At 38.8% G+C, this 110061-nt stretch overlaps 5 protein-coding genes, 1 long non-coding RNA gene and 1 pseudogene across 8 annotated transcripts; 4 read left to right on the plus strand and 3 right to left on the minus strand.

Annotated features, from left to right (window-relative positions):
• The first annotated feature begins 1274 nt into the window (after positions 1-1274).
• On the plus strand, positions 1275-18248 carry LOC148364324 (MAP kinase-activated protein kinase 2-like). Of its 2 annotated transcripts, none has more exons than XM_088338387.1 (11): positions 1275-1475; positions 1548-1832; positions 4900-5039; positions 7105-7169; positions 7248-7327; positions 7398-7524; positions 10706-10781; positions 10866-10990; positions 16091-16176; positions 16247-16327; positions 16400-18248. In XM_088338387.1, the coding sequence occupies exons 1-11, from the start codon at positions 1419-1421 to the stop codon at positions 16541-16543; spliced, it is 1266 nt and encodes a 421-aa protein (XP_088194513.1). In that variant the 5' UTR covers positions 1275-1418; the 3' UTR covers positions 16544-18248. The 2 variants fall into 2 exon arrangements, with proteins under 2 accessions (XP_088194513.1, XP_088194514.1); XM_088338388.1 differs by having other exon boundaries at positions 1275-1435; positions 1522-1832.
• A 4883-nt stretch (positions 18249-23131) lies between these two features.
• Positions 23132-47568, plus strand: pfkfb4b (6-phosphofructo-2-kinase/fructose-2,6-biphosphatase 4b). 2 transcript variants are annotated; one of them, XM_088338391.1, is made up of 14 exons: positions 23132-23295; positions 34646-34762; positions 34882-34978; positions 36402-36468; positions 36548-36622; positions 38566-38622; positions 38707-38828; positions 40094-40301; positions 40435-40581; positions 41366-41470; positions 41545-41674; positions 41742-41804; positions 41867-41931; positions 44062-47568. In XM_088338391.1, the coding sequence occupies exons 1-14, from the start codon at positions 23262-23264 to the stop codon at positions 44119-44121; spliced, it is 1347 nt and encodes a 448-aa protein (XP_088194517.1). In that variant the 5' UTR covers positions 23132-23261; the 3' UTR covers positions 44122-47568. The 2 variants fall into 2 exon arrangements, with proteins under 2 accessions (XP_088194517.1, XP_088194516.1); XM_088338390.1 differs by lacking the exon at positions 23132-23295 and adding an exon at positions 32400-32812.
• On the minus strand, positions 43682-53478 carry arpc4 (actin related protein 2/3 complex, subunit 4). The gene is made up of 6 exons (XM_088338392.1): positions 53342-53478; positions 52231-52349; positions 52047-52158; positions 51887-51982; positions 49589-49759; positions 43682-47969 (listed from the first exon to the last, which is right to left on the minus strand). The coding sequence occupies exons 1-6, from the start codon at positions 53342-53344 to the stop codon at positions 47964-47966; spliced, it is 507 nt and encodes a 168-aa protein (XP_088194518.1). The 5' UTR covers positions 53345-53478; the 3' UTR covers positions 43682-47963.
• A 1800-nt stretch (positions 53479-55278) lies between these two features.
• On the minus strand, positions 55279-69256 carry LOC148364327 (ras-related protein rab7-like). Its single transcript, XM_088338393.1, has 6 exons — positions 68921-69256; positions 66401-66463; positions 64504-64630; positions 62658-62876; positions 58225-58353; positions 55279-56358 (listed from the first exon to the last, which is right to left on the minus strand). Exons 2-6 carry the CDS (start codon positions 66451-66453, stop codon positions 56263-56265), a joined length of 624 nt encoding a protein of 207 aa, XP_088194519.1. The 5' UTR covers positions 66454-66463; positions 68921-69256; the 3' UTR covers positions 55279-56262.
• Positions 69257-70123: 867 nt separating this feature from the next.
• LOC148364328 (U2 spliceosomal RNA) lies at positions 70124-70213 on the plus strand (annotated as a pseudogene).
• A 5008-nt stretch (positions 70214-75221) lies between these two features.
• Positions 75222-109663, minus strand: LOC148364329 (uncharacterized). The gene is made up of 7 exons (XR_015850747.1): positions 109563-109663; positions 108633-108751; positions 105012-105160; positions 92187-92364; positions 88912-89123; positions 78140-78231; positions 75222-75393 (listed from the first exon to the last, which is right to left on the minus strand). It is a non-coding gene; the product is annotated as an uncharacterized LOC148364329 (long non-coding RNA).
• On the plus strand, positions 89213-98320 carry gata2b (GATA binding protein 2b). Its single transcript, XM_088338394.1, has 5 exons — positions 89213-89617; positions 89708-90289; positions 91912-92057; positions 95055-95180; positions 97502-98320. Exons 1-5 carry the CDS (start codon positions 89395-89397, stop codon positions 97775-97777), a joined length of 1353 nt encoding a protein of 450 aa, XP_088194520.1. The 5' UTR covers positions 89213-89394; the 3' UTR covers positions 97778-98320.
• Positions 109664-110061: the final 398 nt, after the last annotated feature.

The raw sequence follows: 110061 nt of genomic DNA on the forward strand, positions 1-110061 counted from the left end.
AAACGTCAGGTGTGATGGGACACGCCTCGGTTGGCGCACTGGAGCCAAAGTAACTCACCGCTTTTGACCGTCAGTAACAGCAACAGCGTTTTAACGGCAGGAAAAAATAATTCGTTAGATTACCGCGTTACTGAAAAACAATGCAGTAACGTAATGGCGTTATTTAAAACGGCGTTATTCCCAACACTGAATACCACTGGCTTAATTGGATTAATTGTATTTTGTTAATGGGGTAAGAGATAATTTGCTTGATGTGGCATTCAAAAACATGCCTGTTGATGCACCTGATTTACGAATGTGTCCATTTGAAGTGTCCGAGACACCTTCCTCTCCTGGTTTTGAATTGTTTCGAATAAAGAAAGGGAGGTGTCAAACATTGGCCAAATAACATTAATGACTAGAACTGATCACATGTAATCATGAGCTGAAATAAATGTTTTCTGTCCTTGTATATTCTATTCAAAGAATTAGGGTAATAGACCTAATGATGATGCTCAAGGCCACTACTGGTTACAAAAAATAAAATAAAACTGCAGCTACATAATTACAACTAAATAAATAGATGTTTCAATCCGACTATCACCACTAAAGATAGGCAGGGTCATATTTAAATCCATCCATCCATTATATGCACCCCTCATCCTCAGCAGGGTTGCGGGAGCCCATCCCAGGTAACTTCGAGCATTGGGCAGGGGACACCCTGAACTGGTTGTCAGCCATTCACAGGGCACACATTTCAGACAAACATTTCAATTGCTCATTCACACCTAGGGACAATTTGGACTGGCCAATAAACCTGACATGCATGTTTTTGGAATGTGGCCCGGAGGAAACCCACGCAAGCACGGGGAGAACATGCAAACTCCACACAGGAAGGTTTGATTTCACGAACACAGAACTGTGCCGCACACACGTTAACCACTGCACCACAGTGCTGCCCTGATGGATATTAATACAGATATAAAAACTCAGACGCATTGCCTAATAACTAACCCCAAAAAAGTCACTTACTGAATATATATAGGCCTTTACACTCACAATTTTCCTCACATGCTGTAAATAAAAATAATTTTACCCAAATAATGTCAAACAAACATGATTATCTTTCGGTCACTCTGCGTCTCTTTCTGTCTCACTATGTCTCTCCCTCGGTCTGTCTTTGTCTCGTTCTATAGCTCTCTCTGTCTCTCGTAGTTTTCTATTGAATGAGAGAACTTATGCAAGTGGGGAGATTGTTTTGCATCACCTTCATTCAAAAGCGAAAGGATGCGCAACTGTCGTTGTTGGCCCTTTAAGAAGTAGCTCTTTTGGAATAATTTGACGTCATTTAATTGGGGACGTGAAACTCCTACAGGAAGAGACGCATCCTGTTGTGGAATAACATCATGCTCCACTTTTCTGCCTTTTAATCATTTATCATGCTTAGACTTTGCAGGTATTTTCTTTGCACGCCGCGCCCCCTTTACTGCATCGAGGTAGGCTATGGTGCGTTTAGCGATAAACGGTGACAACCACCCACAGGTAAAAATTTATGTTGTGCACTGGAGATAAAACGCACGAAAGCAAGCATCGAGCAAAAACAAGCACGGAGGATGGCAACGACGCAGTCCGGGACGAGCGACGCCATCCCCGGATGCGAGGCGGGCGGGAGCGGCGATAACAACCCGGTCGGCATCTCCGATTTGCCTCCTGCTCACGTGACTCCAATGAAGTTGAAGAGGAACGCAGTGACCGACGATTATAAAATCACTTCGCACGTCCTCGGCTTGGGAATTAACGGGAAAGTGTTGGAGTGCTTCTGCAAGAAGACGGGAAACAAGTGCGCCCTAAAGGTTCCGTTCGTGCACTTTTACTGATTACAATTGTGCATGCATGAAAACCTGGTGACCTGGTCTGGTGAGGCACAGTCACACGGGCCATTTTCCATCATTTGATTGGGAGAACAAGAAAACGATGTATAAATTGTAGCATAGGAAAAACGTTTTATGGATTTAACTTAAATGCTCCTTTTGAACAAACGCATCAATTGAAAAGTCCAAGGAAAATGTCACTTCATTGGACAATGCCAAACAAACTCATGCCAGCTGCCGTTCATCATGAGGGAAGAAGAAATGCAATGGTAAAGAAAACCCACCGGAGGGCAGTGTCAACATCATTTTTAGTCAGATTTGTTGAGAAACATGGCAAAATATCAAGCATAGATTTCAAGCACCCGTACGAACCCCGTCAGTAATTGTCTTACACATCTGTTTTCTTTTGTGACATTGATGATAAACACATTTCAGCTTACTATTGAATAGACTTACCAAATTTTGTGTCTCATTTTAAGTGCTTAGTGTAATGGTAGGCTTTAGTTGGTACAGCCCTTTGGGACTTCTTGTTATCAAGGGCTATACAAAGAATCATGACTTGATAGAAAAAAATAATGGATAGCTTACTAAACACCGTGACTAATTATTTTTTGGGGGGTTGAAGAGGGCGCCAAATCAGAATCATTGGTCTCACTGTTGCCCTCTGCCTTGAGGCAAGGGAATTGCATGCCTCATTCCTCACACGAAGATGCTCAGCACAGTTAAACGCTACATATGAATAGTATTAACAATATTCATAATATAATGTGAAAGACTTGCAATGTAATATATAATTTTGTATTTTCATGACTGCCTGTTAAACTGCCGAATAAGACGTTTTTCAGGTCCATCTTTACAGTATTTTCGCTGATATACAGTAACAATAAATTATTTTGCGCAGCCAAAAACTTTGCAGTGTTCATGAGATTGACGAGTTACGTCTCTTAGTGGCTGTGCCTTACCTGCCTCCCCTGACGGCAAAAAGAGAGAAAAAGAAAAATAATAAAGGAAGAAATAAAAGCTAGAACAGTCAAAAGAATACAAAGAAAATTATAAAAGGAAGGAAAAAGCAGAACAAAATAAGAAAATAAGGCAAAATGGTAGAAAAAAAAGGAATAAAAAAGTTTGGGGAAAAAAGAAAAGAAGAACAAAAGGAAAAGAAGAAAGCAGGTCTCACAATACAACCCCTTCACAGATGCCTACCATGTCCATGAAGTTCCTGTTGAGCCTTTCCTGTACTCAGGTTGCATTTGAGCGGAGCTTCTCTGCTTTAAAGTAATCTGTTGGGAAGGCAAATGCAATTTTGATTTCAAATGACTGAAACTGTGCATAGGGAAATAGGTTTTCGTCTTTATCAGAATCTTTATATAATTTTCCTTTGAATTAAAATTAGTAAAGTGTTTTCTGTTAACTTATCAATATATCGGATTTTTTTCCCAATAAAACTGCACCACAAGAGCTAGCTTCTGTTTCATTCATTTAAATTCCTCCTTTATAAATAATTGGGCAGGCTTTGGATGTAAAGTTCCTCAGTTAACAACCAATCATGTCTCATCGGACGACCAACGTCACATAAAAGATTAGCTGCGATTGGTTGTCACTAGAGCCTTTGGCAACTGTGATTTCATTTTCAGTGAACATCCATGCAGAACGGCAGCTGAGTGCTTAGAGCGTCTGCGGTACAGTTCTAAGGTCATGGGTTCAAAGTCAGCTACTAGTCTTCCTGTGCGGAGTTGGCATGTCCTCCCCGTGCTTGCGTGGGTTTTTCATCTAAAATCCCCAAAACATGCATGTCTTGTTAAATGGCCGATGGAAATTGTCCCTAGGTGTGAATGAGCGAGTGTCTGTCTCTGTGTGCCTTGCGACTGCAACCGGTTCAGGGTGTCCCCTGCCCACTGCCCGGAGGTGGCTGGAATGGGCCCCGGCACCCCCCGTGACCCTACTGAGGATAAGCTGTGGAGATAATGGGTGGATGGATGGATCCATGCAGAACAGAAAGGTCACTTCCCTCAAAAAGGCAGAGTTTAGGTTCTTCATTCATATCAAAATGTGATATTAATCACAAGACGCGTTAAGACTGAGGGTGGGCAGATCGATCCAAATATCTATAGTACCAATACTGATTGGAACGATACTGATTTCTACCCATTGTAATAATACACTTGTTTGTCCTAAGTTTATACATACATTTTAAATTTCGAACTGGATTCAATTGTATTTACACTTCATTTACGCGACTCATTTATTTTAAAGATATCACACAATGGAAGGTATTTTAGATGTCTTGTTGACATTGTTACATAGTATTTGTATTTTTGTTACATTGCTGCTTTTATTGGTTTCAATTTTGTTCTAAAACTGTTGTTATTGTCATGATGACTGATAAATTTCACCTGTGCCCGCTCGTTTGGCGCCAGCCGCTGCTGGCTTCCTCATTGGTTCCCCATCCTACTTAAGATCAGTCCTTTCACTCGCCTGTTGTCAGTCCGTCAGCGAACCTCTGTTTTCCACCCGTCCGTTCCTGATTTCTCCATTTCCGTCTACGACCTGTTTTTTGACCACGACCATGTTTTGATTTCCCGTCCCGGCTTAGGACTCGTTTTTTTTATCCCGACCACGTTCTGCTCTCCCGCCCCGGCTTACGACCTGTTTATCCGTCTACGACACTACGATCTCCCGCTCCCGGGGATCCACTTCCGCATTCGGAACACGTTCCGATTCTGTGAGCGGCTTGCTTCCAACGTCCAGCAAGCACTGGATCGCGGCGGCTGGCTTTCCTCTTTATCTTAATAAACTTGTGGTTAATGTTCCGCATCTGGGTCCTAATTCAGTTCTGGTCGTGACAGTTATAGTAGAAGTATTTTTTATACGGTTAAGGGATTTTACGCCCGACCCAGGTTTAGACTAGTGGTGGTGTGTATTATTTTTATGTTTAACTTTTATTAAATTTATGTTCCATTTATATAACAACCACATGTAAAACCTTATTTAGAATTGTTTCGCACTCTCCTCAAAGTTTACATTTTTTTATTCTGCCTGTGCGGAACAGGTTTTGTACGACACACCGAAAGCCCGCCGAGAGGTGGAACTGCACAAAAGAGTCTCCGAAGGTCCGCATGTGGTCCGCATCCTCAGTCTTTATGAAAACATGCACAAGGGAAGGAAATGTCTTCTCATCGTCATGGAATGGTGAGTATCATCTGCAGTATGGCACACAAACGCTTGGTTTTTAATTTTTTATTTCTTTATTTATTGTTCAATTGCCACCCAGAGATTTCTCTTTTCTATTTGGTGTTCTGCATTTATTCCACTCTTGCTTCTTTCTGGATAGCGAACATGATATCATCCTTGTTTAAAAAAAAAAGACTTTTTAAGAGATGAGTGTCGTTCATTTCTTTTTTAGAGGAGAATCAATTGTAATTTTGTGACTTTGAACATAAAGCCGCCAATCGCATATTATTGCTGTTCTGTCCACCAAAAGATGAGCAGTACTTTTGTGGCCGTGATCTATTATCCCAATTCCCATATTGCAGCAAGCGGTGACCAATAGAAGGCACTTTTGGTCAGGCCCACTTGCCTTTTTTTTCTTTCTTTTTTGCTGTTCCTATATTTCCGCCGAAACTGCGATCCATTATCCCCCAAACAGGCAAAAAGCTCTTTTGTCGGGAGGTTTTCAGTTTTGTTCTGCCTAAAAGGAATTGCACAGTTGTGGCCACAACCCCCAGTCGACTATTCCTGAAAGCAGGGGCTGTAAGAGTGCGTTTATTTTTTTAACTGTAAATATGCCATTGTGTCCCGCTTCAAATAAACTGTAGTTTTTGGCCGTGATCCATTATCCCCACTCGACTATTGCTGACAGGAGGGGCCGATACAGCGCACAACGATTTTTTAAGTTCAGGTCTTTGAAGCATACCATTGTGTCCCGCCTAAACTAAACCTCAGTTTTGGCCGCGATTCATTATCCACAGTCGACCATTGGGCGGCAGTAGCTCAGGAGGTAAACAGTTGTCTTGGGATCAGGACGTCGCAGGTTCGTTTCCCGACTTCTCCGTGTTATATGTCGAAGTGTCCTTGGGCATGACACTGAATAAGCTGATAAGCAGGTAGTTGCCTTGCATGGCTGACGCTGCTATCGGTGTGTTTGTGCATGTGTAAGTGTGAAGCACATTTTAAAGCACTTTGGGAGGTCTTCAGCAACTTGAAAAGAGCTATATAAATGCAGACCATTTACATTTATTGCTGAATGTTGTTTTCATATTGCTGTCAACATTATATCATGCAAGTTCATTTCAATGTAGATCTATATTTATAAACAAAACATTGAGGTGATGATGGTGGAAACTAAAAAAAATAAATTAATGGGGATGTAATCACATTGAGTTAACTTTTGATAAGAACGCAAAACAGACACGCCTGCACAACTCATAGTTAGGGCAGACAAGTGGGAGCTTTAATTCTCGTGGCATCTGGCTCAAGCTCCCATGTTTTGTCTATTCAATGCACAGATCTGGACACTTAGCAACGCGTGACCCTGCTGCCTGAGGGCGCTCCCCCCTATACTTCATATGATAGACAACACACATCACAAAACAGTCAGTGGTCACCATGAGCACCAATGAGAATTATTGTTATTGTAATAGACACTCTGAGCATATAGTATACTGAAAATGTATGGAGACAGCTATAATGATGATGATGATGATGACGGTAAAAATAATGATGGTGATGATGAAGATAATTAAGTAACTGTACATCTACAGAAGATAAAAAACTGAATAGGGGGGAACCAAAAAAGCATGTCTTCAAACCACTTCCCTCTTGTGCTATTTTTTGTTAACTTATTCTAGAAAGAAGAAGGAATATGGTTTATTACTTTTGTTTGTTATTATTATTTTCCTATTTTCTAACAACCTATGTAAATATGTATATTCTTAAAGCATTTGATATATGTAAATACACAGGATATTGAGCTATAAGACACAGTTATTAAGGAAGTGGGATAGGATCAAGTAAGCATATGCTTCTTCCTATTCCTTTTATGACATGTTACGTTCACATTTTTGTTTTTTGACTGGTTGTTTTATTTTGATTTCTCATCTCCGAAATAAAGTTTCATTCCTTCATTCATAACTATTCTGAATTCTTATGAATTGAGAATGGTGAACTTTGTATTCAATTGTAGACCCCTTGTTCATAATTGCGCCATTGTTTTGTCGTGTTCTGCTGTCTCAGTGCTCATCTTTTTGTGTTTCAGCATGGAAGGAGGCGAATTGTTCTGTCGCATTCAGGCCAGAGGCGACCAGGCCTTCACTGAGAGAGGTACGTCACACATCAGGCAGGCTATGATAGAAAAACTGGACACCTGACATTATATCTGCATGACGGCTGCCCAATCAGAGGCGTCCAAGATCATGCGTGACGTCGGCTCGGCCATCGAGTACATCCATCAAATGGACATTGCTCACAGAGACGTAAAGGTGAAAGACCAGAAAATCAAAACAGCATTCCTCACGTTTGAGAGGATATTTTGTGTCTTGTCGGTATCAGCCCGAAAACCTGCTCTACACCAGCGAAGAGACCAACGCGACGCTCAAACTGACTGACTTTGGCTTTGCGAAGGAAACCACTCTACAGAATTCTCTGCAAACTCCCTGTTATACTCCATATTATGTTGGTGAGCACATTTTCTGCCGTCATTGAGCAATTAGCTACTCTATTATCAGTTATTTCTCACATGTGACCAAATCTGTTTTTTATTACTCTATTGTCCGTCTAAATGTGCTGCATAACCATTTGTCCTCAGTCAGCCATTCCTTTTTGATTATGATTATGATTATATACCGAGAGCAAAACTAACGAGTAATTACTTTCAAATTCAAAGGCCAGTTTGCTAAAATTTCGAAAAGATAGTTTATAAAGGTAAAAAAAAATTCTCATTTTAGTAGAAAACAATGTATATAATTTGCATATGGAAGGCCATATCCTTATGTGGTTGACTTTTTGCCTATAGCTGTCAGGGCGGACCAGAACAGAGCAGGAGACCCCAGAGCGTTCGTTACAAGTCTTTTATTTGGGGAAGCGTACAGGGTTAGCGATGAACGTCAGCAGCAACGCCGTGAAGGCAACTTCGGGACACGTAGCCAATCGTAGCGTGGGACGGAAGCAGGTCGAGTTTACCGGGACTGGAGAGAAGATCGTAGCGTGGAACGGAAGCAGGTCGGATCGGAGGCAGGCAGAATCAGGTAAACAAGTCAAAAAGACACAGGAAAATCAGGCGAGTCAAACGGGGTAAAAAGTAATCCTCAGACGAAGAGGTCTCGGCGTAGCCTGCTTAAAAAGGGAACATGAACCAATCAGGAAGCGCATTCCAGCGCGCCAGATGATTACCCCAGGTGGCTCCACTTAGGTAATCATGACAATAGCTCCAAGATGTAATTAAAAAATGCAGCTCTGCATTGTTAGTATGATGCTAAGTCAACCTTCTCATTTGATTTACTAGAAAATAATACTAACTATAGGCAAAAAAAAAAATAATAATTATTTACAATATGCCAAAATATTACTTAAGTGAATTGATTTACTACCATTTAACATCAAATTGGTCAATTAATCTTTTTTTTTTTTTTTTTTTTATAAAGTAATCTCGTTTTTGGCCAGTTTCATATACCAAGAAGAACCCTTGATTTGTGAGATCCAAAGAGTAGTAACCGGTATTCTTTTGAATTATTTTTATTGTTTTTGTTAGATTATCAAAATAGAGTATGTCGTCACCATAACATGGCATTTTTCAGCTATATTAAGTTTATTATTTAATCATCACAGCATTACTTCAATAATAACTTTGCTCATTTAGTTGCTATAAATGCACTTATGTTCATCCACATATGTGAATGAAATATTTACAGTGAAACCTCGGTTTTCGAACGCCTCTCAGTTCGAACAAATCGGTTCTCGACCAAAAATTTCGAGAAATTCTTGCTTCGCTTTTCGTTCAAAAAAATCTGAGTTCGAACGCCGGCACGCTAGGGGCGACGCTGAGCGGCGTACGAGTGTAGATTGCCCCCACCCCTCGTGAAGAACTGTTGTCACAGTAACGCGCACTCCTTTTCTGTTTTCGTTTTTCAAAAGCAGTGAAGCGAGTGTTTTCACCCCTAATTATGCCTCGGAAGAAGGTTGGTGCAAGCAGCAAAGTTGCTACAGGTGAAAAAAGAGGAGTAGTGCGTACAACTATTGCATTTAAGAAAGAAATAATAGCAAAATATGAAGAAGGTGTGCGAGTTTCCCTTCTTTCAGGAATACAGCATGGCTTCTGCCGACCGGTAAGAAATCCTATTCATAATTCTTTTCTTTATCCTTTAACCGCTCACCACTTGTTGTGGAGACCCGGGTGCTAAATGACGTGTAAACGACCTGATTTTTTTAATTTTACACGTTCGTGTTAGCGTAATCTTTCGTACGGAAGATTACGCTAACGCGAACGTACGATTAGCCTGGGTTAGCTTTACGTTAAATATTCAAGATAAACATTCAAGGTTTTGGAACGGATAAAAACAATTTTACATTACTTTTAATGGGAAAAAGCGGCTTCGGTGATCGTACAAATTGGTTTTCGTACAAAGAAATGGAACGGATTATGGTCGAGAACCGAGGTTCCACTGTACTTGTTTATCCTTTCTTATCAGTACTTTCCCAGCAATGGTCTTCCGATGAGTCGGCCCTTATCTTATCATACAACCTTGAAGACGTAGCTGTGTGTAGTTTGCACAAAAGTCTCTTGTTCATTGAGATTCCTTCTTTTATCTTGAAATGTGAGTTCCCAGGAGAGCCTATTCGAGTTTCATTTTCGGTTTTGTCGAATCCACGCCTTTTCTCGATAAAACAGGGGGGAATCAGTCTTGCATGCCTTTTGGAGGGAGTGCACTCCTAGCCTTTTGTTGGGAAAACGCGTCTTCATCAATAGGTCCAAAGTACTCTGTTTTATCTTTATTTTGAAACTTTTTAATAAATTTCCTCATCTGGGTTTCTTCTTTCCAGCTCTATTTTTTTCAAAGTCCGAATACCCGGTCTGATCCTGGAAAGGAACACGCGCTGAGACATTGTAATGTCCTTTCGCCTTCATTATATTGAAATTTTATAAAATATATTCAAACCCCCGCAAAAAACATTTTAATATACATGAGTAATTATTATTAATGCTTTAACTATTTAAAGGGACAGCGTGTATTATTCAGCACCTTCTATTAGTAAAAAATAATCACTCAAAGGAAAACAATATTAACGAAAACATAAACAAAAATGCATGAACTACCTTATAAATGTGGATTTTTTTTAATAATTATAGGTCGAGATTTTTTTTACCTAACATGAACCTCACCTTAAGCGGAAACTTCATCTTGCTGCTAAGGGTACCCCAAAAACTCAAAAAGGCTTTGCAAAAAAATAAGAACTATGGTCTCTGTAGTTTGTATTCTTCCTTGTGCTTTTTAGCAATTGTTTTTTATTGCACTACGCTACACCATGCGTCCAATAATACACACTGTCCCTTTAAGTTCTGCATAATGTACCCGTAAAGGTTTTTTTTTTTTTTTCAGTTTTTTGTTATTGTCATTTTTACAACTACCTACTCTTTCTTTGCCTTTTTAACCAATTAGAAGGCAGAACAAAGTGCACAATACAAATCAGCGAAATAGCGAGGGGTTATTGTATTTCAATTACACGTTGGTCGTTGTTATCCATCTGTTTATCATCCACCAGGGGGAGTATTAGCATCTGTGAGTTCCTTCTGACGTTCCGTTTTCACCCACAGTTCATTAGATTTCACTCAAAAGTGCATTTTCTGCTTTGGGCCATGTCAGCCCCTGAAGTTCTGGGCCCCGAGAAATACGACAAATCATGTGACATGTGGTCTCTGGGCGTCATCATGTACATCCTGTGAGTGTCTCGTGCGATGTTGCTCGTTTTCGGTGATGATGTCGAGCGCCGACGAACCGCTAAGGCTGATTTCGTCTTTTTCAGGCTGTGCGGATTCCCTCCGTTCTACTCCAACACGGGCCAAGCCATATCTCCTGGGATGAAGCAGCGCATCAGGCTGGGACAATACAAATTCCCTGAACCCGAGTGGGCGGATGTTTCAGAGGAAGGTCAGAGTTGTGCCAGATTCACACTACCACACTTCAGTGGTACCTTTTCATACGAGATGAATTTGTTCCAGGAACGTGCTCCTAGCTCAAATTGCATGTGTAATGGTCTTCCTTACCGCTAAAAACACATTCAAATAGTAATTGAACATACAAAAATACAGTAAAAGCAGGCCCGTAGCCCTGCAGACGCACATAACGCGCACTGCGTAGGGCAGGGGTGTCAAACTCATTTTAACTCTGGGGCCACACGATAGAACAAACATTCTGTCGGGGGCCGGACTAGTGGATTAAAGAGAAAGAAAAAGAGAGATAAAGAAATAAGAGAAAGAGGGAGGGAAAAGAAGAGAGAGGGCGGGACAAAGAAAGAAAAAGAGAGAGAGGGAGAGAGCGTGAGAAACAAAAGAGGTAGAAAGTTGTGAGAGAGGGGGAAAAGAAAGGGAGAGGAGGAAAGAAATCCAAAGAGAAATAGAAATACAGATGGGGAGAAAAGAGAAAAGAAAGCGCGAAGGGTATGAAGAAAGAAAGAGAAAAGAGAGAAAAAGGAAAAATAGAAGGAAAATAAGTTAAAAAGACACAGAGAGAGAAAGAGACAAAGAGCAACAAAGGAAGAGAAAAATAGAGACACAAAGAGTGAAAGAGACAGAGTGGGAGAAAATGGTTGGAAAAGAGGGAGAGAGAGAGAGAGAGAGAGAGAAGAAAAAAAAGAAATACAAGTACAGTGTCTTTGCTCGAGGCACCTCTCTTTGGCAACATCAAGTGGACACATTTCAACCTGCAGCTTGTTTTTCTCTTGCGCCTCTCTGAGTGTTGTCGCGCGGGCCGGATTCAATCCCTTAACGGGCCTGATCTGGCCCGCGGGCCGCCTGTTTGACACCTGTGGCGTAGGGCATCACGTGCCAAGGAGGGCACCAAAAGAAATCAAGGTCGTGAAAAAAAAAGTGTTAAAAGTGTTAATAATATGTGCTAATATGAATACCGTAAATTCCGGACTATAGAGCGCACCTGATTATAAGCCGCACCCACCACATTTTAAGAGGAAAACCGATTTTGTACATACACAAGCCGCACCTGTATATAAGCCGCATGTGCCCACATTTAAACATGTAACACAAACACAAAATTAATCCAAACCCGACTTCAAGTCCCACGATTGAAACTAAATGTCCCTCATTAAAGTCCAGAGTCCAAAAATCACAGCCGGCAAAATGAATGGAAAATGATACCGGTACTTAAGGTTTGATGCAGACCTGCAGAGTCCAGGTCCCGTTGAAAGTAATCCAAGGAAAAAAGTGTATATTTCCAAAGGTAAGGGTGGGAAAAATATATCAGATGAACACATTTACTCACGCAACTCCTTTTTCTTTAACCAACTTTTTACCCCCTCTTCTTTCCTTGTCTGTCCCTCACCTTTAGCGGTCCCCACTTAAACTCGGCACCCCGCGTTTGTTCCGCCCCTCATTTTTTGTTCACCCGTGTAAAACATATCAGAATAAGTGTCTAAAATAAATACAAATAAATACATTACAAAAATATACAGTTGCAAATACATATTATACATGGGTTACACATATTTTCAAAGAATGACGGTACACCGAGAGAGTTTTCAAAGCTTTAATAATAATAATATAGCTTTGACAGGGCAGTTAATGGTAGCAACACTCGAGCGCCGCTAGCGGCCGTTAGAAAAATTACATAAATTGGCCGCATCACTGAATAAGCCGCAGGGTTGAAAGTTAGGGAAAAAAGTAGCGGCTTATAGTCCGGAATTTACGGTAAACAATACAAAAGCGGCATAAACCACATTTTCTGAGAAAAAGGGTGAATCTGCTTTGCGCCCCGGCCTATCTCCAGTCTCCTAGTGCCGACCCTCCCCTCCGAATATTATGTTCACTTATGCCTCATTCGCAATTTGGCGAACACCTGTGCGAACATGGCCTCGAAATGACACCAAGAGTCCGGAGCGGAGAAAAGGAAAAAAAAAGAAGAACTGAGATGAAGCTCATGCGTCGATTGCCGGTAGTCGATGTTAAAATAAAAAGCTCTTTATTCCACACCCATTTGGCGCAGTTCTAAAGGGCGCACTCTTCTTGGTTCGAATTGTTTTTGTCGGCTCGTATGGCGCACTGGCCTATTGGTTACGACCACTCTGGCACACTGGCCTGTGAGATCCCAGTCTCATGAGATCGCCTTTAATACCAAAACAAGTGTACGTATTAAGAAAAAAGAAAAAAAGCACCGGGATCAAAACTGAGTTTGATGGTGGTTTAATCACGTATTTATCACAAAATAAAAACCAAGAATACAGAAAAATTATGGAAAGAAAAACACCATGCTTAGGGCACCCAAATGGCTTGCAACGGCCCCAAATAAAAACCTAAATAAGATGATATAAAAAGTATTCCCAAATTCTAAAAAATGCAATATGTGAAAATATTGTTCATGATTTTTGCATTGAATCTATATACCGTAAAATTTGGACTATAGAGCCCACCTGATTGCAAGCCGCACCCGGTACATTTTCAAAGAAAAAAAACATTTTGTATATACATAAGCCGCACCTGACTATAAGTCACATGGCCCCCCACATTGAAACATAAGATATTTAAAAAGAAAGACGGTACACAGAAATTATTTTAATAATATACGGTACCTTAACCCCCTTAACATTACGACGACCCACCAGTGGGGTGCCAGACTTTTTAATAAACAAATATGTGTCTCGACAATGTCACCAGTTAGCCCTCCCTTTTCGATTGACAATCTTGTCATGATGAGGGTTCGTTTATGCTAAAAAAAAATTTAAAGCGCAAAGCGCAAAGTTACATTTAGCTTGCGTCTTCCTCGACACATATATTCCACCTGTCTCACTCTTACCTTTACTGCCCAGACACCCCTGGTTGCCGTTTAAAAAAAACGCGTGAATTAGCCGCATCAGTGGGTTGAAATCTTGGGAACAAAAGTCGGGAGTTATAGTCCAAAATCCACGGTAAATGTCATCGGTATATTTCAATTATTTTCCAAGATGTTTTTTGAAAACACCCTTGTCCTTGACCTTCTGAGTAATGTAATGTCATGTAAAGAACACTGGCACTCTAGCAAACTACTTACCATATTTGTTTATGTGTTCATTAGTCAAAGGAGTTACAATTATTTTAAGCCAAGCTTTTGTCTCTTTTGTGGAAAACTACTAAGTGTTGTGTCATAGGTGGATGCACTTATGGTACAACAAAGGGCAACCAGAAGAGAGGGGCTCTGGTCTTAAGCACTGGCAAGCCACAGGCGTGTGTGCTTAGCCTAGCCCTCTATATTCTATTTACTCACGACACTACTGCCATCCATCCCAACAATACAGTCGTGAAATTTGCCAATGACAATACTGTAGTATCTCATTCCTGACAACAATGAGACCCAATACAGAGAGGAGAGACACTCTCACGGTGGTGGCCAGCAAACAACTTGTTGCTCTTCACTAAGAAGACCAAGGAGGTCATTGTGGACTTTAAGAGGTCCAGGAAATCTGACCAAGCGCCCCCAAGAAATTAGGTGGGCATCAATCATAAGCTTTGGAATAGAGGTGTGTCTTAAGCCTTGATTTTCAACTTCCATTGAGGTTTCAGATCTTATCTCCGAAGTCAGGGCATTCCATAGCACCAGGGCCCGGATGGAGAACGCTCTCAAGCCTTCTTGGCTCCCGGAGTCACAAGTAGACCGGCATTTTCCGAGCGCAGACTCCGTACAGGAACATAGGGGGAAATCAAATCAGAGAGATAAGAGGGTGCAAGTCCATGCAAACATTTATATGTTAATTAGACAACCTTAAAGTCACATCTTAAGTGGACTGGCAGCCAGTGCAAGTTGGCCAATACAGGAGTAATATGCTCAAACTTTTTGGTCTTAGTCAAAATTCTAGCTTCTGCATTCTGAACCAGCTGCAAACTTTTGATCCTAGACATCGGGAGACCAGAAAGCATTACATTGCAGTAATCAAGCCGAGAAGTAATAAACGCATGAATTAAAACCTCTGCATCTGATTGGGACAGCATCGAATGAATCTTCGCAATATTACTGAGGTGGTAGAAAGCTATTCTAGTAATATTTTTCACGTGTGACTGAAACGACAGATTAGGATTAAATATAACACCTAGATTTTTGACCGATTCACTATGGATGATATTACATTTGTCTAGGTTCTTGGTAGTGTTTGAAAACAACTCATGACAGTGAGCTGGACCAATAATCAACATTTCAGTTTTTTCTGGGTTAAGGCGCAAAAAATTAAGTGACATCCATCTCTGAATCTCAGTAAGGCAAGCCTCCAGATTTCTACAACTTAACTGTCCAGTTGTCTCCAGTGGCACATACAGTTGAGTGTCATCTGCATAGCAATGGAAACTAATATACTTGCGGATAATGTCACCAAGCGGGATCATATAAATACTAAAAAGAAGGGGGCCAAGTACAGAGCCCAGTGGAACACCACAGGGGACATTAGAGTGTTTAGAGGTCAGATTGCCATAGTTAAGTTCTTGGGCCTCCAAATCATATCAGACCTCTCCTGGTCCACCAAGCCGCGTGGTGACGAAGGCTCAGGAAAGAATCTTCCTCCTCAGGAAACTTAATCGGCCCAGTCTCCCCCTTTGGCTGCTCCTCAACTTTTACAGAGCAACAATCGAGAGAATCCAGTGCTTCAATGTGTCCGTGTGGTATGGCAGCAGCATGGAACATGAGGAAACTATGGGTGCGGGTGGTAAGGACTGCAAGGGGGATCATTGGCAGCCCCCTCCCTGACTTGGAATCAATACATGCAGGCCGAGTCAAGAGGACAGCAAAAGCTATCGCAATAGATCCCGGAAACCCGGGCCACAGACCGTTTCTACCGCTTCCAACTGGAAAGCGGTACAGGAACATCCGGGCCACCACAAACAGATTGAGAGACTGCTTTTGCAAAGGGGAGTGACGCAGGTCTCCCTAAATTTATTTAGCTTCATAAAGTCCAAATGCAGCATCCGGGAGAAATAGAAAACTTGTGTAAAGCCGCCAGCAGACAAATGCAATTTTACTAGTTCCATTTTGTTAATAATGATATTGAATAAATTGCAGCCAAGCAGCTCATTACCCAGCTGTTGAAGACCGACCCCAATGAGAGGATGACCATTTCTCAGTTCATGAGTTACCCTTGGATCAGCGTAAGTTGAAGATTCACACGCTCATATGCCACCCCACGATTTATTCACTGTTTTTCTTTCCGCATCGTAGAAATCCACTGTGGTCCCGCTTACCCCCCTCCATACCCCCCGCGTCCTCACAGAGGACAAAGAAATGTGGGACGAGGTCAAGGTGAGCGTTACATTTAGCCCTTTGTATGCACGAGAGAGAGGTTCACTCCTTTGTCGTTTGCGTGTCCATCAGGAGGAAATGACTAGCGCTTTGGCAACCATGCGTGTCGATTATGACCAGGTCAGGATTAAAGATTTGGACACGTCAAATAACCCGCTGCTCAAAAAACGACGCAAGAGGCCGCTTCCTGTGGACGACGACGCTCATCCTTTATGATCATGTTTTCAATTTTTATCAGGGAGGTGCATGTACCGGGTATCTATCTTGAAATTAGCCTTTTTTAAAGGTGGGGTGCATCGTTTCAGGTGTCCTGCAAAAAGTTGAGAGTATAAAATGTTCTCTATCATTGTACGTATGTGTTAACAATGCCCAACTGAGTTCAAAGAGCCCTTATGACTCATTTTGTACCGCAATTATCTGCGTTTATCTTACTTTTAGCAAATCTGTTCGAGCAGAACACATTGGGTAGGAGGAATTGGGAGAAAGGGTGAGTGCTGGAGAGTGATGTCATGCTCGCCCCCTCTGTTTTTTTTTGTCTGTATTTGTTAGTGTAGCATGAAAACGGTGAAAGTAAGATGAGGCCTGCTTCAAGTAGTCAAAACGCCAACCATGAAACGCCAACCAAGGACCTCAAGAAAGATGAAAAATTAAGAGTTCATTGGAACGGGTCTAAGAAATGCTCATACTTGCACACACGCATTATGAAGGAGCTTGACAGAGGCTGCAATTAGGACACAAGTCAGAAGATGGAGGCTACGAGAAAAAAATCCATCCAGCTCCCTTAAGTTATCATACTCCTGACGGTAGCTGAGACTAGTAACAGGCGCCTTGTAGTTGGCATTAACAATCAGGAGCCTGAAATCAAATGAATTGTAAGTTGCCGCGAATTAAATCCAGTATTCACAAAATAATATTTTTTGGGATGTAAAGGTATTTCTGGTAAACAACATTAAAGAAGAAGAAAAACATTATTTGTACTCAAAAACAATAGTAATAATAAACAAATTACATTAACAAACATATAAACGTGCATTTAAAAAAAATACTGACGAAATTTATATTTATATTACATCACAGACAGTCCACCATCTTGATGCTATGGGTACCCCCAAAAAAACAAAAATCTCGTAAAGGGCTGGTAAAAAAAATGATAAGAAAAATAGTGTGGATTGGTCACTAAGTTTCCGTGATTTGTGTCCTTCCTTGGGCTTTGTAGCACTCGTTTTTAGTTGCATTACACAATACAGTAACATCTGGTGGTTCAATATTACACTGTGTCCCTTTAATGCAAGGAATTGTATGTTGTAATAGGATGTTGTATCGGAATTGAGATGTGGGTATCAATGTGTGGCAACAGTATCAATGAACACTCAAGATACATGTTAAATGTGTGTAATATAAAATCATGATCATTTTATTGAATGGAAATGATTTTTTTTTGGCCAAGAAAATTTGCTTTAAATTTTAAAGTTAAAGCTAGTTTTCCTTGGTCATTTTGTGTTTTCTACGTCCTTAATGTATTTCATTTTTTGTAAGAGCTTCCACAGACAAATGAATCCTGAGTGAAATTACTGGGTCTCTTTATAAGTAAGTTTACACACAAACAAATCGAAGGATTCCCGGAAGCTGATTGGGGCAAAGGAAGGAATCCTTTTTAAGCCTAGTGACAATCGAATAACCTTATCATATGTTTGCAAGCAAACCAATCCAGTGCGAGTGCAAGCGACATCATTAAATAGATGCCGTTTTCCTCATTTAAGTTCTGACAGCAAATATTGTATGACTTCAAATGGCTTGCCGGAAGCATGGACTGACACTACATATGGATGGATACAACTGTGAAATACACTGTACATATTGTTTTCGCTGTGTACGCAGAAAATAAAATTGAAAATTCTTGAATAAATCCACCAATACACATGAGAGTTTTGGAGTATGTAAACCGGAGTTGCTGTAGAATCTACAGTGTAGATCATTCTTCTATGTAATACAGCGGAACCTCGCTTCTCGACCATAATCCGTTCCAGAACCCTGTTCGAAAACCGATTTGGTCGATCACGGAAAATCGTTTTTCCCATTAAAAGTCATGTAAAATCATTTTAATCCGTTCCAACACCCTAAATATTGAGCAAGAACGTAAACATGAAGCTAACCCAGGCTAATCGTACGTTCGCGTTAGCGTAATCTTCCGTACAAAAGATTACGCTAACATGACTGTGTAAAAATTTAAAAAAAGGATTATGAATAGGATTTCTTACCTTTGTGGTGGACGGTGGGGAGAGAAAAATCAACCTCTTCCATAACTTGCCGCAGTTGCTTGCTTATAGTGCTAACTTCCTTAGCCGCATCACTCGATTTCACAGCCTCCTTATTCTTTACTATCGTACTAATAGTAGATTTAGCCATGCTGTATTCACTAGCAAGATCGGAAATTCGTACACCTCTTTCATTTTTAGTTATTATGTCTTTCTTAAAGGCAATAGTTGTACGAACAACTTTTCTTTTTTCACCTGTCCTGATTGCACCGACCTTCTTCGGAGGCATAATTAGGGGCTAAAACACCCGTACGCCGCTCAGCATCGCACCCTAGCGTACCGGCGTTCGAACTCCGATTTTTTGACCGAACAGCGAAGCAAGAATTTCTCGAAATTTTTGGTCGAACACCGATTTGTCCGAACTGAGAGGCGTTCGAAAACCGAGGTTCCACTGTACAAGTCTAGAGTGATTTGCAGAATAAAGAAAATCCCGGATGAGTAACACTAGTAATGCGCACGACTAAACAGATTAATTGTGTTATGCTATCATACTGTATGTGGTCTCTGCTCTGTGGAAATTCGCATGGGTGGTTAGGAAACGTCTTAATCATGAAAATCAAGGGAATACTTTTCAGTTTGATTTTCAACTAAAAATAAAAAATGTAATGTAATATATATATCATTTTAATGTGCAACACGGCGGCGCAGTGATTAGCGGGTGTGCGGCACAGTTCTGAGGGCATGAGATCAAACCCTCTGTGTGGAGTTTGCATGTTCTCCCCGTGCTTGCATGGGTTTCCTCCCACATTCCGAAAACATGCATGTCAGGTGAATTGGCCTGTCTAAATTGTCCCTATGTGTGTATGAGCGAGCGAATTGTCTGTCCCTGTGTGCCCTGCGACTGGCTGGCAACCAGTTCAGGGTGACCCCTGCCCACTGTCCGAGGTTGGCTGGGATGGGCTCCAGCACCCCCGCGACCCTACTGAGGATAAGCGGTACAGATAATGGATGGGTGGATATTTTTGATGTGTTTTTTTGTGTCTGTTATCCTCCATGCTCTATTTAGGACTCAAAGATATTTCACAGTGCACTGATTTTTGTAGTAGTTTTAGACGCACTTTTAATGAAAGACATTCTGCTAAAATGTATCTGCTAAACACTCAAGAAACAGCTGAAGCTAATTTCATTTTTCATCCAGTCTCATCACCTCAATGGGGCTCTGTTTTGCAAGATTTGTTCTTTTCTCACAAGGCCGAAGCAAATTAATTTTAGCTTGTTTTCAAAGGAAGCTCGGTTTCCAATCCAATCAATGAAATGGGCACAAAGTAAGGCTGTTTATCGGGATTGTTTTCATTCTTTATCTTTTAACTCAACATGACTTGTACCTTATTTTAGTGTCTTATTTTGTATGCGGTTCTTAACCAGCTGTGCAAAAAGTACTCTTAGGAAAATTAGATCAGCTACAGCATACCACAGGGATGTCAAACTCAGTTTGGCTCTGGGGCTGGATCCAGATTTTCTATTCTCTGGTAAAAGAATGTCAACTTAAATGTTTTAAGCTTACCATAGTTTTTCTATATCATGCTTGATCACTCTGCCTACTTTAATAGCCTAAACCACATAGAAAAATCACAAATGACAAGGGATACTTTCTAAGCACAACACATTATTCACAAACAATGGGAAAAAACTTTTTTCATATTTGGCATTAAATTGATTAACTTATTAATTTAAACAATCGAGTGAATGCAGTTTTACATCCGAACCAACATACCATGCTTTACAAACTCAAAGTGTAAGCTTTGAAATAAACAATTTGTTTGCCTCAGTTGTTGTATTGTTTTTTTTTAAACACCCAAAATAATAGTAATTCTTATATTTTAATTGTTTTAATATCTTTTTCCAGTCGACGGATGTTTTTTCTGATCCTAGAAGAAAATCTGACCAAAAATTTGCAAAATTATGCATTATATTATATACTCCACATTTATTCTAGTGAGTGAACGGAAATACGTTTAACGTTTAAACTAGCGCAATTATTTATTCAGTAGATTGATAATTTAGCTTGTTCTTTAAATAATAAACTTTAGGATTTGTAATAGTATTTACTGTTTAATTTAGATTTTTGGGAATTAGTATTACACTTGTTTTTTCAGACGTTTTCACACAAGCTTTATTTTACGGGAACGGGGCAGTCATGCGCTAGAACACAAACGCCAGCGATTCGGCAATCGCTGCGCAGAAGAGATCGAAGGCGGACAGGACAGACGGGATCGATACCAAGATACAGGATACACGAGCAGATACCAGACAGGGTGGGACGGACGGGATCGATACCGGATACTGGAGCAAGATACCGGGCAGGACAGGACAAATGGAATCGATACTGGATACATGAGCAAGATACCGGACAGGGCAGGACAGATAGAATCGGTACCGGATACTGGAGATTGGAGCAAGATACCGGTCAGGATGTGGCGGGCCACATGGTAATTTTATGACAGAGGCTGCGGGCCAGTAAAAATTTGATCATGGGCCGTAATTAGCCCCCTGTCCGGAATTGGACATGTCTGCCTTATAATTGTTTATTAAATCATTGTTTTATGCAAAAAATGTGTTGTTCTTTTCGTTTATTGTTTGTTGATGCTGTTTTTGTTGTGCCCAAATTCAAAAACACAGAAACAAAAAAAATCGTAGATAAAAATGAATAAATATACTTAAAACGAGCATATTAAGCATATCTACGGTACATCTGCTTTATCAGATAACTATCCTTTTGTAAAGGATTACTTTCTTGTTCCACTTGAGAAACAGGTTTAAAAAAAAAGAATAAGAGTTAAAAGATGTCTAAAATGAGGAAACTGAATTCGCCAGTTGAACAATAATGTGTTTTTGCAGTGACGACGCAAGAATATTTGGTTAAAAATATTATCAGAAAAATGTGTTCCAAGCAGGTTCACTCAGAAAATCTTTTACTCTTTGAGCCGTTTAGTGTTTGTTTTTAGTTGATTTGTGAGTATTCTTTTTTTTTTGTTAAGGATTTTTAAAACATCAGAAAACATGAAAAGGTTAGTTACTCCAATAATTGACGTGTTTTTAAATGAAGATGGATATATATATTTTTTAAAATATTGTTTTTATGTTATTATAACTATTATACTCTTTTATTTTCAATTTAAGAAAAATGATACTTAAATAATTTACTTATATTTTACTCAACTTGAAAAAAATATATAATAAGGAAATATAATAACAATAGAAAAACAATGTGGCAAATGGTGGATAGTTTTTCTAATTTTATTTGTATTCCTATCTTTTTTATACGTTATATTTTATTCATATTTGGATTGATGTTTTAACTATTTAAAAAAAAACCTTTGTAAAATAACGAAGCATATAACGCCATCTGCAATATGAGAATATTGTGTTCATTTTAAAGATATGTTTATTATGTTATTGGAAAAATATATCAAATAAATACAAAAAATGTTAATAATATCAACAAAATAACAAAATAATACACAAAAATAAACTGCCATTTTTCTAGGGTGTGCATCAAATAAAATTCTTGACGTGCCTTTACTTATACACCAGTTAAGGAGACCATTTTTTAATAGTATCCTAAACATGTTTTGCGTGTAAGGAATTTGATATCATTCTTATAATAATGCTATAGTGCAGCGTTTTCCAACCTTTTTTAAGCTGATAGCTACTTTTCGCAACTAATTAGCGCAAAGAGTGGCCAGTATGATATGCATTACGAAAATAACTTATTTTGTTGTTACTGTGTTGTAACTATGTTTTTACCAGGTTATTTATTCGAAGGAAAGTTAAATAGACTCAACCACAAAAAATATATATTTTACTTGAAAATCACAATGACCCAGCAGTGGTGATTTGTTTTTAGAACCAGTCAGCGGGCAACTTTAGGGGGACACTTGTGCCCGTGGGGACCAGGTTGTGGACCCTTGCTATAGTGTTAAATAATTCCCCCCAAATAACATTTCTTTTTCCGGGACTGGCAGTATTAACTGTTTTGGGTGCCATACTATAATAACAAAAGCAAAGACATATGTTAGGAATGCAGACAGACTTGACAGTCGCTTGCTCCCTCCTGCGTGGCCTGTTGCGCAACAGTTGTGGCAAAATATGTTTATTTAAATGAGTAGAAAGGAGACCGTCTTGGAAGCTGCTTAAAACTGATGACAGGTTCATTTTTACAGAATTAGGGATGACATGATTCACAGCTGTTGCCATAGTGACAGTGAGTGTGCCGCCTTCTTGGACTACAGTATTTAATTATAATTGATTTTTTAAAATTAAAATGGATTTCATTCCTAATACCACCCTGTGACAATGATTTTGTATTTGTGTGTGTATTTTACCATTATTTAAATTTTCCCCACAAGGATGTAGAAAAATATTTTATTCGTTAAATAGGTAAAAAATAAAATGAGCATGGAAAAAAACGAGCAAGTGGCAGACCAAAACAAAAACACGCCGACGTGCGCGTGCATGGCTCTACGTGAGGAGGCGTGCTGGTCAGGGTGCGCGCACGCACGGGCGTTCTCTTCATTCATCGCTGGCCGAAAGAGAGACGCGCCTCTCCCGCGAACTGAGGTCGTCCTCCTCGCCTCTTCTCGCCTCCATCGCGTGAAAGTAGGACGCTCAACTCCGCAATGAGGGGCTCCTGCCACCCGAGAAACCGTGCCGGTAAGCCGAAGCTTTTTTCCGTTGCGTTTAGAAGAGTTATTTTGTTGCGCGAGGCTACTTTGGCTAGCAGCGCGACTGAAGTAAACAAGTGTGTCACGTAGGCTCGTTTCCGGATGTCGAGGAGAAAAACACACAGTCAATTTTTCATATTTTGGACTGCGTTTAATGAACATACACTTTGGTACTGTGTGGAACAATGTCCTCTATTTATTCGTTTTAAACAGAATTGGCTTGCAAGGAAGCAAGAGATGGTGTTATGGAGAAGCTTCCTTAACTGCTTACTTATATCATTATCATTATAACGGTAAACTCGACCCCCTCTATTCTTAATTGCAATCGTAATGGGAGTTGGGTGGGAAAAGTTTCATCGTCAAACATTTCAAGGTAAAAAAGAATACTCTGAGAGTGGAGAGCATCTGACAGTTCCTGGTCAAGAACACAAATCCTCTGTATGAGTCCTAAAGAACTACAAATGTTCCTGTTGATGAATGGCTTTTGCGTGTTTCCAGATAGAGGTTCAAAACAGATGATTAATCCATTCAAAGGTTTTATTACAGAATATATTCTGGCAGATTTTTGAGTTTTTCCATGCCCTCATGTAGGTTTAAGATCAGGGGACAGTGTAATAGTAGTCTATAGTTTGCAATAATCTGTGGTATGTGCATCCCTTTGATACTCCTTGTGATTAAGGGCTTTACAAATAAACTTGACTTGAGTGGGAACAAATGAACTAATAAACCAGGGATGGCGAACACGCGGCAATAAGAATGCGGCTCTTTGCCTCATCATATTTTCTATATACTCTTTGCCTTGTTTCATGTTTAGTTTTTGGTGTGTATTGAAGGTGGACACTTTGCTTGAAATCAACACAAGAACAATACTTGTTGTATTGTAAGGAGAGGAGTGTGTTATGGGAAATAATATGTTTTTGATTGTGTGTGTTTGTGTGTCTGTCTGTCATGGCAGGTCAGTGCGTGGTGAGGCTCTTTGACTCTTACAGTTAAAAATTTCGGCTCTTTGTGGCAAACTTGTTCGCCACCGCTGTAATAGAACATGGCTGCAGGAATTCACTTGTGCGAAAACTGACATGTTTTTACATTGTTCTTGTTCAATAACAGACCTTAAGATAATTAAAAATCTATTCCAAGGAAAACACACAGTTGAATAGAGCACTATTCTACCCATTACCACCATGCCATCTTTGGGGGATGTTTTTCTCACCCCGCTCATCCCTTAACGAGGAAATCAATTGTATTTTGTTAAAACGGACGGAAACTGAATTTTAAGTTATTGTGATCATCTCAGGAATGTGCCTGTTTAGACCTCTTATGAACTGGAATTGATGTTTCCTGTCTTACTATGTATTCTACTCAAAGAAGTAAGATGGTATTATTAAATAAAACACAACTTAAGTTACATAATTACAACTAAATAAATGAAGTTATGAATAAAGAAAGTACATAATCATGAATAAATAGGGGCAATATTGCAACGTTCCTCAATGGGGATTTGATTGTTTTGGATTTGGAATAAAACATGTCTGACAAGTAAAAAGGTGTGAATCAGGTTTCAAGTTTCAAGTTAAGGTTTCAAGACAGGTGAAGGTTTAGGTTCCCTTAAAAGAGTCCTAAGTCGGGTGTCAACTTTCAAGAGGTCGAAAAGTTGTGAGTCGGAATCTCAATTCTGGCTTTACGTGTGCTGCGTTTGCATGTTGTGTTGCTAATTCTTGTGTTAGGCTAAATGCAAGTTATCATTTGTTGTGATTTTGTGTCATATGAGTGTGATCCGTTTTTAGGCAGTATGTGAACCTTTCCTGTTTAATGTTAGCTGGTGTATGCATTTCTTTAACCAGAAATCACCGAAGCTAACAGCTCCTTCTTTGTTACTGAGTATTGCAGAAGTAATCTACAAGTTAACACCAAACAATGTTTTTTAATGACTTGGTAAACGTTTGTTTCCAATTATTTTTAAACAGAAATCATTATAGCAATCTATTGGATGGTTTTATTGAAAAAACAAAACAAAAAAACATGTATTTTGGATCTTTGTCGAATTAAAAGTGCATCAAAACAGAATTTTTAAGAAAAATGTGACGAATATTAGTCTAAATTTTGGACTATTGAAATATGGTTGTCAGGCTGTAAATGACCCTTGGTCCCTGGTCTGGACACCACTCTATTTGGCTAAAGGTCTACCAGTTTCATCATGCATTCCTTAATAAACACTGTTTTCACAGTATTACTGTCTTGTTTATATGTTATTACTGTTTTGTATTTGCTAGGAGTTGGGTTTAAATAGGCTCATACAACCACAAAAGTATCTTCTCCCCCCCCCAAAAAAGAGCGCTGGACAATTAAATCATAGTTTAAAAAGATGCATTAGGAGTCAATTATAAGAATTGATCGCACGTGTAAAGACATTGATCCTGTTAATGATTTTAATTGAATCGTCTTCATTGCCCTTAAAGACAACGTAGTGAAATATTGTATGCAACGAGATTAGACACGGCAGTCCATTGTAAATTGAAGAGAAAATTAGTTAAAATACGGTGTCAGGATGAATATAATATAATAATATTATGAGAGCGCAATGAAAAAATAGTGCATCGTGACCATAGTGCAATGAAAAGTCGTGCAATAACAATTAGCAGCAACAAAAATTCCCTACGAAAACAAGATATGTTTTTCAGTTTTGCGTGCTTATTTAGGGTGGTTTATCAGCATTTTTATACCTGGTAGAAAGCAGATGCCAACAATACAAAACACCTTCTATTAATCTTTTCCATTGTTAACATTTTAAGACGAGCTGTATTTGGAACCTGTCCACATGTGTTCTTTAGGGGGTTAACTGGTTCCCTCAGTTACCATATTGATGACCCATGCTTTCAAACATGCATCGAGGAAAAAAAGTCTCGTTGGCTTCTTTCCATGTGAAAGCAGTCGAAATCAATGACACTGTTATAATACAAACCGCCTGTTGGCGCGTTGTGTAATTCATTTTGGCTTCAGGGACTTCTGCAAAAACAAATGACCGCTGCGGTCATGAATGAGGGAGTTGCCTCTTGATTTGATATTCATAATTGTTGTTCCAAGGACATATGTATTGCCAACCTGACAGGACGTAAGGAGGTGTCACCGCTCTTTTGACCTTAATCTTGCCCGTATGGATTGCTAGGTATGCCAGCGTTATGGCAATGGATGAGAGTAAAGGCATCCGGCCTGTTTTGTGACATTTGTGCAATGTGCTGGTTGTAGAATTCAAACTGGGTGTCAGAGCCCATGCTTACAGCTCGTCTTTTTTATCTGGTCATGTTTTTATTGGCGATATGTTAATGGTTTTGCTTAATAATTCCAAAAACACACAAAATCCATCACATTCGCTTTCTCGCTCCCTCCCTCCCTGGTGGAGTCTGTGCAGGATCTGGGGGAAAGTTCACTCTCGCTCCGAATCTCTTTATAGGCTGCAGCCTGCGCATGCGCACTCGAGAACTGTGTCGCTGCATGGGCAGCTTTTACATGTGGAGACGTGAGCTAAATTGGGCATATGTGGCTCAATAGAATCCCCCAATATCCCAGCATAAACTAAATAAAGCATAAAGCAATTTTTTTGCCCTTTCCCCTTTTACTAAATTGTTTTACTGTGCAATTTATTTTCGTCCCCATTTTTGGGGTGTTTTTGAGTAAGCTCTTTATATGCATTTGACAATCACCTCACTTGGAAACAGACTATCCATACATCCATTATCTGCATCACTTATTCCCAGTAGGGTTGCGGGGGTGCTGAAGCCCATCCCAGCTATCTTCGGGCAGTGGGTAGGGGACACCCTGAACTGGTTGCCAGCAAGCCGTAGGGCACACAGGGACAGAAAACTCACTTATTCGCACCAAGGGTCAATTTCGACCGGCCAATTTATCTGACATGCATGTTTTGGGAATTTGGGAAGAAACAAGAGTGGAGGAAACCCACGCAAGCAAGGGGAGAACATGCAAACTCCACACAGGAAGGTTTGATCCCATGACCTCAGAACTGTGCCGTACACGTGCTAGCCACTGAGCTGCCGTGCTGCCCCGGAAACAGACTATGTTTTACTTATTCCCTTTTCAGTGGTTTGCCCGATTATTGAAATATTTAAAGCAGCTGTCGCCAACCTTTTTAAAATGGTGAGAGTTTTATTTTTTTGCTACTGATTTGCTGCTATATTCACGGAGTTGCGTCCAAAATGCAGGCAGATGTGCTCAACAAAAGGATTGCATTTATTAAAAAACAGCAACAAGGGGAAATAAACCAGATCTTAAGACAACTTGCAAAATGCTCAAACCAGAAACAAAAATCAAACCTAAATATGTGACAGTGTTATGATTGGATGGTAGTAATGAACCGATCTGTGGGGGACAGCAAGGAGAAGGTCCCCGGTTGCTTCTGTATCCTGTCCTGGCGGTAAAGGGAGGGTCACTTGGCAGCTTCTTTTTCCTGTCCTTGCGGCGAGTAAAGGGTCCCTAGGCCGCTTCTGTTCCCTGTCTTGGGGGTGAGGGGAGGGTCCTTGGCGGCGAGAAGGTGCGTTTCACTGCGACAAGGTCCCTGTTTTGTCGGGAAGGGACAAGGACCCTTGACCGCTACGGTCCATTTAGAGAAAAGCTTTCACTGGTTTACCCCTGCTGCATCATACAGGTGCCCTGCCCATCCCTTAGAACACTTCTAAACATCCCACTATCATTTTACAACACCTCTCCACTTATTCCTATCACCAACATGTTATATTTATGTTATTACCAGGTTGAAATTACTAGAAAGTTGGGTTATAAGATGCACAGTCATCCACCCAAAGATCTGTTTTGTATAAGGGCAGTAAGTGATTTACATATATAAATTAAAGGGCACATTAACAAGAATTTTAAAACAACTTGTGTGCTATTTAAAGACACTGATCATTTTAATGATTTTTCATGCAAGTTAGAATTCAAATTTCCTAGAAAATCATAACAATCACAACAGTGATGACTGGTGAGCTATTTTTAGAACCACCTGGTATTTTTAATGGGCTACAGGCTGCCCACTAATTCGAAGGGACAGTTTGTATTATTTGACCACTAGGTGTCACTGTTTTGTGTCATGCAACTGAAAATGAGTGCTAAAAAGCACAGTAATACAAATTGCAGAGACTAAGTGACCAAACCACACAATTTGTCTTCTCGGTTTTTTTTGTGTAGTCTTGCAAGGATTTCATTTTTTAAATTTTGCATATGAGTGCTAGTAGCAGCAGGATAACAGACAATTATGTCAACTCCCTTTAAGTGAGGCTAAATTTATGTAAAATCAATGCAAATTTCTCGAGCCAAAAGTATTTAAAAAATGTATGATTATGATTGTTCATGTTTTTTTGCTTTTCACTCAAACCAATATTTTTTTTCATTAATTATATATTTTTTACGACCATGAGGTGCTCATGAGTACACCTCCCCTTAAATGATTGTGAGTCTATACACATTAAACCCAATAGATGGACAAAGACTTTTTTTAATTTCAGGCCCTCTTTTCCAAAATTGAAGATTTAACATCAAATGAGTCATAGATTAAATAGGTTTCAGTTACTAGTTTGCACAAGAATGAAAAAAAGAAAAATTGGCATTATTCTCCAAATTAAAGGAAATAATTACCTTTCATCTATTCACTCTATATAAACTCCAAAAATCACAATTTTGGAAACATAAGAGACAGTGTATAATATTTAGTGGCTCCTAGTGGTTCAAAACCTTTCAATCAGTAAAAAAAACCAAAAAAAAACATTGATTTGAATATCAGGCAAAGGAAAATCAACTATCATATAAACATTATTTCTATAAAAAAAATCATAGGTCAAGAAATGTGTATTTTGTTTTCATAGTGGAGCCTCTACTTATGTCATGTTTGTCTGCCGTTTTGTTGCTTGCAGTTGCTCTGGTTTTCGTCCGCATTAGACAAGAGTGTCAGTGAGTGATCAAATATTACACAAATAGAGACATTTTCTATACAATTGATCCTATTTACTGCAATAAAACTGAAATTTTGAGACTTTGTAATAAAATAAGGATTATAAATAATCAAAAATGTATTTAAATATTTGATGATTAATTTGATAATTGATTAGTTGTCAATGGAATTATTAGTTGTTGCACGTAGGTACATCCGTCCAATAGCAAAGTGGTAGCCGGAAAACGATCACAGAGCTTGTCTGTTAAAATCGGTGCACCAGTGAATATGTCCTCGGGTGAACTTGAGCGGGCCACCTTGGTTTACTCAGCTCCTCACACTCATTCTCTGACAATGTACTTTTTCCTGAATTGCTTGTGCATTTAATCCTATTTGAATAGTTTGATAAGCGTTATATTTAGCTTTTAGGAAAACACAAATCAAACAAAAAACACATTGAGACAAAATACTGTAGCTTCCATCCATCCATTACCTGCACCGCTTATCATCAGTGTGGTCGCGGGGGTCCTGGAGCCCATCTCAGCTGTCCTCGGGCAGGGAACACCCTAAACTGGTTGCCAGTCGCAGGGCACACAGAGACATACAACTCACCTGCTCATTCGCACCTAGGGACAATTTGGACTGGACAATTAACCTGACAAGCATACTTTTAGAATGTGGGAGGAAACCAGAGTGCCCGAAGTAAACCCATGCAAGCAAGGGGAGAACATGCAAACTCCGCACAGGAAGGTTGGTAGCCAAATTTGATCCCATGACCTCAGGAGTGTGCCATGGATGCACTAACCACTCAACCACTGTGCCAATACTGTAGCTTATGAACCCTTAATTTATAATCGTATCATATTAGTTTTACTCACTTTGCGCAAAAAGCTTTGTATGCCTGATAATAGTAATATATGCATGTGCAGTCTGTAATTAAAATAACTACGGCAAGGGATCAAGATATTTATATTGTCTTATCTGGTTTAAAATACAGGGTGAAAACCAGACGTCTGTTACTGACTTTTTAAAAACAAATGTAATGCATTTAAAGAAATGTCATGTCAATGTCAAATTCTAAATGTAAATTGCACTTTATTTAGGTACACATTTGTGGGTCTGTTAAATACATAGCGAAAAGCGGTAAAAAGCGACACCTAGCGGAGGTTACGTATCACTACATTACACGGTTGCAATCATTTTACGAATCATCATTTTGCAAAAACAGCGTTTTTTAAATTAATTTCGAGGCATGAAGCTAAAATGTATTTTAATTGAAGATTATTGAGTAAATTTTAGGTAGATTCTATCTACACATTGCACAATTTAACCTTATTTTCTCCCGTTACCCGTTTTATTTTAAATATAGAGCTTAACCCTCATGTCGTCCTAATTTAAAGGACCTTTTTAGTACTTTTTTCTAAAGCCCACATGGAAATGAATGAATGAATAAAATCCATTTCATTGTTTTTACGGTTGGGACTAATCTAGGAAAAGTAAAAAAAATAAGTTAAAAAAAATTTCAACTCTTAACAGCTTCGTTTTTCTAATGAGATTGTAAACCAGTGGTGTTTATGATAAGTTAAATAAAGCACATTGTATCACAAATTTGTTCAATGACATCATAATTTCTGCTAAAGTATTTATTTTATCCTCTCATATTATTTAATATGCGACTTATTCCATATCTGTCAACCCCAGTGTATTACTCTTTTTGTTAATGATTGCAACTCTCATTATTAAGCTAAACCTTACCAACACAACAAAGATAATTTGTGAAAACTCATTATACGTAGGGGGATACTTTACTGTTTGGCAAGGGGATTTACCAGAGGGGCGGGCAGTGCCCACCCACGGACACGCTCTTCCCATCCAAAGAAAAGTGGATTTAGTACTGACGGCAGTCTGGGCAGCCAACTCTTTCAGCTCCCAAGCAGCACTTCAGATTGTTTTTGTTACTTCAGTCCTTATACAGTAATACAAATTGTAATGTCACATTATGCACAACATGGCTTAAAAAGGGGAGGAAATGCTTCAAAAAAACAATGGAAAGAAGAGAAAATAAGATAAAGAAGAAGACGATTCCAATAAAACAAGAAAAATAGGTAACACGTTCGGAAAAAGGAAACAAAAAAGGGGAAATTAATAAGAAAAGGGAAAGGCAAGAAAAATCAAGTAAAAAGCTAAAGTAAGCAAAATGAAAAGAAAAGGGGGCAAAAGAGAAGAAAGTAAGAAAAAAATAAAAAGCTAGGGAAAAGGAAACAAAAGAAGAACATTTAAATTAAAAACCGAAAATGGAATACAAAAGAAGAATAAAAACTAAGAAAACAAGAAACAAAAGAAGGAAAACGAAATTTAAAGAAAAAAGCAGGAAAAATTGTAAAAAAATAAAGCAAGAACTAAACAAGAAAAGACACAGTTTTGGTGTGGTCCCTTTGACCAGTAAATTAACAATAATGTAATATTATGCATGAACTATATTAGCATTTTTCCCCAATCCAGTGAACTTTAAACTTGTTTAAAATGAAACCTTTTTATACTAAGCGACTTTCAAGTCAAGCAACTGGAACCCTGGCAAGACACAACAAAATGTCAATTCATGTCTTTTGACTTCAGTGCAAAACGGATAAACTACAAAATACAAGAATTATCATTTCCACCCCCCCCCCCAAAAAAAAGAGAAACACATCCCTTAAACACACTTAAAAATTCAAATGAAAGATAAAATAACAATAGTTTTAATCTTATAAATACTCCACAAATGTAAAGTCAACAACACAGAATCCATGTTTGAGCAATCGCTCGTGGGGAAAAAGGCGTCTGGAATGGAGAGGACTAGCTACTGTTTTAATTAATGAAGTCTGTTGAAAGCTGTTGCTGCATGTGCTGTTGGTTATGTTTAACGTGCATTATTGCTGTGCAAAGATACGTATAAAACGTATATAATACGGGGGGGGGGTGCAATTAGCAGTTATTCTACCCAATTAACGTGTAAAAATGATTGTTTTTATCTGCATTCGCCACCTGCATGGCACGAGCTTGTTGTTGTGGCGCTCCGCCGCTCTCATTGGCTGCAGAGCTTCCGCTTGGCTCTGTGATTGGTCAAGACCGTCGCTTACACTCGCTGTACACGTGCTGCGCGTGTGAAGCTTGTTTTTCGAGACTTGTTTTTCTCATTGCGCTTCTTGTTTGGAACCTGTCGCTTTACGATAACTACTTTTGCAACATTTTGAAGGGATTTGTGTCGTTTAAAAGAGTGATACAGTTAAAAGCAACCGATCGAAGTTTTTATTGACACGTTAAAGAAGTAGGATACTTTTTTACCCCGTGCGTTCGACTTCTTGTTGCGCTTACTCTTTCCGTCATTACGGTAGCGACAACCTGCTGTTCCTCGGTTGATATGACACGTCCTCCCTGGAGTTTGAGTTCATTTTCTTGTCTTTGCGGAGAGTTCAGATGATGTTAGAGAACGAGGATTATGTTTTGGATCCCTGCCCGAGGGAGCTCACTCAAAACCCGCTGAAGAAGATCTGGTTGCCGAGGAGGTGCAGCCACATCGCGCAGAGACGCGGTAAGGTGCGCTGCAACGAGGCGCTTCAACACGTTTTGCCTTTTTAATGGATCTTTTCACCTGGTCATGTGTTTTTTCATCGGGTTGTTTTCCAAACGCATTTGCAAACTGGTCTCCCTCCCTCTGGATGGCTCTCTCGTAGCGTCCCATTTTGTTTTCGCTGAGTCGTGTTATGCTTTCGTGCGTGCTGCGATGCAGCATCAGTAGTTTGGAGTTTACTCTCGACTAGATGCAACGCAAATGTATTTAATAGTGTTATAACTCTGTCCTTGTAGAAAATTGGATCTCAAATGTCCAAAAGGCTTCAAAAGTGCACTTTATCCCTTCCACATAGAATGTGCGAAAAGTATAAGAATCTTATAAGCTTACAATGTTCTGTTTTAAGATTTGTTTCCTTATCTTGCTTACTTTTCATGTAAAATAAGTTCAAGATAATCTAATACAAATTTTATGTCCTTTCCCCCTTATTTTTTTTATATAGTTAAAACATTCATTTGAAATATTATTTTTTTGTGTTTCTAGTAGGGTAAAAAGAACACTTGAATCTAATATGTATTTTATCAGGGAAAATGTGAGAAAAATATATAAAAAAATAATAATAATAAAACTTGTTTTTGCTACTTTTTTTGTAAAATGATTTCAAAACAATCAAATGACTTTACACATGTCATGTATTCATGTTATTTTATGATAAATATATATACAATTTTTCCCACTTAAAATTATTGTTTTATTGTACTAGAAAAAAAGTGAGAAATGCAGAAAAACACTTCAAAGACCTATTTTTTTTACTAAAAAAAACATTTATTTGAAATACAATTATTTTAATGTTCCTATATTTTCATTTGCAATTTTAAAGTTAAAATAATACAACTGAAAAGGAGTGCAACATTTTTATGAGAAAAAGGAGCAAATGCAGCTACCACAAAAATAATATTACATATGATTACTCACTTTTTCTTTAAGTTTTATTTTAAATATTATTATCCTTATTTTACTATATATTTGATTTGTTTTCTAATAAAAAATGTGTAAAAGTGTAAAAGTCTGTTTTATTTTACTACAAGAAGTAAGAATATTTTGTGAAATAAGACAACTGATAAATAGGATAAGTAAAATAATGTGATTATAGTTTATTTTACTAACAAAACATTTACTTTAATCATTATTATTTTACTGGAAAAACAATGTTAAAATATATTCAAAAATAGTAAAATTGTTCATTTTAATAGGAGTGTGAGTTTAAATATGGTAAAATAACAATTTCAATTGCGGCACAGTTCTGAGGTCATGAGATCAAAGCTCCTGTGTGGAGTTTGCGCGTTCTCCGGTTTCCTCCCACATTCCAAAAAAACCCCATGGATCTCAGGTTTATTGGCCGGTTTGAGTAGTCCCTAGGTGTGAGCGAGTGACTTGTCTGTCTCTGTGTGCCCTGTGACCGGCTGGTAACCAGTTCAGCGTGTCCCCTGCCCACTGCCCGAAGATAGCTGGGATGGGCTCCAGCACCCCCGCGACCCTACTGAGGATAAGCGGTGCAGATAATGGATGGATAAAGGGTAACATACAAATACAAAAATTATACCTAGTTAAAAAAAAAGAAACATTCTTTCCTAAAAAAAGTGCTACATGGCCAGCATTTTTTTCATTTTATTTTTGGAGTTCGGCACACAAAGATTCGAAGTGAAGGACTTGGCTGAAAAAAATATTTCAGTTGGGTTATGAAAAAATATTGAAAGAGCCTAGAGGTTAAACACAAAGAGAGCATTGCTGTACATTTCAATGCATTCCTACTGAAAATGGATCAAGTGTGCAAAACCTAAAATGTATTCACAGTATGCATGACCAACTGCCCGACCCTCATCGTGACGGTAGGACTCCCAGCACGTGGGAAGACTTACATCTCCAAGAAGCTGACCCGATACTTAAACTGGATCGGTGTGCCCACAAAAGGTAGCGAACCGCCCTGTGCTGCATCATCCGTGACATCTATTTTTTAATGAATGCATTCATTTTTCAATTCATTCATCTTTTCTTGATTTGATTACATTGTTTGATTTTTCGTATGACAGAATTCAACGTGGGCGAGTATCGCCGGGAGCGTGTGAAGATCTACAAATCGTTTGAGTTTTTCAGTCCAGATAACGAAGAAGGCTTAAAAATTAGACGGTAGGTTACCCAAAAAATATACTGTACCTGCATATAAGCCTACATCACATATAAGCCTACCCCTTAAAACTGCTTTAAAATAGCCACATAGTAAAATAAATACATGCAAAAAATATGAATAAAACATGTACTTAAATATCAATAATTTTATAAATGTGTCTTGAGTAAAGATGAATACACCGTTTCTAAAAATAAATGTATTTTAAACCATTTACTGGTCCTTGAAGCACCGCTTCGATAGCAGACACTCATAGACCATTTTTGTATTTCTCAATGATTCCTCCTACTCCATTGTTGTCACTATTTTCCACTTTGCCTTACAGAATAAAATAGAATTGTCTTTATTGTCGCTGATATCAACGTGGTGAAACATTGTCTGCAAAAAGAAAAAAAAAGATAAAAGACTATCAGAATAAATAGGCAAACAAGATTTACATCGCCCTGCGATTGGCTGGCGACCAGTTCAGGGTGTCCCCTGCCCACTGCCCAATGATTGCTGGGATGGGCTCCAGCACCCCTGCGACCCTACTGAGGATAAGCGGTGCAGCTAATGAGATGAGATGAGAAGATTTACATCCATTGGCAAAAAAGGCAATAAAACACATGCAACTTTCCTGGAACTTATTGTTATCAACGGCAAAAAAAGGCAATAAAACACACTAAATCACAATGAAATTAGATGTCTCTCTCAAACACAATTGGGAGCATGGGGAGCATGCAGACATGGCACGTGGATACAAGATGGAGAATGAGATATGGTGGCCAAGCGTAGCATCTAAATTGGCAAGATAGTTTAATTTAAGGATTGTTCTTGGCGGAGCCAAACCTACAAAGACCCTGTGTAATATCTGATCTGCTTAACGGCCAGCAGATGCTCATTTTTTCCAGCAGATTCTCATATTTTCGGGGCGGCAGTAGCTCAGGAGGTAGAGCGCTCGTCTTGGGATCAAGGGTTCCCAGTTCGAATCCCGGCTTCTCCGTGTTACATGTCGAAGTGTCCTTGGGTAAGACACTGAACCCCTAATACCCCCAATAAGCAGGTTAGCGCCTTACATGGCTGCAATACAAGGCCGCTATTGGGAAATGTGAAGCACACTGTAAAGCGCTTTGGGAAGTCATTGACTTGAAAAGCGCTATATAAATGCAGATCATTTCATTTTTTCATTTCATATTTTAATCCAATGTTTAGTACAGCAGCGGGTAGCAGCCTGGCAACACGTAAAAGTATTTTGGCAGCCATCCGGCACATCAATTTACCACTACACTCAGTTCAGTGCCTAGCTACCACCCTGTCAGCACGTGGCACCATTGTAATGGATTTATGACCTATTGCTCAGAACCTTTACCAGTCGTAAGCCGGATGTTACCTGTATAAGAAACCAAAAAATAATCCTTTCTCTACAAATGACTTGTCTTCACTCAGTCACTGCGCAATGGCAGCACTGAACGATGTCCGGCAGTACCTGACTGTGGAAGGAGGCCAAGTTGCTGTGAGTTTTAACAGGCTAGACCCACTCTATCTTCCACACTGGGATCTGACGACGGGTTTTCCGGTTTTTTTTTTTTTAGGTATTCGACGCCACCAACACCACGAGGGAAAGGCGGGGCGCCATCGTCAAGTTTGCCGAGCAAAACTCTTTCAAGGTGAGCGCATGATCGAATCTTCATCTTAATCTTGAGATGAATCACATTTATTTGTAAAGCACTTTTCATGCGCCAATTTTCTACTCAAAGTGCTGTATAAAAACATTCAGCGTACGATAAGACAATAAAATCCCCTCCCAACAACCTGAAACGCCAAATACACAGACACACACAATGGTTAAAATACAATAAATCGTAAATAGTAGTAGAAATAAAATAGGATTATGGCAAGGCACAGACTAACCGTGCAAGGAAAAGGACCTGAGAGAGGCTTATACACACTGATAGAGACGGCAGCAGATGGCCTCAGGATTTTCAGCCTTTCAACCAAACACCACCAGTATTGACTGACCTATCTGACTGTTTTGTTGACATTCCCTTTAGCGCGGCACCATCTAACGGTTGCATAACGTAACTACAGCCTCTACTGTAGCCAAGTCAAGTCAAGTCACATTTGTTTATATAGCCCTTAATCACAAAAATGTCTCAAAGGACTGCACAGGATTACAATTACAAAATTGCACAATTACCTGATCTTAAAGCAGCATGCACTTATAGCGCCTTATAATGCGGTGCGCCTTATGTATGGAAAAAGTTTTAAAATATATCATTCATTGAAGGTGCGCCTTATAACACGGTGCGCCTTATAGTGCGGAAAATACGGTACATAAAAATGTGAGATAAAAACTAAAGTGTATTACAGTAAAAGGTTAGAAGTTAAACAAATCAAGCTAAATAAAAAATGATCAGTTAAAACCTTGATTAAAAAAAAAGTGGGTCTGACTCATGGGCCTCCTTCTAAAAATGTCAAGGGTCCCCTCAGACCTGAGAGATGAGGACCAAAGTGGTGAAATGCTGCTGCACCGCAGGTTTTGCTCCACACCTATAGAACAGTTCACAAACCAATGATAGTGGAACAATTTTAAAAGCAAATCAATTCAAGCCATGTTTGTTTGTACAACTCTTAATCACAAGAAGTCTCAAAGGGCTGTGCAAACTACAGACTATTATTACACCATCCCCTGATCTCAAACCTACATGAGGGCAAGGAAAAACTCAATAACCTCAGCGCGAGGAAATGAAGAAACCTTGAGAAAGGGCTGCATAATCGTGAAAAGAAACCAAATTGATTCAAGATTTATATCGTGTCAACAAATAGATTTTTGAAAAGTAGGTGTTGCAAAACTATTGCCCCCGTTTGAGTTAATACTTTGTGCAAACTCCTTTTGTGCAATCACAGCCACACGCCTTTTTGGGTTTGTTTTTATACGTTTTGTGTATCATTTTTGTCCCCTCCAGAGCCAGATTCCTTGCTGAGCTCGGGGCTAAGATATATTTTTTTGGTTCCATTTTGTCTCAAAATATATGGTTTGTCTCGAAAGTAAATGTAAATATTTTGCTTTCATGACTCTGTGATCGGCGCATTTTCAGTGACACTGAGGATACAAAATTCTTTGAATTTACTTATTTGGAGTTAAACTGATTGGAAATCAGACAGATAAGTTGGCCCAGTGGTGGCAGTGGTTAGCGTGTGTGCGGCACAGTTCTGAGGTCATGAGATCAAATCTCCTGTGTGGAGTTTGCATGTTCTCCCCGTGCTTGCGTGGGTTTCCTCCGGGCACTCCGGTTTCCTCCCACATTCCAAAAACATGTTAGGTTAATTGGCCGGTCCAAATTTCCTTAGGTGCTAATGAGCGAGTGAGTTGTCTGTCCCTGTGTGCGACTGGCTGGCAACCAGTTCTGGGTCTCCCCTGCCCACTGCCCGAATATGGCTGGGATGGGCTCCAGCACCCCCCGCGACCCTACTGAGGATAAGCGGTGCAGATAATGGATGGATGGAAGTTGGCCCAAGACACTTAAGACAAATAAAAACTAGTAAAAGCATGGTAATGTGGAAGTTGCTGTGATGAAAGCCCCTATTACGCCATTGTGGGTGCGCGCAGGTGTTCTTTGTGGAGTCGGTGTGCGAGGACCCAGACGTCGTCGCGCAAAACATCGTGGTAGGTTTTTGTCTATGCGGCTACGGTCATGTCAAAACACCGTTAATATCTTCAGAGTGTTTTTTTTTTGTCTGGGTGTGCTAGCAAGTGAAGCTGGGCAACCCGGACTACATCCACTGCGAGACTCAGGCGGCCATCGAGGACTTTATGAATAGGATCAAGTGTTACGAGTCGTCCTACCAGCCGCTGGATGAAGTTTTGGACAGGTGAGCTTGCGTGTTAGCTTTATATTCAGAACAAAGAATAATCAATTAGAAAACTCAAATTAAGACTGTGAGACCAAGATTTAGAAAAACATGAGATACAAATAGCTAAAAGGTAGCTTGACAGTTAGCTAAAAAGGAAAACCGCTAACAAACTAATAGGGAGTTAAATTAATAGCTAAAAGAGTTTAAAGCCATCTAAATAGCCAGATAGGAAGCTGAAAACAAAGGAAGATAGCTTGCTAGAAAAGTGCCCAAAAAGTAGCTTGATAGCTAAGAATTGTTAGCTAGATAGCATGTGAAAAATATATACAAAGCTACTTAAATAGCTCGCTAAATAGCTTAAAGGGTAGCTTTAAAATTAGCTAGAAAGGTAAACAGGTAAAAAACTAATAGGGAGCTAGATAGTTAGCTAAAAGAGTAAAAAGCCATCTAAATAGCCAGATAGGAAGCTGAAAACAAAGGAAGATAGCTTGCTAGAAGAGCCCAAAAAGTAGCTTGATAGCTAAGAATTGTTAGCTATCAGGCATGTGAAAAATATATAAAAAACTAGTTAAATAGCTTGCTAAATAGCTTAAAGGGTAGCTTTATAATTAGCTAGAAAGGTAAACATGTAAAAAAAATCATAGGGAGCTAGATAGTTAGCTAAAAGTGTAAAAAGCCATCTAACTAGTCAGATAAAAAGATAAAAACAAAGCTAGATAGCTAGCTAGAAAGTAACTTAATATTTAGCTTAATAACCCGCAAAAAAATTGTTAGCTAGATATCGCGCTAAATTGCTAAATAGGTAGGAAGATAGCTAGCTATAAAAGTAGCTGTATAGCTATCTAAAACAAACTGCACACTTTGTGCTCATTCAGTTTATTAACCTATACATTGTAATTTAGTTTATTGTATTTCCTGTAAAATAAATCAATACAAATATGAATCAATTTGTTGAAAACTCAAATAGATTTTTATTCTACTCTCCAAATTAATTGCTTACAAAGCCCATGACTTGTTTTGTTTTTTTATTTCTAAAATTACATATCATGTTGTTACTATGTTGTTACTATGCTATTACCAGGTTAATTATTAAAAAGTAGGGGTTGAGTAGACTTAGTCAACCAACAAAAAAATAATCATTTTACTAGATAATCACATTGACCCAGCACTCGTGGCCCCTCAACTGTCAATAGGGGGCCCCACCTTGGAGACACCCGCTGTGGATCATTTCCCTTAAAAAAAACCCAAATCGATTGAATTTCTGGCGTATTTGGTGCATTCAGGGACATGCCGTACATCAAGATCATGGACGTGGGCCGGCGCTACCTGGTGAACCGCGTGCAGGACCACATCCAGAGCCGCATCGTGTACTACTTGATGAATATCCACATAACGCCCCGCTCCATCTACCTCAGCCGGCACGGCGAGAGCCATCTCAACATCAAGGGCCGCATCGGGGGGGACTCGGCCTTGTCGGCGCGAGGAAAAGAGGTACTTACCGGCGCTCAAAACTTTCTCACGCCAGGATCCAGGTGCTTGAAATCCTTGAAAATGCTTTATAAGTGCTTGGACTTGGAAAAGGTGTATGAACCTGGTCACACTGTTGATATTTTTTTTTTGTCAGTACGCCAAATGTCTGCGGAAGTACATCCAGGACCAGAACATAAAAGACCTGAAGGTGTGGACCAGCCAGATGAAAAGAACCATCCAAACGGCGGAGTGTCTGGGCGTACCGTACGAGCAGTGGAAATCTCTTAATGAGATCGATGCGGTGACTGGAATTTTTTTTTTTTTACTCTATCATATATTTTTTTCTGGAATATAAGGCGCACCTAAAATACCCAATTTTGTCCAAAATTTGAAAGTGGGCTTTGTAAACTGGTGCGCCTCATTTATCACGAAATTCTGGTGGGGAAAACCGAAATTTCGTCCTGAAAAACAACTTAGCATCTGATACATCAAAGAGTTTTTTCCCTTGTCATGTTTTTTTGATTGACTTCAGAAAAGAAGTCAAACATTCACAACTCTTTCACAATGTGTAAAACTTGGCCAAATAATATACGCAATAGCAGAGTTTTTAGAGTTGTCTCCAAATGGCCATTTTAGGGAACACTTTGAATTGACATACCTTTAGATTTTTTTTTTAATTTCGATGTTTAGTTTTTCAGATTTTGACCTGGGACAAGGTAAGGATTCATGCTATTGTCCCAGCTGTTTTCCAGCAACGAAGTCCATGCTATACTCTTCTGCAGGCATGTGATTGCAAAAAATAAAAATACAAAATCAGGCCCTAATATAGACCTTCTGCTTCTGTGTGCTCCAACCTTGATCACTCAATGTTAGTAGCACTTGCAGTGATTATTTCAGTTTGGGACAAAACTCCAGACTGTTACCTTTCAAGAGAGACCAAAACCGTCCATGTTCTCCAAACAGTTTAAGAACAATTTACTTTGGGTACGTCTTTGATCGGGATTTTAGCCGAATTTTACAGGAACGGTAACGTGTTAAAAACATTTTTAGTGAAAATTGTCCACTGACCCCCTCTCTTTTCACAGGGCGTATGCGAGGAAATGATGTATGAGGAGATCCAAGAGCATTACCCTTTGGAGTTCGCACTACGCGACCAGGACAAATATCGCTACCGCTATCCCAAAGGAGAGGTGAGTGCTAAGCCTGCTGGGTAAAAAAAAAGAAATGATAATGTGATGCTGAAGGGAGCGTTGTGTTCCTTCAGTCGTACGAAGACCTCGTGCAGCGTCTGGAGCCCGTCATTATGGAACTGGAAAGGCAGGAGAACGTTCTGGTCATCTGCCACCAGGCCGTCATGCGATGTCTTCTGGCTTACTTTCTCGACAAGACGGCAGGTAACGCCCATAATTGAACGACAGCACCCCCTACTAGCGATAATCATCTTTGCGTTTGTGCCCCCAGGCGAGCTGCCCTATCTGAAGTGCCCCTTGCACACGGTGCTGAAACTGACCCCATTGGCTTACGGTAGGTGGTCTCGATGATCTTTGAGCAGGAGACTGATCTTGACGACTGTTTCGTTTCTTTAGGGTGCAAAGTGGAGTCCGTCTATCTAGGTGTGGACGCTGTCAACACGCACCGAGAGCGACCAGAGGTTAGTAAGTGGACTGGTAAAACCCATTGCGCCCCTCTCCTGAATAATTTATCTTGGTCCAAATGAGAGCTGGAGCTGAGCAGTTCCAAAGGTTTACTACAGAATATTCCGGGCACAAATGAACTGTTGAAATTCACTTGTGTTAGCAACACTATACATACACAGCAGGCCATAAACTTATTGTAATTCTTTTACAAAGTTCAACATTAACTCTTTCATTACCGGATGTTTCTCTCAAATGAGAAAAGTCGGTGCCAAACAATGTTTGCCATTTTGACCAATTTTTGTAGGCCTACAGAAAATTTTGCTCTGTAGCCATATAAAAATAAGACACGTCAAAAGAAAGATTCAACCCTCATCTTTCATTAGAAAAAAGTATGTTTTTTGCTTTTACCATTGTTTACTAAACGGTTTATCATTGCTAAGTCTCTTGAAAATACTCGTTTCCAGAAAACTACAGAGAAAAACAGGCTTTTTTTAAGAAGCAGCGCTTTCACTTTCGTGCTTTTTTTGCATTTCTTCTTTAAAAAAATAGCGTAAGATGGCACTGTATTGTGTAATGCGAACGAAAGTCTGTGCCACAGAGCACAGCAGCAAGATGCCTGACAAACATGGCGGCGACTTCTTGTTAAGGATTTCACTTTGGAAAACAAATCCAAATATCTTGATCTATGTTTTTGTTTATCATACTATTGTTAATTTTTATCAATCTATAAATTTTTGCCAAGTATTTAAATAAAGTTTTTTTTTTTACATTTTTTATACCACTAGGTATCACAAAATATTACACACTGTCCCTTTAACTATTTGTACTTATCCACATCTTTGCTTCTCTGACCACACTGCTTCACCACACTTTCCCGCCACATGGGGCTGCCCACACACTCTCAAATCCTGGATACAGGAAGCAATACTTGGAAGTCGGGGCTTCCTTAAAGTATGGACCAAGTTCTAATCAAAGTCACTCTTCCCATCTATTTGTAGTTTCTCATATTGAAATTACCAGAGGCTTGATACTTACTGAGGAGCTGCCCCAAAGCCTTTAGACTGGGAGGTCGGAGGTTCGCGCCCCGGCCGAGTCATTCCTAAGACTTAAAAAGTGGTCGGCGGCGCCCTCTGTTGGCTGCGGCTGCATCGGCTCGCTACAACGGGTCAGGTGTAATCGACATTTCGTTCTGTGTACATTGTTACACAGAATGACAATACAAGGAAATTATTATTATTATTATTATTATTATAACAATTATTTAAAAAAAACATTTTGGCACTCAGGAACAATGCTTTTGCAAAAGTATCTTTACGTAAGACAGCATGACGGTGCAGTGGTTAGCGCCTGTGCGGCACAGTTCTGAGGTCATGAGATCGAACCTCCTGTGTGGAGTTTGCATGTTCTCCCCGTGCTTGCGTGGGTTTCCTCTGGGCACTCTGGTTTCCTCCCACATTCCAAAAACATGCATGTCAGGTTAATTGGCCGGTCTGAATTGTCTCTAGGTGTGAATGAGCGAGCGAATTGTCTGTCCCTGTGTGCCCTGCGACTGGCCGGTAACCAGTTTAGGGTGTCCCCTGCCCACTGCCTGAAGATAGTTGGGATGGGCTCCAGCACCCCCGCGACCCTACTGAGGATAAGCGTTGCAGATAATGGATAGATCTTATCGTGATGGCACTGAATGAGTTAGAGGGGTCCCACAGTTTAAGAGAGCACTGTCCTACTGACAATATCCTTGTAAAAACTTACTCAAGCCACTCAACATTTGCATGAGGAAATCAATTTTATTATGTGTAACGGGGACAAAAGGTGGACTTTAATCATGTTATCTCCCTTTAAGAAAGGCGATAGACCAAACAATGGTGCCTAAGGCCACCTCTGGCTAGAGAATAAAACACAACTTTTTTAATTCTGACTAAATAAATGAATATGTGTCAAATGAGGAAATCATATAATCATGATTGAATATGGGTTGTGACTGATTTTAATATTACAACTGAGCCTGATTATAGGGAAATATCTCGAAGTCTTATCTTGAATGAACCCGGGACATTTTTTCAGCTCACAATCAACGTTAAAATGCCATTTTCCGTCTTCTCATGATTCATAAAGGCTTCTGTTTGATTTCCCCGCGGCTCCTGTAGAACGTGAGCGTGCAGCGTAGCACGGAAGCTGCCCTGAAAACCATACCGACGCACTTCTGACGTCCTCCCTGGCGGCACCGTTTCCCAGCCGCTTTGCCTCCACACCGAGACGTTCCACCCGAACGTACTCCCGGTTCGGATTCGTGACACTGTATGGAACTGCTGTGATGTATAAAGGAGAGGATTTTCCGGGCGGGGCAGTCATACAGTCTTGGGAGTTGAAAGTGGAGCTAACATTAGGTCTGATGACCTAATGTGGTCACTGTTGTTCACAAAGGACAGTAAAAATAAGCGTTACATTTTGTATTTTTTCATCATTGCATATAGAGTCTCCCGTCCTCATCGGCGGCATTTCGCCGTGGATACATAAAGTGACTCTCAAAATCAACGTCAGTCGGCCCGCCTCGGTTGCCGGCATCGTAAAAATGGGTCGGCGGTGGCCTCACATCTCGTGTTATTCGTTTAAATAAGCTACGTCCACTGCCGTCAATTTCTAGGTTTTAGACTATGTTAAAACCGGTTTTAACGATGAAGGAAATAACCATGAACGCATAAAGTGACCCAGCCTACTAGAACAAAACTGCTCTTTGAGCTGGCTCTTTGATGTGAGCAACAATAATGAGCTAGCTCTTTAAATATCCCTTTCTCTCTTTTATGTTACTCCTTTTCTATTTTCCTCTCTCCTTGTCTCGTGACTGGTCGATATGAGTGGCGTCATATCTGCATTCTTTACTTAGTAGAAGCAAACGCTGGATTCGCTCCTAGTAAGAGCTAGGACATTGCCAATAGCTCAGCTGGTGAGATGCACATACAGGCTTGTGGGTTTGATCCCTAGACAAGCTTGTAGAAATTCTCGGAGCCTAGTGTGGGAGCTGTGGTAAGGGTTTTGGTTGGAGCTCGGGTTAGGGTTTTGGTTGGATGGCGGACTAGGCTTTTCGAAATTTACCATCACTGGTAGCTCAACTGGTAAACTGCCTTATAGTGGCACACCTGGGTTTGGTCCTTTGTCAAGCCAGTAGAAAGCATAAGGGTGGGAGTTAGTGTTGGAGCCATGGTTAGTGGGTTAGCGTTGGAGCTTGGGTTGTTTTGGTTGAAACTAGGGTTAAAGTTGTGTTGGGAGATTAAGCTTAGGGTTATGAGCAATAGGGACTTAATTGGTAACCCAACTGGTAAGATGCCCGTCTTCAACACCAGGCTTATGGGTTCTAAGCGTATGGTTTTAGTTGGAGCCATGATAAGAGATTTGGTTGAAATTAGAAACAGCACTAGTAGCTTAGCTGCTCAGATGCCAGTATTACACTGATAAGGTACTGGGTTTGGTTCCCACTCAAGGCAGTACAAATTTTGGTGTCAGGGTTTTTGTTGAGGCAACCAAAACAGTTATCTTAGAATTTGTACAGCGTTGACTTGGGATCGAACCCACTACCCCATTAATGTATAAGGCATTTTATTATTAAACCAACCACTGCTGTTACAAAGCCCAATAAAAACCCTAACCATTATCCTAGTTCCAACCAAAACCCTAACGCTTGCCCCAATTTTAAACAACTAACTAAGGCTCCAACCCTGGTTTCAGCAGAAAACCCCTTACCCTAACTCCAACTAAAACACAAACCCTCGCTCCAACCAAAATCATACCTAGCTGCAACCAAAACACTAATGTTTACTGGCTAGACTGGTGATTGAACCCACAACCTTGTTAGTAAAATACAGGCATATTACCAGTTGAGATACCAATGCTTCTTCTCATTCCGACCAAAACTGTAACCCAAACCCTAGCTCCAACCTAAACCGTAGTTAAGCACAACCCTAGCCCCAAGCAAAATCCCAACACTACTTTCACCACCAGACCCCTAACATTAGGATTCGTACTGGGGATCAAACCCACACACATGACGTAGTGGGCTGTAGTTGACCATTCTCTACCCTGATTGGTCAAAAACAAAAAAGATTGGCCGATACATCTTTCGTGCTATTTTCCGCAGGCAAGGGTACTCTCTATTAACGTTGCACCACCCAAAAGGCAAATAATGCCCCCTGTGCCAACTACGTTCATTTTGATTCAAACGCACCACCTCAAAAGGGCCGCTTCATTCTCTAAAATAACTAACGAAACCCCCCACCCATTCTCAAAAAGCTTCCCTCTCGAAACCACACGATAGGTGTTACGACCAAGATGGCTTTAATGGGGCCCTCATTGACTTGCACTGTCCATTTATGTCTGAGGCCACTTGGCGGATTCCCAGGGTACTGCAGGCCCTAATTAGAAATGCATTGCACCGATATAAATGGATAGGGCCCACATTGGCTTGCACACTGTCCCTTAGTTTGGGGCTACCCTGCGGATTTCTGGGGTACTACAGGTTTAAATTGGATGTTCATAAAATCAAAATGGGCTTTTTTAAAATGGTGAATTTCGCAGCAAGGAGAGATTTTCATGCCTGTGAATCATTATATTTTGTAATCACTGAAAATAAAATCAGAAGACCCGTTTGGTAGCTGAAAGTCGGATTTATGAAATTCGCATCACTACTGCCTACGATACGACAAAGTAATCGAACGAATTGCAATTCTTTCCATCTATATATGAACTGCCACCTTTTAGAGGAACTGTAATCTTTGCAAATCATGATCGATTTTTTTTGTCTAATAACAAAAGTGCCGGTAGTGTCACTGGTGCTTTTGGGTCTCGAGCTTTTTGAGGAGCCTTTTGAACATGAAGGACGTTCTGTGAAATGTTGATAGGAGTAAAATATGTCGGGATATTAAAAAAAAAAAAACTGCACAGCATAATTACACTTCAATTGTGCCCATACCTTATTGTTTATACTCCAAATGCGTCGAGTTTGTGCCTGTATTGTAATGAGAAACGTTTGATCTTTGACTATAGTACTTTTGAGAAGAGGCCGTTTGCTAAGTAAATCATACTTGCTCTCACATAACATCATACTCTCGCACATGCACAACTGTAGTCTTATACAGTCGTACCTATGCAGAAACTTTACTATACTCTCATACAAACATATCGCTGCACTCAGACATTATACTACACTCTCATACACACAATACTATACTCTCACACATACTACATAATACTGCGTGCAAATACAGTCATACATCAAACTGTACAACATATACATAGAGATCAGTCTACAAGTACTCAAAGAAAAACATCACCGAGAGGTGATAATTGCACTAAAACCCTCTAGTAATAGCAATTTTAATAGTGTGAGAAAGAAAAGTATCGTGAGAGTGTATAGTAGTGTAGGGGGATGGTAAAGTAGTATGTGAGAGGAGTAATATGTGTAAGAGCATAGTAGTGTTCAGGTGAGAGTATAGTAGACTGCATGAGAATATAGTTGTACATATGTGATATGTTATATGGTAGAGTATAGTTTACTTGTAAAACAGCCTCTCATACGTTTTAATCTGTTCATGTGCACGACTGTTGGAATATTTTTTTTGCTGAACTTTTTTCATTTGTCAATAAATTTTCAGTGTTTGATAGTTGTTTTTCTACACTTTCCTTTTTTACACCACAGGACTCTGAAAATCTATCACACATATTGAACTTACTAAAAGACAGTTTCTACTCTTTTTATCAAGTATTTTTATTATTTTACCATACGTTTTCAATCTGCAATAAGTTGGACTCTGTAAAAACATAATGTGCACCGATTGATTGCCTTGCGGTCATGACAAAGGGCATAGAATTAGCACAATAAAATATATATAAAAAAACAAAACACTTTCAATTTTCTGGGAAAAAACAAATCCGGCCTATGCTCGTCCACGTGGGTGGGAGGAAGCGCAGCGAGTACATTTGTACATTATTTATATTTCTCATCTCAGCCGACGTCGTCCGTCTCACGCGCCGACGCTTGTAGGAATGTTTTTTAACATCAGAACTGCAAAACAAAAGGATTTTGGTTAGACATGGTTTTGTCCCACTCTTTGTAAAAGGTTCGTACAGGTGCTTGAAATCTTTAAAAATGCTTGAATTGAAATGTTTTCTGGGATTGAAATGCACCTGTATTTTGGGTGAAGTGCTTGCAAATGCTTAAAACAGTTGCCATGTTTCTCAACAAGTTCGCTTTAAGATGATACCGACACTGCTCTTGGATGGTTTCCCTTTGCCATTGCAGTTAATCTTCCCGCGTGATTAAACGGCAGCTGATTTTAGTTTGTATGGCTTTGTCCAATGAAGCGTCATCGCCCAAGAGGACAGGTGCATGGTACACCTAGACATGGCACTATGAAGTTGATTACGAATCCATTATGGACATTTATTTTGGGCCATGCAAAAAATTAAGGTAGCGTTTCCCGGTGGTAAATTGTAATGGGAAGAATTTCCTGCAACTGAAAATGTAATCAACATATTACTTTTGACCCAAAATATTTCCACAAATATATTTGCGAATTACTCAAGATAAAAAAAATCTTAATAAATGCACACGCATGATTAAAAAAAATACATGATAGACACCGTGGTACTAGATTCATTGGAAAATTGGCTTTGAAAGTCTTTATGAAGTGCTTGAATTTGGCCAGGAGATAGGTGTACAAACCCTGTTTGTAGTCAATGAACCGTATTTTCTGGACTATAAGGAACAGATGATTAGTTGGTTAGTTGGATCCCTTAACGAATATGGTTGTAGGGGCACCATCTCCTGTGATATGTCTTACACATACGTGTATAATGCCCTGTTTAAGTGTAGCAAGCACAATACCATACAAACTAATGCCAGCCACAGTTAACAACAAGGAAAAAAGAAATGCAATGGCAAAGTGAAAGCACAAGAAAGCAGGGTCTGAGTCATTTTAGGCAGACTAGTTGAGGAACGTGGCAACAATGTCAAGCATTTAGAAGCACTTGACCCAAAACTCTAGGAATTTTCAATCTTTGAAAACATTATAATACGAGCATTTTCAAATATTTCAAGCACCCGTAGGAACCCTGATTTATATCTTCAACTTTGTCAAAAATGCTCTATGCACAACATACAGCACAGATAAATTGCTTTCTCTTTTCCATGTGCAAACATGGAATTGATAAGGCACAAATTAATGATGACTAAAAGCAGCAAGTTAAGACAAATAGCACCAACTTTTTTTTTTAATCACGTAATATAAAAATACATTGGTTTTGAAAAAAAAAAAATTCTTTAAATTATTCAGCAAGACTTTGTTTTCTCCATTCTCTTTTAACATTTGTTCCTGGCACCTTGAGTAAAAATAGTGTGACGAGATAACATCTAATGCCTTTTCGTATGTCATCTGTATCTAGCTGTCTAGTGGTTATATTTCGGCACCATCATTGCCGAGACCCGGTTTTGATTCCCTTTGCACAGTAATTTTGATTCTGGTCAGCAACAATTATTGACTGATCAATCGTACAACTGATATTTACTGTATGTGTATTAAGAAAGTAATTCAGTGTGCCTTGTACATGAAAATATAGGATAAAAATATTTGGGGGGATGTGCCTTATAGTGCAAAAAACACAGTGAGCGTGTTGAAATCATACATTTTTGAGGAACTCCTCAGCAACGATACGAGCCCTGGCGTTGACGGACAACTTCATCTCGCTGATCTCTTTGTCGATCTCCTCCATGAAGTGAATGACAAAGTCCACCAGCTTGTGCTTGTACATCTGCTCCGTGTGGAAGTTCGTGATCAGGAAGCTGATGTCGTAACCCTGGAGATGCAAAAGAATTAAACGTTTCAAACGAAAGAAATAGTTTGCACTGTTATACATTTTATATTTTTGGTAGCAAGATAGACATATTAATTTCTTTTTTTCCCCTTTTTGTTTTTACCGGGAAGCTCAACATAAACGGCATGTTCGATACAGCCGGACAAGTATGGATGTCAAAGTGAAGGAATTCAAAGATGAAGAGCGAAAGAAACTATGAATCCCTCCGGTACCCATACGTCTCATTTAATTAGTGAAGCGCATCAAAATTTCAATACTGATCTAAAAAAACCCCCCAAAAAAAACACTTTCTTTCTGAAAAGCGTGCAGCCATACTACCCAACATCTTGAGAAACCAATAAAAAAATATCAGCGGGGAAATGTCTATTACAGAATAGTAACACATTGTATCACAAATAAGACACTCGTTTGCGGACTCTGTCTCCAGCTATTGATCGTAATTAATTTGGGATCAACGTATATGGAGCAGTGAGACAAAAACACTCAAAACTCAATGTACTGCACTGGCTAAAATTCAGAAGCCTGTACAATCACAACACAGTATTTATGCTAAGCCATGCAACTGATCTTAAGCTCTCCCATCCCTTGCAGACATGACAAAGTAATAAAGAAGAATAAGTATTGCTAGTACATCCCAAAAAAATTATACATAAACGGTCTTTAACAAGTAGGGTCACCTGATCCAATATTTTAGATTGGAAGCAGGTAACTAATTATTCGGAACCCTGTACAATCACAACACAGTATTTATGCTAAGCCATGCAACTGATCTAAAGCTCTCCCATCCCTTGCAGACATGACAAAGTAATAGAGAAGAATAAGTATTGCTAGTACATCCAAAAAATTTATACATAAAGGGTCTTTGACAAGTAGGGTCACCAATATTTTAGATTGACAGCAGGTAACTAATTATCGGTTATATTTTTCCTATCGGGCTGGAAACCCTTTCGTCATATGAGGCAGTTATCAGTCTGATACCTGTCAGCCTAATACTTATTGTGTATCCCTCTTTAGTTAGTAACAAGTGTTGGCTGACTGTTATTTAAGATTGACAGCTGCGGACACAGTCCGCAAACAAGTGTCTTAATCGCAGCACAATGTGTTACTTGTCAGCTCTAGACATTTCCCCACTGATTTTTGTATCAATTTAAGAAATGAATGTGAAGGAGTTCATTTTTATGGCTGCTTGAAGGGACTTTTTGCAATTTGAAAATATGATACTCACTGTTGCTGAAATTCGTGATTGCAGCTTCATGCATCAAGTATGTGCATATCTTAAGACACGCGCATTAGCTGAGGAGGTAGAGCGCTCGTCTTGGGATCAAGGGATCGCAGGTTCGATTCCCAGCTCCTCCGTGTTATATGTCGAAGTGTCCTTGGGCAAGACCCTGACTTTCTAATTCACCCAATAAGCAGGTCGGCGTCTTGCATGGCTGCATGGCCGCTATTGGTGTTTGAGTGCGTGTGTGAATGGGTAAGTGTGAAGCACATTGTAAAGCGCTTTGGGAGGTCTTCATTGACTTGAAAGGCGCTATATAAATGCAGACCATTTACCATTTACTCTAATAAACTTTTCTATTTTCAGCTCTTTTGGGGTTTGGATTGGCTTTTGGACTGTATTTGAAACAGGCCTTTTTTTACTTTAGCCATTTTCATGTCACACTAAGAAACTTTGATGACGAGCATGAAGTCAAGTCATGTGTATTTGAAAACTTGCTCCAATTCCTCCCCCGACACTCGTTTCATGTTTCCTAGTGTGTTGCATGTTTTGAACACCTCTGATAAAAGTAAAATAAAAGCAAAAAAAAAAAAATGTCATCAGAAAAAAATATCTAAAGGCTCTTTGTACTCAGTTGGGGATTGGTAACATACTTAGTAAGGCTTTATCACAACTTGAATTAATAAAGAAAATCTTTACCATTTTACTTTTTAAGGAAGCCTCAAATGACACACGCCACCATTAAGCCTGTGGCTTCAAATCTTATGCGGATTGTACAAAACCAAAGTTGAGTTTCTTCCTTAAATTTGCGCAAACAGCTAATAGTCAGGTGCGCTCTGTCATCCGGAATTTATGTTAACATTTGAATAAAGTTGAGTGAACCCGCTCACCTCCACCGGTTTCCTCCTGAGGATGAAGAAGTTCTCCGCTCTCATCATCATGAAGCGCATAAATTTGTGGCACAAAATCTTCTCGATCTCATCCGCCTGAGGGATTGCGAGACATGTTCACGTGATCACGTCGTAACAGTTACAGCAACGCCAGCCTCACCTGCTTGACAGCGATGCTGACCCTGACCGAGTTGATGGAGCCCTCAATGAGGACTTTCTCCTTGTCATTGCGGCTGATGACGACAGGCTGGAGGAGGAGTTCTTTGCTGCTCCTGCACGTGAGAGGCAAAGGTGGAGTCGTCTGCAGAACATCTCGTTCAGGCAACTAACACCGAGGCACTCACCGTACTTCCACCTCAGGCTTATTGTGTCTCTCCACCACCTGAGAGGAGAAGTTCTCCAAGCACAGGGCGGCCTGCAGGGTGGCTCTCACTGCATTCAGGTAGGGCCGCAAGGTGGCCGTCTGAGGAGCCGACAACATCAAATTAACACAAGAGTCTACAACCACAACCTTGTAAATAGCACTGCAATGCTTAGTCAGTGATGTTTACAAACCCCGCCAGTAGAACTAGTCTTTCAATAGAGTGAGGCATCTTCCTTTTTTTACTGATTATAAACTCTTTCTGAAAGTCACTCATGTGCAACATTCTTTCTGCCTTGAGCAGTAATATATAGAAATGACGGCATCAACATGAAGTACCGAATCTTCGATGGTAGGCTTTCAAATGAGTCAGAAGGGAAAAAAAATTGCTGGCTCCGTCTATTATCATTTGAGAGAGCCGTCCTACAATGAATGCTTTAATAAATGGCAGTTGGGTAACAATCTGACTTTTTTCTCAGTCAATCAATTGAACATTGCTCTACCAGGAGAACCCAGGAGAACATCACAAATGGAACAGTAACATTTTCCCTCCTACACAGTGACCTGAGAAGTCCTTATCCTTGATAACGATTGCCGGATCGGCAGCTTTTTCCCAATCATAATGGTATCCACAAATGGCCACCAAATTGGCTGGGTTCCCTCGCCATTTGGACCAATTAGTAGTAAAGTCTATTCATATTTTACTTTCATCGATAAGTGACGTCACAACCCAGTGCCCTATGAAGGCTACTAGACTGACAGCTGTTAGCTTTAGCTGTTAGCATTTCACTTTTTAGTGTATCGTTATTTTCTTCCAGCGCCCTCTAAAATGTCATCACTTTCACACAAAAAATACTCGCTTTTGTTTCAATTACAACCAAAATGGAGCCAAGTTCTGCCGTACAAAATGAGCAGCTAAAAATGTAGCCTGCTAGGTGCTAACATGTTGGCTAGCATCTTTGAATGAACGCGGTGAATACATTTAGACGAGCGCATTGAAGCAAAACACGTATGTGGCGAAAGCTGCTGATAAATCCACGGTGGGGGGGAAATGCCGACATTTAACAAAACGCAATTTTGGACGTCTAACTCACCATTTTGATGTGTCAGGCGAAGCGGCCACAAGGCGGAAGTAGCCTCTCTGAGATTTACCGATTTCCGCGTCGGAACCGGAAGTCCTCTGAAATAAGGGGCGTGGTCATGAGACAAGGGAACATTGCGTCTTAGATTCTTTTTCCGATGAAAATTACTTCCGAAAAAAAACATAACGTCGGTACAGTCATACATTATCATGCCACACTTGTCAACCTCAGCCAAATACTCCCCTTATTAATGACTGCAATTCTTCTTATTAAGCGATAATAAACCTTACAGACGCAACCGGCACCCATTTACTCACAGCAGACAGACCATGTAGAATAAAAACCAGGATAATTTGGCTAGATTCTTTTTAAATTTACTAAATACTCGTCACAAACTATTCCTAAGCATCTTTTTTTAGTTCTGTTGTGCGGAAAAACTACAAAAATACTACTGCAGAATTACTACACAAATCCTACTACAGAAATAGTACAAAAAATACGAGAAACTCCTAACCCAAAAATATTACTAAAAAAATACACGAATAATAATAAAATATTAAAACAAATACAATACTACAAAAGTACTTTAAAAATTCTACAAAAATACTACAGCAAAAATACACTACAACTTCTACTTAAAAATACACTGGTAACTCGTTCTGGGAGTAGCTTTGTAACCCGAAACATTTGTAAGTAGAGATGCCTTTTGAATGTAAATGCACTTATCTGTTTTAAGCCCAGCAAAAGTATATGTTTTTTTAAAAAAAAATCATAAAAGAGTATCACAACATGAAACAAATAAATATAACAATTAAGTGACCATTCGATAAACATAAAACGAAAGGCACATAATGTAAAAACAAACAAAACAAAATAAAAGAATAAAGGAAATATTAAAAATGTTCATCTACCTTTTAACTGGCCACTTTCTTTACTGATCCTCAGCAGTGAATTTTGCCTCCTGTTCCTTGAAAAACTGATCCAATGACGTCAGCTTTTGATAATCCGTCAGAAATGTGCTAGGCAGAGCGGAAAGGGGACACGAAGAGCATGCCGGGATTCACGCGTATGCATCCAGTTGCCAGGTAGAACTCTGGGAGCGGCCAACGGCAGCGCATACTGTACTGTATTATTGACTTTGTATCCTGAAACACCTTTGTAACTTGAGGCAATATTTTCCCATTCAGGGACTTTGCAACCTGAAACCTTTGCATGTAGAGACATTTATAAGTAGAGGTACCACTGTACTACAAGATTACACTACATGATTAATGATTGCAACCCCCTTATTTTATAGTCACATTCAAGTCGAATTTATTTGTATAGCCCTTAATCACAAAATGTCTCAAAGGACTGCGCAGGTTACAATGACACCATCCCCTGATCTTAAACCAACATGCGGACAAGGAAAAACCCAAAACCTTGAGAAGCCCCCTTTCAATGTCTCTTATTTTCCTCATCCTGCAGTTTTTGAGTTTTTCCTCGCCCGCATGTTGGTTTAAGATCAGTGGGTGGTCTAATTGTAACCTGAGCAATCCTTTAAGGCACCGGGGCCTAGAGGGAGATCACTCTGGATCCTGCAGATTTCTTCTTGGCTCCTGGGGTCACAAGTAGATCAGCATTTTCTGAGCAGAGGCTCCGTGCAGAAACATAGGCAGAAGTCATATCAGAGGGAACAGATAACCAAAAATAATCCTTCAAAACACATTACAGCACCCATTTACTCACAGCAAGAGGAGCTATAAATAATTTTTAAAAAGACAATGTGTAAATAAGTTAATTTTAAAAACAATTCTTGATCAAAGAAAAGATTTGCAAGTCAACCATGACATTAGCAATCCTCAATGACGTTGTCATCTGCCACCAGTGACCGAGACGATCCGGATTAGAGCCGAAATGGGCAAGACGAAAATCGAAAATGATTTTAAGAAATGTTTCATAAGTCATAGTGACAGAATAAGCTTAGATTTATTCAATAATTTTATTTCACTTTCAAATTCCAGTCGACAACATTGGCTCTGCAGCAATTTTGTTTCTACAAGAAGAATACCATGGTAGAAAGATGGACTTCTGTTGACACGGGCATTTTTATCCACCTATGCTCTTTTGACTCTCCCACACACTGTGAAATACAGAATCCGTTAAAAAGTGTAACTAACTTGGCCGACCTGAGCTACAACCAGATAAGTGAGGAGCGATGTGGGTGACACATATTTGGTAGCATTGAAAGATGAACACAAAGAACAGTTAAAGAAGCGAATGTATTATATGCAAGAGTGAGAATTAAAAATCTATGCTGGAGGGGGTCATACAATCAACATGTTCAAGAGGGAAATTTTAACAAGGAGAATTCAACTACCATGATAGGAAAGGCATATTTTGTGGCAGATGTTGCCCCAAAATCAGTCATCCCTCCACATACACAACACATAAAGGCAAAAAAGTGCAATACAAACAAAAACATTGGCGTAAGATGGAATATCCACCAATTGAAATATATATATATATGTGATTTATATTAATATAAATGTATATATGTAATTCAGGATGATTACTTTGAACAGGCAATGGAAAGAGAACAGAAAGAGAAAATAAGCTCTGTGGGATGCTGAGCTCAGCCAACATCACACAGTACTAAGCATCAAAAAAGTCAAGTTATTTTCCCATATGGTTTCAACATCGGTGCTGTCGCCCAGTCCAGAGAGTTGATGTCTCACCACAGAGTGCGAGTGGCGCAGTCCATCTCTCGTATGATCTCCGGACACCAAAATTTGCAAGATTTGAAGTGACGAGTGGGTTGGTTCATCCATGACTCCTTACAGCATGACTGGATGAAATTAAGGAAGACTTGCAGTGTATTGCCCCGGGAGCGAGGTGTGAGGGAGGTGACCGATGTGCCGAAAACCAAGATGAGAAGTTCCCAGTTGTGTCTTTTAGCAGCAGCCGCCGCCTCCCGCAGGCTTCGGTCGGTCATTCCGGTCCAGTTTTATGGGCTCCGGGAAGTCGTTGTACGGCTCAACCTCTGTCTCCTATAAGAGGAGAAACATTTCTTAGTGTTTCCTATAAACTTCTGTGAGACCATGGTGGGCAGACAATCGAGGGGAGCAAGGCCCAGAAATTACTTTGGTACATTTTGAATTCAAATGCATTGATCATTTTTAGGGCAACATACAGAAGCTAGATCTATCACGTGTGCCCGTGTTAACTATTGAACAGTGTCTGAAATAATGCCCGGGGCGTGAATCTTTTACGTAAAAGTTACAAAATGTCTCCGCCTGGGTGGCCGACAACTTTTTCAAGTTAAAAAAAAAAAAAAGGCAAAATATATATATATTTATTTCAAATCAAACGTTTGCTTTATTCCGTTTTCAAAATCTTCGTTTGGTTTGGAAATTTCGGGATTTTGGTCCGTTTTGCAATTTGCAAACTCGGCAGCCAATCAGACGTCTGCATCGAATAACTTCGTGCTTCCAAACTTTCCCGAGCGTTCTCAGGTCGAACATTTGCATATCGTTTTCCAAAGTAAACACACAGAGAACACAAGAAAAATTAAGTGGTTAGGAATCAAGCCAAAACCTCAGCCCCAGAAGAAATATTCAAAAGAAGCAACTTTTATGACGCTAAAGAACGTAAACGTACATTAAGCGCATCATGGAAAGAGGAGTTCACGTGGCTGGTAGCAGACCATGCAACGCAAACATTGCATAAATGAAGATGAGTAAATACAAGTACATACTGATGGCAGATGAAAAACAGCGATGTCATATACATGCAATGAATGTTGTAAGTAGATTCATAATCAACTTTATTATAAAGTGTTGTTATATAGTCAGATTATCAATCCTTAATACTTTGCAACGATGGGTTATTTTCGCAAAGAGTCGTCTCATTGTGTTTCAAGTTGTGAAAAAAGGGGGCAGGCAACTTCATGGCTGGGAAGGCAACTTTTCAGAATTTTCTGCCCTGGTGTCCGGTAACTTTTTGTCATGAGTTTCAGACACTGTATTGAATCACAAACACGATAGTTATTAAAAGCAACGACACAAAAAACAGGTCACACCCACAAAGCAGGGTAAATGAGACAGGAATTTAATGCAAAAAAAAATAAAATAAATTATATATAATGTATATATATATATATATATATATATATATATATATATGCTCATGGTCTAAGTTGACTTAAAAATAACTAACGTTACCACAATGCCGATTCTGTGCTATTTTAAAATATTGTATCGGCAAGTAAACAGACCACATCACTAAGTTTTAATTAAATATAATAATCTTATCTTTGATTTGGTTTTAATTCGTTTAAAAAAAAAACAGTATATAGCCCTTTGAGACTCTTTGTGATTAAGGGCTATACAAATAAACATGACTTGACTATCAAATATCAGTACCACTACTTTGGTGACTGCTGCTATGACAGGATCCCGGTTTACAGGTTATTGTAAAGCGAAACCTATAAGCTACAGTTAGGTCACTTGTCCACCAAAGCATTTTCCTAATCTGAGTAAATGTTTCTAATTACAACGGCAACAGAAAATGCCGGCAGTATAACAAGGCCCTGGGGAGATTTTCTGCGCAGAACGCTTTCTATATGGTCGCCAAGAATTGAAAAATCGTCACATTTTACCCACGTCCAATCACAGTGCAGGCGGGGCGGGACAACACCACGACAACCGAATGTCATCTTTGCAAGTCTGGTGCAACAACCACGTAGCATAACTACACACCACTGTGTTTACGGTCATTTATTAAATGAGAAATCTGAAATTAATTGTTATAAACTTCAAATTGCTATTTAAAACATTTTTTTAATACGACAAGTTTATGAAAAAAAAAATACACCCTGATATCACCAAAAACCTTATTCCAATCCTGTCTCTCACCTGTTTGAGGGCATTGCGTGCGATGGTCTGGAAAGCCTGCTCGACGTTGATGGCTTCTTTAGCACTCGTCTCGAAGTAGGGAATGTTGTTTTTACTCTGGCACCAAGCTTGAGCCCGTTTGGTGGTTACCTGTCAGATGATCAGGAAGACAATTGTGTGAGGGGCAGACATTATTGTACTTGCATGTATCACCAACTTCTAGATGGGTGCAAAGACCCTGGACTTGTTATGTGAACATGTATTTTATTATCCTAATATTTGGGTTGGGGGCAGTTGCACGAAACTGCACGAAAGAAAAGGCGGAATTGATGCCTTTACCGATTGAGTACTGTTTATCTTAAAAAGAAAGGCGCCAGTGGTCAATAGTTGGTTTAATATACAACACAAGGAAATCATTTTTTAATTGTAAACGTATTGACTAACAAAGCACAAGAATAATGTTGTAATCTTGTTTAAACTTAACCCGTGAGAGAGAAAAACGTTTCTCCGCTTTCTGTTCGTTTTGAATCTACATTGTAAAACGGTAAAAATAAAAGCATCAAGATGAGCATTTTCCCCAAAGTTTTGAATAAATACCTGTCTGGGCAATAATGAGCTTGTAGAATTCACAAGAGCGCAGTCAAAAAAGCTGACTATTAATTTGATAAAAGAAAAATCGTTCCAGAGCCTGAGCAAAAATGAAACTAAGAGTGGAATTTCCACTGAAAAATGAAATCCTTGTTCAAACCGGTTCTAAAAGGAACTAGTATGACAAAAGAAGTTAAACCCCCGGAATGAATGGATTAAGGTAACTATTAAAGCATGGTCAACAACACTAAATAAATTAAAAACATCAAGGTCCATGATTAGGGCTTCGAAAATAGCGAAAAACCCAAATTTTATACCTGGGGTTATGGATAAGGATTTTGAAAAATGGTCACAAATGGGATAGATGCTGTTTAACCAGGTGTTTGAAGGACAGGTATTGAAATCTTTGGAACAGCTTCAAGAATTTGACCTGCCTAAGAATGATTTTTATAAATATTTGTAATCAAGGCATTACCTCCAGAGACATGGTGAAGTGGGGAAAATATGTAAGGAGCCAACTAAAGTTAAGGAATTGTTCATATCATACTCAAAAGGAAAGTCAATAATGGGGGATAATTTAAAAATGTATAAAGCTCTACAAATAGATCTCAGTAATGATGTGATGGAGGTCAGGGAAAAACAGGAACTGGAAGTTAATGTAATGATAAAAGATGACGATTGGGAGAAAATTTGGAAAGGGGGGACACAAAATAACCAGCAGTCCGAAATGGAGGGAGTTTGAATGGAAAGTAAAAATGTGATACTTCTATACACCCTCTATCACTTCAAAATATAAGAATACATTCAATTTATGTTGACGGAACTGTGGGAGGGTGGGGGATTTCACTCAAGTTTTCTAAGACTTCCCGAAAGTATTAGATTTCTGGAGTTATATTCAGACAGATATAAAGTTAATTATTGATTGGGAGTGGCGGTTGGACCCAGGGACCTATGTATTAGGAATTTTCCCAGAAGAGTTATTGACTAATAAAAAACTATGTACTAAGGGTTATGACCTGGTAGAAAAAAAAATGATCCGTTTCCTGGTTGAAACCATAACCTCCTGACATAATAAATGGAGAGAAAAATGAAAGAAAGTGTACATTAAGAAAAAAAACCCACTACAATGCTTCCAATTGAAAGTAGATCAATTTAGGAAAAAATGAGAGCCTATTACACAACTTCTACTTGATGTCTTAACGCCTCACGTTTTAATTGTATTCCTTTTATTTTCATTTTTGTTGTTTATTTTTATATTTTAAAGGGAACATCAACTACCGTATTTTCCGCACTATAAGGCGCACCTAAAAGTCTTAATTTTTTTCAAAAGCTGACCATGCGCCTTATAACACAGTGCGCCTTATATATGGCTCAATATTAAATTCGCAAGGTCTCGCAACTTACTCAACAGCCGCCGACTCGATTTTCCCCCGAACGTGGAGTAGTCCGCGGTGTATGCTGGGATTTATATACCGGCGTTTCATTGGCTAACCAATGTGTCAATCATCATTTGAATCGATCACTATTGGCTGAAGTTATTCGGAGCCTCGGATTGGCTAGATGGCCAAAACAAACCCTGCAATCAGCCGAGTTTAGCAATGGCGTAGCAAGTCCGCGGTGTATGCTGGGATTTATATACTGGCGTTTCATTGGCTAACCAATGTGTCAATCATCATTTGAATCGATCACTATTGGCTGAAGATATTCGGAGCCTCGGATTGGCTAGATGGCCAAAACAAACCCTGCAATTGGCCGAGTTTAGTAATGGCGTAGCAAGCTTAGCAAGCTTGTTAAAGTACACCATAAAGAAACATGTTTTATTAGTCTGTATTTGTAAATATTCTACTCTCCTGGATTTACTTCACTCACGGTTGTAAGAAGACCATGATTGCGTATCATTATTGAACGTGAGAACTTAGGTGAGTTATGCGGCTTTATATTTTCCCGGTATCTTGTTTTAGAACAATCTTGATGTTGCTGTGATGAGTTGAGTGAATTAAACTCAATTCCAAGTGTTTATTGTCATATGCACAGTAAAGTTGTGAGCGAAAAAGAAAATAGAAACATAGAAATGTTTGGCATTTCTTGAATCCCAAGACTTCAACCTTCCGAATGATATTTGAAATGACGCATTTCAGTGACATCGTACGGACACCGCATCCGCACGTGTCTACGACACGTATTTGCTTCTTTGTAAGCTTTGGGAATGTTAAGGGGGTAATCAGTTTGACTGAATCATCTGACTGTTTTGTCGACGTTCCCATTGTAGCGCCTTAGAACAATCGACTTTGGCCTGGACGGATCTATTGACACTAACAAAGATGTTATATAATGAAATTGTGAATATGTTTGATTTTCGAGAAGGTTTGTTCAAACCTCACTTTGTGTTTGCTGTTAAAAACGTAATATTGGAATATAATATTGTGAATTTGCTTAATTGCTGTTGAGATTGTCATGATTGTTTTCTGTTTTTAGTGTCAATAAATTTGTTCAAACCAAAAAAAAGTTGGGAAAGAGAAACGGATCTATTGACACTAACAAAGATGTTATATAATGAAATTGTGAATATGCTTTGATTGCTATTAAGATTTTCGAGAAGGGTTGTTCAAACCTCACATTGTGTTTGCTGTTAAACGTCATATTGAAATATAATATTGTGAATGTGCTTAGTTGCTGTTGAGATTGTCATGATTGTTTTCTGTTATTAGTGTCAATAAATTTGTTCAAACAAAAAATAATCCGGTGTGCCTTATCTATGGAAGATATAGGACCAAAATCTATTTTTTTGGGGTGCGCCCTATAACCCGGTGCGCCCTATAGTGCGGAAAATACGGTATGTTTATTTTTGTGTGTAGCTGTATGGGGGATGACTGTTGAAGTGTGTGAGAAATAAAAAGCATATTTAAAAACAAAAAAACAAAAACAAAACCCTAGCTATGTCCGACTACATAACAAAACACAACCGAAAACAGTGGAGAGGCCTTACAATTGTGACTAAATAATATAAGAAGTTATAAATGAAGAAATGATACAACATGACTCAATATAGGAAGTCACATTTTCCAATATTGCAACACCTGCTACACGCTTTTGTGCTGAAAATTGTATTTTTTTCTAAAAAAAAATTAATTGTGTTTGGTGGGTAAAGTATATTTGTTGATACTTGTATCTTTAAAAATATAATGGTTTTTACATCGCTGGACTTGGCAATTCATTAAATTAATATTACTAATTTATCATCGTAAAACTCGACAATTTGAAGAATTGCTAAATTGTGAAATAGGCGAAAATAAGTAAAGAAAAATTGGGACTTATTTTCTAGAAGCCGATGCTTACTATTAGTCATTAATTTGGTAAGTTGTAGCATTTAAGAAAATCAGGTAGCTATTTTGTGCACATGGTACAAGTGCTAAATTTGTAAATATTTATATCAAATTTGTTATTTTAGTACGAATACTTTGACAAGCATGTATATATTTTTTAATCAATTTTTTTTTTTAAACAAATATGTCTTGATCGGGATTATTGTACTGATTAGAATTGTAGCCTGACTTTTAATTTTCACTTTTAGGGCATATCAACCAGTCCTTTTACATAGTTTAGAATGCATTATAGATCATCATGAGGGACTTTTGCAAAAAAAAAAAAAAAAAAAAAAAAAAAAAAAAAAAAAAAAAAGGAAATTAATGTAAACATTTTGTTGGCCATCAGCAAAATAAACAAGAAATTAATTGTTTTGTTCCAACTGAACGTATCAATCCTGGAAAATAACCCAAATTTTGCACCCTTATGTAATAAACTTGCATTTATAGACGCGCTGTAGTGCTGGAAATATCAAATTGAGTGATATAATTCCTTAGGCCCACCTGTCTGTTCTCCAAGTCGATCTTATTGCCAAGCACCACAAATGGGAAGTTCTCAGGATCTCGAGGGCTGGCCTGGATCAGAAACTCGTCCCTCCAGCTGTCCAAGGTTTTGAATGTGTTGGGCGCGGTAACGTCAAACACCAACACGCAGCAGTCGGCTCCTCGGTAAAATGCAACGCCTAGCGACTGGAACCTCTCCTGGCCTGCCGTGTCCCAAATCTGAAGAGTGAAACAGTGTTGCTCACACACTGCCTTGACAGGAATTCAACTAGGAAGTCACCTACTAGGGCTGCACGATTAACCAAAATCAAATCGATATAGCGATGTGACGGAGTGCGATTGTGAAAGTAATCGTTTTTTTAAGGATTTATAATTTGTTATTGGATTAATGGAGTGTAGTTGAATGATGCAATCTCCGTGACGTTCTCTCTTTTATACTACAGTGAGCTTTTACCCATGGGCCTAACTAGCCTGTGATTGGGTGTGTTCAAGCACCCTCAAATTCAACCCAAACACCCCCAAATGTTATAGCATTTTTAAAACTCTTTCTTAATATAGAACAGGACATGCTTAAATATGATTAAAAACGCTAGATACAATATAAAAAAGGAAAAGAAAACAAAAATGAGAACAGCACAGTGTAGGAAATATTCCACTGCCCTAAAATACTTTGTGTGCATTGAATTCCTAGCACTGCGCTGGAGCTAGAGTTCGGGTGAAACTTGGCAAAATCAGGTTTCCCAAAATAAACCCTTATTAGGTGAAAATCAACACAAAATTGGTAATTTCTTCAGTGTCAGTAATAAGTCGAAACATAATGCAGAAAGTGATAACGGCAATAATTCTGGCACGAAAAAACGTCGGAAAAATTCTTCGGAAGATCGCGGAGACAAGGAAAACACGTGTGTTGAAAGGAACGATTCGACAAAAGAAAATAAACAATAGAATATAGATTAATATAATTATTTCAGCAATATTATTTTGTATAATGTAAAATATTGTTGTGAACTGAAAAATCTTGAAGTGATAACTGATTTGTATTACCAATAAACTGTGATGATTAAAACTGAATGTATATATAGATTTATATAATATATTTGTCACCGATTTAGAATTTTAACCTTGATATCACTAAATTTTGGGGACCCATAGGTCTCTTTTGGGACCCATAGATTTTTGAGCATGAGAGTCCCCGGGAACCATCACTTTTCAGAGGTAAAATGAACACTGTAAAGTATAAATGAATCCAGTTTGAATGAACTACTATTTGACCACTAGTTTTTTCTGCATTGTGTAGTGCAACCAAAAATCAGTGCAAGGAAGCATAAAAACTATGGAGACTTAAAGTGACTGATTTTACCTCACATTTTCTTGCCCAGCTTTTCTGAGTTTTTAAGTTACCCTTAGCAGCAAGATGGCTGAAAATTAGCTCATGTTATGTAGAATAAATGAAAATTTCTCCAGCAACAAGTATTTTTTACATAAATGTTTACATCATAGATAGCGCATTTTGTATTCTTTTTTTAAATGAAGATTGCTCTTTTTGATGAAAGAGTTTTCTTTCTACTACTAGGAGGCGCTAAATAATACAACTGTCCCTTTAAACTTTTCTATTACGGGACGCATGTTAGAGACCCCTGCCCGAGACCATCCACCCACTGGGGTCTCACAAAATTATATGGGAAACACTGCTAACTATGATTAAGTACAAAAAAAAACAACCAAAGAAAATTAACAATTCTTATAAAATCCAAAAATCATATCTACATTGCAATACTGGTCTGAAAAAAAAAAAAAGAGTTAGGTGTTTTCCCCCCCAAATCGTGCAGCCTTATCACCTACTAACCTGCATTGTAACAAGCCGGTCATCCACCATTACTTCCTTGGTCAGAAAGTCGGCACCTATTGTGGCTTTGTACTGGTTACTGAACTTTTTGTTCACATACTGGTTCATGAGGGACGTCTTCCCAACGCTGGCAAGACAAGACAGAGAGCAGTACAGGATGACATTTGTGCTGTGTAGAAATATGCCAATCTAAAGTTAAACATTACGTTCAAATTGTCGTTATCGCAATAGATAAATACAGAAAACTACAGATCTATTTGCAAAAATGTAAGAACTAAACTCAATTGTCATTGTAAAAGCTGCTCCTAGATTTGAAACCACAGCCTTATATGGCCATCAAAGTTAAGTAATTCACGTCCATTTCTTACATTTTAAGTCCGGCGCGTGCCTGGCGCCAACCACGTAGGGAATTTGGCATTGACGCAGGGTACCCCTAGACATTTTAAGACCTTTTCAAGACCACATCCAATGAAATTTTATACCAGTCTCTCACTTATTTTTGGCAAAAACTTCTAAAAGAATGCAAAATAATCTGTCTTAATACTTAAGAATAACAGCATAAGACAGGGACAAGTAACAATCACCTTTTGAATGAAACAAAGTGTGTGCATACACACACATGGAGCAAAATTATTACAAATACAGCCCTATAAACCTTTGCTGAAATCTTTTAAACACTTTCAAAAACAAAACTTGAGGAGTGTGTGGTTTTGTGGCTATATTTGACAAAATGCATACAAAACACAGTAACTGCACGGAACGTGTTTTGCGTGTGTGTGAGTGAGCGAAAGAATGTGTGCATCAGTAAGCGAGAACTGCAACCATGTGTGTGTGTGTGTGTACCTGTGTATTTCATAAATCTGTGAATGTGCCTGTTTGTAAACACAATATAGCCTACAGTTTTGGGGTTCTGCTTTTTTCGCTGCATCTGTTCATTCAGGTTACCAAGTTTAGCCAATTTGTTCTTGTTGCTGGCACATGGGAAAGTAGTGGAAACATGACTTTGAAGAGCTTGCTTATATTGTCATTTGAGGAATACAGTAGATGGTGCGATATTGTCGTCAGTCTCCACATCACCATTGCCTTAAAGGGATACCCACATTTTAAAATGTGAGAAAATAAAACATGGTTTTTGTCTAATATCTATTTTAGAATCGACAGATATAGGATTTTCATGGCCGATAATGATCATAAGTCTTAAGAGGAGGCTGATAACCAATATTTTGAGCTGATGTTAGTTTGCTGTAAAAGCTTAAAAATTGGTGTCAGAAAATTATAATAATAAAAAATAGCATTTGTTGTAAATTTAAATAAAACTTAGTAGCTCTCTAAAAAACTTTTACAGTAAATAAATTAAAATTTCAACACAATTAACATGACTAATCTTAAAAAAAACTAACGGGAAATGAAAAAACTCATAAAGGATAATAATTTAAATAGCTCTCTGATTTTTTTAAACAATGAATAAAATTGTCAATAAAACCAACACAACTTATATCAACTTATAACAAAAAGTGCAAGGAAATTTCAACATAGCTGGTGAATGGAAAGTTTGGGCACTACTGTTTAAGAGCCAGATTGACTAATACTATGGTAAGAGAGCTAATCACTTCTAAGTGTGTTTTTTTTGCTCTCACTCAATCACACACGCCTGATTGATGAACTAATGTTATAAGGGCCGATCGGCGGAAAAACACTGGAGACTGGCTGACGGAAAACATGCAGTAAGTCGCCAGGATAACTGGGAGCCAACAAGGCAACAAACACGAAACCACTTGGGGAAAAGCAATGAGGCGACTGCTAACAGGGCTAACCAAAACCATACATAAATCGATATTCCCTCTAAAGTTTCAGGGACAAGGACATATTAAGAGACCTTGAAGCAAATACAACTCACCCAGAATCTCCCAGGATAATGACTTTAAGGAGGACTTTCTTCCTGGAGGTCATTCTTCAAAATCTATTTGAAACAAGCAAAAACAATGTTTGTCATGTGCTCTTTGATTCAAAAGAGAAATATAAGCTATCAAAGTGCATGGTAAATGCTTTATCAAATCAAATCAGAATTTATTTGTATAGCACCTTTCAGACAACAAAATACAATTAAAAAAGCCAAATGAAAAATGCAATATTCAATAGAGAAAATCCCCCCCCCCTTGTCTATATTGAACGTCAAATACATCCGATAAGCTGTGAAAAGCTGTCATGTGCTTTGTAAGGATGAGAAATCACGAGGAGCACATCACTCCTCCATTACTAGGGTTACACTTCACTACAATTAATTTACGTCACAACAAAATCACTACATTTTAACTACTAAAATTCAGATAGAAACGTGGAGAATTTTTTTCAACACTGCAAACTGCTAAGCTATTTTTAAAACCTCAGTAGACTTGTTTGTTTGAAAGAAACTGCAGTTACGCATTAGGCAAGCTGCACCTATACATTTTTTTAACCCCGTTTTTTTTTAAATACACATCATTCAAAGTAAACCCGATAAACATTGACATGAAATATCTTTAATCTTTCATTTAGATTCAAGTATTTGCCTCACATTCCTTGCCAATGGTTAATCTGTAGTCAAATATTGACTTTGCTTTTTATAAAAGACACCGGCAAGCAGTTTAAATATCTGGACCAAGATATAAACAAACACAAAAGGTGTCAGCGTTACCATTTTTATCTTGCACCAATCGGTTACACAATTGAACCCTAGCTTCAACTCAGTTAAATTATATGGGCAGACTAAGTTGCAGTTTGCTCTATGCAGGTATTTTCCCCTCTGGATGAAAATCATAAATAGTTGTGGAAATAATATTTTAATATAATTAAGATAATTGTGTATAGTACTTAAATGCAATAAAAACTTTATGTTGGGATTCCAGTTAATGATCAATTTCAAGAGGATATAAATCGTAAATTAAATTTTCTGGTAAATTTACTGTAAAAAATATTATTCATCTGTTTATAATCAATTCCAGATTACATAAAGGGAACATGAAAATGGATGAATTTACTTTATATACAGCATCAGTACAGTTTATCACAACCACTAAGTGAAATGAAATGATCTGCATTTATATAGCGCTTTTCAAGTCAATGACTTCCCAAAGCGCTTTACATTGTGCTTCACATTTCCCAATAGCGGCCATGATCTGTGCAGCCATGTAAGGCGCTAACCTGCTAATTGGGGGTATTGGGGGTTCAGTGGACACTTCGGCATGTAACACGAACAAGCCGGGATTCGAACTGGGATCCCTTAATCCTAAAACGATCGCTCAACCTCCTGAGCTACTGCCGCCCCAAGAAATGCATAAGAAATGCCCAAAGAGTAATTTTCCTTTTACAAAATACGACTTAACTAGTTTAGTAATCTTTTAGGACCGATTTTACCAGCTCACTTGGTGACTTTCTTAAAATCAGACTTCAGTGCTTGCATTCACTATGCAAAGTTAGAGGAAATACGGCAGAGGTTCTACTAATAGGCATATATTTGTTTACTCGGCAGTGTATAATTTTTTTAATCATCTCACTGTTTACAAAAATAAATAAAAAGACAGTGTCCATGCAATATCACTATTTGCCTAAAGATAAATCAGTTCAGCTCCAAATTAGTGACACAATTTCTAAGAACAATTTCTAAAACCACAACAAGTCGACTCGGGTTAACATGTATTTCAAGTCCAAGACCCCAGCATGACCTGCATTAGGGACTAGAGAAGAAAACCAGATTTTGTGTATCACCTCAACTGAAAAAAAAAACTTCTCCACTTTTCAATAAAGCTTGTTCCCCTATTTTTCCTGAACAGTATTTGACTACATTTAAGACTTGCAAAACAAAGCAGGTGGCAAACACTTTAATAATAAGTGTTTGGGTTAACCCTCCCAATCTGCTTTGTGGTTGAAACACAAGACCTGATTGTGTTTTCTGCTAGCATGTGATCTTCAAAGTGATGTAATCGTGATGTGAGATCTAATTTGGTGGCAAATGAAAAACAGTCCATGTACTAACCTAACAAGCACGGGACACGTTTGTGTGCATTCAAAACAAGATCGTTGCCAGGTGTTGTTTTTCCAGACTGGTACATTATTGTGCAATTTCACGTCGTGTATTACTGAGCGAGTAGCGTGTATCGACGTGAACTCTTGTGAGTCACATCTCAGAAGAAAACTAACGTGCACAAAAACACGATCCTGGCAACAGAATCGCGACAGGTTTACTCTTTAAAACGATTATTGATATTTTTGAACGGAGAGCCCTTGTACTTAGCATCCAAGAATATACGACTTTCTTATTCGAGTGGGGCCCAAGAGCGGCCTTGTTTTTGACGGACAGTCTCCCCGTTCGGACCGGTCCCAGCACAGTAATCAAATATAATAACGGCACATTTTAGAAACGCAAAATAGTAACACTTACTTTTCGTCTGTAACGCAGGATTTGTTTTCTTGCCGGTTAAGATGTGCTAGCTGGCTAACAAGCTAGCTGACGACGTCTGACAGTTAACTCAGGCGGAACGTTAGCTAGCTAGCTCACCGGCACCTAAATCTTCGCCTAACTCGATGCGTTGCAGTAACAGAGTTAACTTTTTAGGCAAAGAAAAACAAAATATATCGTTAAACGGACCAGTAACTATCAGACACTTGGTAAATTTGGCACTTTGTCAGAAGGCGAGCTAAGTTAAGTGCGCCCCGATTCTCCTGTTGGCTTTCTCTTCCCCTTTCACTTCCTCCTCCGAGACTCCGCCTACTATTCTACATACGTCATAGCTGGTGAAGATTTTCATCCTCAAACTTTTCTTGTGTAGTGTCAAGTCATGTTTATGTGTAAAGCCCTTACAAAGAGTCTCAAAGGGAAGCACAGATCAAAGACTATTGCAAACTATTTTTACAGACCATTATGACACCATCCCTCATCTTCAGATTCAGATTCAGATTCAGATCTACTTTATTGTCATTCTAGTACACGTGTATACAGAACGAAATGTCGATGGATCTGACTCCCACAGTTTCCCTCAGTGTCCTTCAGTGTACAGATATAAATAAAGCTGTATTGTGTTATTTACCATAGTGCCGATAGTGCAAGAAGAGACGCTAACCAGATGTGCAAGATGGGCAGTCAGGTTAACAAGTCAGGTACACAGTACCATTATATTGTAAACAATAACACTGTAAGTAATAACACTGTAAGTAACAATAGTGCAGAGATCAAATGTGCAAGGAGTGGCAAGCTATAAAAAAAACTGCCACTAGTGCAAAAGTCAAATTAGCAGCCGTTTAGATTTAAGTTAACTATATGTTAGATTGACCATTTAACAGTCTAATGGCCAGGGGGACTAGACTATTGCGGAGCCTGGTGGTCCTGCACCGCACACTGCAGTACCTCTTCCCAGAGGCTAGCAGAGTGAATAGTCCATGATGGGGGTGAGAGGGGTCCCCGGTAATGTTCTTAGCATGGGATAAGCAGCGCTTCTGGCCAACCTGGCTAAAACCTAGATGAGGACAAATAATACACAAGTGCGAGAAATTTCAGTTAAAACAATTCATAGGGTTTACCTCTCCTAAGTGCACATGATGCCAATCATGAATATAAGATTGTGTACTCCAGAATTGTGTACTGATCTTTGATTTTTGCATTCCGGAGATGGAATAAGAGCTTGCTCTGTCCACTCCACGCATCGGCCCGGTATTGCAGTACCTCCGGGAACGGTGCTTTCGCAATGATCGCAGCAAGGCTTTAGGGCTAGGACCTTAGCTTGGCCTTTTGGCTGAGAGTAGGTGTCCCGGCTCCTAGGCTTTGTAGCGTATTATGAACTGACCGATAACGGATAATGGATAATGAATAACGAAGATAGAACAATAACCCTTAAAAACCCCCCACATTGCTAAAAAGTTTGATAAATATGTTGATGTTAAATGTACATTTTTTTCTGCTGAGTCTGAAAATGCAACATATTTATTTTTGCACTGCCCCTTGGTGAAAATTTTCTGGTCTGTATTGACAATGTCTGTGTATTGTTTGTTAATGCTACAACTGTGCCGCACACGCGCCAACCACCGTGCCGCCGTGCTGCCCGACTATTTTTGGTCACGGTACCAGAGACAAATGTTAGAGAATGGAGAAGCAGAAAGCTTGTCTTGGTAGATATAGATAAATGCGAAATAGGATATTGTGCTTGGAATATATGACTCTGATATCTGCACCGCTTATCCTCAGTAGGGTCGCGGGGTGCTGAAGCCCATCCCAGCCATCTCCCAGCCAATGGCAGGGCACACAGGGACAGACGACTCACTCGCTCAGTCACACCTAGGGACAATTTGGAGCGGCCAATTCACCTGAAATGCATGTCTTTGGAATGTGGGAGGAAACCGGAGTACCTGGAGGAAACCCACGCAAGCACGGGGAAAACATACAAACGCCGCACAGTAAAGCCGGTAGCTGGATTTGAACCCACACAGGAGGTTCCCACGACCTCAGAACTGTGCCGCACACGCGCTAACCACTGCGCTGCAAAACTTAATATTACTTATAATAAAAATATCTATATTTGAGGCCAAAAAATGGCTTATTGAATGATTGGTTCCATTTGTTTCAACTTTGTGTGTTTTGTTTGAAATTCTAAACAGAGGTGTTTTAAATATAACAAAGAATTTTGTACATTGCTTTTGTTTTAAATTTGTCTGTTTATTTATTTGATGTTTTGTATGATTTTGGAGTCGTTAAAAAAATGAGACTAGTTATTTTATTTTTTTGAATGAAGTTTTGTAGGTTGTGAAACAAAATTACATATTTTCGCTTGAGTTTTTTTTTAACAAATTGACTCAATTCATTTTTGGATGCATCAAGACAAAAACTGGTAAAATATTTGTGGTTGTTTTAAACATAATGACCCAATTTTGGCCAACTTTTGCAGGCGCAGATAAACAACCCCAAATAGGTTGCCCCTCCTTGTTTTTTGTTATTGTTCTTCCAACGAAGGCCACCAAAATCTGTTCAATTTGTTTAAAGTAGCATTGAAAATGAACAAAATTGGTTCATAAAATCCTCTCCAACTCAACTAAAATTGCTTCATTTTCAAAAAACATTGAGTCACCTTATTTGTTTTGTTCAATGCAACCCTATTCTTGGGGTTGTTTTCTTAAAAAACGTTAACCTTGCTTAAAATAAATGAAATGACTGAATGTGTTTACATTTGTGTGCTTAAGATATTGAGTTGTACTGTTTAAAACAAACCCCTTTAGGAAAATATCCTTAAAACATCGCCAACAATTGTTTTGAGTTATATAAATAAATGTTTAAAAACTGGGTAATTTGGTTTAGAACATCCCAAAATGATTGGCTAGATTTCAAAACAAGGGATAAAGTTGCATATAGTTCATGCAAGTGGTGTATTTTTTCGGACCCAAAAAGGTTATTGTGGACCTTAGTGTTCTTAGAAAGCCCTTTGGTGCAGTATACTATTTAGGTTACATTTTAAATCTACACAAATCTAAGGTAGGTACAAGAGGTAGAAACCTGGACAAAATAATTCATAGTAAAAATCTAATTTCTTTCGTATCTGAAATCTGAAATTGTAAGACCCATTAAAACAATCATAAAAATATCCGGTTTAAAGTGAAACAGCTCTTAGTGCTACTTATGTGAAAAGTAGTTTGGCAAAAATGTCTGCCCCCTAGTGGCTCAAGAGCATACTGGTTAATTGTACTGATGATTAACTGCAATTGATTAGTCTAATATTGGCAAACATAATCTTCTTGTCGATCTAATGTCAAATATGGCTGTGTTATACCTTTGGACTTTTACAAGAATAGAAATGACAGATAATGAACTCAAAGGGAGCAGTAAATCATGGAAGAACGCATCATCCCCATCTCAACAATGACATTTCCGTTAAATTATGTTGTACATATCAGATGATACCCATCAGGTTTTTTCCTTTTCTAATTGCATGCTGATTTTTTTTTTATCAACCCGCCACCTTTTCATTTCGTTGCCGTTTTTCTGCGATGTCGTTAGATATTAATCAGTCGGGCTATCATCTCTTCTTATCCTTTCAGTATCCATCAGTCTTGTTGACAAGGGGAGGAAAAGTGTCTTGCAGACGTGTCACCACAGTATCCTGGCACGGTGTCTGGAGTGGGGTGATAGCGATAATATTGCGATCTGCGAGGGGTACCTGCACGCTTACTTACCCCAGAAGCCGGAAGCCCAAGCTGGGTAGCGGTTAGCTTGCACATCCCTCTGAGAAGCTCTCAGCTCTCTTAAGGGAAGTTAACCCCTCACCACACCATGCCTTGTGTCATTCATTAATACCTCCGCAACCGAAACAGATATCAGGGTGAAAACAGAGACTTTCCGGATCTTCGTACTACTTTGTGGCCTACTGATAACGTAACTGACTGTGACCTCTGTTCCTACTGGAACAGAAATTTGCTAAGGTTACTGTGAGTGTCACTTCAAGAATATGTTTCTTTCTTCTGTTATTCTGGAGGGAAAGTGTACTTATGTAAGCATTCACAATCATTCCCTTTAAAAAAAAATAAATCCATCCTTTTAGATTAATGATACAGCAGATATTTTATCAGATTCTACAAAACTTCCACAAGTTGATTCACCTTTTTTACTACTAAATCACATCTTAGTCTGAAATAAAGGGCAATACATGCAGCGATAGCCTTTTCAAATCAAAACCCACAACAATAGTTTGTCCTGGCTCAGGCTTTACAAAGACTCCAAAAGAAAGTCTGGCAAAGAGCAACGAGACCAATAATCCAATTAAGGATCTAAATAAAAAATAAAATTAAAAAATCAGGGTACATGTATGAAAACAGACCTTGTGCAGCTCTTCCCATCAGATCTCTGAAGGCCCAACTGGCGCCCTTCTTAGTTACAATGGCATGGGAGAAAAGAAGCCAATCGAACAGCAGATGGCACTGTTGCACAAAATAACAACTCGAGCATTTTACTGCATCAGTCATGCACTTATTACAAATACAAAGGCAAAAATGTTACTGTTAGAAAGGCAAAAATGTTACTGTTAGAAAAAGAAGATTAAATAAATATAAAAAGCCTAGCAAATGAGTAAAAAAAGGGAGAAGGAAAACAATCCAAGACTGCTATTATTTGAAAACATTCTTACATGGCTACAAATTGGTGATTTATCTTTTGGGCCTGATTTCTCCAAATACGTCATTAAAAATCAAACCTTTAAGAATTCCACATTGCAGGGCTAAAAAGAAAATACATGAAAAGTTACTACCCAGTCTACGGGAAATGTTGGCTTGTTTTAACTGTAATGCATCTATCTTTTGAAATAATTTGAAAAATAAAAACATTTCTAGTCAAAATAAGCATACATTTCTCATAGAGCAGATGGTAGATCGTTTTGCACATTTTAAATGAGTTTTTGAATGTTGTTAAAGTTTTTGTTAAGATAAACAAAATGATTAAACCATCTTGTAGCTAAGATAATTCTGCTTATTTAAAAGATGATTTTTCTTGTGTTTTTTTAGAAAAAGATGAAATATCTTGAAATTAAAAAGGTTGTACTTCATATGAGCCAATTGAGGTGAAAAATTGTTTTTGCAGACTTAATACAAATGCAATTTATCATATATCATTAAAATATTGTTATTTGACCTTTTACGTGCACTGAATGGAGAAGCTTTCCAATTACGTTATACTTATATAATGACAATAAAGGCCATTCAGCTTAAGAAAAAGTAATAAAACAATCTTGTTCCATGGTCAGATAATTTAGCTCGTATTAGTATATTTTAACTTGTTTTTTTAAGTAAAATTAGACAAATTTTAATTAAAAAAATATATACATGACAAAAAGCTTTTTTCCCTTTTAAAATGTTTTTCTTGTTTTGTCCAAAAAAAAAATCCTTGAAATAACTGATTGCAATTTCTGTTTGAAACACTGGGGGCACCATACTTAAGGTCAAAGGTCAAAAAAGCACCACGTCTACAAAGAGAACTTTGAAATACATTAAAAGACAAAACTTGCACTAGACATCCCTATGAAATCAGTTTAAATCATGGTGTACTAGATTTGAAACAAAAACAATGAGATCAGACTTTCTGTTCTGCGGTGGGCCACAAGAGTAAAAGATGTCAAAAGAATGTCAACTCCAAATTTTTCGCTTTGTCTTCCCAGTATAATGCTTTATCATTCAGCCTACATTAGTAACCTACCCTACATATCCTAATCACAACACATTAATTTAAATACAATGGGGAAAAAGATGTTAGTGTTTTGCATTTAATTGTTTTAACTGGTTTATCTTGACAGTTGTGTGAATGCAGCTTTACACCTGAACCAACTCACCACGCTATACATACTCAACCCTGCCCTCGAGTTGCTGTTGAGAGCATTTGGTTGGCATTTATTTGAAAACTAAATCATACCATTTGATAGAAATGACCTTGAGACTGTTTTTTTCTGACATACATAATATAAATTTATGGTAAATTGGATTTAATCATCCAACGGTGGGAGCCAGCCTGCAGGCCATATGTTTAACATGGCTGATTTATATGGTTTTAGGGTCTGACTGGTTCTAATGTGTCCTCTTAAAGGTTAGCAGGGCGAGGCTAAGGGACAGGAAGCGGGAGCAGGCCATGTTTCAAAAAGGTGCGTGAGTGGAAAAGGCCGTTAGAGGCCTCGCTCTCCCCTGACCACAGTGTAAGGCGAAAACGTACCTGTTGACTTGAGACCAGCAAGGCAACACAGCAAGCAAGGCAGCATTCCGTTTGAAACCGGAATTAAACTGCACAACTGTATCCTGATGTGGTGAAGGCTTGGGTGACTGGGGGGTGTAGGTGGGGTGAGAAGGGAGAGTACAGATGGTACCGCATTGCAGGCCTCGCTCCGCCTCATTTCAAATCTATAGTTGCACAGGGAGGCGAAAGATGGGGGTTAGAAGGTTGAATTTGTCAATTCTGAAATAAATTAATATGTATTATATATTTTTTTCTTACTTATATTGATTTATCAATTCAGGAGACGCATGCGTTTGTGTGATGCTTGACTCAACACCTGAACAATTTGCAAAGAATATCTGTATTCATACTGACTCTTACCTTCAAGGATTAGAAATTTTGATTGGTAAAAGAATGTACCACACTAAGGCCATTTCACACACATTTTGAAATCACTGGTCATAAATAACCTAAATTGGGTGAATAATTGATCGATCCAGTATTTGGCTAAATTCAAAACGTACATTCTTGGTTGTTTTGAAAAAAACTTACTTATTTTTTTGGGCTTGCTTAAACAAAATGATTTTGGGGATTATAATGACCAATACGAGAGTTTTTCACGTTTCTAGGAAATATCAGGTGATTTTCGAGGGGTTAAAATGAATCCGTGAATGTGAAAACTAAATGACCAATTTTTAGGGGTATATTTTGCACGAGTCAACACCTTGAGGATTCTTTAAACAAATATGAGACTGATTTAGAGGGATTGTTTTGAACATCTTGACACAATGTTTTCAATAGATTGATTGAAAATAAAATGGGGGAGTTATTTCAAAATAATTCAATTCACTTTGTTGACAGGGCAGCACGGCGGCGCAGTGGTTAGCGCTTGTGCGGCACCGTTCATGTCATGGGAACCTGTCGTGGGTTCAAATCCAGCTCCAGACTTCCTGTGCGGAGTTTGTATGTTCTCCCCGTGCTTGCGTGGGTTTCCTCCGGGCACTCCGGTTTCCTCCCACATTCCAAAAACATGCATTTCAGGTGAATTGGCCGGTCCAAATTGTCCCTAGGTGTGAATGAGCGAATGAGTTGTCTGTCCCTGTGTGCCCTGCGATTGGCTGGCAACCAGTTCAGGGTGTCCCCTGCCCACTGCCCGGAGATGGCTGGGATGGGCTCCAGCCCCCCCGCGACCCTAATGAGGAAAAAGCGGTATGGCTAATGAGATGAGATGAGACTTTGTTGACATAAACAAACTACAATTTGTCTTTTTAAAGAAAAAAACAAGTTTTGTTCGTTACAAACCAAATTATTATTTTGGGCTTTTTTTTCCATTTTTGCAATTTGCAATGACTAATAATTAACTAATAATTGAGGGGGTTGTTTATTATAGAACGCTAACATTCTTTGTTAAACACTACCCAATTTGTGTATTTTGATAGGGGATATTTGTTTTTGTAAAAAAAAAAAAAAAAAAAAAAAAAACAGGAAATTGGGTACAATTTTTCAAAGTTACAGGATTGGGATTTGAGTTGTATTTTTCAATGGCTCAATGCAATCTAGGCCAAGTTAAGAATGCTACACTAATCGAAAACTGGTGGAAACAGTAGAATCCCCACACAAAGAAAACCCCCAGCAAGGGAATAATTCCCGGTGGACACAAAAGAGCAGGGGTCGGGAACCTATTGCCCGTGGGCCATATAAGGCTTTTTACATGAATACATATGGCTGGGAGACAAAATTCAGTCCATGCAATTTTCTCTATGTTTTTTCATCTTTCATGTGAGCATAGCCAATGGTAGTGCATGCAATGCTAAAAAACACTGATATCTTCTATGGTACGGTCAAGAATATATGGGCACATTTTTAACTACAGTTTACAGTTAAAGTTTCAGACAAACAGACCCTGTTTTGGCTGTAGATTGCTAAGAAATTATTTTTATGGAAATGTATTAAATAATCCATGTTCACAGAAGAGACACTTAATGACAGATACCCACTGCCAACACCCCAAAACGCCAGGAAAGCACTTGAAGCAATTTGATTGGGCAGAGCTATGCACAGAGTGCAAGCACTCCCTTCTGTCTCTTGCCCAGTGCTCTCCGCGACGAAGGTAAGTGTGTTGGTATCATCATTGGCAGAATTTGGTCATTTCTTTATAAAATAACTTTGCTCGCATCTTAAATCCATTGTTTAAAGTAATTGCGGGAGAGATAGGCAGCACGGCGGCTGAATGGTTGGCGCGCTGAGGCACAGTTCTGAGGTCATGAGATTAAACCTTCCTGTGTGGAGTTTGCATGTTCATCCCGTGCTTGCGTGGGTTTCCTCCGGGCACTCCGGTTTCCTCCCACATTCCAAAAACATGCATGTCAGGTTAATTGGCTGGTTGGAATGGGCTCTAGCACCCCCGCAACCCTATTGAGGATAAGTGGTGCAGATAATGGATGGATGGATGCAGAAGGGATACAAATTTGAAGTGGTATACTTATATGGGACACAGGCATTACTATTATTTGCATAGATCTTATCAAATCATCTTACAGTTTATTTGTCTAGCCCTTAATCACAAGGAGTCTCAAAGGGCTGCACAGACCACAGATTATTGCAAACTACAGACTATTATTACACAATCCCCAAATCTAAAAGCTACACAAGAGCAATAAAAAATGTGCTAAAGAATAAGCTTTTATCTGGGGAGCGGAATGAGCAGTTTTGTTAAATTTTGTTTGAATTTTGTCTTAAAATATATGGAGTGGCTCTCCCCCCTACAGAAAGAAAATGAAAATGTTTTGCTTTTATGGCTCTTTGAGTCAAAAAGGTTCCCGACCCCAGCGATAGAGGAGAAATCAGACACAGCTCACTATAATCCGCAAAAGATGTCAGAAATGATGAAACACATCGATAAATGTGTGTTTATCTGTGCGTAAAACTCACCACAATTCTGGTGACGCATCACAAGTGTTCCCATTGTAGATTTCGGGAGGTTGATTTAGGGCAGACATTTTGAGCTTCGGGATAAGAGTCCTCTAAAATGAAAATGAAAAAATATACACCAGATAATAAATGTTGGCTCATGACCCCTTTTGTCTTTGAAGAAATGTAAGCAATATTTTTCATGAGGAATTCTTCAAGTTGGAGGGTTTACAGCATCAGGAGTTTGGGAACTGGGGAGGGAAAGAGATAACAAAGGTAGAGAGAGACAGAAAATGTTGAAAGTGGCACCGGTGTGAGACAAGCAGGGAGGATTGCCTCGGAGAATGAGCTTAAGCAAAGCGGCAGACGTTGCAGCAAAGAGGAGGGAAATCGGGATTTCGAGACGGAGGATCACTGTCAAATTTGACACGCAGCAGCTCGAGAAAAAAAGAAGTGAGTGTGTGTATGTGCCGCAAGCAGATTTCATTGTTTATGTGATGGCTTTTAGTCTACCTTTGTAAACTTATGTTAAAAAAAGATGTATTTACATAATTCAATATTATATTCACCTTTTTTGTTAGTATTGTGCTCAACCGGTGTGGACCAGCCTCTGATGGACCTCACCTGAACTAAACTGCATTCAAAAGACGCTGAGAATGTCTTGTTTGGGAAGATTGCAGAAACTCCCAGTGTTCGACACTTAACGCAACAAACGCGTAGCCTAGCAGTTTTCCTAGGTTACTTTGGATTTTTTTGCACATACTCATTTATTGTACCTTCTCGACTTTATATACATTTTTTTTAATAGAAACAAATATGGGTTTGACATGCTATGTAGATCTATTTGAAATGCTGTTGAATCTGATGAGAAATGTTTATTATGGTTGCAACAGAGAATCATGTAATTGGTTTGATTTTTCTCTATTTTTTTGATTAGTTTTTTCTGTTTTAAATATTGAACAGCACCAAAAGAGATTGCATAGGATCCCAGTTTCCCCCTAAGATTCGATCTGCAACCTCGGGGGAACTGTTTACGCTTAAAACACACTTCTATTTTATAGCATATGAATGACCTATATCTGATGTTGAGAATATCTGTATATTATTTGTTATTGCGACATCCATTGCAGCCGGGTCATCTTGAAAGGGGGATTACCTCATGTGCGGTCCCTTCTCAAGGTTTCTTCATTTTCCTCATGTTGAGGTTTTTGAGTTTTTCCTTGCCCTCATGTAGGTTTTAGATCAGGGGATGGTGTAATAATAGTCTGTGGTTTGCAATAAACTGTGCAGCCCTTTGAGATTCCTTGAGATTAAGGGCTATACAAATAAACGTGACTTAACATGACTTGACTTGACTATTATTCCTCACTGTTGTTTGTTAGTTTGACTTTCATGCACTCAGTACATCATTGTCACTATTGGCCCATAATGTTGCCATTATTTGACCCCTTACACCCTTTAAGATGGCTCTGCTTTTTGTAACGTAGGAAATTCAATAAATAGAAAGGGCTCAAGGGAGAACTTTTAGAACCGATTTGAAATCTTGCACTGTGAGGATTTTTGTACATTCCTCTCAATTACTTCTTGCAAGTGCAATTAATTGATTTATTCTCTTCTTATTTTGAATGTTTACTAAACTATAAACTTATCATTTTCATTCATCGGCAATCTGCTTAGGTCCTAAGTGTCTGGGTTGGCTACATTACCTAATAAGAACATACAGACCACCAATATCGTGATTAGAAAAACAGTTACTGTTAAATATACTTAAAAATTGTGGTAAACAAGAGTACTCCTCATCACATTCAATTCCACTGACTGTTAATTACGTCAAAGTAATATTTTTATGATACAGATATTTTTTCTTCTAAGCTACGAATTGTAGTTAAGTAGTTAACTCTTCAACTGCAATACAAATTCAAAACTTCCAATATTTTGAACATTTCATATCAAAATTAGAGTTCCCGTTCCAAGTCATTTTCAACATGACGTCACTTTCCACTTAAAGTGAAAAAGTCTGGATTTTATCAGGTATCAAGATCACAGTAAAATATAAAAACTTAACTCTTTCTGTTTTTCCCAATATTTCCCCGTAAAATTTGAAAATGACTCTAAACTGAAACTTTGACACTACACACACTGGTGCTTTTCTGACATTTTCAGACAGACAGAATCATTAAACAAGCCCTGGCACACGAAAACACACACAGTATCCCCACAGGAAACGAATTAGACAAAATAAAGGTGCAAAGTCTGAAATTGGTGAATAGACTTTGAGGTTGAGGGCGGCGGGCGAGAGAGCTGTTTTGAATTCTTCAACTCCCTGGACAGCGATGATTGACAGCTTGTTAGTGACAAGGTGTTGTAAACGCTTGAGTTTTGCTATTCTCTTGGCAGGATGTGAGGTATTAAACCTTTTGACCTGCAATTAGTCATTAGAGATCATTTTCAAGGCATCACACATAGAAGAAAAACTTAAAGATGAATTTGGGTTCGTAAATTGCATTGCCATCTGGGCTACAACAAATTGCTATTCTAATACCCGATTAATCCGACGATCATATTGTTGATTTGTCGGATAAACTAAATAGAGTTCTTTTCTTAAAATGAAATGTCAAAACATATATTTTTAACAGAACATTACTTCAAAAGAACTCAGCAGAAATGTTACATTACTAGTTTGTCCCAAGAAAATAAGCAAATGTGTCAATCACTATTCTCAAATGTAAAGCAATGAGGTCACCAGCATAGGGCTGAAACCTTCTAATTAAAGAAAAAAAATCACTTTACATGCTATCCAAAAAACAGCATGTTTATTCAAAAACAAACAAAAATAAACTTGGCATTTTCAAATGTTTGAATGGCCAATAAAAAAAAACCAACACATGGTTTTCATGAAAAACACTGATAGGTACCAAACTGTGACTTCTGAGGTTTAGTTGCATCATAGGTATAATGATTTGAAAACAAAAATGATCTGTTTTGTGTTGTGAAAGACTATGAAAACTAATCATATTTTCTGTTGGAAAGCCGAAATACAGAGAGGTTCAAATCAATTTGGTATGTAAACAATTTGTCGATTATAAAAGTAGTTGATGGTTATTTTGATAACGGACTAGTTGGTGCACCTCCATTTGTCAAAGGGACATTGTGTACTATATAGTGCCTCCTAGGGGTAAAAAAAATACATTCAATAAAAAAAGGAACCAATATCTATTTGGATAATACGCAAATATACATGAACTGTCATATAAATCTGCATTATTTTAAATACTTTTAGGTTTGAGAAATGTGTATTTTTTTTAATTCATCTGTATTCATTTGCCATATAACCTAAAGGGCATTAACATGATTGTCTGCCATTTTTTTGCTACAGGTACTCCCAAATAACCAAAAACCTTGTTTCAAGCTGGGCAAAAAATTAAAGGAAAATTGATGCGGATGGGCTCTATTTTGGATCTCTGTATGTTGTATTTTGTAGCATTTGTATTTTTGTTGCACAAATAATGCAGCAGCATTTAGTGTACATATATTATACAGTGTCCCTTTAACACGTTTAATAGTTATTGCCCTTTGTATATATCAGGGGGAAATTTATTTGTGTGCGTTCTGGTGTTTTCTTTCTTCAATTTAAATTAAAGTTTGAACTGCATGTACAAATTAGCGCTTGAAAATGTACAATATACAATCATCTTAATCACAAATTTTTATATATTTATGTCTTAAAGTTTACGGGGCAAGCGTTTCACTCGTTTCTTACGCAATTTTCAAGGGTGCATTAATCTTGCCTCTAGAAGGCGCTGCCCACTAGATTATTCAAATCCACAGCGCAGGTAATGGCCTGCATGGAATTTTTCACACTGGGGCCTACAATATGAGGTGGGCTATTTAATTAATACTTCAAAATGAGTTGACAAAAAAAATCTAATTTAGTGAGTTGTTATTGTTTTTATTATGAATCTTCGTGATTTAGGGCTATACAAATAAAAATGACTTGACTTGAAATGACTTGAATTGTGTCGACAGTGAAGCAACTCTCATCAATACGTATTCAAAAATGGCATTGGAAATGTTTATATTCCTTGCACGTTACACTTTTTATCCCGCATAGACACGCTTTTGTGTTTAGTGAACGCAGTTTGTTACATTTTACGACTTCGAACTCGAACTCCGAATGCGTGAAAATGAAATCCCGAGGCCTGTCGTGTTATGGTCGCGTGAGCTTTTGCATGCATGAATAGCGCACGTGTTGCAAAGGTCATCTCGCAAAGCAACGTTTAATATGAGGTAAAAAAGAAAAAGTGAAACGTTCTGTCACTGGAAAGAGGAAGATCCGGAACACTCCTGACTGCCTTGACTTTCTGTTTGACCTATGTGGGAAGGGGAACTAATCCTTGAATATAATAAGAGTGTAAGATATGGAAAATGAGTGCGCCGTTATCTGCGTTACCCTGGAGACCAGCACCAGCAGCAGTAGCATCAGCACCCTGGGCTTCTACACGTGCCAATTTATTAAAGCTTGTATTTATGGCTTGGGAAATATTTTATACTGCATATATTTTATCCGAATCACTAGAGCATTGAAGTTTGTGAAGACTATGCTATGTTCTATGTTTTTCTTTGAATTAAGATTTAATTTACTCATTTCCCATGATGTAAATCAGTGTGACCCAGTTTTCAGTGGGTCAAAACCATTTGCCTTGGCAAATAAAGTCCAAATTTTCAAAAGGTTTTTGTTTTTGGGGGCGACTTTTAGCAGCAAAATGGTTGAAAACTACGGTGATGCTTATGTAATGTCTCAACCTTCTAGTATTTTTTAAATGCACGTTATTGTACTTTTGCTTATTATTTAAATCAATATATTTTGCAATGAATTAATTTTTATTTTACCACTATAGGAGTCGCTAAGTGATACCTGTCCCTTTAAAAGTTCTGTATTATTATTACTTGAGAAGTGGCCATATTTTTCTTGATTTGGGTCGCAACTTGAAATTAAGGTGGAATGCTCGGTTTTCAACTCAGCCCAGTTGGGAGCACTCATCTTAATTGATTCGCAAACAATATGAGAATATTCACCATTAAAATATCTTGCGTGTTTGAGGCTTAATATTTAATGCGCTTATTTTATTTTTCGCTCATAATTTCAACAATTTAAAACAACATTCCCGAGCAGCGTCGGGACGGCTGTGTCTATTGGACTCCAATCCGACATGAAAGAAATAATATTCGTGATGCCACAACAAAGTAGCAGAACCTTAGATGGCGGCAGTTGATAGCCTAAAAATAAAAGAAGGGAGAAAGGCGCACACGGCGCACACTATAAAAAAAGGAGTTTGCAAATGTGCAAATAGAAAACTGTCACCATTCCTCCCCCCTTCACGCATATATCTGTGTGTCTATCTATCAATCATCCGCGCAGATCTGGACCAGCAAATGATGCATTCCCTGCATTAGATGTATTTGTTGTGCCAATTTGAAAAGGCGGCGATAATCTGGGAGCGAGAGATAAGAAATACCATTTATTCTGCGCCACTTGGGAGCCTATTTCCCGGGCCGATCAACCCCCCCATTCTCCGCGACACCTCCAGCAGCACGCTGATAACGATTAGGCTATTTATTATCTTCACAAAGAACAAAGATTAGCCTGCGCCGATGAAAAATTACCCCGGGATGCATGGGTTCGAATAAGACGGACCTAAAAGATCCAAACGGCGTTTTAATTCCCATTCTTAATTAAGACGAGCATGCAGTATACTTATTAATATTTACACAATTATTCAATTTGTTTTAAAACATTCGATACAAAACTAGAATTTTAATCATAGACCCAAGCCACTTCCGTTTCTCTGCATAATAAGATTCTCGGTGTTTAGACCTCGCTTTCTCCTTGGATCGTGCATTGGAAAAAAGCGGGGGATTGAATTAATGTCAAATCCTAAAATGGAAGTGGATGTTTGTCGCCGATAAGGTTTTTTATCGCCAGGCAGGATCAAAAGGGCTCACACGAGAAGCATGTGTCTGCTCATATTATCATGCTGATGAGCTCTAATATACCCAAAGCCACTCTGCTCCCTTTCCATCCTTTACGCCAGGCTGTTTGGCTTTTCTCTATCAGTAAATAGTAAATAATCTCCCTATTGAAGATGATAAAATAAATAACGACAAGCCGGCCGTTTAACTGTAAATCAATTAGGACTGCGTTGATTGGTTCATGCATTTATACCAGTCATTACGACTCTATTATTATTTTTTTCTATTCGGTTAAAGATTACAAAATGCACAATAATGGCTTATTTGTGATTATCACTTTCAGATTGACGTCATGCTGGTGCTAAAGAAAATGGAAATAAGATTGAGTAACAAGATGGCCTGGCGAGTTATAACCAATCACATTTCGTACATTTTGTCCATTAGAATAAGAAATGTGATTTTTCTGAAGTGATCTTTTGTAAATTTTGAATTAAGCAATACCTTCTTTAAAAAAATGAAAGGAGTGTAGTAGGGGATCATTCCCACATTTTAAAGCAACAATATGTAATATTGACCAGTATGTGTCGCTGTATGGTATAATGTAACTGAAAATGAGTGCTCCAAAGCAGAAGGATGCAAACTAGAGACTCGAAGTGACCAAAACCCACTACTTTCCTTTTTTGCCCAGAACTTTTTGAAAAAAAGAAAAAAAAGAAGGAATAAACAGAAATGGAAAAAAGAGAAAAAAACTAAGAAAAGGTGGAAAAAACAGTTGAAAGAAATGAGACTGAAAAAGAAGAAAGGGAAAAAATCAGAATCACCTTTACTATAACTGTGTTGCTGCATAGAAATTACTCCAGTTGGCAAAATATATGAATATAAAACATATAAATGGAAAAATATACAGTATATGAAGGACAGCAGCTGGTTCAATTCACTACCGGAGCCTCACTGTGTGGAGTTTGCATGTTCTCCCCATGCATGGGTTTCTTCCGGGCACTCCGGTTTCCTTCCATATTCCAAAAACATGCATCACAGGTTAATTGGCCGGTCCAAATTGTTCCCATAGGGAATGAGTGTGTGGATGTCTCCGTGTGCCCTGCGATTTTCTGGCAACCTGTTGAGGGTGTCCCCTGCCCACTGCCCGAAGTTAAGTGGAATGGGCTCCAGTACCCCTGCGACCCTAGTGAAGATAGGTGACGCAGAAAATGGATGGATGGAAAAATATGTAGTGTAGAAGAAAGGGGAAAAGTAGAGAAGGGAAGCATGAAAAAGGAAGGAAACTAAGCACTAAGGGGAAAATGGGGGGGGAGAAAAAGAAAAAAGGAGGAAGAAAAAAAAACGTTTTGGGGGGTATCAGCAAGATAGACGACAATTATTTCAGCACCTTTAGGTGTGGCTCTCGACAGGTTAAATCCATCCTAATTCCCCCGCCAAGTATTCTAAAAAACGCCCATTTATATGAAAGTTAATATATTTTTGTTTATTATTCAAGCCAAGAATGTTTTTTTTTGATGAATGAAGTTTTATTCACCAGTAGGAGGCGCTAAAAATACGCAATGTCCCGTTAAACGAGATAAACGTGAAGCCCGTGCACCAGACAAGCGGAAAATACGTCGCAATTTTGATGTTGTGTCCGATTTGGCAACACAGTTGGTTATAAATGAGTGAGTTGACCATGCTTTGTCCCCAAAAGGACTTTGCAATTCTTATATTTTTCTATCTACTGTTTATTCAACTTATTTAATATTGAATTTGAACCTTATTAGCTCTCAGTGCCCCTTTTGCCAAATTGCATGCACGCAAATATGCAAAAGAAAGTCATGTTGGTGTGTTTGAATTGGGATGCTTTCATTTATGGATTGACTCATCACATCTAATCAGATCTCATCCATGCAATGAAATTAAGTATGGCCACTAAATGCAATTTTCTCGAAAGCTTTCATTTGAAGTAAATTTGATGTTTTCTTAAAGGGACAGTGTGTAATATGAAGCACCCCAACTTAATTTATTAGAAAAAGCAGCATGGATTTCGTTAATAGGTAAAATACAAATTAACCAATACACATGCCATGTTTTAATACTCATAGATCAAAAAAATTTTTTTATATGACAAAGGATGAATCTCACCTTGTTTCTATAGTGGTTCCTCCCAAAAACATGATTTTCTTTTTTTTTTTTTGGGGGGGGGGGGGGGGGGGTTTACCCATTTTTTTCTTTCTTGTTTCATTTTCTCTTCCTGTATTATTTCCTTTTGGCTTTTAAAAAATATATATACATATAAGATTCATATATATTTTATTTCTTTCTGTTCCTTATTTTCTCTTTTTCTTTCCTTCTTTTTTTACTTTCCTTTCTTTTTTATTTTCCTTCTTTTTCTGTATTCTTTACTTATTTTTCTTTATTGTGTTTCCCCTTTTTGTTTTATCTATGGTTCTATTTTATTTCCTTTTCCCATTTTTCAGTCATTTTCCTCCTTTTAGTTTTCTTCTTTCTTCTTCCTTTTTTTATTTACTTAGTTTCTTTCTTTCTCCCCATTCCTTTTTTACTTTACTTTTTCTTCTTTCTTATACCTTTATGATGTGTCTATATCTTTTCTTCTTTTTCTTTTCTTTAATTCTCCTTTTTTGCCTTTTTTCCACATTTCTTTTTTCTTTCTTTCTTTTTCTCTTCCTTTTTTTCTTTCTTTACTGTCTTTTATATTTTTATTTTTTGTTATTTTCTTATATCTTTATTTCCTTTTTTCTTTCTTTCTTCATAACTTCCTTTCTTTTTCCTCCCTTCATTCCCTCTTTCCTCTCTTCCTTCCTACTTTCTTTTGTTTTGTTTTCTCGTTTATTTTTCGCCTTAAAAAATGTTTCTTCCCTTTTCTTATATTTTTTTTCCGTTTTGCCTTTGTCCTATCTTCATGAACTGCTGTTCAAAAAACTGAGAAGAATGTTTTTGGTTCACTTTGATTCTTTGTCGTTTGTAATCGTCCTTGAGCTTATTAGCACTCGTTTTTTGATGCACTGCACAACATTTAGCGGTAAAACATTACAAACTGTCCCTTTACAGTTGCCATCAAACAACTTTCTGGCGCTCGTCCGTTGGGCAAGCCTCATCTCCATATATTGTCCTTGCAGTTGGAAGGGGGTCGAGGGGGGTGGTATTGGGGTTGGGGGGGGATCTTCGCAAATGACACCCTCAACCATTTTTTCCTCCTTTTTCCTCTGACGCAATGACGTCAGGAAACGGCGTCAAGCAGGCGGCAGTGTGGACTTCCAGGGCTGCACGCGCTCCCTATTCAATTATTGTCTGTCAATCAGGCGCATAGGAAAAGGACCGAGACACACTAACACATAAATACACGCAAATGCACGTACAATAACAGGATCCCCATATTACTTGAAGAGACATCATTTTGCGCCTCATGGTGGTAAAAAATAAACTTCAGCCATTAAAAAGCAATATTGATATCAATTATAAGCAAGACATATGAACTATCATACAAAATTGATTTTTTAAACCTGGGATATTAGCATTTATTTTACAAAAAAAAAACAAAACAAGGGAGATTACATCATTGTCGACCATCTTGCTGCCTCGGATACCCCTCAAATCGTTTTTTCTTCTTCTTTTCCCCCTTCATTTTGGCTTATTTTCCTTGTCTTTTCCCCTTCCTTTTTCTTTTCTGTTATTTTCCTTTTTCCTCTTTCTTTTTTTAAATTATTTTGCTTGACTTGCTTATCTTTCCTTCTTTTTCTCTTTCTCCCCCTTTTTACAGTTTATGTCTTTCTTTTTCCTTTAATCTTTCTTTCATCTTTTTCCATTTTCACCATTGTTTTTCGTTTTTTTTTCTCCCCATCTTCCTTCTTTCTCTTTTGACTTTGATCTTATATATTTCTTTCTTTGTAGCTTTTCTGCTCTTCTTTCAGATTCCGATTCCGATTCAGATCTACTTTATTGTCATTCTAGTACACGTGTATACAGAACGAAATGTCGATACATCTGACCCGCAGTTTCCTTGAATGTACAGATATAAATAAAATGTTGTATTGAGTTGGAGTATTGAGTACTAATAATATACTAAATAATTATGGCTATCTATAGTATTTTACAGTAGTGCAAATAGTGCAAGAGGAGCAGCTAATGTTTCGTGGAAGGCTTGTTGTGTTTTGGTCACTTTGAGACTCCAAACTTTAAATTCTTCCTTGTGCTCTTTTTGCACTACACAATAGTGACATCTAGTGGTCAATTATTACACACTGTCTTTTTAATGTCAAATACTGTAACTTGAGAGCCTGGCAGCTGTGTGGTTAGCACAAAGCCCCATGGCACAAAGGTCTAGCGTTTAATTCTAGCTATCGTGGGCTTTCCGTGCGGAGTTTGCATGTTCTTTTGGTTGCCTGCATGGATTTCCTTCGGGCACTGAGGTTTCCTCCTCCATTCCAAAGACATGCATGACAGGTTAATTGTCCGGTCTAAATTGTCCCTAGGTGTAAATGAGCGAGTGAGTTGTCTGTCTCTGTGTGCCCTGTGACTGGCTGGCAACCAATTCAGGTTGTCCCCTGCCCAAGGTAGCTGGGATGGGCTCCAGCACCCCCTGCAACGCTACTGAGGATAAGCGGTGCAGAAAATGAACGGATGGATATTAATAGTAGAAATTGTTGAAGTTTTCTAAACGACCACTTTATATAAATTCTAGTAATAATTGTAATTATTATTACTTTTATTGACCTGGTCTGATTCTTTATTAAAATATTGAAATTGTCAAAAGAAAAAGCTCATAAGGATGCCCACTAATATTTTCATCAAGCGCTCTTAAAATTTAGATAAAATACCTTGAAGGGGTGCTGTGTCCACAAGCCCCGCCTCCTACCCTCTCCTCTGGTCTCTCATTGGCCGAGAGTAAGCCTTTCCTTGCGTCTCCGCCCACGCCTTGACAATGGTGGCTGCTGGCTGACAGGCAAGCGGGCGCAGTTACGTGTTGCTTCAAGTCCCAAAGGACAGACCGAGTCTTCTCTTGAAGAACACGAGAACGGACTCTCAGTACCTGAAGGACACCAAGGAGGTTTGTCCATGTGAGTATGCATAAAACACAAATGCTCCGTAATTATATGTTTTTAATTTATCAAATGTTTAATTTTTGCATGGGTTGCTTTCTGCAGGTTTGGACGCAACGTGCATCAGAAGAGTTGAATTCAAATGAAAAAAACGAATGGCCGTATTGAAGATCTTTTGAAGGACAATACCACCCCCCCTACACATTTTGGATATAATTATCTGTAATAATAATAGAAAAATACGCCAAGTCCAAGTCAAAGATGGACGTGGCGGCTGATCAGCCCCGCTGGATGCACCCTCACGCCGTGCTGAACGGCCAGCACCCGGATTCGCACCACCCAAGCCTGGGTCACAACTACATGGAGCCTTCGACGCAACTTCTCCCCCCGGATGAAGTGGACGTCTTCTTTAACCACCTGGATGCTCAAGGAAATCCTTACTACCACAACCCCGCCCGGGCCAGAGTGTACAGCCAAGCGCACGGTACGTTAAAATCCAGACTTAAAAAAAACAATATTATGTTAACGATGAGTGTAATAAAACAACTGTGGCATTTTTTTTTGGGTCAAAAAGCTCGCCTATCTGGGACGCAGGTGTGCCGGCCTCACCTCATCCACAGCCCGGGGCTCTCGTGGTTGGACAGCAGCAAAGCAGCTTTATCAGCCCACCACCACCACAACGCGTGGGCTGTGAGTCCCTTCAGCAAGCCTAGCCTGCACCACCCAGGCTCGGCGTCCCCGGCAGGCCTGTCCGCGGCAGTCTACCCGTCCAACGCGGCCTCCTCCTCCGCCACCTCGCTCACGCCGCCCGCTCACTGCAGCCCACCGCAGCTGTACACTTTTCCCCCGACGCCGCCCAAGGATGCCTCCCCGGACCCAAGCGTACCCTCGCCCAGAATGGACGAAAAGGAATGTATTAAATACCATGTTTCGTTTTCGGATGGGATGAAGATGGAGGGTTCCAGCCCGATGAGAAGCGGCCTGGCCCCGGTGGGTGCTCAAGGTGGCTCCGCTCATCACCCCATCCCGACATATCCCACCTACTCGCTGCCCGCGGCTCACGAGTACGGCGGCAGTTTGTTCCATCCCGGCAGTCTCCTTGGAGCTTCTCCCGGATTCGGCGCAAAGAACAAGAGCAAAACTCGCTCATGCACCGGTGAGTTATCTATTAAGAGCGGACATTTTATTTTCGTGGAAACGTAGATCTAAAATTCCACATGCATGTGATTTTCTTTGGGGAGTAAACCAAAAAGATTGAAGATATTCAACATTGCCTTTGTTATTAACATCAAAACGCCAATGAAATTGTCCCTGCACACCGTTGTATAATGTTAAATACGAGGTTAAACAAACTCCATTATGTACAAAAAAATGAATATATTACGTACATATATTCGGTTGTATATGCACATTGAATTATAGGAAAAATAAAAACTGGGCGATATATTTTTTTTAAATCGTAAAGGTCTTTTTTTAAAGATGCAGCCCTCGTTAACCAATCTTAAGGCAGAAAGTCCTGCGAAAAATGGTCTGAAAACATAAACAAAAATACCTTTTGAATAAGGAAAACATTAAAACCTTATTTTAGCCTTTTTATTTTTAATACTAGTCCATAAAATCCGTTGTAACCTTAAAATCTGGGCTCATTTATAAATTATCATGACTCTTAAAATGCTGCCAATCATAAAAGTAAAGTGTCCTTTTTAAATATAGAAAATAATTTCCCGCAGAAAAAAAAGAAACGGTTATCAAGCGAAAGGCTACACTCATAGCTGAACACATAGACAATAATCCTCTTTTGTTAACCGTGACTGTGTAATTACTTTTGAGCTGGCTTCAGCTCAATTGCATCCAAGATTTGGCAGAACATCCCCAACCTAAACATTTGTAGTTTTAGATGAGCCTTTGTTTGAGAATATTGCCGTATTTTATGAATAAGCCATCATTTGAAAACGAACCACGAAGCACATTTGATAGACACAATTACAATGCATTAACCCTTGTGTCGTCCCCATTTAAAGGCAATCTATGTACTTTTAAAACACCTTACATGGAAATGTGAATAAAAAAAACATTTAGTTTTTTTTCTACAAATCTAGGAAAAAACACGATTTGAGGGCTTTTTTTCTAGGTTTTTAAGAACACAGTGGCGGGTTATTTTGACCCGAAGACATCAGGAGGGTGATACATGATTTTTGATTCAATCATTTGTGTATATAGATTATAAATAAACACACGCACACATACACAAAATATATTAATTATTATCATCATCTTATCATCAAGGATGAAGCTCACATTCATCACGTAGTCTGTGCCTTGAGACAATTTTATAGATTTATTTTCCATTATTGATTTTTTTTTAAACGTAGGTGTGTGTGTCTGTGTGTGTTTAGGCGTTTTGGATTTTAAGGTGGGGAAAAAGGAGTTTAAAAATCTTATTGTACATTGAATTGTTTGAATAGTCAAGTCTAGTCACCTATATTTTTATAGTCCTTCATCACAAAACGTCTCAAAGGACTACACAGGCCACAATTACACCATCCCCAGATCTGAAGCCAACACAGCACTTTGAGTTGCAATTTGTTCTCTGAAAAGTGCTATACAAAATATTTTGATCGGTTTGATTAGTATATATTTTAATGACTTAAAAATTGACTCCACCAGTGACTTCTGAATTTGCCCTCAAAATAATATTCGATGTCTAACTGAAAGTGCAGTTTGAGTGTTACGGAAATCCCCTTTTCACACTTATTCACCTTTATCATTCTCTTTCAGAGGGCCGAGAGTGTGTGAACTGTGGTGCTACATCCACGCCACTGTGGAGACGAGACAGCACCGGTCACTACCTTTGCAACGCCTGCGGGCTGTACCACAAGATGAACGGCCAAAATAGACCACTCATCAAGCCCAAACGCAGATTGGTGAGTCCTCGTCGCGTTTGCATTGGGGGAGCAGTAAATAAGCGTCGAATTGAGTGGGGGAGGACGGACACAATTCCAGGAAACTTATATTTTCCCGAAGAGTTTCCAGGAATTGTTTCTGGAGTTCACCTCTTGCCTCTCTGGCTCGAGATGTCAGCCGGGCGGGACCTCGCCGCTTGTTTCTGCAATCGTTATTACTGCTGCTTCTGATAACGGCGCTGATAGCGGCCCACAAAAAACGACGAGGGGGCTTTCAATATGATCTAATCTTGCTGGCGGGCGTTTGGAGAATACTTCTGTTGAGGGTCTGCGTAGGAAAGAAAGAAATTGGTAAAACACGGTGAACTAGTACTGAAGTATGATGACAATCTCCAAAACTGAGACAAGTATTATGGTGACTGATATTATATAGATCCTACTGATGGTAACGTGAAAAGAAAGGTTTTAAATGAAGACAAATGTAAAGTATATTTAAGAATCACAGGTCAGCTAGGTTTAACTTTCAAACGTAAATCATTTAGTCTGTTTATTTTATTTAGGTTGTGTAACATTTGTCCTTTCAAAAGCAAATTAAAAAAAATCATACGTTTAAATAAGGGTTCAGACAGCTTTCCAAGCCAATTTTCCAATTTCTCCAGTACAATTAAAAAAAAAAGAAAACATTTTATTGTTAATAATAATAATTATTGATTGTCATTATCACCATTATTATTATTGATCCCACCAACACTGACAATGCATTCAAGGTGGTGCACGCCAAAGAAGGTCAATTATTTTTCTTCATTGAATGTGTAGTCTTATCGAGTCAGACTGGCAAGAAACATGGCAAAAGTTTCAAGCATTTACAAACACATCACCCAAAATTCAAGAACTTTTTGAACCTTGAAAAGACAACATTACAATTCAAGAATTTAAGGCTTTCAAGTGCCCGTACAAACCCTGTTAATTGCAGTTTTAAAGCTTTTCACATATTTATGTACTATAATCCTTTATTTTTCTAGTGTTACAAAAACAACCAGTGACATGTACAACTGTGATGTTATAACCTATTATTTTGAAGTCTTGTACAATTAATCACTCTACAACAACAAAAACCCTACTTGCCCAAACATACATTTAAGAAATAAAAGTAGTGTATAATGTACAGGAAAATATTCTTATGTATTTATTTATTATTATTTTTTTTACAAACAAGGACAGATAAGCCAATCATAATGCAGAACATAATGCAGAATATAAATCTGTGAGGAAGCAAGACAGTCAGAGGTGAACCATGTTATAGTGGAGGACAGTCAATTGTACACAGTTATATAAGGATTCATAATATTCATTGACAACCAGTTCAGGGTGTCCACTGCCCACTGCCCGAAGATAGCTGGAATGGGCTCCAGCACCCCGCGACCCTACTGAGGATAAGCGGTGCAGATAATGGATGGATGGATGGAATATTCATTGAACTGATATTTGATAGACAAGTATCTGACAGCAAATATTAATAATAATAACACTACAAAAACATTGGTTTTATTGTGCCTCCAAAAAGGTTGCCTAGCAAATTTCTGTTGCCCCATAAACTAACTTTTTTTTTAAAAAGTTTTAGTAGAGGCAGACTAAACATGCAGTTTAAAAAAAAAAGCATATTATTGACAAATGATGTTTTGATTGTTTAGGATTTTTCTAAGTATAACATGTGCTATTACTTCCACATATCCGCTATCAGTACTGGATTTAGCAAACTGTCGGTTGGAAAACCCTTTATCATGAATCCCTACAATGTATGACATTAGTATTTTGGTTAAAACCACAAAATAAAGCGCATAGTATCATCCTTTATACCAAGAAGTTTGTTTATTTACCTGCAAAGATCAACATTGCGTGGTGGCGCGCATGGAGACCTTCTGAGAGAAAAACAGCTTTGTGATTGATGCAAAATAAATGACTTCAACACGTTATATCAATAATAGCGTATAGGGCCATATTTCAGGTCCAGTTTCCGTAAGGCTCAGCAGTGACTCTTGTGTTCAGTGGCAGCAGCCTTTCAGTTGTTTCCTATCCGGATATCTGACCGGTCCAGATAAAGTGGCGAGCCCGGCGTCTGTTTCCTCCCTCCGCCTCCTAAATAGAGTTAGACCTCATTTTTTAAGTGGTCAGGCACTACGGTGCAAGGAGCACCATTTTAAACCCATCAAGCACCGTTACGCTGTTTTTCAAAAATAGTGACTTCCCTAATGCAGGCTGCATGTTTGAATACATATGAATGTTGAGCAAATAAAGTGAGAGTGGACATGCTACCAAGTGTGGGGGTTGGGGCTAACAAAAACACAAGTTTTGGGGAAAATCGTATTCATTTTTGGAAATTGGTACATTTTTTAAATGATGTTTAAAATGTATGTATTTTGTCCAGAACTATCCAAACACTTAACTTGTAGTAAGCTTGATTCCCTCTGAATCAGGGATTTAATCGGAGGTTGTTGTTTACAAGACGAAACAATGTTTTGGTTTTATTTTACAAATGAACCTAAGTATTGTTCTTGCTTTTTTTAAAGTGAAATTTTCCAAGATCTTATATTTTTCTTCTTGGGAGGCTGATGGTTAAGAGGTTTGCCCTTTTTTGTGGTATAAATTGTTTTGCACAAAATGACAATATTAAAAGTGTCACTTTAACAAAATAACCCTATTTAAAGTTTATTTGTTGTTTAAAAAAACATATGACCATTTCGGGGTAAGTTATTTCCTAGGAACTGACACATAGTATTAAAACAAAAAATATATGGCAATTGTTTCTATAAAACAAAAGAGGATGTTGGGTAAAATCAACTTAAGTGGTCGGCCATCTCACAACTGATTTAAATTGAGTCTTTCTTTCTACAGAGCGAGGAACAAGAGATTTATATCACCACAAAAATGTTATGTTTATAACAACAGATCTCATATATTGTTTTACTGCTCCTTGCATGTGCAAGCATGACAATCATTTTAATCAATCTCTCTTTACAGTCTGCTGCCAGACGAGCAGGCACCTGTTGCGCTAACTGTCAAACCACCACCACGACACTCTGGCGGCGCAACGCCAATGGAGATCCAGTGTGCAACGCCTGCGGCCTCTATTACAAGCTGCATAATGTAAGTCTGAGTGCTGATCGCCAGGTTGGGCCCGCACAATGCCTACAGGGTCCAGTAATCTGGAAGTGAGCGGGGCAGGTTTCACAAATTGTGGAGGCAAAGAGGCGGCTAAGGGAGAGTGAGAGTTGTTTGACCCGCACACACAGGGCTCGGACTTGAAGCTGCTCTTTCCTTTTGTGCTTCATTGTTCTCAATGGTTATTCCTCTGAGAGTCACAATTGTGTGACTGCTATCGAGTGAAACCACAAGGCCGGGGATTGAAATGAACTGAATTAAGACAGGCGACATCTAAATTCTCAACAGCTACAGTTTGTTTTTGCAAATAAGCAGTAAAATGATGTTTTTTAAAAGGTGACACTTTGTGAGAATCAAAGCCAAACACAACCGATAAGTTTAATTATGGGGGTAAAATGATTGCAAATAGCACAACAGTTCCCTTTCAATTCTCAAAAATATTCATTACAATTTCACGGTAGTGAAATTATTTATCGTTTGAAATGTGGAAATTATAATGACGTGACATTTTCCTCACGGCACTGTTGTTTGCTTCCACATTCAAAAAACATACATTTCAGGTTAATTGGCCGGGCTAAATTGTCCCTAGGTGTGAATGAGCGAGTGTGTTGTCTGTCTCTGTGTGCCCTGCGACTGGTTGGCAACCAGTTAAGGGTGTCTCCTGCCCACTGCCCGATGATTGCTGGGATGGGCTCCAGCACCCCCGCGACCCTACTGAGGATAAGCGGTGTAGCTAATGAGATGAGATGAGATGTATATATATAAACATATGTCCAACCATCCATTATCTGAACCGCTTGTCCTCAATAGGTTTGCGGGGGTGCTGGAGCCCATCCCAGCTATCTTCGGGCAGTGGACACCCCAAACTGGTTGTGCTATATTATATATATGTTTTAATAGTTACAAAATTACAATTTCCCCTTAATCGCAATGTATTATTCCTGTAATATCTACTTTTTGGTTCCTCATTGTAAAATAGCCACAAAAGGGCAGTCAATTCTGGTATTAGCCACCAACAAAGGTGCCAATACTCAGTATCAGTACTCACCCATATCGACCTTTCATCTAAGAAAAAGTATCAAAAACTGTAAAAAAAAATGTTTTCAAAATCATTTACAATAGTTATAAATGCATCGCTAGACAAAATACTTTGAAAGAACATACCAAGTACGGGAGCGGAATATTTTTTTGTTCATGCTATCATGAATTTTGAGATCAGAATTTTCACACTTCACGACAGTGGCATGAGAATGGGTGTACTGTCATAAAAGTTTATTTAGATGGATACTCCAACATTGTGTTTGCTTTAAAAATGGAATGAACATGAAATGCTTTTTTTAAAATATAATTTGACGTTGCATCTGGCAATAACATACCAGATTGCAAGGATTGAGTGTGTGAATGAAATGCTACTTTCCCTAAAATAATCTTTTAAGTATACAACCAAATTGTTGTTTACAGTATTTATTTATGTATAACGTGCATTTTTTCCACGTAAATATAAACTCAAACTTTGGGTGAGCGTTATAAGCGAGGTTTTATGGTAGTATATTATAAAATGATTGATCGGTTGAAAAATATCATTGACCACAATCGCAAAACATTGGATGCAATGGGAATCAAACCAATGTCTCCGCAGCGAGAGCACCAAATCCTAACCACTAGACCCCCAGTGACACAGATGACATTCGAAAAGGCATTCGATTTGATCTCAGTGCCGGAGACAGATGTCAGAGAACAGAGAAAAAAAGCATGTTGTCCTGAAAGGTAGAAATAAATGCCCCCCCAAAAAACCTTTGAAGAAAACAACGTCAATGTATGTAATGATGTATCGGACTTTGAAGGACATTAAATCCAGTGTAAATTTTCTATTGGTGTTCAAAGGTTGCATTGTCCATAAAATACATTTATCTTAGTCGCACATATTCAACGTTTGGTCTCTTAAAATAACCAGTTTGAGCTGAGAAATGAAAAATGTATACCAAATTTTTATGTAACAAAATATAGGGGTACGCGTTATACACAAATAAATATTAGATTTCGGTCAGCTGTTTAGGTTCCCAAATGAGTCAAAAATAGCTTAGCCTTAAATACTGCGTGAACATTCATGTTAATAAACAATCCTTTTAAATAATAGGAGATTAAAGGTATTTAATTTTATGAATGACCCACCAATCCTCTAAATTACTCCAAGTCACTTGTGTTTTTAACAATATTTAAGACTCTTAACCTGGGATAATGTACTTTATCTCAACCTCACAACTGTAAAACAATCACTAACAAAACCCTGCCTTTTACCCTTACAGGTGAACCGACCTCTTACCATGAAAAAGGAGGGAATACAGACACGAAACAGGAAAATGTCCAGCAAGTCTAAAAAGACCAAGCGTTGCAACGAGAGTTACGAGGAGTTTACCAAAAGTCTTCATGACAAGAACTCTTTCAGTTCCCTGGCAGGTCACATGTCCATGGGCCACCTGCCGCCTTTCAGCCATGCCGGACACATGTTGCCGACCCCTACCCCGATACACCCATCGTTTGGCCACCCACACCACTCCAACATGGTGACGGCCATGGGCTGACTTTTTAAAGACATTTGAGGGTATTCAGATTGATTATGCAAATGCTATGTCTGACAAAATGAGTCCAATCTGTAGGTACTTAATTTTAATGCGGACAAATAAACGTATTTTGTGTCAGCCCAATACAGAAACTCAAGAACACATGACCTTGCTCCTAACATAAACAGATTGGCCGCATGTCTGCATAGTGGTTCTGTTTGTGTGAATATGTTAATAAAAACTGTAAATATTGTATAAAAAAGTCAATGAACAGATCACTTTCTTTACATGAAATGCTGGAATTGTTTTTTGAGGGGTTTTGCCTTGACAAATACAAAGAAAAAAATAAGGAAACAAAAGCTTTGATTTATAATTTGACATTGTTAATTGTAATTAATTATTATTAAAGTTATTACCATTCAGATAATTTATTTTCACTACTTTGTTCTTCGTTAACTACGATATGAATTTTGTTGTTTCAGTTATGATATTTTATGTGAAGCGCTTTGTTTTGACTTGGTCATCATTTATACTCATGAAATAAAGATATCAACTCCAAAAGTATCAGTTCCTTCTATTTGACATTTATTAGATCCGGGCTCTTCAGATTGTTGGTATTCTGGGAAACCTTTTTTTTTCCATTGTTAGATAAGAAGACTGTATCAAGCCAAGTTGTACCACTGTGTTTACAAAACACCAGACACTGTAGGTCATTATTTAATAGGATCCATAAATCATAATCTTTATCATAATCCTAGCTGAAATAGCCAATTGAAGAACCTTTCTTTAAATAATTGATTGATGTTAACGACTGTGGCAAACCATAAAAAATAACTTTTAACCAGAGCTGCAACAATGAATCGATAAAATCGATTAAAGTCGATGATTAAAAGCTTTGGCAATGAACTAGTTTATCGATTTCCTTTGTCCCGCGATCTATGCGTCACTCAGCACGTCTCGGAGCCAGTGACATCACACAAAGCGCGGGTCAGCGAGTGTAACAGAACGAGGTGGCGTGCGAACTTAGACGCTATTCTCAAAAGCTCGGTGAATTCGGCTCATGAAACATGATGAACATGGAAAAAAAAGTTTGACTGAAGTCTGCAAAAGTGTGGGAGCACTCCACACTTCACAGAACAAAAAAAGTGATATTGCACGGGAGCATCACGATGGTGAGGCAGCACTCAAAACCAGAACATGGAGTCACTGACGAGGATGAAGGGAGGTCAGTAGAAGGATAAGCCACATTATTTGTTTTTATTTGTTGGTTATTCAGTCAAATCATCTTAAGAATTGTTTAATAGTGCTGCATAAAAAAACCTGCATCAACCTTTATTTTTTCTGGAAAAGTCTGAGTGATTAGGTGAGGGAAACGTAACGTTAGTCTCCTGGTTGCTCGTTTGATGTGCTAGCATTTGCTTGCATTTGCTGGGCCTAACAGGATTAATAGTGACTCCGTGTATGTGAGCGAGGTACTTTTTATTTCAGTTAAATGAAAGTATAATGTTTATCAGGGCACAGCACAAAAAAAAAACTGTACTGTACCGATCACAAATTAACAAAAGGAAACAGCAAATTATTTGTACCAAACAGGGGGAAAAAAGTCAGCTAAACAATAAAATATTATCATAAACATGTTCCCAAAGGGAGTATGTTTAAGCAGTGTTTAACTATGCTTTATAAATGTGCTCAACTTGCACTAAATGGTGTTAACAAGGTTAGGATTAGGCATCAAGTTTTACCTTTCTGGCAAAGTCTGAGTGATTCTTGTGTCCTTATAAATTGTGCCATTATAATAATCATACTATACATTTTAATCTCAATAAAAAACAGCAAACAATGACAAGCTTCTTGATGAGAAAGAGACTTCATGCACGCTACAGCAAGCAGCTGTCATCACTGAGAGCATCCTTAACATGATCCTCATTGACATGCTCATATTTTTGCATTGCGATGCGAGTTAGTAAGCATAGGTAATAGTGGTTACTTTTTGCCCTTTAATGTCGAAAATCATGTTATTGGGTTTTCACATTTGCAGAATCATGCCCCCTTAAATATTACAAATACAATTTTTTTTTGCACATTTAGAAAGACTATCTTATACATTCTTAGGTGTATACTATTGAATTTTATGTATTTTGTTCATTTTTAAGTTATTTGACAAACACTTGGAATGTTAATGTTGATACATGTCACTGGGTTTTCAGATTTACAATGATTTCTTGTCCCAAAAGCTCATGTCACTTAAAGAACAAATATGCCTTTTTGCACTTATATAAAAAGTATATATTTGCAGGTGTATAACATATATTTGAAAGTATTTTGTTTATTATTTGGCAAACACTGATTTTTAAAAATTGTTTAATATAGTAGAATAGTCTGTTTTATCCATTATTGTCTTATTTGTACAGACAATTTAATAATTTGAATAAATAAGAGGACATTAATGATGTTTTTTTAAAAAAAATCTAATTAATCGATTAATCTAAAAAAATAACCATCAGATTAATCGGTTATCAAAATAATCGTTAGTTGAGGCCCTACTTTAAACATTCTTGAAAATGTATCCAGGTGGAAAAAAATAAATATATCAATATTATTATTTAGTTATGATTCCAGCATTTCTCGTTGCATCATCCCATTTTAATGCCAGGATAATTTGCATTACGTACAAGTTAAATAGATATTCATCTGGACCCATTTCAAATCCTGTTAAGGATTAAGTGCATCACATGTCTGATAATAATGAATTGACCTAAAAAACATAGTATAAATGTTGGACGTGGTAATAATGTCCCAATAAAATCAAGGCAAAAAGCTATGTCTCATCTCATCTCATCTGACAAAAAACTAATTAAGATGAAATGTACTAAACATATCAGTCATATTGGGTACGACACGGGTCAGCCTGAGTGCAACACAGTCGCTACTCTAGATTTCGCTGACCCTTGACACTGGAAGCACTTATTCCGTCCTTCTTCTGGGCCCTCCTACCTCGCACATGGAATTATTCATGGACAGTTTTAAAATGTCACGTCCTCCCCGAGAACATGACAAAGCAATACAAGGAGGCACTTCCCATAAAAGTTGAGAAAAAATGGAAAGAGAAACTTTGGGACTGGGTGGCCATAGTAAATCAGCTCATAAGTAAACTACATACTTTCAACGTACAACTTTGTGGACACAGCCTCCCTGTTCATTCTTTTGTTTTTCTAGTTAACTCAATTAATGGACTGCAAAACACAGCCAGAATTGAGTTGAGAGGAGTGAACTAGCAGAAAATGAAATGATAACAGATGAAACGAGGGGAAATTGACCACGAGACAAAGCTTGAAAATTACATACTGGGGATGCACATGATGGCAACATCACATTAACTGGAACTATGAGCTTCTAAGAATTCATAGGAAAGAAAAGGCCAGAATACATGGCAAAATACAAAAGTATTGGTCCTGAATCACAAACACAAAATGTCCAGGAAAGACCAAAGCTCTTGAAGGCCTCAAGTCACAAAGCAACATACGTCTCCAATCTCATGACGATTTCCAAGACAAGGAAACCCTCTCTTGAGAAAAAAACAGCTCGATTCTGAGGGAATCGCCTTAAACCTTTAGACGTTTTTCGTAAGACTGGCTTCAGGGCAGAACGGACACGCAGAAGTCCTGAATAGCCTGAAAATGTCTAGGACGACCGAATCTTTCGAAAGGCTTACAAACCAATGTAAATTAATAGATTGTTCAAATTTAAAAATGTTCAAAGCTTTAAAAAGCCAGAAGAAACAAAGCAAGGCAAAAAAGGAACCTGCTTATAAAAATGTTCTAGATTGGCTAGAGCTCCATGAAGAAACAAAGCTCAATTCACAGAGCTTTTTAGACATGTTAGAAAGCTGACTTTCAGGACTGAATTTAGACAGGATTGCAGCAAAATGTCTATGACATACATCTCGAACATGTTACCTTTTACGATCCACTGAATTTGGAACTGTTTTGCAATTATTTGATCAAATATTTTCATTGTGTTTAATGACCCAAAACAATATGTTATGTGTATCTGAAAGCAATCTGCAAATAAAGTAAAGCGCCCCTTTTAAATCGAGCAATGAAACGCTACAATCAAATTAGAACCTTTCAGCATTTGTTTTGAAGTGGCAAGTATGTGTATCAGACTTTTGTAATGCCATAAATGCACAGCATCTTATCATAAACATAGAAGTACTAATTATAGTAGTAATCATTTAATGTTAAGAGAGTAAGAGACTTTAGCTAAGGAGAAGAATAAAACACCACTAAACCCCTTTTATTAGCTGTTGCATTTTCGTAATGGAGTATGACTCTTTTAATTGCTTTGGTTAATTTGCTAAATTGTGGAGTTGGATTCAATTGTACTACATAAAGTGTTGATCTACCAACATTGTTTATCAAAAAGGTATAGGTCATTTTCTGGTCAATAAAACTTCAGAATAATGTTTTGGGGAAAAAAAAAGAAATAAACTCAATGCTTTGTTGGCTTGATGATTTAGAAGAGAGCGTATAGCTCGGAAGAGGAATAGGGAGTGGTCAGAAGCAATCACCATTTGAGATGACAAACGACCCTGAATTTCTAGATCCATCCATATCCCTTCTGTCATCCCCTGGGTGATTATGCCACAACCCCAACTACGATGTAGTTTGCACACTCTAAGGCAACACTGAACATTAAAGAACAAATTGTGATGGGTTTCCGTGGCATTTGGATTCTATAGACAAAGTTTAGTTAGTGTTTGCTAAAATCTCATGACAATAATACCAAAACACAAAAGAATAAAACGCAAAGAAAGGAAGCACTATGATCAAGCATGTCTAGCAAGAAGATCGAATAAATCTCCACAGAGATGCAAGGGCATAATTCATCCCAAGGGTCGGGAACCTATAACCATATATGGCTCTTTTCATGAAGTTCCAAATAAGCCTCAACGATATTAATTAATTGCAGAAGGGAGACAAGTTTAAAGGGGTATATTTGTTAATTTGGGACATAGGCTCTGGCATTATTCTTAATTCATAAATAGTGTCAAATTATCTAACGTCACACAGTGAAATTAAAAGCTGAAAATTTAGATTTTGTCTGGAGAGCGGGTTTGGTTATTTTTGTGAACCTTGTCTTAAAATATATGGTATGAATCTCTCACACTTAAAAAGCAAACATTTGCGATTATGGCTCTTTGGGTCAAAAAGTTTCTCGACCCCTGATCTAGCTTATGTCAGCATTAATAAAGAAATCCACAGTTCTACCAGTTGTCACCGTCATTATCAGTGTTTAAATAAGAAAGAATACTATCCGTATAAATTCAGAGGTTTTCAGGCACTGCATTTACTTCATGACTATTTATAAAAGTGTGCATTGTACACGGATGCACATTCACAAAAGTTGACAAGCAGCATTCCCATTAGAAAGCAGGACACTCTCCAACCACCTGAGCCGTAACCACTGACAGTCCCTTTCAGAACTGCTTTTCTTCACCTGTCTGGGGAAGACAAATTCATCCCTCTTGTCTCAGAACAATCCCTTCTTTTTTCCCGGCGCTTGCACTGCTGATAGGAGGAGGGAGAGTCACTCAGTCAGGGAGGTGTGCTGAGTTGCAGTCCACTGGGGGAGCCCCTGGGACTGGGCGTCTATCTTATAACATTGTTGACAAAAAGCCCGAGGTTCAGCCCCCAGGAAATTCTAGTGGGGGGCATCAATGCCGGTAAGGAGTTTTACCTTTACCAGTGCTGGATTTACAGTATATATATAATTATGCCAAGGTTTTATGAAACCGTGAAACAGCAACTTAAGAGCTTTCAGTTGTCATTTATCTGCTTTTCATGTTTCAAATGTCCCAAGTGGTACAAAACCAAAGTACAATACAAAAATAATCCTGTACTCCCTTAGCACAAAACTATTTCATGTAAAGAAAATTTCTTGTCCCACTCTTAGTGAAAACCACTTATGTCATCTTCTACTCCTTTTCAGAATGGTGTCCATTCATCTCTTTTGAGATGTCACATTCATCCAACTTTTGATCCTTTCCCGTCCTATCCCGTGGTTGAATATAGATTTGATTCTTATTCCTGTGGAATCCAGAAGGCATTATGATGAATGTGGCATTTCCCAAAATGTCAGCCTCAATCCGGCAAGTACCTCAAATGTTCATTTTGTTTTTAGCGTTAAGCTTTAAAACTTTAACTAAGGTTAAAGCTGCTTTAACTTAAGAGTAAGAGCAGCTTTAAAGCTTCATAAATGTAAATAGTGTGCATTTATATAGCGCTTTTCAAGTTACTGAACATCATACTTACCCACTCACACATACACTCACACACACCGATAGCAGTGTCAGCCATGCAAGGCAACTACCTGCTTGTTGGGAGCTTTAGGGATTCAGCGTCTTACCCAAGGACAATTGGACATAGAACACGGAGGAGCCATGAATCGAAATTGCGAGCTTTTGATCCCAAGAGGAGTGCTTTACATCCTGAGCTACTGCCGCCCCATCTTTTGAGTTAAAATTAACACGTTGAAGCTTTAACTTTGACAACATTATTCTTAGGGAAAAACAACAATTGGTCATTTGAAGTAGAAAAACGTAAAAGTCTTTATGATTGGTTGACAGAATTTACACAACACAACAGATGTCAACAAAAACAAAGTTTCTCAAACAAAGCTCGTCTTCATTAAGGAACCAATCACCAAGAGCAAAAAGTCTCAATCGATGCCTTTTTTGTTTAGAATTCAGTAATAGTTTATCAGGCAAGTCTAAATTTCTAAGCACACTAAGGACACGCAGGTTTGCATACATTTCACGATATGTTTGTGGTTGGGATCTAACTGTGACATCCCCCTGTTCACAGCACGACTTAGTTTCCTCTGTCAAGCTGTTTTACATTTCCTTTCTCTTTTATTGCTCTTTTAATAGTTTGTATACAATTTGCGAAACTGTGTCACTGTAACCCGTACAAATGTGTGACACAGCTCAAACATATTTTATGCATCAGGCGTTCTGAGTGCAATTCTAATCACCGTTTTATGACGTTTGATCATAAAGAGGACACAAGCCGTCTCATGTTGCGCCACGCGAGAAGCAGCGTTGTGTGAAGATGATACGACGACTTTACCACACGTAGGTGGGGCCAGGGGCCGAATAGTGGAAACGGGGCCAAAGGAAACTGGAGACACGTACGTGAATGCCAAATAGAGAAAAACTGGCAATAAAAGGAAGACAAACACGGATGTTTCTCACCTGTAGCCTCGACCGGTGTCCCTCCCCCTTCAACTTTCCACACCAGATTCTTCACATCTTTCATTTCAGTGCTATTGTTGCGTAGGCCAATATCCAACACCCTGCATTGTACTCGTGACAGCGGCAATGTAGAGAGTATGTTGCGTCACCTGCAAGAGTCATGACTCAAATATAAATCACTGCAAGAATTGATGATTGCTCCAATATGTTGATCTTATTATAATCAAGGAGGGATGCACAATGTACTCAGTATGGGACCAATAATGGTCGACCGGACAATTGAAAGAGTCCAACAACAACTGACAAGTTCAAGCGACTTTTACCGCATAAGCAGCGGAACGTCTGCCAATTATTTTCAGTGAGATCAAATGGAGGAATATGCAACGTAGACAAAAGCAGATCAGCCATGCTGAGGGAAAACTTAGATAAGCTACAAGCCAATAGTGATAAAGTGGTTTATACAGTAAAAATGGGTGGACAGAAAAAACAAAAACACAGGACTATATACAAAGGACCACAGATAATTGAATTGCAACTAAGGTTAGGGATATTCTGTTTTTATTTTGGTATTTCAATGGTTTAATATAGAAATGGATTGTAGAGCTAAATATTTGGGTTGCTAAATATCTGCACATACAGATCCTTTTAATTCCATGCCTTGTTAATCCTTGAAGTATTATTAAATATCTAATAGAAATTAATTGGTTCATCCATATCATCCATAATTATTTTTTATTCAGTGCTTTACATCTTAAAATACTCTTCAAATTTAATTTTGAATCACGCCATTAGCGAGAAACCAGGTAAAGTTAACAGACAAAGTAATGTTTCTACCTTCTGTGTGTCTTATTCAGACACAGAAAATCCCAAATTTAGAAATAAAAATAAATAAACAAATATTTCTTCCAGTGGGGCAGTACGGCGGCGCAGTGGTTAGCGCATGTGCGGCACAGTTCATGTCTTGGGAACCTCCTGCGTGGGTTCAAATTCAGCTCCAGACTTCCTGTGCGGAGTTTGTATGTTCTCCCCGTGCTTGCGTGGGTTTCCTCCGGGCACTCCGGTTTCCTCCCACATTCCAAAAACATGCATGTCAGGTGAATTGGCCGGTCCAAATTGTCCCTAGGTGTGAATGAGCGAGTGAGTTGTCTGTCCCCGTGTGCCCTGCGATTGGCTGGCAACCAGTTCAGGGTGTCCCCTGCCCACTGCCCGATGATTGCTGGGATGGGCTCCAGCAACCCCGCGACCCTACTGAGGATAAGCGGTGTAGCTAATAAGATGAGATGTCTTCCAGTTACATTCATTTACTTTTATTCACAGTTTGAATTCAAGACTGAAAGGATTTCCCACTCACTTCTCTTTTGAAAAACGCACATGATCAAAGTGCTCTTTTACACCCTCACATTGTAAATTTATGTTGTTTTATAAAACACTTCCTTCCATGAACTATTGTCTTAAACTACATGTATAGACAAAGCTGCTCCTGAATGAAACAGCCACATAACAAACCCTGTGGATTGAGTGCCACCGTTTGCAATTTAAGGTGACCGTATATCGATCCATCCATAATCTGAACTGCTTATTCTCTAGGGTCACCAGGGGTGCTGGAGCCCATCTCTGCTATCTTCGGGCAGTGGGCAGGGGACATCCTGAACTGGTTGCCAGTCAATCGCAGGGCACACAGAGACAGACAACTCAGTCGCTCATTCACACCTAGGGACAATTTAGACCGGCTAATTAACCCCACATGCATGTCTTCGGAATGTGAGAGGAAACTGGAGTACCCAGAAGAAACTCACACAAGGACGAGGACAACATGCAAACTCAGCAAAGGACGGCTGGTAGCTGGATTTGAACCTAAGGCCTCAGAACTGTGCCGCGGACGAACTAACCACTCAGCTGCCGTGCTGCCCTGGTGACAGGATAATTTAGGCTAAAAACTTCATTGACTGCACTTCGCCAACTGACCACAGGTCAGAATTACGGGTAGCCATACCTCCAAAAAATAGTTTTTGTTGGTGTAATACGCGGACACACAATGGCAGCTTCGTTTTCGGGGTAGAGCTGTCGCTGACCAATCGGTGGTCGTTCTTGAATGGTGTGACAATTTAGTTCCTGGAACTGTGTCTTGGAACTTATATCGAGGAAGTACCAAGAATGGGGGTGCCAGGGACCGAGAACCAAGTACTTTTTCATAATGGAAAATGCGAGGCAAGGAAAACTGGCACCGTTTGGTGAAAAGGCGCCTTAAATGTAGTAGTACCTTACGATTGTTTCACCTTGAATAAGATGTTTTTTGGGCCACCTCATGACAGCATTTTCCCCACTACACGACATTAACCACAAATTATTATTTTTTCTTACTGTATTTATCAGGTATGGGTCCTAAGGCCATATTCGGTGGCTGGGGATCGGCGTGCCAAAGATCCCTCCTTTGGCTCCTACCTAGCTCTCTATGAACCCTACCCTTTTGGCCTCTTCCACAGGTGGTGAGCCCATGGGAAGGGGGACCCACGTTGTCCCTTCGGGCTGTGCCCAGCCAGACCCCGTGAGCGAAGGCCTGGCCACCAGGCGCTCGCCAGTGAACCTCACCTCTAGGCCTGGCTCTAGTAGGGGGCCCCGGTAACCCGTGTCCGGTCGAGGAAAATCCGTTTGGACCCTGTACTGGTCCGTCATGGTGAAGAGCGAGCTGAGCCGAAAGGCAAAGCCCTCGATTTATCGGTCGATCTACATTGTGTTGAGCCGCTGCTCCACCGCATTGAGAGGAGCCAGTTGAGGCAGCTCTGGAATCTGATAAGGATGCCTCCTGGACACCTCCCTCGGGGGGTGTTCCGGGCATGTGCCACCAGCAAGAAGCCCTGGAGAAGACCCAGGACATGCTGGAGGGACTACGCCTCTAAGCTGGGCTGGGAAGGCCTCTGGATCTCGACAGATGAGCTATATGAAGTGGCTGGGGATAGGGAAGTCTAGGCTTCCCTGCTGAGGCTGCTGCCCCCGTGACCCAACCCCTGATAAGCGTAAGAAAATGGATGGATGGGTCCAAAGGCTTGCTGTGATGCTATAAAGAGAAGCAAAAACATGATATCCATTGAAATTAAGCTCTAAATTATTAAAAAATGCGAAGAAAGCAGACGATTCACTATTCTTTTCGCTAAATTGAATGACTGTATTTGAAGGCGATTAAATCAAGAAACTCTTCTTAGGGGATAGAGGAAGGTGGAAAGTTTAAAATTAGTTTTATTTTTAATCTGCCTTCGACATCTCTTCCCCCTCCTCATCATCCACCCGCAACTCCACTCAAACAGCTACAATTTCACTTTTCTTCACATATATATTTATGTATAATGATATTTAATCATATGCACATTTATTATTACTGTTTTGTTATTTTTTTGTTTTCATCTTGGGTACAGAACTACAGTGAATTACCATATGTTTCTATCCCCTGCCATTTGACAGTCTATTGTCAATTAATTACATACAGGAAAAATATAATTCTTGATTCTCAGTTCTCTTTGTATCATCAAAAAAACAAAACCATACTCCACATGCTAATTAAATCTGACTCATTTAGAAGGCACGCACAAAATTTGCATGGTAGATTGGAGACAAAGACACACTCACCTAGCGGCTATAAAGGAATATTCCACATGTAAGAGTGAACCGGGTCCAGTAAAATTCTGTTGCAGGAAATCCGACAAGACACAGCCCACATACTCCAAGGATGTAGACATGCTGGAGGCCTCAATTGTTGGAGAGGGAAAAAGAGGAAGTTAGTTCGAGTCTGTTGCGTTAGTTGAAAACACAAAAAAAACGAAACTGAAATGGAAAGATGTCAACTCAAGTGTATTTGTTAAGGAGGCGCCACCATAGAAATATTGTACACATGAAAGCCCACATTTGTAATTTCTGGAGCATGGCACTTGCATACCTGTCAACCTCCACGGCTCCATGCCAGTACAAACTGTCATATTTTCCCGTACAAAATACAGAATGATCGTACACTATATACTGTATATATAGGTTTTTCGGAATGATGCATGATGGGAAATCCCCAAGCGGCGGACGCATGCGCACTGTCGCATCAAACCGCACGCTTCGTTTGCAACGAAAAAAAAAACGATAACCGAGATAGAGGCTTCTGCGGCGAACTCCTTTGACTTTGACCGTTTCGTGATATTAGGTGTATACAAATTTGCGTTTTCCCGTAGAGTTCCTTGTACGTCTTACTCGTCTTAAAATGCATTAAAAACGTACTTTGTGCGGAAAAACCGTACAGGTTGACAGGTATGCACTTCATATTCTTTTAGTATTTTATTGTGTCTGTTTTATCACTATTTACTCAGTCTTTTCTATACGACTTTGTCACTTTTTTACGTTAGCCACATAAAAAAACAACAATGTAAAGCAGTGCAGTCTGTAAAGACCAACAAGTGAGCATTATGAGGCTAATTAGCTTATGGCTAAAAGAAACCTTACACGTTTATTGAAAAGCAGCCTTAAAGTGAGCACAGAGCAAATAAATAATGCAGTGGCACTAAAATACGGACTTACTTTTAGATTATTTAATTAGTGAATGAATTAGCCATTATATCAACTGTAGGTATTTGAATGAAAACAAAACTCCCATGGCTTTCTTTCAAACTACAATTAGCAGATTCTTTTATTTGATTGGCTAAACGCAATGTCAATCATTTAAACAGCGTTTATGTATTTCAAAGTAAAACGCAGGTTTCTCCTTTTTCTGAAAAGAAGAAAGAAGCTGTTTTAGCACACATCATAAATTAATCGACATCAAAGGACACAACTTTTACAACAGTGTTTTTCTTCTAGATTTCAATTTGATTGAAATGAAAAAGAGACCTGGGCACACCTTTGAAAAGACGGTTAAAAGATGCTGGCGATACTGTATAGTAAAAGTCTATTTTTTTATGGTTGGCACTTTTTAAATTTGTTTGTTTGTTTGTTTTATATAATATTTACACAATAATAAATAAGGTGGATCAACAAAGTATTACACAAAAACAACCGTACAATATAATGATTCAATACA

Source organism: Urocampus carinirostris, chromosome 6 (assembly GCF_059441175.1).
Source record: "Urocampus carinirostris isolate Australia breed hairy pipefish chromosome 6, RoL_Ucar_1.0, whole genome shotgun sequence".
NCBI classification, from domain to species: Eukaryota; Metazoa; Chordata; class Actinopteri; order Syngnathiformes; family Syngnathidae; genus Urocampus; species Urocampus carinirostris.

What these genes read in the sequence shown, in the direction of transcription:
- LOC148364324 (XM_088338387.1), top strand. Translation starts at nt 1,419, where the DNA reads ATGCTTAGACTTTGCAGGTATTTTCTTTGCACGCCGCGCCCCCTTTAC. An exon ending in GAAACAAGTGCGCCCTAAAG is followed by an intron (nt 1,833 to 4,899) that starts GTTCCGTTCGTG and finishes TGTGCGGAACAG; the next exon opens with GTTTTGTACGACACACCGAA. An exon ending in TGAGTTACCCTTGGATCAGC is followed by an intron (nt 16,177 to 16,246) that starts GTAAGTTGAAGA and finishes TCCGCATCGTAG; the next exon opens with AAATCCACTGTGGTCCCGCT.
- pfkfb4b (XM_088338390.1), top strand. Translation starts at nt 32,698, where the DNA reads ATGATGTTAGAGAACGAGGATTATGTTTTGGATCCCTGCCCGAGGGAG. An exon ending in TCGTCGCGCAAAACATCGTG is followed by an intron (nt 38,623 to 38,706) that starts GTAGGTTTTTGT and finishes TGGGTGTGCTAG; the next exon opens with CAAGTGAAGCTGGGCAACCC. An exon ending in CTGGATGAAGTTTTGGACAG is followed by an intron (nt 38,829 to 40,093) that starts GTGAGCTTGCGT and finishes TGGTGCATTCAG; the next exon opens with GGACATGCCGTACATCAAGA.
- arpc4 (XM_088338392.1), bottom strand. An exon ending in AAGCCTGAGGTGGAAGTACG is followed by an intron (nt 52,159 to 52,230) that starts GTGAGTGCCTCG and finishes TCTCACGTGCAG; the next exon opens with GAGCAGCAAAGAACTCCTCC. An exon ending in TCAGCATCGCTGTCAAGCAG is followed by an intron (nt 51,983 to 52,046) that starts GTGAGGCTGGCG and finishes GCAATCCCTCAG; the next exon opens with GCGGATGAGATCGAGAAGAT.
- LOC148364327 (XM_088338393.1), bottom strand. Translation starts at nt 66,453, where the DNA reads ATGACCTCCAGGAAGAAAGTCCTCCTTAAAGTCATTATCCTGGGAGAT. An exon ending in ACCGGCTTGTTACAATGCAG is followed by an intron (nt 62,877 to 64,503) that starts GTTAGTAGGTGA and finishes TTCACTCTTCAG; the next exon opens with ATTTGGGACACGGCAGGCCA. An exon ending in CACGCAATGCCCTCAAACAG is followed by an intron (nt 56,359 to 58,224) that starts GTGAGAGACAGG and finishes CTCCTCTTATAG; the next exon opens with GAGACAGAGGTTGAGCCGTA.
- gata2b (XM_088338394.1), top strand. Translation starts at nt 89,395, where the DNA reads ATGGACGTGGCGGCTGATCAGCCCCGCTGGATGCACCCTCACGCCGTG. An exon ending in AGTGTACAGCCAAGCGCACG is followed by an intron (nt 89,618 to 89,707) that starts GTACGTTAAAAT and finishes TGGGTCAAAAAG; the next exon opens with CTCGCCTATCTGGGACGCAG. An exon ending in TCAAGCCCAAACGCAGATTG is followed by an intron (nt 92,058 to 95,054) that starts GTGAGTCCTCGT and finishes CTCTCTTTACAG; the next exon opens with TCTGCTGCCAGACGAGCAGG.